Source organism: Delphinapterus leucas, chromosome 15 (assembly GCF_059928025.1).
Source record: "Delphinapterus leucas isolate spDelLeu-1000000601 "Yukka" chromosome 15, BTC_Dleu_Yukka2, whole genome shotgun sequence".
Lineage (NCBI taxonomy): Eukaryota > Metazoa > Chordata > Mammalia > Artiodactyla > Monodontidae > Delphinapterus > Delphinapterus leucas.
The window spans coordinates 60,252,743-60,396,921 of NC_143143.1; the positions used below are offsets into that span (position 1 = coordinate 60,252,743).

The following is a 144,179-nucleotide window of genomic DNA, read 5'->3' on the forward strand; positions in this document are numbered from 1 at the left end:
GGAAGACTCAGGGATAGGGGGACTGGGAGAAGGTGACAGGGAGCCAGGGGTGGACGACGATGCAGAGAGAGGCCCACAGAAGGAAGACGACACAGATTGACAAGTGGAGTAGGGAAGAGTCACAGGACAGAGACATGGTGAGACAGCGACACAGGGTGAATGAAAAGGAGACTGGAAAGGCTGGTGCCACGCTCAGGCTGGAGGCTGGCTTGGGCTGGGGATGAATTCATGGCTTGTGTGCAGGGTGGCATCCGATGGAGGGAAGCTCCTCATTCCCAGCCTGGCCCCATTGGGCCTGCCTCAGTCCCATGCCTCGGATGAAGCTCTGTTGAACTTTGATACATGAGGGAGGGTTGGGGGAACAGGAGGCTGCCGTAGGAGTTGGTGGGTCTAAGCATCAGCTCTTCCAAACCACTGCTGTGTCACCTTAGGCACTTTTTCCAGTTTTTGGAGCCTTGGTTTTCTCATCTGAAAAGTGGGGATAATGGTGCCTACATCATAGGATTGTTTTGCCACCCACATGGGGCAACACCTGTAAGGGGCTTGACACAGCACCTGGTAGTACGTGCTTCACCTTACATGAATCAGTTGATATCTGGGACTCAACTATAATTCTTCTGTGACCTCAGAACTGACCAGTGCTGACCCTGGAGACCTAGAGGGTAAAACTTATACCCTATAAGTATAAGTTTGAAAGGGGAAGTCTATGGGAGTAAGGGAACCAGAAATTTCGTGGTTGGGAGAGTTCCTGAGAAGGCTTTCACAGGCAGCGTTAGTGAGTACAAAAGGTAAGGGGGGAGGTAGGAACATTTAACTGGTTTCCACACTCCTGAAAGGGGACCTAGTGAAAAGAGAAGTGCCCTAGCCCATGGCTCCCTCTGTGACCATGAGCTCTCCAGGGCTTCTTCCTGCCTGTCTGACAAAGAGGGTATCAGACTCCAGGCTCTGTAGGGCCTTTGAGGCCCTAACATTCAGGGCTTCTCAAAGTCTATGATTGTAGTGGCCTGATCTGGAGTGGGGGTGGGGGTAGTGAGGATGTCCCCTGTGCCTCCCTGCCACCCCCAGAGCTGCAGCAGGAACAGAGCCCTCTACCTTCTAAAGGATCTGTCACAAATCACGGTGGTCGGTTACTGGTTACCACATAAGCCAAGCCCTTGATCTGCCGTGTTTGAGGAAACCCTTTGTTCCTTTCAAGTCTCTATTCTCTCAGCCAGGGTTGGTGCAGAGACTGAAGCAGTGTTTTCTCTTTCTTCCTTTCCTTTTTGGATTTTTAAAAATAACTGGCTTTGCATTCAGGCAGCATTCTAGAATTGGGTTCCCAGGCTGTGGTTCAGGGCCAGGGACTTCAGCTGCCCCTCACTCCTGGGAAGACCTGGGAGGAGTGAAAGCAAAAAGGCTGGAGGGATGGGGAGGGCATTAAACCAATGCCCTTGAGACAGACTCAGGGTGAGGCAGCAGCCCTGTGAGGTGAGGCTGGAGAGCAGAGACAGAGCGATGGGGGTTCCAATCCTGGCCGCAGCACCCCCAAGCTGGCCGACTCTGCTGCACTCCCATCCTCTTTTGGACCTCAGGTTTGGTAAGTGTAAGATTAGAGGTCAGAGAAGAGACGGCTGCCTCTCTCCATTGCGGGGTCCATGTCAGACATTGCTAATCAATCCCCCCGCCCTCAACCCCCAAGCTTGGATGAGCCCTACAAATCCTTTTCAACACAGTGCCCTAGGTGTTTACTACAATTGGATTTGAGCAATGCAAAATAAGACCTACTTCCCATCCTGGGACATCTCCAAGGGGCCAATGTGAAGTGGGTACTCAAAAAATACTTATTAGATGAATGGAAATTTTTTTTTTTTTTTTAGTCCTTACTACATGTTCTAAGTCCTTTCTAAGCAGTGAACAAAACAGAGTTCTTGACCTTAATCCGATGTGTCGGGGAGACAGGCAATAAGCAAATAAGCAGAGAAATATGTATCAGACGTCAGGTGATGACCAATGCTGTGAAGCAAAAGGAACCAGAGTAAAACAATAGAGAGTGATAGAGTGTGGGTGTGGCGGAGGGGGGCACACTGTAGATAAGGTCATCAGAGAAGGTCTTCCGAGGAGGTAATAGACAGCAGACAACTCAACAGAGTGAGAAATCTCTTAAGATTCCATCGCTCTAAGACTATGAGTGGTTTGACACTGCGATTCTAATTCTTGTTGTGTAAGATTCTAGAATCCCATGAATCTAGGAACCTGTAACTAAACTGCTTTCACATTCCATGACAATGATTCTAGAATTTTGTGACTCTGAAATTCTAGGATTCACTGAAGCATCTTTTTGCTTGAATAAACCAGGATTCATTGCCTACCCTCTCCCTGCTACCCCTAGGAAATGGAGCTGAAAATAGAAGCCATCAAAACAACAAGCCATTCCAGCTCTAAGTGCCATAGTAAAGAAATGGTCCAATGTTGCTCCAATGGTTTAATTGCAGCAGCCCATTCATGAAGGATCTTCAGTTGATGAAGAGGAATGAGGCCTCGGGGAAAGGCGTGGCTTGTGGCTACCCCTGGGGAGAGGTCTGAACCACTACCCTAGGTGAGGCTGATACTCTAGGGAGCTGGCTGGATTTTAGCAGCTAAAGCCCTGGTTAGCTGGATCAAATGCCCTTTGCCTTTGGGAATCAAGAGGGTGGATATTTTAACTAGGAGATTAAGAAAGGCCTCTCTGGGGTGGTGGCATTAGAGCTGGATCTGAAGACCAAGAGAATGCCAGGTTGACAGACTGCCAGGGGAAGCCAGTTCCAGGCAGAGGGACTAGCAGATGCAAAGATCCTGAGGTGAGAGAGAGCTTGGCTTGTTCCCAAAGCAGTTGGAACACAGAAAAATGAGGAGATGAGATCAGAGGGCAGGAAGGGGCTGGGTCCTATATGGGTTTGTAGGCCAGGACTAGGAATGTGGAAGCTCCTGGGAGGTTTTAAACAGAGCAGTGACATAATGTTAATTCCATATTTAAAAGATTCCTAAGTACTCTGAGTAGAATGGACTACTTTGGGCAAGAATAGAAACTCAATCAGAAAGAAACTGGTAATTTGTCCCAGTGAGAAATGACGGTGGCTTGGATTTAGATGGTAGCAGTAAATTCATCTGTTCATCTCTCCCTTCTTCCTTCTCTCTCTTTCTTCCATCCCTCTCTCCATCCATCCATTCATCCATTTATTAACCAAACACGTATTAAGTGTCTATGGGGAGTCAGGTACAATGCTGGGATTACAAAGATGAATTAAACATGCTTCCCAACCATGAGGAGCTCACAGAATGGCAGGGTGCATGTCATTGCAATGTAACGATATGAACACTCCAGTCAAGGAATGCACCAAGAATGGCGCGAGCTCAAGGGAGGAAATGTGTTGAGCCCGGGAAGTTGGAAAAGGCCTCATGGAGGAGGAGTTGATTGAGTTGGGCCTTTTGAAAGGCACAGAGGAGTTGGATAGGCAGGAGAGTGTCCCTGGCAGGGGGGCAGCATGAGTAAAGGCAAGGAGGTAGCCTGAGAGAGCATGGCGTGTACTGGAAATGTATAGATGTCCAGGTTGGTGGGATCAACAGGTGTGTGGAGGGACACTCTGGGAGAGGTGGAAGGTGTGCTTGTGGCTGCTCAGCTCTGCCTGCCCCTACCAGAGCCGAGTAATTCCATTAAGCACCAGCTCTTAACTAAGATGCAGCTGTTTAGCAGATGTTGCCTTCCACCCCAGATGGAGGTGCATCTTAGCGATGGACACAGTATTTCTAGGACGTCTAATTTGTGAGGCTGCAGAGAGGAAAGAAATTCAAATGCCACCATTATTATCTAATGGCCATCATTCACTCTGCACCCCCCTCCCCCAGTGCCGCTGCCACTGCCACATTCCTGTCGGCCTTGGACTGGAGACAGAGAGGTGGGCTGGCAGGTGGGCTGGGAGTTTGACTTGCTGGTTGTCACTCAGAAAACAAGAGAAGAAAGCAAATGAAAAAGCCACCAATCCACAGAGCCCCCAAGAACTTTTATGGTAATGGAAAGTGACCTATGCCCCAGAAAAAGGTACAGATAATAACTGCTATCTATTGAACTCCTACTCAGAGCCAGGTGCTGTGCGAGGGGCTTCACAGATCTTGTCTCTGGTTCTCTAATCCTCCTGTCCCCCATGCAAGGTTCCTGCCTCAGGGCCTTTGCCCTTGCTTTCTCCCCTGTCTGGGCATGCTCTTCCCCCAGCTGCCCACATGGCTCATTCCCCCATGTCTTTCAGTATCACCTCCCCACAGAGGCATCCCCTGATCCCCGCCCCCCCACCCCCACATAAAATAGCACCTTCTCCATCATTCTCTACTCCCTTACCTTGCTTTATTCTCCTTCATCACCCGATATGTATAGGCTGTTCAGTGTCTGTTTCTCTCCTCTAGAGTTTAAGCTTCTGAGAGCAAGGATTTTTTTCTGTTTTATTCATTGTGGCCCCTCCAGCACTCAAAAGAATGCATGACACAAGGCAGAACTCTGTAAATATTTGTTCAAAGCGTGGAAGAATGAATGTATGAGACCAGCGTTGGGGAGAGAAAATCACTTTCCCAAGCGTTACACAGCCGGCAAGGGGCAAGCTTGGATTTGAATTCGGGTCTGTCTGATTCTAAAGCTCTGCCCCTTTCCTTAAAAGTTTCTCTTCCTCTCGTTCTCCATAGCACTTATCACCACTTACTTGTTATTATCTGTTCCTGGGTTTGGTGTCTGTCTCCCCCACTAGAACGGCAGCCCCACTGCAACAGAGTTCATCTGTTTTGTTCACAACTGACTCCTCTCACACACACACTTCTTCTTTAATCCTGGAAGCAATCCTACCTCTGTAAGGTAGGCTTCATCCATGCCATTTTACAGATGGGAAAATTGAGAGTCAATCAGAGAAACAATTTGCCTTGCCCAAGGTCACCCACCCAGTGAGTGGAGAGCTGGGATTTTCATTTGTCCAACCAAAGGCACCAGCTGCCTGGCCAGATGCAACTTACCAGGGCCCGTGTTTCCCCTCAAGTTTGGCAGTGTCAGGGCCAATGTGAAGCTCGCCCTTAATTCATAACTCCCCAGTTTTGTCCATTTAAGTGAGAACTTTGATGTTAGTTTAACCCAAATCCTCCATGGACTTCAGTGGAAGCTTTGAATCCATGAGGAAGGTCTGACAGCATTTTTGGAGGTAGCACAGGCACCCAGTGGAAATCACATTAGCATACTCATTATCTCAACGTCCTCTGAATGTGTTTTTCAGCTGTTCCTTTAAAGTGACTCAGTGACAATGGATCCTTTCTATTCACTAATTCCTGGGACTGAAGTGGGCTGTGGTTGGCTCCTAGGTGCTTCCAAATGGTGACAATGATGTGAACCCATGTGGCATAAGGTAATGGAGAGAATGTCATCCAGGCAGATACCCTGAAGGTGCATGAAGCACATGGTCTGAGTTTGGAAGAAACAACTCCTCAAGTCACGTAGGCAGGTGTGGTGGGACCCCCCAGGGGTGGCAGTGGGGGCACAGGTAACAAAAGCTGTTGCTCAACTGCCTTCCAAGGAGGCGGCCCCCGTTAACAGGAGGCCTCTGGAGGCAGCACAGAACCAGGGATGGCTCTGGGTTGACAAGATGGTTGCTCAACTCTGGAAAGTGCCAGAATCACCTGGGGAGCATTTACCAACACTCAGTGTCCAGCACCCCCTCAAAAAACCATTAGGTTCCAAATCTGGGGGACTTGGGGAAACAACTGGGCTTCAAAGATTTTTGAGTTTTCCCCGATGACTCCAGTACGCCAACAGGCAACTAGTAAATGGAGCTAAACTGCTTTCAAACCAGAGGGGAGCGGAAGAGAGAAGCTGCGTGATGGGTGATGGTGGGGAGGGCGGGGGAAATAAGAAGTCCTCCAAGGATGTGTGGCGAAGAAGGAAGGTCAGAGAAAACACTCTTGGTTTTGTTTTGTTTTTTTTTAAGAAAAATTTCAAGTGCAGCAAAATGGAGAGACTAGTAAAATGACCTGCTTACCAGTTACAGTCTCATCAGTTATCAACATGATGTCCCTCCCTGTGGGGGGAGTTGAGGTGTGTGTGGGAGGTGAGGCACCCCAGCTTCCCTGGGAACCTCCTGGAAAGCCAGCGCTGCTCGCCGGTGGTTCTGTGACAATGGATCCCTGGTGGGAACGCAGAGCGCCAGCACCAAGCTCTCAGGGTAGGACAAGCTTTGACAGGGGAACCAACAGCTGGGACACAAGGACTTTTGTATTAAGGAAAAAAAAGTTATACTTAAGAAGAAATTCCCACCTATTTGAAATAATTCCTCCTTGACTAGTTCTTTGGTTCTGATGTTTTGGGACGGGGCTGTGGGCCTTACCCCTAAAAGGATCAAGGAAGTGAGGGGACTAGCCTGGGAACAACCAGAGGGTGCAGCTGGGGGAGTGGAAACTGGGCTGGGCTGTCTCCAGGAAGCCCTCTGCTGTGTGCTTCTTTGTTCATAGGACAGTGATTCACTGAGCACTTACTACATGCTGGATGTTGTGTTCTTGATAAGGACACAGTGGTAAACACGATGGATGAAGATGCTTCCCCACAGGCAGCTTACATTCTAGTGCAGGAGGTGGACCACAGGAAGTAAAATACACAGCGTGTCAGATCGCACTCAGCGCTGTAGAGAAAAATAAAGCAGGGAAGGAGCCTGGGTGGGTGGCAATTGTTAAGGTACCCAGGGAAGGCCTCTCTGCTGAGGTGACCCAAACAAGATGATGGAGGGAGCCATGTGGGCTGAGGAACTGCATTCTAAGCTGAGGGAACTTCAAATACAAAGGCCCTGGGTATGGGGTTGCGGGTTGGGGCGTTGGGACTGCTTCTTTCAGGAACAGCAAGCCCCTCGCGTGGCTGGGGCAGAGGGAGAGTGTGGGTCGGGGCTGGCAGGGAGGCAGATCTATAGGGAAAACTGATAAGGCCAGACATGTAAGACCTTGAAGGCTTTTGTAAAGACTTTTGCTTTTCTGCTGCATGAGAAGGGGAGCAATTGGTGGGTTTTGAGTGAGAGGACTGGAAGACCTGGCTTACATTTTAGTGGGACCTCTCTGGCCGCTGAGTGCAGAACAACTGTAGAAGGTGAGCACAGAGCAGGAAAAGGCTATTGCAGTCACCCCAGGTGACAGATGCTGCCAGCTCAGACCGGGGTGGTGGCGGTGGCCTGGGGCAGAAGGGGTCAGGTTATGGGTAACTTTAGAAGGTAGAAGCAATGGGATTGGTTGACGGAAGGAATGCAGGAGTGTGAGATGAGGAGAGTGGTCAGGGATGGTGCCAAGATGTTGAATCTCAGCAACTGGAATTATGGGGTTGGCATTCCCTGAAATGGAAACCCTGCAGGAGGGCTGGGGTTTGGAGGAATGGTTGGGAGTTCTGTTTTGACAGGTTAGACTTGAGATGCCTGGACAACACAAAACACAGATGCTGATTCATCTGCTGGACATATGAGTCTAGAGTACCGGGGAGAGGCCTGGCCTAGAGTCAACCCTGATGGTGGGTGAGATCACTAAAGGCATGGTCATAGATGGAGAAGTGAACCAAGGACTGACCTGGGGTTCTGGTGTAACAGGCACGGGGCCAGGCTATTTCTCCTGGCCTCCACTGGCCAACACCAGGCCTGGGGGTCTATGGAGGGGTGTCCTAACACTGCCTTCCCTGGGTATTTACCCTAAGGTTAAAGGCAAAACCTGAACTAGCCTCATTTTGGAAGAGCAGAAACTCTCAGGTTATATGGAGCCCTGGTGATTGCTGTAAAGCTACTTGCAGGGAGTGGAAGGCAAGAGTTTGACCACGCCTCACAGAATGCAGCTTAGCCACTGAAAAATCATTCAGCGCTCAGTGCTCCGGGGACTGAGTCAGTGCACGGTCCGCTCAGCAGCAGCAGTCCGCTGGTCTTCACTTCCTCTGTGCCTTCACATTGTCTTTGCAATAACTGACCTTGTGGGGTCTTTCAGTTTTTATGCATTTTCCCAACTCTGGGATCCAAATTCAAACACACATCCCTGGTTGGCGCTGATTGGTTTAGTTAACTGTGCTCAGCCCCGCTGGGTGGAGCTTTTGCACCAGGCAATACCATTGGCAGCTGACTGGCCTATAATGCAGAAGCATTTGGGTCAGGTGACATCTCCTGCTCCAATAAGCTGTTGTGGCAGTTATGGGGGCACTAGCGTGTACAGAATATAAAGTCTGAGCGGTAATGGAACATGGATTAAGGTGGACTCTGGGCCAGAGAAGCCCCCTGTGTTCGGGTTCAAACTCAGCCTCCACCACTTACCGTGACCTTGGGTGGGTTATTCGAGCTAACTGTACCTGCATCTCTGTAAGTGGAGAATAATAATGTTAACTGCATCTTTGGGTTGTGGCGAGGCCTATGTAAGATGATCAATGAACGCACAGCACAGTATTTAAGTAGAGCTCAAAAGGTGTTCATCACTGCTGCCACTGCTATCAGGGGACAGTTTATCTGCACTAAGTTAGATGCTTTAAATGCACGTTCTCATCCAGTTCTTCACAAAATCCCAATGAGATAGGTTGTCTTTTCAGTCCCATCATATAGGTGTGAAAATGGAGGCACAGGGAAGTTACCTGACTTGTTCTAGGGTCCCTCAGCTATTAAGCATAGAGCCGGGATTCAAACACAGGTTTATCTGGCTCCAGAACCATTGCTCTGATTCACTGTGCCCCCTGAAAGGACACCTATGTATAAATGCCCACCCTTGGCCACTTCTGCAGGGCTGTGGGCAGGAGCTCTTTACCCCCTCTCCAGGAGGTGTAGCGAGCTCTCTGAACCCCTCCCCCGCCCTGCAGCTGTCCCTGCCCTCCAAGGATGCAATCTGCTGAAGTGGGGACTGCATCCCTCACTGGCTCTGGTCTGCAAAGGCCGTTGCTACCCCTTGTCCTATGTGGTCCTCAACAAGTGGATAAATGAGCAGATTAGGGATTATATTCCTCCCATTTGACAGATGCAGAAACTGAGACTCATCAAAAAGATGGAATCAGAATTTGAACCCAGGTCTGTCTGTCCTTTTCCCTTCCTCCATCCCCCTTGCAGGGCAAAACTGAATCCAAAGGGATCAGGAGCCGCTGTAGGTTCTTGAACAGGGTAAATTAAAGGCAGGAAGAACTTGGGGTCAGAACAGAGAACCTCAGAGCTGGAAGGTGCCTCATTTAATTGGGCCCGGAGAGGCCAGGGGGGTCACTGGGTCTGTACCCTGATCACTGCTGAACAATTACCCAGTTCTGCAAAGTTTCTTACTCATGACCTGGGCTTCTTTCAGGGTGTAAAGGAAATGGAAAGAGATGAATTCCAGGTGCCAGTTTAATTCCATGAGGCTCAGTATGCCTGACTGACCCTGGGGTTTCATGCAGGCTCCCTGACTGAAGGATTACAGTGAGGAAGGAGTATCTGCAGGCTCTTGGCTCTTCTAACAATCACACACCAAGCGGGGCCTTGCCCGTCCTCCAGGGTGGTTACCAGTAAACAGTCCCTGGGCTTCACATGTGTGGGTTCCTCAGCACATCCCCTGAAATCTGACATCAAGGATTTGAATCTCTGTCTTGCACCTACTCACTGTGTGACCTGGGGCAAGTCACTTTACCTCTCTGGATCTCTGTTTCCTCGTGTACAATCCTCTCGTATTTGGTTACTGTGAGGATGAGTAAGACGTTCGTATAGTGCTTGCTGCAGTGCCTGGTGTGTGGCGAACGCTGTTATTGTTATTTTAGGCATTAAAATCCCATGGCCCCCACACAAAAATCTTCAGACACTTGCTGTTGGCATGGGAATGATGAAAAGATTTACCTTTTAGAAACATAAAAGAATAACATAAAAGAATAATTTAAAAAGAAGGGTTATTTTGGTGACAGTGTGGTGGTTGTATTAGGAGGAACAAGACTGAAAATGAAACATGTCCATTAGGAATGTATTTGGCTGTTGGTAGTAAAAAAATCCAACAATGGAACAGATTTCTACTCTTGCCTCAATATTCACTCTCCCTGTCTTCCTTAGGCAATAGAATCCTTAATTTTAGCTGGGCATGTGGCAGTCTAGAATGAAGATGACAGTTCCTAGCTTCCCTTTCACATTCTAGGTACGGCCATGAATTTCTCTTGCCAATGAGAAATGGTTTATGTGATTTCTAGAAAATGTCTTAAAAGGGAGGGTATACACATCACTCCTCTCTTTCTACTTGCTGGCTGGAATTTGACATGTGATGACTGGATCTCAAGCAGCCCTTTTGGACCATGTGGTAAATTAAAGATGATTGCTAATTCTTTGACCCTCTTTCCTTCAAAAGGAAGAGTCTATTTGAAAGAGTAAATTCACTTCACTTAAACCTGGGCTGGCCTGTGACTTCTTAGATAAACAGAGTAGAATGGAAATGATGTTCTGCCATTCTGGGCCTTGTCCTTAAGAGGACTGGCAGCTTCTGCCATGGCCTCTTGGATCCATGAGCTACCATGGAAAAGGTCAAACCACTCTGCTGGAGAGAACACCTGGAGAGCCCCTGAGACTACATAGGAAGGGAGAGGGACCCAGCTGAGCTTAGCCCTGTAGTCATCCTCACTAAAGCATCAGGCATCCCAGTAAAACCATCAGCTGAATATGACAAGTGACTAGTTGATGCCTACAGATCAGAAGGATCACCTAGCTGAGCCCTGCCCAAATTTCTGACCCACAAAACTATAGAAAACAATAAAATTGTTATTGTTTGGGGGTTGTTTGTTATATAGCCAGAAATAACGAGAACAGACCATGAGGTAGAAGCTATTTGCGGAGGGTGGTGCACCAATTATACCAGCCCTGGTCTGGATACCTCCAGATTGCTTGTTACACAAGCAAAGTAAACCCTATTTGTTAAAGCCTTGTGATACCTTGGGTTATTACTCAAGGCCTCAGTTTCCCAATTGTTAAATTGGACACTAGCTCCTGTCCTGTTACCTCCCAAGTGCCCGAGAGGATGAAGCAATAATCAGGAGGAGGGGTCCTTTTTCATGTAATATAAACAGTGCTTGTATCCAACAAGACCAATGAGTGACATGCTCAAGCTGTTATAATATATCTAACCTGTTCATGATGGGTGTGAACTCATCATGAACCAATTACAAAGGGTTTTGGAATCAGACACTAGGGCCTGAGGCTCAGCTCTGCTCCTTTCTAATGTGATGAATTGGGGTAGTCACTAAATCTCTCCAAGCCTAGTTTCTTCATCAATAAAACACAGACGATGCTACTTCCCTTGTAGAGTCTGTGTGAGGATTAAATGAGATTAATCCATCCATTTGTTAAATACTGAGTTTCTCCTATGTTCTGGGCCAGACCCACTCCTAATATTGGTGGGGCCTGGGGCCCACTCACCTCCCAAATCTAAATATTTAAATGTTATATATCAAGCTAATACATTGTTTTTAAAATGTTCTATCCTTCTTGATGAATATAACTTCATAACAACATGGAAGGCCAGGTTCAATTTGGAAAACTCAGACTCCTCAGACATCTGCACTGAGATGTAGAGTGGCGGTGGGCAGAGCTGCACCCTAGCCTCCAGCTCCCCAGATGCCTTCTCCCTTCTCACCCCCGGCTCCATGCCACACTGCGTGACTCACATGTATCCCAGGCTGCCTGTCCCTTCACCTTATGCTCCACACTGCCTTTTGGCTACATCCTGGGCCTAGTGTTTTGCCTCCAGAGAACAAACCAAGGAGAGGCCTGCACAGGCCCTGGAAGCAGCTGGGACCCTTGGGCAGGGAACTCAGGGATCCTGGGGCCCCAGAGTGTGTCTAGGAAGGGAATGGAGTCTTGGGTGGGCATGTCCCCTTGGCCCTGTGAGTACATATGCAGCTGGTGGGGGGCCGGAGAGAGGCCCTTTAAAGCATGAGAACCAGGGAGCAGGGCAGGGTCCCCCTTGCCTGGATCTGAGGCCTGTGCTGGTGGACGTACATCAGTGTATGAAACAGACACCGTCCCTGCCCCTTTCCTTCAGTGTGGTCCTCTGTCTCACCCCTGCTTGTAAGATGAGGGTTTAGCTGATCTGACATCTCCAAGTTTGTGTTGGAGACCAAGGGCTGGGGACTTGGTGAATGTCAACATGAATCTCCTAGATACCAGGAGATCAGATGTGATCAGATGGGTATGTTTAAGACCTGAGTGATCAACTTCCTCCTCCAGCCCAAGCCTGGCAGAGCAGGAAGGGCCTCCACTGGCTAGTCCAGCCCATTATTCACACAAAACTTCAGCAGCCATAATAGCAACATGACTTCCCATCACACCTGGAATAAAATCCCAGCTCCTTGCCAAGACCTGCAAAGCGTCTTCCACCCGGCCTCTGGCCACCTGCAGTCTCCTCGCCCACCACCCTTGCCGTTGTTCACTGAGCTGCAGCTCCCTTGACCTTCCTTGTGTTTACGAAATGTAAGGAGTCCACTCCTCCCACCTCTAGGCCTTTTCCCTCGCTGTTCCCTCTGCCTGGAGTACCCAGCTCTTTGCACAGCTGGATCCTCTCATTCAGGCATCAACTTAGTAGCCCCATGACATAGAGATGTTCGGGAATAGCTCTCCTCTAGCCTAGCGCTCTCTTTTTAATGTCTTCATTTTACATCTTTACACCACCAGAAGTGGCAGATGGAGTGATTAAGAGGTCACCCTTGGAGCTGGACTGAGTCTAAAGCTGGTCTCCACCATCTACTGGACACTTGAGTAAATTGTTCAGCCTGTTTTGCCATGAATATATTATTCAACCTCTAATTTTCCTTGAATAGTTAATTCAACCTCCATTTTCCCATCCGTGAAAGGGGGTGATAATGAATCTGTCTCATAGGTCTTTTGTGAGACTGGATGAGCAAACGCACATATTTATAGCATTTAGAACAGAAGACTGGCACTGGCTGTTTATTTGTGTTTGCCATTTTATTAACACTTGTTGTTATTTGAAATTATCTTGTCTGTTTATTTCTTTGTGTATTGTCTCCCTTCTCTCTATGAAAGGCAAACAACTTCTTGTGCTTAGATAAACGGATTCCAGCAAGGAGTGGGTAACTGTGCCGAGCCCTTCTGTACATCTCCCGGTACAGATGGGGAAGCCGAGGCAGGGATGGAGGGCCGGGAGCGAGAGCCCTCAGGGGCCAGCCCGCCGCGCTGCCCGGAGCTCTCGGCTGCCTCTCTCGCAGGCGGGCACTGATATGCTCCGAGAGCGAGAGCAGCATGGGGTTCGGCGGTGCCGGCGTTTTGGTTCCCAGCGCGTTGGTCTTTAAGGCCCTACAGAGCGATCGCGGGAAAGCGGCCTGCAGCCCGCGTCAGCTGCGGTCCCGTCCTGTCGACGCCGGAGCAAGAACAAAGGCATTTGCATGAGAACAGGAACTCTGTTTGCTGAGAGGGCCTGTTTGGGGGTGCCCCTTGCGCTCCCGCGCCCCGCAGACACCCCTCCCCGAGCCTCGGGACACTGTCCTGCCGACTCATCTGTACTCTGCGGAGGTGCCGGAGTCCCGCAGGGGCCGAGCCGGGCAGGAGCGGCCCCAGGCCTCCGTCCGGGTCTCAGCCCCCGCCGGCTTCTCCGTCTGACAGTGCGCAAGCGTTATAAAGCCTAACTCCACGGCAACACAGCCTCCTCCAAAGATGCGCACCTGGCACGTAGGAGGGGCTCAGTGAATACGGGCTTCGATGTCCCTTTCCGACGCTGTTTCTCAGCCATCTCTTTTGAAATCCCACCCAGCTGCCCTCGGAGGCAAGATAAGCGGTAGGAGCAGGGGTTCAGGAGCCTGGGAAACCTGGATCCAAATCCTACTCTGGCGCTTACCAGCTGCATTGCCAGGAGCAAGTTACTTTGTCTTTTGAGGCCACAGCGTCCTCATCTGTAAAATGGGGATGAAATAGTCTATAGGGTGCTTAATCATTCATTCAGTCATTCTCACAGATTAAGTGCTTAATTCACTCTTACAGTCATCACTTCCAGTTTACAGGGTGTCAATGGCAAACCCTCCAGACCTCCTGAGGGTCAGTCTTAAGCGGCCTAAAGGTCGAGATCCCCAAATGGTTTTATAGAGCCGGGTAGAGGTGCGCTCCTCTTCCCTCGTGCTCTCTCCCCAACCCCCAATCCCCAACCCCCATAAGATACACAGGCTTCCATGTGAACTGGAAGAGTAATGGCTGGCTGATCAGTGACTGGAGTGGGGTTCTGGGATGTTTTTCTCCCAAGTCGAAGCCTATTATTATTATTACTATTATTACTATTGTTATAATTATTTAATTAAGTACGGAAAGCCCTGGATCTTTCGCTTGGAGACAGCCTCCTATTCAGAGCAGCCCATGATCCCTCCACAGTTCCCTGCCAGGAAGGAAGCCTCACGCTGCCCTCTAGTGGCGGGCAGGGTTGTGCAGGCCCAGTGAAGCGGACCAACAAGGGAACCAGAGAAACAAGCTTCACGTAGTACGTGGTGGAGGCTGTCTGGAAAAGGGAGGGAGAAGATGCAGCCTGGTTCCCCCACCGCTATTTGTGGTCCTGCTGGATCTCTCAGGAACCTTGGGAATAGAGAATAAAAGACTGAATTTGAAAGGCACCGGAGTTTTTCCATTCTGCTTTTACTTATTTTTGAATAAATTACACATTTACATGATTCAAAAGATAAAAAAGACTGTAGAGTGAAAAGGAAGTCTCCTTTCCACTCTTGTTCCCTTGCCATCCAGTTCCTCTTCCTAGAGGCAGCCGTTGTCATGTGTCTTGTGGATCCTCCAGCAGAAAGTCTGCAAATACAAATATTTTACAGGATCGGTAGCATCCTCTGTATACTCTTTTGCATCTTGCTGCTTCACTTAAAAATGTATCATGGAAGTCCACAACTACTGAGCCCATGCACCACAACTACTGAGCCCACGTGCCACAACTACGGAAGCCCGGGCGCCTAGAGCCTGTGCTCTGCAACAAGAGAAGCCACCGCAATGAGAAGCCTGAGCACCACAAAAAAGAGTAGCCCCCGCTTGCCACAACTAGAGAAAGCCCACGTGTAGCAACAAAGGCCCAAAACAGCCAAAAATAAATAAATAAATACATAAAATTGCCATCTCTCAAACCACTAAAGAAAAATAGTTTAAAAAAATGTATCATGGGATTTGTTCCATATTGATTCATGTAGATCCACCTCATTCTTTTGAACAGCTGCATAATATTCCATTGTCTGATCTCATAATTATTTGATCAGTCTTTTATTGACAAGCCTTTAAATTGCTCCTAATCTTTTGTAATCACATGTTACAATCACAATCTTGTATAGACACTGTTGTGCGTACGAGTGAATCACTTAGCTATTGCTGTATAACAAACAAAAGGCTTTAAACAAAAAGCTTTTGTTATTGCTCATATGGATCTCTGGTGGCTGGGTCAGGCTGGGCTCATTTTGTGTTGCCTCTTGTGCCTGGATCGGAGGGCGGGTCTTGCTGGGGGGTGGCTAGTCTAGGAAGAATGGGCTCAGTTACAGTTCTGGCAGTTGGCTGGTTAGCAGCTGGGGTAAGAAAGGTGCCTGGGCCATGTCTCTCATCATTCAGCAACATGTAAGGCCTCTGGAAACTCAGTGACTGGCATCGCATTCCATGACATTCTGTTGGTCCAAGCAAATCACAGGCTATACTCAAGAGGTGGGGAAATGGAAACCACCTCTCCAAGGGAGAAGCAGCAAAGTCACATTGTAAAGGGTATGACCCAGGGACATAAACTATTGTGGTCGTTAAAAATTATGTTTCAGGGGGCTTCCCTGGTGGCACAGTGGTTGAGACTCCACCTGCCGATGCAGGGGACACGGGTTCGTGCCCCGGTCCGGGAGGATCCCACATGCCGCGGAGCGGCTGGGCCCGTGAGCCACGGCCGCTGAGCCTGCACGTCCGGAGCCTGTGCTCCGCAACGGGAGAGGCCACAACAGTGAGAGGCCCGCGTACCGCAAAAAAAAAAAAAAAAAAAAATTATGTTTCAATAGTGTTTTTATTTTATAATGGTTAGATTTACAGAAAAGTTGTAAAGGTAGTACAGAGAGTTCTTATATACCCCTGCACACAGCTTCCCCTATTGTTAACATCTTGTATTACTGTGGTACATTTGTCACAGCTAATATTGATACCAATATTAATACATTATCATTAGCTCAACTCCATACTTTATTCAGATCTCATTAGTTTTTCCTTAATGTCTTTTTCTGTTCCAGGATCCCATCCAGAATGCCATGTTACACGTAATCATTATGTCTTCTTAGACTCCTCTTGGCTGTAACAGTTTCTCAGACTTTCTTTGCTTTTGATGACTTTTATGGTTTTGAGAAGTGCTGGTCAGGTTTTCTGTAGAATGTCCCTCAATTTGGGTGTTGGGCTTTTTCCCCACGATTAGGCTGGAGTTACGGGGTTTGAGGAAGAAGACCTCAGCGGTGAAGCGTCATTCTAAGCACATTGTATCAAGAGGACATGCCATCAATGTTACTAATCATTAATGACGGTAACCTTAGTCACCTGGCTGAGGTAGTGTTTGCCGGGTTTCTCCACTGGAACATTACTCATTTTCCCTATTTCTATGTTGTTCTCTGTAAAAGGAAGTCACTATGCAAAGCCCACACTTAAGAAATGGAGAGTATTCTCTACCTCCTTGAGGGGGCAGAATCTATATAAGTTATTTGGAATTCTTCTGCTATTTGCTTATTCCATCATTTATCATACCAGTGTGTTTTCTCCAAGGAACCTAGTCCCTTTTATTTAAGAATGGTGTTAGAAACCAAGATCTGGATGCTGGATGTGCTCGCTGCTACTGGGGTCCATTCTCAGTGGGCAGAGCCAGGAAATGCAGGCAGATGGTGGGAGCCTGTATGTACACGTAACTATAATGATTTCTGCATCTATCCAGTAACATTGATATTAAGCTAAACATGAGTTCACGCTAATGTCTCCAACACAAATTCATTCATGCAGTTCATTCTGTTCTTCTCTCCTTGCTTATCTATAACCACTCCCCCACACCTCAACAGTAAGAAACCTGGCTCCCACCATCTGCCATCCATTTACTTCACTGTTCAATTCTAGTGCACATGTATGGAAGTTTCAGAATTGTCAACCCATACTCCTGTGAGATGTAAGTCTACAAACTAGAGAACTGCTATGGACAGTTCTTTTGGTCTTTAGTCTTACTGTTTTCAGTTATTTCTAGAGTTATTTAGGTCAGCCCGCCTATTCCCCATACCCTTCAGTGAGATTATGTCACACATTTGTAATGTAGTTAGATTCTCTTGTAAAATTTGGATACATTAAGATTCGCTCTTTGTGCTGTAAAGTTCTATGAGTTTTGACGAATGGATGGTCACGTACCTACAACTACAGTGCCATGCAGAATCGTTTCACAGCTCTAAAATACCTGCTGTGCTTCACCTGGTCAACCACCTCCCTCTCTCCAATCCCCTGGAAGCCACTGATCTGTTTTTCATCTCTATAGTTTTGCCCTTTTCTTAATCATATAAATGGAATCAAACATTAGGTAATGTTCTGAGTCTGACTTCTTTCACTTAGCAACATGCATTTAAGATTCATCCATACTGCTGTGTGGATTAACAGCTTGTTCCTTTTTTTTAAATTAAAGTAGAGTTGATTTACAATGTTGTGTTAATTTCTGCTGTAGAGCAAAGTGATTCAGTTATACATACATATGTTTTATATATTCTTTTCGATTATGGTTTTCCACAGGATATTGAATATAGTTCCCTGTGCTGTACAGTAGGACCTTGTTGTTTATCCATTCTATACGTAATAGTTTGCATCTACTAACCCCAAACTCCCAGTCCATCTCTGCTCCACCCCTCTTCCCCCTTGGCAACCACAAGTCTGTTCTCTCACAGCTTGTTCCTTTTGATTGCTGAGGAGTGTTCCATAGTATGGGTGTACCACTGTTTATCCATCCACTTATTAAAGGACATCTTAGTTGCTTCCAGCTTTATTAGGAATATAAATCTGCTATAAATATTTGTATGCAGGCTTTTGTGTGGACATAACATTTCTCAACAGTTGGGTAAATGTCTAGGAGTGCAACTGCTGGGTCATATGGTAAATCTATGATTAGATTTACAAAAAGCTGCCAAACTGTCTTCCAAAGTAATTGTACCATTTTTCATTCCCACCAGCAATGAATGAGTCCCTGTTCCTCTGCATGGTCATCAGCACATGGTATTGCCAGCTTTTTTTGGAATTTGTCCATTTTAATAGGTATGTAATTGTTGTTTCAATTTGCATTTTATTTTAATTGGCATTTCCTTAATCACAAATGATGTTGAGAATCTTTACCTATGCTTATTTGCCACTTGTATATCTTCCTTGGTGAGGTGTCTGTTCATATCTTTTGCCCATTTTTAATTGGGTTTTTTGTTTTCTTATTGTTGAGTTCTAGAAGTTCTTTGCATATTGTGAGTGTGATTCTTTTATCAGATATGTGATTAGCCAGTATTTACTCTCAATCTGTGGCCTATCTTTTCATCCTCTTCACATTGTCTTTTACAGAACAAAATTATTTTTAATAAAGTCCAACTTATCAACTCTTTTCTTTTGTGGATTGTATTTTTGGTATTGTATCTAAAAACTTATCACCAAACCCAAGTAAAGCAGATTTTCTTCTATGTTTTCTTCCAGAGTTTTGTTGTTTTGTGCTTTACATTTGCGTCTATGATATATTTTGAGTTCATTTTAGTTACTTTTCATGCAAGGTATAAGATCTATGTTGGGAATCTTTCTTTTTTGCATATGGACCTCTAGTTGCTCCAGCACTAGTTGTTAAAAGGCCATCTTTTCTCCATATAAGTTCAATCTTTTAAAATGTATTAAGACTTGTTTTGTGGCCTGATATATGGTATCTTGGAAAATGTCTTTCCATTAGAATCTTTAGCATTTTAGTTATAGTTTTTTAAATTCCCTGATAATTTCAACATGTGTTATAGATGAGTTGCTTCCGATGATTGTTTTGTCTCTTCAGTCTATATTTTTTCTTGCCTTTTGGCATATGTGGTAGGCTAAATAATGGATCTTGAGATGGGAAGATTATTCCGTATTATCCAGGTGGACTTTGAGTGCAACCGCACGCATCCTTATGAGAGAGGCAGAGGGAAATTTGGCATAGACAGAAGAGAAGAGAAGAAGGTGATATGACCATGCAGAAAGTGATTAGTCATTCAACCACAAGCCAAGGAATGCTGGCAGCTGCTGGAAGCTGGAAAAGGCAAAGAAGGGAGCTCAGCCCTATGACATTTTGATTTCAGCCCAGTGATGCTGATTCTGAATCTCTGGCCTCCAGAACAGTAAGAGAACAAATTTCTATTGTTTTAAGCTACCAAGCTTGTGGTAATTTGTTATAGCAATCCTGCCTTGTAAATTTTTGTTGAAAGTTGTACATGTTGTATAGGATAATAAATACTGAGGGAAACAAATCTTTAGTGTGAGGATTGACGTTAGTCTTGCTAGGACTCGGGCCACATTTAATGCTTCTTGTAGCGCTAGGCACCTGGGGCTTCACGTTCCTTTGTGTCCTTGTTTCCTCCTCCCTTTTGGCTCTGGAGCTCCCCTTTGTACAGCACCTCAGAGTCCGTGTCTTGCAGCTTTATCAGCTGTAATCCACTGTGCTTATTTACACTGGAGCCTTGCTGGTGTGGTGGTGATAGAGCAGGGCAGAGAGAGGGCATTCTTTTTTTTTTTTTTTTTTTTTGGCAGTACGCGGGCCTCTCACTGCTGTGGCCCCTCCCCTTGCGGAGCACAGGCTCCGGACACGCAGGCTCAGCGGCCATGGCTCACGGGCCCAGCCGCTCCGCGGCATGTGGGATCCTCCCGGACCGTGGCACGAACCCGCGTCCCCTGCATCGGCAGGCGGACTCTCAACCACTGCGCCACCAGGGAAACCCGAGAGGGCATTCTTTAATCTTCCAATTAAGTCTCAGGCTTTTTGTGGGCTTACGTCCCGTCTCAGGGATGTGGCCTTTAAAAGTGTTGCTGTGCCTCTTCTAGAGGTAGAGGTCCTGCCATCCCAGCTTCTGGTCCCTTCCTCACCCCAGGTGCAACATCCCAGCCTATTTCTTCTGTTGTGTATGGTACGCGGGCCTCTCACTGTTGTGGCCTCTCCCGTTGCAGAGCACAGGCTCCGGACGCACAGGCTCAGTGGCCATGGCTCATGGGCCCAGCCGCTCCGCGGCATGTGGGATCCTCCCGGACCGGGGCACGAACCCGCGTCCCCTGCATCGGCAGGCGGACTCACAACCACTGCACCACCAGGGAAGCCCTTCGTTCGGGTTTTTATAACATCTTGCAGAAAACCTGAATGAACTTTTTGGCCAGCCCAATATATTTATACATTACACACACACACACACACACACACAGAGACACACACACTTTCCCCCTTAGGTGAAACAGGAAGGCTGGAGAGGGCTGGAGTGGTGCAGAGCTCCTTCTGCCTTAGCTGAGAGAAAGTATCAGACTTGCCCTTTGGCACAATTCTCTCCACTGGAGGTTAGGGAGAAGGTCCAGAAGGGCTATCCATGGCTGCTCTTTGCCTCCTGCCAGAGCTACATGGGGAACTGATCCTCTCCATTAGAACCTGGTGAGGTTCCTGGAGGAAAACTCTGCAAAAATACGAGGTCTTCCCCACCCCCCATGACCGTGGTCCCCGGGAGTTTCTTTCTCACTCTTACGTTAGCCCACACTCAGCCCTCAGTGATTCATCAGAATTAGTCCTTAAGTGTTCCACTGACTTATGGCGTTGCTACAGGTAGGCCAGTTTTTGGTGCTGTTATCTCTTTGTGTGCACTTGACTCACCAGATTTTTGGGTGGCGTTTGCCCTGCAAGCTCAGGTCTGTGACGGATTCAAGAAAAGTCATTGATTTTCAGCTTGTTGTAAGGACAGGAGTAATGACTTTCAAGCTCTTTACAAGTTGGCATTGAAACCAGAAGTCCCTATTGTGGCCCTTTTTTATATCAATCTCCCACAGAAAGTAAGAAATATTAAGGGTCACAAAAGTCATAGGACTATAATCTTGGAATCATAAAGACTTTGGCATAGACTCAGAGTTTTGCAACTGGGGAAGCATAAATTCTAAGATTAAAATTCCCCAGATTGAAAATCTCCATGGGCTCTTCACTGCTTACAGGATGACACGACATAAAACACTTTTCATTACCTGGCCCATTCCAGCTCTCCAACCCCATTTCTCACCCACATCTTACCTCCCATCCAGATCCTCTTCTCACTCCCACTCCCCCCAGAAAACAAACTCGGTATCATACTCAGGGTCCAGCCATGTGGTAAACTAATTGAGATTCCCTGATGCACTTTGAACATTACCTGAAACATGGCAACCCCTCACCAATCATTTGTTAATCTAATTAATGAATAAAACAATAAAGCCCTTAGCACAGAGTGTAACACATGGAAGTATTAACAGTAGCCAGTTTCTATCACGTACCTGATTTGTGCCTGACACTCTTCTAAGTACTTCACATGTATTGAGTTATTTTATTTTCATAAGCTTATGTGGTCCATATTCTTCCTATTTTAAAGATGAGGAAACTGAAGTACAGAGAGGTTAGAAACTTGCCCAGGGTTACCCAGATGGTAAGTGCAGAGCTGGGATTCAAACTCAGGGAACCCTCATCAGCGGGTTGTAATCAACACAAAGCTCCTACTGTGCTAATGCTAGATGCATCACGTACATGATCTCTAATCTTATGATAACCTCCATTTAGAAGAAATGGAGACCAGAGAGGTTAAGTGACTTGCCCAGGGTCACACAGCTAGTAAGAGCTGCAATGAAAGTTCAAACTAGATTCGCCTGCTCTAAATCCCACACTCTTTCCTGTTCTGAGCATGGCTTCTGGCCTGTCTCTTGAGAAAATGAATGCCTTTGGCATCTTGTTAAGCCATCAACTCCTGTTCTTCCTTCAAGACATAACTTAAGGGTTCCGTCTGCTGTGACACTTGCCCTGACCTCTCCCTCATGCCACCCCAGCTGCCCCAGCCAGTCCCTTCTTCCTTGAGCCTTCACACCCCCACCTCTGCCCTTCACACCACAGTCCAGTGGTTAAAAATGCAGCTCTGCAAGCAGGGGGTCTTGGGTTCAAATTATGGGCCTGCTGGGGGACTAACTTTTCATGTAACCATCTGACCTTGATTTTTTTCTCACCTGCAAAACGGTGCTGAGAAAAGCACCTCCCTCATAGGATTGGGTGAAATATGCACAAATCTTAGCTGAGGGCTTGCTGAAGCACTTACCATTCTGTATTATAAGTATCTGTTTAAATGTCTGTCTCCATCACTTGACTTGAGGGCAGAAGCTGATACTGATCTTTTTTTTTTTTTTTTTCCCTAGCACCCAGCATGGCTTAGAAGAGTATTAAATAAATGTGAAGTAAATGGATGAAAAAGAAATAAATGAATCTTAGAATCTTAGTCTCATAATTTCATCCATAAAATCTAAAAACCTTGCCTCACATAACTACAAAGTAGCAAGGATCTTAGAGATCAGCTTCCTGAGGCTTTTAATCATTTTGACGAGCAACCACAGTTAATAATACACTTTCTACTGCCATCCAATATGCACGCATGTGTGTGTGCGTGCACACACACACACTCACACACACACTGAAAGTTTCAAGAAAGAGTACTTTCCCTAACTATGTAGGATAAACCCAGATATTTATTTTTTCTCCCTTCCCATCCCCTCCCCTCCCCACCTCCTCTCTTTTCCATTTTTAAAAAATGTTGGATTATGTCCACTACATTGATTTCATGACCCATGAATGCTTTGTGGTCTATGGTTTGAAAACCTCTTCTCCAATCCAGCTGCTCAGCCAGAATCTTCATCCCTGACGTGAGTCCTATATTTGCACACCCCTGGGAAGGGAAGTTCCTGCCTCTGAAGGTAAGAGGCTTCGTTGTTGAGCAGCATTATTGTTAGAAGGTCCTCCTTTCTCTTCAGCGAAACGAGTCCCCCATCACTTCCTCTTTGGTTCCCTTCCACCTGCTGCTCTCTAGCTGCACCGCTATCAAGCGGTCGCCTCACGTCACTGGGTTTCACTTCCTTCCCCTGCTCCCACACATACGCGCCCACCGAAGTGCACGGAGCCTAAAAGTCCATTATCAAAGCCACTTTTGGGGGTTAAGGCCTTGATCTTCACCCGTCATTTCCCATTACTGTATTTGTTTGTTTTCATGGGGCTGGGGGTCACTAGAGCCAATCCATCCATGTGGCTGAAGTCTTCAGTTCCTGGAACAGAGAAGTTGTTGGGATTTGTGGGATGTCAAAGAATCTGGAGGGGTGGTGGGAGAGCGGTGCTAGTGATGGCAGGGACCCGGATGCCACAGAGGGGTCCAGCCAGGGTCCTCAGTTGGTCTTGGCACACAGCAACCTGAGGGGCCTCCTACCCCCTGCCTCATGCCTGCTACCTCTGGGACGAGTTTGCGTCCCCTCACCCCTGGAGGCCAAGGGCATGCGGCAGCACAGGCCGCATATTTAGCAGGCCCTGTGCAATCTGAGAATGCAGGGTCCCATGTTCCAAAAGTATTAAGTGTTTCAAGCGGTGACAGAAGAGCAGTAAATCAAGTGTGAGCCCTGTGTGTACAGGCCCTGTGCAACTGCAGGGCTCGTACACCCACGATTATCAACCCTGGCACTCTGCCTGGGAGGCAGGCTCAGCAGACAAGGTGAACGAGGCCTGGGCTTGGGCTGGGACTCCAGAGTGCAGGAAATGAAACCAGGCCCGTGGTTATTCAAGGAACAAGGTCCTTAGAGATCACTGGGCCCAAACCCCTCCAACTGTAGAATCTGAGAACCCAAAGATCACATGAAAACTGGTGGCAGAGCCAGATCACAACCTCAGCCCTGGGACCCTCCCCCTCTGTCCTCTCCATCCTTTCTGAAGTTCGTCTCATCCTATGCAGTGTCTGTGGTTATCTACATGCTCACAACTTGCAAGTTTCCAACCCCTTTCCCCACTGTCCCTCTTTCTTACCCAGGCTCTAGACTCCCCTAGACTCCCGTGTCCAACTGTCCACAACTGCAATGGCCTCTTGCTTCTTCTCCTCCTTTGCCTCTTCCCTGACCCTCTCCTACCATCCTCGTCACAGCCACCAGAGTGGGAGTTTTTAACTTACAAATTGGATCCCCGCACACCTCTGCGCACTGATGTGTTGCGCACGGATTGCAATCTCACCTCTTTACCATGACCTACAAGGTCAGGCCCCGTGGTTTCTCTCATGATTGTCTGCTTCTCCCTCTGCAAGTGACCTTGCTGTTGATCAGAAGCCCCAGCTCATGCCTGCCCCGCAGGGTGGGTCCTCTTCCCCAAGGTCCCCCACGGCCCCGGCCTCTCCTCCCTTTGTCCAGGTCTCAGCTCACACACCCCTTCCCCTGAGGTCTGGTCTTCCTATGCACTGTCCCAAACACACGCCCTCACTCTCTCTCCCACCTTCTTTACTTTCCATCATAGTGTTAACTCTCCTGAATCACACTGCACATTTGCTCCTTTGTTTTCAGCCTCCTATCTAGAACGTAGCTTCCTTGAGGGTGGAGACCTGTCCTGCTCAGTTGCTAGGCGCCTTGAAGGGCACTTGGCACATAGTTGGTACTCTACTAAGAGTTGTAGGAATGAACAAACTGCTAATGAAATGAATTCATTCAGCAAACGTGTGTTCAGAGGCCATTCTCTGTCACATGCTGTGCTGGGCCCTGAGGATTCCGACATGGAGCCAGTGGACAAGAAGGGGTCCCTGCCCTCAAGGAGTCGGGTGACTGTCTTGGGGAGAGACGGAGCTTTGTTTGGAGGAGGCAGCGTGACATGAGTGGTTGTCTAAGCTGAGTTTGAGCCCCTCTAACAGGTGGTGAGGGTGAAAGATCATGGGTCCTTGCAGCAAGAGGTTGAATTTTAGGGACCATGCATGCCCCTTTCTGAAGAGCTAGGGCCTCTCTGCCCCTCTCTGGTCCCTCAGCCCACTAGGCCAGGGCTGCGCTGGAGCTCACACTCATGATGAGGGCTCCTGGGGGCCCGGGACCCCTAAGAGGTGGAGCTTGCAGCCTGGGGGACATCCGTGTCCTGTGGCACTGGAATCAGGAAGATTACTTGGCTCCACTCAGAGGAAACTGAGCCTCCCCCAGTGGTCATATGGTCCAGCCTGAGTGAGCCCTGTGGGTACCTTGGCCTCCTTGGACCACCCCCGAGAGGACTCCAATCTCCCCACTTCTCTCAAGGCAGGCAGTCCATGGCTACCCAGCCCCTGCAGCCCAGCCCTGGTGTCACCAGTCTCCTCCTTCCACGCAGATGGTGTGACTGAAGCTGAAGGGCAGATGCAGGGGCCCTTGAAGGCAAAATCACTTCCTCCAGGAAGCCGTCTCTGCTTTCTCTTTGGTAGTGCTTCCTCCTTTTCCTTATCCCCATGGCACACATTTCCTCTTTGTTTATTTATCCAAACATCCATCCATCTATCCATCTAATCAACAAACATTCATTGAGCACCTATTATGCTCTCAGCACTTACAGTAGTGAACAAGAACATAGCCCCTGCCCTCGCAGAGCTTACTGCCTAATGAGGGACATTAGGCAACTTGTTGCTAATTAAAAATTAAATTACAGCTGTGATAAATGCTATGCAAGAGAAGTACCTGAACTTCACTGTAGGAAGGCTTTCCTGAGGAAGGAACATTTCACCCAAGACCATGCTGTCCAATGTGGCAGTTGAGCCCGGCCAGTCCGGAGAAACTGAAGTTTTAGTTGTACTTAGTGTTAATTATTTAAAAATTTAAAAAACTGAAGCAGTGTAATATATATATTTTCTGTTAATCACAACTTTATTGTTTGGGTAGGACTACATTTCACTGTAACTGTGAAGACCAAAGGAAAAAATAAGGTAATAATACAACAGAATTTTTATCTTTATTTATTTAAATTTTTGAATTTTATTTTATTTATTTTTTTATACAGCAGGTTCTTATTAGTCATCAATTTTATACACATCAGTGTATACATGTCAATCCCAATTGCCCAATTCATCACACCACCACCCCCAACCCCCACAGCTGTCCCCCCTTGGTGTCCATATGTTTGTTCTCTACATCCGTGTCTAAATTCCTGCCCTGCAAACCGGTTCATCTGTACCATTTTTCTAGGTTCCACTTATATGCGTTAATATACGATATTTGTTTTTCTCTTTCTGACTTACTTCATTTTGTATGACAGTCTCTAGATCCATCCACGTCTCAACAAATGACCCAATTTTGTTCCTTTTTATGGCTGAGTAATATTCCATTGTATATATGTACCACATCTTCTTTATCCATTCGTCTGTCGATGGGCATTTAGGTTGCTTCCATGACCTGGCTATTGTAAACAGTGCTGCGATGAATACTGAGGTGCATGTGTCTTTTTGAATTATGGTTTTCTCTCGGTATATGCCCAGTAGTGGGATTGCTGGATCATATGGTAATTCTATTTTTAGTTTTTTAAAGAACCTCCATACTGTTCTTCATAGTGGCTGTATCAATTTACATTCCCACCAACAGTGCAAGAGGGTTCTCTTTTCTCCACACCCTCTCCAGCACTTATTGTTTGTAGATTTTTTGATGAAGCCCATTCTAACTGGTGTGAGGTGATAACTTCATTGTAGTTTTGATTTGCATTTCTCTAATAATTAGTGATGTTGAGCAGCTTTTCATGTGCTTCTTGGCCATCTGTATGTCTTCTTTGGAGAAATGTCTATTTAGGTCTTCTGCCCATTTTTGGATTGGGTTGTTTGTTTTTCTAATATTGAGCTGCATGAGCTGTTTATATATTTTGGAGATTAATCCTTTGTCCATTGATTCATTTGCAAATATTTTCTCCCATTCTGAGGGTTGTCTTTTCATCTTCTTTATGGTTTCCTTTGCGGTGCAAAAGCTTTGAAGTATCATTAGGTCCCATTTCTCTAGTTTTGTTTTTATTTCCATTACTCTAGGAGGTGGATCAAAAAAGATCTTGCTGTGATTTATGTCAAAGAGTGTTCTTCCTATGTTTTCCTCTAAGAGTTTTATAGTGTCTGTTCTTACATTTAGGTCTCTAATCAATTTTGAGTTTATTTTTGTGTATGGTGTTAAGGAGTGTTCTAATTTCATTCTTTTGCATGTAGCTGTCCAGTTGTCCCAGCACCACTTATTGAAGAGACTATCTTTTCTCTATTGTATATCTTTGCCTCCTTTGTCACAGATTAGTTGACCATAGGTGCGTGGGTCTACCTCTGGGCTTTCTATCTTGTTCCATTGATCTAAGTTTCTGTTTTTGTGCCAGTACCATATTGTCTTGATTACTGTAGCTTTGTAGCATTGTCTGAAGTCAGGGAGTCTGATTCCTCCAGCTCCGTTTTTTTCTCTCAAGACTGCTTTGGCTATTTGGGGTCTTTTGTGTCTCCATACAAAATTTAAGATTTTTTGTTCTAGTTCGGTAAAAAATGCCATTGGTAATTTGATAGGGTTTCCATTGAATCTGTAGATTGCTTTGGGTAGTATAGTCATTTTCACAATATTGATTCTTCCCATCCAAGAACATGGTATATCTCTCCATCTGTTGGTATTATCTTTAATTTCTTTTATCAGTGTCTTATAGTTTTCTGCATACAGGTCTTTTGTCTCCCTAGGCAGGTTTATTCCTAGGTATTTTATTCTTTTTGTTTCAGTGGCAAATGGGAGTGTTTCCTTAATTTCTCTTTCAGATTTTTCATCATTAGTGTATAGGAATGCAAGAGATTTCTGTGCGTTAATTTTGTATCCTGCAACTTTATCAGATTCATTGATTAGCTCTAGTAGTTTTCTGGTGGCATGTTTAGGATTCTCTATGTATAGTAACATGTCATCTGCAAACGGTGACAGTTTTACTTCTTCTTTTCCAATTTGTATCCCTTTTATTTCTTTTTCTTCTCTGATTGCCACATCAAGGACTTCCAAAACTATATTGAATAATAGTGGTGAGAGTGGACATCCTTGTCTTGTTCCTGAACTTAGAGGAAATGCTTTCAGTTTTTCACCCATGAGAATGATGTTTGCTGTGGGTATGTCGTATATGGCCTTTATTATGTTGAGGTAGTTTCCCTCTATGCTCACTCTCTGGAGAGTTTTTATCATAAATGGGTGTTGAATTTTGTCAAAGGCTTTTTTTGCATCTATTGAGATGATCATATGGTTTTTATTGTTCAATTTGTTAATATGGTGTACCACATTGATTGATTTGCGTATATTGAAGAATCCTGGCATCCCTGGGATAATCCCACTTGATCGTGGTGTATGATCCTTTTAATGTGTTGTTGGATTCTGTTTGCTAGTATTTTGTTGAGGATTTTTGCTTCTCTATTCATCAGTGATATTGGTCTGTAATTTTCTTTTTTTGTAGTATCTTAGTCTGGTTTTGGTATCAGGGTGATGGTGGCCTCATAGAATGAGTTTGGGAGTTTTCCTTCCTCCGCAATTTTTTTGGAAGAGTTTGAGAAGGATGGGTGTTAGCTCTCCTCTAAATGTTTGAGAGAATTCACCTGTGAAACCATCTGGTCCTGGACTTTTGTTTGTTGGAAGATTTCTAATCACAGTTTCAATTTCATTACTTGTGATTGGCCTGTTCATATTTTCTATTTGTTCCTGGTTCAGTCTTGGAAGGTTATACCTTTCTAAGAATTTGTCCATTTCTTCCAGGTTGTCCACTTTATTGGCATAGAGTTGCTTGTAGTAATCTCTCATGATCTTTCGTATTTCTGCAGTGTCAGTTGTTACTTCTCCTTTTTCATTTCTAATTTTATTGATTTGAGTCCTCTCCCTCTTTTTCTTGATGAGTCTGGCTAATGGTTTATCAATTTTATCTTCTGCAAGAACCAGCTATTAGTTTAATTGATCTTTGCTATCATTTTCTTTGTTTCTATTTCATTTATTTCTGCTCTGATCTTTATGATTTCTTTCCTCCTGCTCACTTTGGGCTTTGTTTGTTCTTCTTTCTCTAGTTCCTTTAGGTGTAAGCTTAGATTGTTTATTTGAGATTTTTCTTGTTTCTTGAGGTAGGCTTGTAGAGCTATAAACTTCCCTCTTAGAACTGCTTTTGCTGCATCCCATAGCTTTTGGATCATCGTGTTTTCATTGTCATTTGTTTCTAGGTATTTTTTGATTTCCTCTTTTATTTCTTCAGTGATCTCTTGGTTATTAAGTAGTGTGTTGTTTAGCCTCCATGTGTTTGTATTTTTTACAGATTTTTTCCTTTCATTGATATATTGTCTCATAGCGTTGTGATCGGAAAAGATACTTGATATGATTTCAGTTTTCTTAAATTTACCAAGGCTTGATTTGTGACCCAAGATATGATTTATCCTGGAGAATGTTCCATGAGCACTTGAGAAGACAGTGTATTCTGTTGTTTTTGGATGGAATGTCCTATAAATATCAATTAAGTCCATCTTGTTTAATGTATCGTTTAAAACTTGTGTTTCCTTATTTATTTTCATTTTGGATGACCTGTCCATTGGTGAAAGTTGGGTGTTAAAGTCCCCTACTATGATTGTGTTACTGTCAATTTCCCCTGTTGTGGCTGTTAGCATTTGCCTTATGTATTGAGGTGCTCCTATATTGGGTGCATAAATATTTACAATTGTTATGTCTTCTTCTTGGATTGATCCCTTGATCATTATGTAGTGTCCTTCTTTGTCTCTTGTAATAGTTTTTATTTTAAAGTCTATTTTGTCTTATATGAGAATTGCTACTCCAGCTTTCTTTTGATTTCCATTTGCACGGAATATCTTTTTCCATGCCCTCACTTTCAGTCTGTATGTGTCCCTAGGTCTGAAGTGGGTGTCTTGTAGACAGCATATAAATGGGTCTTGTTTTGTATCCATTCAGCAAGCCTGTGTCTTTCGATTGGAACATTTAATCCTTTCACGTTTAAGGTAATTATCGATATGTATGCTCCTATTACCATTTTCTGAATTGTTTTGGGTTTGTTCTTATAGGTCCTTTTCTTCTCTTGTGTTTCCCACTTAGGGAACTTCCTTTAGCATTTTTTGTAGAGCTGGTTTGGTGGTGCTGAATTCTCTTAGCTTTTGCTTGTCTGTAAAGCTTTTGATTTCTCCGTTGAATTTGAATGAGATCCTTGCCGGGTAGAGTAATCTTGGTTGTAGGTTCTTCCCTTTCATCACTCTAAATATGTCATGCCACTCTCTTCTGTCTTGCAGAGTTTCTGCTGAGAAATCAGCTGTTAACCTTATTGGAGTTCCCTTGTATGTTATTTGTCATTTTTCCCTTGCTGCTTTCAATAATTTTTCTTTGTCTTTAATTTTTGCCAGTTTGATTTTGATTGTAATCTCTTCAAATATTTTCTCTGGTCCTTTCTCTCTCTCTTCTCCTTCTGGGACCCCTATAATGTGAATGTTGTTGCATTTAATGTTACCCAGAGGTCTCTTAGGCTGTCCTCATTTCTTTTCATTCTTTTTTCTTTATTCTGTTCCACAGCAGTGAATTTCACCATTCTGTCTTCCAGGTCACTTATCTGTTCTTCTGCCCCAGTTATTCTGCTATTGATTCCTTCTAGTGTAGTTTTCATTTCAGTTATTTTATTGTTCATCTCTGTTTCTTTGTCCTTTATTTCTTCTAAGTCTTTATTAAACTTTTCTTGCATCTTCTCAATCTTTGCCTCCATTCTTTTTCCGAGGTCCTGGATCATCTTCACTATCATTCTGAATTCTTTTTCTGGAAGGTTGCCTATCTTCACTTCATTTAGTTGTTTATCTGGGGTTTTATCTTGTTCCTTCATCTGGTACATAGCCCTCTGCCTTTTCATCTTGTCTACCTTTCTGTGAATGTGGTTTTTGTTCCACAGGCTGCAGGATTGTAGTTCTTCTTGCTTCTGCTGTCTGCCCTCTGGTGGATGAGCCTATCTAAGAGGCTTGTGTAAGTTTCCTGATGGGAAGGACTGGTGGTGGGTAGAGTAGCTGACTGTTGCTCTGGTGGGCAGAGCTCAGTAAAACTTTAATCCGCTTGAGTGCTGTTGGTGGGGCTGGGTACCCTCCTTGTTGGTTGTTTGGCCTGAGGCAACCCAAAACTGGAGCCTACCTGGGCTCTTTGGTGGGGCTAATGGCAGACTCTGGGAGGGCTCATGCCAAAGAGTACTTCCCAGAACTTCTGCTGCCAGTGTCCTTGTCCCCATGGTGAGCCACAGCCACCCCGACCTCTGCAGGAGACTCTCCAACACTAGCAGGTAGGTCTGGTTCAGTCTCCCCTGGGGTCACTGCTCCTTCCCCTGGGTCCCGATGCACACACTTCTTTGTGTGTGCCCTCCAAGAGTGGAGTCTCTGTTTCCCCCAGTCCTACCAAAGTCCTGCAATCAAATCCCACTAGGCTTCAAAGTCTGATTCTCTAGGAATTCCTCCTCCCATTGCCAGGTCCCCAGTTTGGGAAGCCTGACGTAAGGCTCAGAACCTTCACTCCAGTGGGTGAACTTCTGTGGTATAAGTGTTCTCCAGTCTGTGAGTTACCCACCCAGCAGTTATGGGATTTGATTTTACTGTGGTTGTGCCCCTCCTATCATCTCATTGTGGCTTCTCTTTTGTCTTTGGATGTGGGGTATCTTTTTTGGTGAGTTCCAGTGTCTTCCTGTCGATGATTATCCAGCAGCTACTTGTGATCTACCACAGTATTTTTATATTGCTTACATGTTGAAATGATACAATTTCAGATGTTGAGTTAAATAAAATATATTTGTTAAAATTTATTTCACGTGTTACTTTTTACTTTTTCAACGTGGCACTAGAGAATCTAAAACTCCCTACCTGGCTCACACTGTGTTTCCAGGGACAGAGCTGAGCTAAGAGCAGAAAGGCATGTGGAGGTTATGGAGATGGAGGGGTCGCATTTCTTAGGATGGAGACTCATTTATTTAGCTCCTATTTTGTGCTTAGCACTTTAGACCTTATCTGAATTAGACTCAGTCACAGGTAGATATCATTCAACTCTTGCTACAGATAAGGAAACTGAGGCCTGGGTTTGACCAAGGTCCAGGGGCTGGTGTGACCACTTACTTCACTGCACTGTCTGAACTTTGCAGGGGTGTCACCCTGACCTGGTTTTACTTATGTACATTGGCTCTGTCACATTTCTCATGCCTGCCTATCTCTGTCTCTCTGGCAGAGCCCACTGCTTTTGGACACTTGCTCTGTAATTGTTGAACGAATGGGTGACCAGGGATGAATAACTTGATCAAACTTTTAGTAAAAAGTTATTGTGTGAAAGCCCAGTTCAAGCTAAGGTGCTTCCAAAGGCCAACCTTCCATCTAGTGTAATATCAACATCATACGCTCCTTCCCTCACCACGGCCCGGTGCATCCCCCCAGTCCCTGCTGAGGAATCTGGAAGGGGTGCAGTGAAGAGTTCTTCTGTTCCTCCTCCCATCTCTGAATCAGGTCCCAGGTGTGGATCCTTTGGCAGGCCCTTTGTGCATGCATCAGAGACAGTCAGAGCCCAGGCCAGAGGCTGCAGACGCCTCCCAACTGGAAACCTCAGGTCTCCCTGAGGGTTTGGGGTTTTGGAAGGAGACCTGGGTCACAGTGGCCACTTCTCTCGCTGCAGCTCAAACCGCTGCTCCAGGTCTGGGGATGGGTGGGTGGCCAGGACCTGCGAGGTCCGCCCCAGGCTGTCAGGAGACCAGGCAGTGGTTCCTGGGCTCATGTGGAGCCTCATCCAGGGCTTGAAGCGAGCATATTCCAGGGATGCTGGGAGCCTCCTGCCATGACTGCCACACCTGGGCAGGGGCTGGGCACCCTCCTGCTCACCTTTTTGCTGAGGCTCACAGGTGAGTCTGAGTGCTACCCACAGAGACCCTCAGAACGGGCAGGGATTACCAAACCCAGCCACCTCGTGCTGCAGGGGAGGAGTAGCTACGCAGTTTGCCTGCCTGCCAGGGTACTTGTTTCATGCCTTTTCCTCAGTGTGGACCTTGTGGATAATGGGGATGATGGGAGCTTTGGGGTCAAGAGATGGAAGATGTGAGATGAGGGTAAGGGGCTGGGGGGAGGTCAGGGAATGAAAGAGGAGCACCGCCCCACCCAGTATCCCTGATGTCAACTCTGGTCTGGGTGGCTACCAGGTCTAGTTCAGAGAGGGTGTGGGAACACAAAGACAGAGGGACCGAGAAGCCCCCTGAGTGATGGAGCCTCTGGCATCGTGAAAAGAGTGCTGGACCCACAGTCAGGTGGACATGCTTAACATCCCTCCTTGACCACTCACAGGCTGTGTGACCTTGTGCAAGTCACTAAACCTCTCTGAGTCTCTGCTTCTTCTTCTGGAAAGTGGGGCAATAATACCAGCCTCCCACAGTTGGGATGCAGATGAAAATGAGCACATGCCCCTGAGAGTGTTTTTTTTTTTTTTTTTTTTGCGGTATGCGGGCCTCTCACTGTTGTGGCCTCTCCCATTGCGGAGCACAGGCTCTGGACACGCAGGCTCAGCGGCCATGGCTCACGGGCCCAGCCGCTCCGTGGCATGTGGGATCTTCCGAGACCGGGCCACGAACCCGTGTCCCCTGCATTGGCAGGTGGACTCTCAACCACTGCGCCACCAGGGAAGCCCCCTGAGAGTGTTTTATGATCCACAGGGTGTGGTGTGCGGGAGGGGAGATGATTAGCACTAGGATTTACTCAGAGGAGAGCATGCTGCAAAGCTGTGTGCTAAGGGGACAGGCTCCCACGGCTTCCTGAACTGCGCTCCATCATCTGTCACCCTGTGCTGTTGCTGCTGGTTTATTTCCCCAACCCCACCCCCCAGCACGGGCCCTGTCTGATACATCTCTGTGTCCTCAGTACCCAGTTCACACACTGGCACAGAGAAGGGGCTCAGCGAATGTAGTGAAGACTTGGAGAGGCCCCTGCTCTCAGATCTCTGTGGTCTGTCCTGATGGGGAGGGAAGAGTCTAATCCTGCAGTTGTCAGGATGACTCCAGGAGATAGATCCTAGGTTAGGAGAAGAAGTACTCTGGCCTCACCCTAGCTTGTGAGGATGGATGAAGCTGCCTCCAGTGCAGCGAGCCCCCTGTCACTGGAAGTGAACAATCAGAGGATGGAGGCCCAATGGGGTGATAACGGGAAGGCCCTTAGGAGGAGGGCCAGCCATGCCTGCCTGCAGTGATTCTTGGCTTCTCACTTATGTCCAAAATGGAAATCTTGATTCCTCACCAAACCTCACCCATCCCAACCTGGTCCATTTAGCCCCATCTCAAAACCTAGAACCACCATCCACCCAAATGCTCAAGAGGAAAACCTGGGAATCATTTATCCATAGTTCATTCTGTGCCTTGGCTCCCCTCCAGTCCATCACGAGTCTTGCTGTCTGTATCTTCCAAATGTACCTCAAATGGGTCCCTCCCTTTCTCACCACCCTGGTCCAGGCACCATCACCTCACACCTGGAGCTCTGTGCTGCCTCCTCGTTGGCTTCCCTTCCCCCAGGTTGCCTCCCTCCTTTCCATTCTCCACACAGCAGCCCCAATTATCTTCTAAAACATGCCAGTGAGACCAGCTTGCTCCTCTGTTTAGAATCTCTGATGGCTTCCCATCACACTCAGAAAGGAATTAAGAGCATCCCCATGTCCCACAGGCTCTTCCCCTTCTGGACCTCTCTGCCCATGATGCGGAGGTCCTACAGACATCTCAGTTTCTCAAGCCAACCAAGCTCTGCCAGCCCGAGGTGCTTCTCACCTGCTGTTCCCACTTTCTAGAATGTTATTCCCCTGCCCTGGCCCATGTCTGGCTCCTATCTGTTCCTCAGTTTCAGCTCAAGATGTCACCTCCTCCAGGAATCCTTCTCATACCGCCTTTCCAGAATAAGTGCTCCAGGCATTTCCTATGTCTGCACTCTTTGAGTTTCCCTGAGGTCACTGAGGCCCAGTTGTAGTTCTGTATTTGCTTGTTTACTTGTTAGCATCTGTTTATATGCTCCCCGAGGCTGCAGCCAGACAGGGCACATAGTAAGTCCCCAGGGCTGCACACACCGCGGCGCCTCTTTCCGGCTGCTGCTGTGGGGCGCGGCGGGCTCTCAGCGCGCAGTCACAGCCATCTCTTTCCTAGACGGGCAGCCCTTCATCTCTCTGGCGGGCCCGGCTCACAGGACAACCCCTGGGAATCCGGTGCCTTTCAACTGCACCACTGACTCCTTCGGCTCCTCAGACTTCAATGTCACCTGGATGAAGGACAGAGATGAGCATCCAGCCTCAGCTCAGCACCTGGTGACCGGCGACAAAGGCAATTACTCCATCACCAGTAAGGTGTGGAGACACTGTCCCACTAAAATGTCTTGTCGGAGATGACCTGCGAAGTCACGCACGGGGTCCTGGCAGAGCTCTGCGGAAGAGCACGAACCTCTCTGAACGCTCCAAGCTGCGGAGGCGGAAGGCTGGGTGGGGGCATCGCTTTCCTGGATTGACTTTCGGAGTCTTTTGCCCGAAGCCCCCTTGGACTTCCAGTGGGAAATTGGAATTCCGCCTTGCCGTGCCTGATCCCGCTGTAGAGTTGTTAAAGATACAGGTTCCAGAGGCCCCCATGTGGGTTTAGTCCCGACTGTACCACTTCACAATCAATGTGATCTTCGGTAAGTTAACCTCTTTGTGCCTCAATTTCCCCTTAGAATGAGAATAAAATTATCACCTACCTTGTAGGTTTCATGTGAGTATTAAATGAGCTATTTCTTATAAAGCACGTAGAACACTGCCTGACACCCAGTAAGTTGTTTGTGTATATTTGATTTTATTATTATTATCTGGACTAAGTGTCCATTCCAAACATCTTTGTTTTATTAGTATCATTACTATTTTTAATTTTAAATATGTATTATTTATTCAACACAAATGAATTAATTCATCCATTCATCCACAATATCTACTGTGTGTCAGGCACTGTTCTTGGTGCTAGGGATATAGAAATGAATAAAAATAAGTCCTTGTTCTCATGGAAATTATAGTTTATAATTCTTAAAATAATATTTCATGATATGAAATATTTCAACTGCACAGGAAATAACATAGCAGACACCATGCACCCCTACCCGTATTTAATGAGTGCTAACACTTAGCTCTCTTTGCCTTACATTGCGCATACAAGAAAAATTTATTTCTTTTTCAAAAAAGGTAACTGATTTAAGAATGAAAGCTCTAGGCTTGGTTCCTGGGAGAGAAAGACATAGAGGGCAGGCAGATGGGGTAATTTCAACAGATGTTCCTTTCTGTTTCTCTGTCCAGTGGTCCCCACCCCGAAGATCACCACGAAGCCCTCTGGAATGCAAATCCATGTGCATTAGAGAGTGAATCTCCTGTACCATGTGAGCCACTTCTATCCATCCCAGCTGCACCTCACCTGGATGGAGTATCCGTGCACGACACAGACCATGAAATCCCCTCAGGTTATCAGAAGCCCAGACGAGACCTACACTCTGGAGCATACCTGGCAGGCAAAGACCATGCTGGACAGCAGCAAGTTTGCCTGCTGGGTGGTCCAGGATGGACAGCCCCCAGTCCAAGCCAACACCACCCTGTGGGCCCAGGGTGGGAAAAGGTGGGTGCAGCTTCTTGCCCAGCCCCTCTGGGCAGCCAGGCTGGAAACACCTGCCATCTGCCTGGGGTGCAGACAGCAGTAGGTCAGGGACTCAGGGCAGCAAGGGATGAAGGTGAAGGAAGGGAGGATGCCCTGGGGTTGTGATAAAACTCAAGCCTTCATCCCCAAGTTCCATTCCCGCCTCCCCTCTATCCTCCTCAAGAAGGAGTAGGAATTCCCCAATGCCATGAACTCTTCAGGTGGAAAGTTCTCTTGACTGCAGGAAAAGGCAAAGATTAAGGAGAGATGGGCACCAAAATCCCTTCCAGGAAAGCTATAATCAAGACCGGTTCAGCTGAGAGTTTCTGGAGTTCAATTTTAAAGAGAGGCCAGAATTCTCGACAAGATTGCCTGGGAAGTAGGGAGGGTGCAGGTGCAGGATTCTCATTCTCTCTACTACTGAGTTTGCGCTCTCTCACTTCTTTCTCAGTCTCTTTTTTCTCTCTTCTCCCCTCCTCTGTCCCTCATTTTCCTTCTGCTTCTTCTCTTTCTCACCCCCACCCTATCCAAATCAGATTCTATCTCCTCCTATCTACCTTTTGTGTCCTAGATAACATTCTCCACTAGGGAGAGCTGCCCACCAGCAGTTCAGACCTTGAGGACGGATCTTTCCTTGGTCCAGCTGGAATCAGCTTGGGAGAGTGAATGACTGGGCCAGAGGGGATGAACTGGGGAGGGGAGGAGAGGTGGAGAGATAGAAGTATTAGAATTGGCCAGACCTGGACCAGCCAAGGGTGAGCTAGAGTGTGGACTGAGCTCTCCAGAACCACAGGAAGTGGGATAGGACAACTCCCTACAGGCAGCGTGAGCTTCTGGGCCTGCAGCATGTATTACAGCCCAAGCTACCACCAGCAAAAGGGTAGACAGGATGCTGGGCTGCAAAATCACACATCTTCACAACAGAAGCATTGAGCCTGCATTCTATTTCTCCCTGAAAGAACTGGCCTTTTCTGCCTGCTCTAAGAATTCTCAGGGGCAATGAACCCACTACCTTTCAACTTCTCAGTGCCTTTTTTTTTTCGTGTCTAGAAGACAGCGGGATATATAGATCTGTGCGAAAAATTACAGACTGGTCCTTTCTGATCCGAAGCAAGTTACACTATTTCTTTATTGACTCATGCTGAGCTTTTTCTCTGTGTCTTATTTTTCTCCTTCGCCTGCATGCATGTATCTGTCCCACTGCTGCAAGGTTAGCCCCGTGAGAGCATCACTTTGATTCTATCACTCCCCTGTGTAGCTGTTTGATGTGCCTTGTGATCTGCAGCGGGGAAACTTCTTTTTCTGACGTCAGACCCCCTTCCGTTTGTTGTTAATGTGTCTTTGCAGCAACACCTTCTCAGCCTGACCCCTAAAGCCCTTCTTCAGCTCTCACCCCTTACACACTCCCACCTCTGTGCTTCTGGTCATGTTTGCTGACACCTGTAGAGCACTTACTGTGTGACAGGCATCCTCACATACGTTGTTTGATGTTTGACAGCCAGGATAGGCAGCAGAGGGACCAGGTCTCAGGGGTCTCAAATAGCAGAGCTTGGATTAGAAGACAGGGCTGTCTGTTCACAATTCAATGTGTTTTCTGTATTTTTTCCTCCATCCTGTCTAAGAATACAAATCTTAGTGTTATCTCAAGTCTTTTGCAAATCTCCCTCTTAAATACTCTGTATTCATATTTATTTCTTCCTGAATTGTCATGTCTGCCCACATCATTCAATTCTCACCATTGACTCTGAAACTATGGGGCCTCTTGCAAGTCCCTACAGGGGGTTTTGTCCATTTATGCGTCTCCTCCGAGCTGAGACCCTCACAGACCTGAAACAGATACTGGCTCTTAAGTTCGGTCGTGGCCAGACTTTGGAGTCAAATGGATCAGTGTCACCTGGCAGAGCTGCCACGGGCCATCTGGGACCTCAGGCAAAGCACTGCTGTTTCTGAGCTCAGTTACCTCCTCTGAGCAATGAGGACTGTTATGCCCACCAGGTGGGGACCAGCTGGGTCTCCTTCCCTTGACCCCTGCTTGGCATCCAGACATTGGAATGCACAGTGGGTGCTCTGTAATGATGATGGCAGTCTTCATGATGCCTAGACCATGCTGAGTTGAAAGTAGGAAATGATTGAAGTTCACTGATTATTATGAGGAAGCTGTGGAGAAATAGAGGCAGCTGTGATGTAACAGAAAGAGCCCTTGACTTGGTCTGGGGTTGGAATGTGAGTTCTGTTTGCTGTGAGGGACTTGGGTGAGGTACTAACCCTCTCAGCCTTTCCCTCTCTAACATTAGAAATATGATTAATAACAATTCTTTAGGTGGTGGTTGTGAGTATTGGATGACGATAGTTATCATTTATAGAGTGATCACCATGTGTCTTATATTCTTTACTAGTTACTGTATGTAATTTATTAGTTAACTCTGAGAATTAAGAATCATCCCCATTTTACAGATGAGAAAACTGAGGCTTAGAGAGTTGAGTTGTCCAGGCTTATGCAGTAGAGGGGCTGGGAATGTAAACTTGGGCTGAGTGTGACCCCAAAGCCTGTGGTCCTACCCTGTCTCTGTGCTGTTCTGGGAGCAGTGAGACACCCTTCCCTGTCCAGGGACTGAGGACAGAGCTGAGCCTGGTCACTGAGCACAGACCCTGGGTCCTTACTTCCTGGCTAAGAACCCTGGCTCTACTGACCAGCTGTGGATCTTGGACAAGGTACTTAGGGTCTGGGCCTTAGTGTCTTCGTCTGTGAAATGGGGATAGGAATAGCTCCCTCCTCTTAGGGCTGCAATGAGAACTTGGTGGGATAGGTCTCAGAGTCTGTAAGCAGGGTTGTGGGATGTGGGTGTTGGCTGTGAGGTGTGGTTGGGAGTCAGACTCCTTACAAACTGCTGTGGTCCCTGTAGCTTCTTGTCTGGCCTCTGATATCAGCTTCATAACTGAACTGTCAGAATGTAAACTTTAAAGCCTACGGAAGGGGAGGCGATGGGGCTTCTCCACAGTGATGCTGAGGATTTGTTCTCACTGAGTTCGGGCTCCTCTGCATCCTCTCACAGGTGGGGTCTCTCCTACAGGCAGGAGCAGACACGCTTATGCCCTGCAAGGACCCCTTCAGTGATCTGAGCCGGGCAGAAGCATCCAACTGACCTTCATGTCCTCTGGATTCTGCACATGTCAGGTTACTGTGACCTGCATTAAAAACACCCACCAGGGCTTCCCTGGTGGTGCAGTGGTTGAGAGTCCGCCTGCCGATGCAGGGAACGCGGGTTCGTGCCCCGGTCCGGGAAGATCCCACATGCCGCGGGGCGGCTAGGCCCGTGAGCCACGGCCGCTGAGCCTGAGCATCCAGAGCCTGTGCTCCGCAACGGGAGAGGCCACAACAGTGAGAGGCCCGCGTACCGCAAAAAAAAAAAAAAAACACCACCCACCAGCGATTAAAGCCCCGGACCAGCGTCTACCTTAGTGGAGACACCTACAATGTGACCAGAAGTGTGCTCATCTCTCTGCAGGCTGACAACGTGCACTCCCTTGTCCTCTGCCAAGTCAAGCACAGGTCCACACTGGTTTCCCAGAAAACCATCCAGCTAGACCAGTACCTCCGTGATAAGGACATTCTCTTTGTCCAGACGGGTTAGTGCAGAGTTGGGCTTGAAGTTTCTGAACCTTAGTCTCCTCGACTGATAAATGGGATATCCCTCACTTTGTTGTGGCAAGAATTCAGTGAAGTGATACTGGTAAAGTAATTAACACATCTCTTGCTCATTAACCACAGAGAAGTGACAATTGTTATTTGTCTTTATTATTAATATTCACATCACTTCTCAGAACTCAGTTTCTTCAGCTGTAAAATGGAGAAAAAATATCTTCTGGGAATTTAATTTTATTATTATAATTTTTTTATATGAAGAGGATTTAAAGCCCTTTGTGAATGTCTAAATTTTAGATGCAATGATGATTTTTTTATCTTTACTCATATCTGGGTAAGGGCCTAATTTTCCATCAGTTTTTTTTTAATTGATTTTGATTTTCTTGGCCTAGATCAATACTTGACTGGTCTGCAAATCACATTACATGAAATCCCTTCATAGTGTACCTAGTAGGAATATTAGTGATCATCTCATTGTTTACAACTCTAAAGCCCAGAGAAGGCAAGTGAGTTGTCCAAGGCTGCACAGCAGTAAAATTAATTCCTTAAATATTTATAGGACTTTAAAGTTTACAAAATATTTTCCTCATTTTTTTGCTATTATTGTGGAGGGAAACACATCATTTTACATGGATAAAATATTGATACTAATGACTCAAATGAGCACAGCACACTGTCAATATACACATTTGTATGGATTGGCTTATTTAGTGTGTACAACTGCCCTGTACTGCTTATCGCATTCATGGTTTATAGAAGGAAACTGAGGTTGTAAAAAGTGAAGTCTGCCCGAGGCTGTGAAGCTGGTGAGTGAGAGACCTTTTGACATGAATTCAGGCTCTGACTGCTATTCACCAGCTGTGGGACCTCCTGCTTCTTGTTTAAGTTCTCTGAGTCTCACTATCTTTGAGTGTAAAATAGGAAAATAATAATGCAGGGAGTATTATTATATAATTCCCTGGAGTTAGGACAATTGTTTGGAGAAGCAAAAGTCATAGATAATAAAAATATTAACAAACAAATTGATTATTTATAAATTAGCTTCCTCATTAAACCCTCCCTGCTCAACACTTCCTGCATCTCAGGTTGGGTTTCCCATCATGGAAATAACTTTCTGGGTGTCTTTCTTTGTGTTTCCCTGGAGGCACAGCCTGAAACCCGGTCTTGGGTGCAGGTGGTTGTGAGATGATTCAGGGAGGCTGGGATAAGAGATGGAGCTAGTGAGACAGGGAATAAGGGACACCCCAGAATGGGTATTATTGAACTGGGTGCCCCTGTGAGTGACTGAGGCTCAGTGCCACTGGGGATCCTCTGAGGAACTCTGTAGACTCTTCCTCAGGATTGTCCATGGAGGAGGGAGGCTGGGATGTGCCTGCATGGCATTTCACGATTGTGGAGAACTCCTGAGGCAGAGTATTGCGGAAGAGCTTCAGGAATCTGAGATAGAAGGTGGCACCACCCAGCACTGCTGCCCTGAGATCAGGTGGCTGCAGGAGGTGGTGTGGCGCCCAGAAACCCTCTGCTCTAGGGGGTGGGTCTTTCCTTGATTGAAATGTGGCAAACATCAAACCACATTGTACAATTAGAATCCACATCCATTGCTAAGTGAAATCAGAAACTTGGCAAAGTGTATTTCAAGTAATTGGTGTAAATGATATTTTAGAACTGCTGGGATCCCAAGTGAATCTTCCCACATTTAAAGATGAAACAAGAAAGAAAAAAATCTATGATCATAATGATCCTGCGGGCACTTCAAAAGATAACATTTTGATGAAAAGAGGCCCCTTAAAATTGATAGAACAGTTAAATAATTTCAAATAATTTTTCAAAATTACCTTTTAAATTAAATTTTATTTTTTTAAATTTTTATTTATTTATTTATTTATTTTTAACATCTTTATTGGAGTATAATTGCTTTACAATGGTGTGTTAGTTTCTGCTTTATAACAAAATGAATCAGCTATACATATACATATATCCCCATATCTCTTCCCTCTTGCATCTCCCACCCTCACGCCCTCCCTATCCCACCCCTCTAGGTGGTCACAAAGCACCGAGCTGATCTCCCTGTGCCATGCGGCTGCTTCCCACTAGCTATCTATTTTACGTTTGGTAGTGTACATATGTCCATGCCTCTCTCTCACTTTGTCCCAGCTTACCCTTCCCCCTCCCCATGTCCTCAAGTCCATTCTCTAGTAGGTCTGTGTCTTTATTCCCGTCTTGCCCCTAGGTTCTTCATGACCATTTTTTTTTTTTTAGATTCCATATATATGTGTTAGCATACGGTATTTGTTTTTCTCTTTCTGACTTACTTCACTCTGTATGACAGACTCTAGATCGATCCACCTCACTACAAATAGCTCAATTTCATTTCTTTTTATGACTGAACTAATAGTCCATTGTATATATATGCCACATTGTCTTTATCCATTCACCTGTCAATGGACACTTAGGTTGCTTCCATGTCCTGGCTATTGTAAATAGAGCTGCAATGAACATTGTGGTACATGACTCTTTTTGAATTATGGATTTCTCAGGGTATATGCCCAGTAGTGGGATTCCTGTGTCGTATGGTAGTTCTATTTTTGTTTTTTTAAGGAACCTCCATACTGTTCTCCATAGTGGCCATATCAATTTACATTCCCACTAACAGTGCAAGAGGGTTCCCTTTTCTCCACACCACCTCCAGCATTTATTGCTTGTAGATTTTTTGATGACGGCTATTCTGACTGGTGTGAGATGATATCTCATTGTAGTTTTGATTTGCATTTCTCTAATGATTAATGATGTTGAGCATTCTTTCATGTGTTTGTTGGCAATCTATATTACTTCTTTGGAGAAATGTCTATTTAGGTCTTCTGCCCATTTTTGGATTGGTTTATTTGTTTTTTTGATATTGAGCTGCATGAGCTGCTTGTAAATTTTGGAGATTAATCCTTTGTCAGTTGCTTCATTTGCAAATAGTTTCTCTCACTCTGAGGGTTGTCTTTTGGTCTTGTTTATGGTTTCCTTTGCTGTGCAAAAGCTTTGAAGTTTCACTAGGTCCCATTTGTTTATTTTTGGTTTTTTTTCCATTTCTCTAGGAGGTGGGTCCAAAAGGATATTGCTGTGATTTATGTCATGGAGTGTTCTGCCTAAATTTTCCTCTAAGAGTTTGATAGTGTCTGGCCTTACATTTAGGTCTTTAATCCATTTTGACTTTATTTTTGTGTATGGTGTTAGGAGGTGTTCTAATTTCATTCTTTTACATGTCCAATTTTCACAGCACCAATTATTGAAGAGGCTGTCTTTTCTCCATTGTATATTCTTGCTTCCTTTATCAAAGATAAGGTGAGCATATGTGCGTGGGTTTATCTCTGGGCTTTCTATCCTGTTCCATTGATCTATATTTCTGTTTTTGTGGCAATACCATACTGTCTTGATTACTGTGGCTTTGTAGTATAGTCCAAAGTCAGGGAGCCTGATTCCACCAGCTACGTTTTTCTTTCTCAAGATTGCTTTGGCTATTCAGGGTCTTTTGTGTTTCCATACAAATTGTGAAATTTTTTGTTCTTGTTCTGTGAAAAATGCCATTGGTACTTTGATAGGGATTGCATTGAATCTGTAGATTGCTTTGGATAGTATAGTCATTTTAACAATGTTGATTCTTTCAACCCAAGAACATGTTATATCTCTCCATCTATTTGTATCATGTTTAATTTCTTTCATCAGTATCTTATAGTTTTGTGCATACAGGTCTTTTGTCTCCTTAGGTAGGTTTATTCCTAGGTATTTTGCTCTTTTTGTTGCAATGGTAAATGGGAGTGTTTCCTTAATTTCGCTTTCATATTTTTCATCATTAGTGTGTAGGAATGCAAGACATTTCTGTGCATTAATTTCGTATCCTGCAACTTTACCAAATTCATTGATTAGCTCTAGTAAGTAGTTTTTGTGGTAGCATCTTTAGGATTCTCTATGTATAGTATCATGTCATCTGCAAACAGTGACAGCTTTACTTCTTCTTTTCCAATTTGGATTCCTTTTATTTCCTTTTTCTTCTCTGATTGCTATAGCTAAAACTTCCAAAACAATGTTGAATAATAGTGGTGAGAGTGGGCATCCTTGTCTTGTTCCTGATCTTAGTGGAAATGGTTTCAATTTTTCACCATTGAGGAAGATATTGGCTGTGGGTTTGTCATATATGGCCTTTATTATGTTGAGGTAAGTTACCTCTATGCCTACTTTCTGGAGAGTTTTTATCATAAATCAGTGTTGATTTTTTTCAGAAGCTTTCTCTTCATCTATTGAGATGATCTTTTTTTTTTGTGGTACGCGGGCCTCTCACTGTTATGGCCTCTCCCATTGCAGAGCACAGGTTCAGGATGCGCAGGCTCAGTGGCCATGGCTCACAGGCCTAGCCACTCCACGGCATGTGGGATCATCCCGGACCAGGGCACAAACCCGTGTCCCCTGCATTGGCAGGCGGACTCTCAACCACTGCACCACCAGGGAAGCCCTGTCGAAGATTTTTAATCACAGCCTCAATTTCAGTGCTTGTGATCGGTCTGTTTATATTTTCTATTTCTTCCTGGTTCAGTCTCGGAAGGTTGTGCTTTTGTAAGAATTTGTCCATTTCTTCCAGGTTGTCCGTTATATTGGCATAGAGTTGCTTGTAGTAATCTCTCATGATCCTTTGTATTTCTGCAGTGTCAGTTGTTACTTCTCTTTTTTCATTTCTCATTCTACTGATTTGAGTCTTCTCCCTTTTTTCTTGATGAGTCTGGCTAATGGTTTATCAATATTTTTATCTGCTCAAAGAACCAGCTTTTAGTTTTATTGATCTTTGCTATTGTTTCCTTCATTTCTTCTTCATTTATTTCTGATGTGACCTTTATGATTTCTTTCCTTCTGCTAACTTCGGGTTTTCTTTGTTCTTCTTCCTCTAATTGCTTTAGGTCTAAGTTACATTGTTTATTTGAGATGTTTCTTGTTTCTTAAGGTAGGATTGTATTGGTATAAACTTCCCTCTTAGAACTGCTTTTGCTGCATCCCATAGGTTTTGGGTCATCACATTTTCATTGTCATTTGTTTCTAGGTATTTTTTGATTTCCTCTTTGATTTCTTCAGTGATCTCTTGGTCATTAAGTAGTGTATTGTTTATCCTCCATGTGTTTGTATTTTTTACAGATTGTTTCCTGTAAGTGATATCTAGTCTCATAGCGTTGTGGTCAGAAAAGATAGTTGATACGATTTCAGTTTTCTTAAATATACCAAGGCTTGATTTGTGACCCAAGATATGATCTATCCTGGAGAATGGTCCTTGAGCACTTGAGGTGAAAGTGTATTCTGTTAGTTTTGTATGGAATGTCCTATAAATATCAATTAAGTCCATCTTGTTTAATGTATCATTTAAAGCTTGTGTTCCCTTATTTATTTTCATTTTGGATGATCTGTCCATTGGTGAAAGTGGGGTGTTAAAGTCCCCTACTATGTTGTGTTACTGTCGATTTCCCCTTTTATGGCTGTTAGTATTTGCCTTATGTATTGAGGTGCTCCTATATTGGGTGCATAGATATTTACAATTGTTATATCTTCTCCTTGGACTGATCCCTTTATCATTATGTACTGTCCTTCTTTGTCTCTTGTAATAGTCTTTATTTTAAAGTCTCTTTTGTCTGATATGAGAACTGCTACTCCAACTTTCTTTTGATTTCCATTTGCATAGAATATCTTTTTCCATCCCCTCACTTTCAGTCTGTATGTGTCCCTAGGTCTGAAGTGGGTCTCTTGTAGACAGTATATGTACAGGTCCTGTTTGTGTATCCATTCAGCCAGTCTATGTCTTTTGGTTGGAGCATTTACATTTAAGGTAATTATCCATATGTATGTTCCTATTACCATTTTCTTAATTGTTTTGGGTGTGTTATTGTAGGTCTTTTCCTTCCTTGTGTTTCCTGCCTAAAGAAGTTCCTTTAGCATTTGTTGTAAAGCTGGTTTGGTGGTGCTGAATTCTCTTAGCTTTTGCTTGTCTGTAAAGGTTTTAATTTGTGTATCGAATCTGCATGAGATCCTTGCTGGGTAGAGTAATCTTGGTTGTAGGTTTTTCCCTTTCATCACTTTAAATATGTCCTGCCACTCCCTTCTGGCTTGCAGAGTTTCTGCTGAAAGCTCAGCTGTTAACCTTATGGGGATTCCTTTGTATATTATTTGTTGTTTTTCCCTTGCTACTTTTAATATTTTTTCTTTGTATTTAATTTTTGACAGTTTGCTTATTATGTGTCTTGGCGTGTTTCTCCTTGGATTTATCCTGTATGGGACTCTCTGTGCTTCCTGGACTTGATTAACTATTTCCTTTCCCATAGTAAGGAAGTTTTCAACTATAATCTCTTCAAATATTTTCTCAGTCGCTTTCTTTTTCTCTTCTTCTTCTGGGACCCCTATAATTCGAACGTTGGTGTGTTTAATATTGTCCCAGAGGTCTCTGAGACTGTCCTCAATTCTTTTCATTCTTTTTTCTTTTTTCTGCTCTGCAGTAGTTATTTCCACTATTTTATCTTCCAGGTCACTTATCCATTCTCCTGCCTCAGTTATTCTGCTATTGATTTCTTCTAGAGAATTTTTAGTTTCATTTATTGTATTTTTCATCATTGTTTGTTTGCTCTTTAGTTCTTCTAGGTCCTTGTTAAACATTTCTTATATTTTCTCCATTCTATTTCCAAGATTTTGGATCATCTTTACTATCATTATTCTGAATTCTTTTTCAGGTAGACTGCCTATTTTCTCTTCATTTGTTTGGTCTGGTGGGTTTTTACCTTGCTCCTTCATCTGCTGTGTGTTTCTCTGTCTTCTCATTTTGCTTAACTTACTGTGTTTGGGGTCTCCTTTTCGCAGGCTGCAGGTTCATAGTTCTCCTGTTTTTTGGTGTCTGCCCCCAGTGGCTTAGGTTGGTTCAGTGGGTTGTGTAGGCTTCCTGGTGGAGGGGACTGGCACTTGTGTTCTGGAGGCTGAGGCTGGATCTTGTCTTTCTGGTGGGCAGGACCACGTCCGGTGCTGTCTTTTGGGGTTTCTGTGAACTTATTATGATTTTAGGCAGCCTCTCTGCTAATGGGTGGGGTTGTGTTCCTTTCTTGCTAGTTGTTTGACATAGGGTGTCCAGCACTGTAACTTTCTGGTCATTAGGTGGAGCTGGGTCTTGGCAGTGAGATGGAGCTCTCTGGGAGATTATTGCTGTGTGATATTATGTGGAGCTGGGAGGTCTCTGGTGGACCAATGTCCTAAACTCGGCTCACCCACCTCAGAGGCACAGGCCTGACGCCCGGCCAGAGCACGAAGAGCCTGTCATTCACTCGGCTCAGAAAAAGGAGAAAAAGGAAAAAAAAAAATATATATATATATATTTCATTGCTCCCAAAGTCAACCTCCTCAATTTGGGATGATTCGTTGTCTATTCTGGTGTTCCACAGATGAAGGGTACTTCAAATTGATTGTGGAGATTTAATCCACTGCTTCTGAGGCTGCTGGGAGAGATTTCCCTTTCTATTCTTTGTTTGCACAGCTCCGGGGGGTTCAGCTTTGGGTTTGGCCTCGCCTCTGCATGTAGGTCGCCCCCTTTCTATTCTTTGTTCGCACAGCTCCGGGGGTTCAGCTTTGGGTTTGGCCCTGCCTGTGCATGTAGGTCGCCTGAGGGATTCTGTTCTTCGCTCAGACAGGACGGGGTTAAAGGAGCCGCTGATTAGTGGGCTCTGGCTCACTCAGGCCGGCGGGGGGCGGGGGCGGGGAGAGAGGTGAATGGAATGCGGGGCGAGCCTGCATGATGTTGCAACAGCCTGAGGCGTGCCGTGTGTTCTCCCGGGGAAGTTGTCCCTGGATCCCCGGACCCTGGCAGTGGCGAGCTGCACAGGCTCCCGGGAAGGAAAGTTTGGATAGTGACCTGTGCTTGCACACAGGCTTCTTGGTGAGTGTAGCGGCAGCCTTAGCGTCTCACGCCTGTCTGTGGGGGCCACGCTGATAGCTGCGGCTCGCGCCCATCTCTGGAGCTCGTTTAGGAGACGCTCTTAATCCCCTCTCCTCGTGCACTGTGAAACAAAGAGGCAAGAAAGTCTCTTGCCTCTTTGGCAGCTCCAGACCTTTTCCTGGACACACTCCCGTCTAGCTGTGGCGCACTAGCCCCCTTCAGGCTGTGTTCACGCAGCCAACACCAGTCCTCTCCCTGGGATCTGACCTCCGGAGCCCGAGCCTCAGCTCCCAGCCCACACTCGCCCTGGCGGGTAAGCAGACAAGTCTCTCGGGCTGGTGAGTGCTGGTCGGCCCTGATTCTCTGTGCGGGAATCTCTCCGCTTTGCCCTCTGCACCCTTGTTGCTGCGCTCTCCTCCGTGGCTCCGAAGCATCCCCCCGCCCCGCCCCCCCCGCCACCCGCAGTCTCCGCCAGCGAAGGGGCTTCTAGTGTGTGGAAACCTTTCCCCCTTCACGGCTCCCTCCCACTGGTGCAGGTCCCCTCCCTATTCTTTTGTCTCTGTTTCTTCTTTTTTTTTTTGCCCTACCCAGGTACGTGGGGGAGTTACTTGCCTTTGGGGAGGTCTGAGGTCTTCTGCCAGCGTTCAGTAGGTGTTCTGTAGGGGTTGTTCCACATGTAGATGTATTTGTGGGGAGGAAGGTGATCTCCACGTCCTACTCTTCTTCCATCTTGAAGCTCCTCCCTCAAAATTACCTTTTAATGATTGTGTGTGAATGTGAAATTTTAAATGAAGGGTTTGATGGTACTTGGTATAAGTTTTTAGGAAAAAAGTAATGCCAACGTCCTTACACTTCCAACACTTGTTCCTTCCAAGAGTTGGTGCATAGTTGTCATTATATTCTATGCTTAATTAAAATATAACTTAAAATTATTTTAATAATTGAAGTGTTTTTCAAGTTCAAATTTGAATCAATTCCTCTTTGACAATTTCACTGAAACTGGGACATGATTTTGTAGGGTCCTTCTATTGGCTTTTTGTTGTCTTTTCTAATACCAGATAGCTGTATGTGTTTGTATCATTTGGTTGTGAAGAATAAATAAGTTAACACATGTGCAGTGACTCAAACATTGCTCTCAGTGCATGGGAGCAGTTATCATCAGCTGTGCCTGGGTCTCTGTCCTCCCAACAGTGTCCTGGACCCTGTACAGCCCAGAGAGCTCACTGGTGACTGGAGTGGTCTCGCTGAGACCCTCCATCCTTTTATTGGTCCTTGTCACCCTCTGGAGACCATGGCACTTGCTTGGTGGTACCTTGCCTTGGCCTGCTTTCCACAGGCACCACCAGACCTTCACAATTTGTTCTCAGGGTTCTGCTCTTTGCTTGGTAGGAATCCCTGCCTGTGTGCTGAAGGGGAAAGACTGAGAACAGATAGTGACCTTCTGGGCATGGTGTCTTGCTTGGTTGTCCACACATTAGCAGTATCATTGATGTAAACATACAGGTTGAGGTGGGTTGAATATAAAGAAACAATATTTGGAGAACAAACATATGCTTAGTTTTTTTCAAATTGCACTACATAAAAGGAGTTTCTCTCTCTACCTTAGACCAAGAGCTGAAGTCTATCTTAACTGGACCCCTGATCTGACCTTAGACAATTTCATAATAAGCATCTTGGAAACAGAGGGAAGGTGACCTGCACAGGGTCTTGCATTTGGTTGTGGTTTCAGTGCAGGGACCAGAATCTGGTTCTCCCATCCCTTGGTTTAGTGTGAAAACTGCACCATGCTGTGTGTTCCTATGAATTCTACTGAAACCCTTAATGGATTTTAGCATTTTAGAAATCTCCCAAATTTTCTTCAGTGTACATATATTCTACTTCATAGCTGAAAAATTTGGTTGAAAAAAATTCCAGAAGTTTTTAGGTAATAATTCCAGCAGCCTGCAATCATAAATGCTTATAGCCTTATAGTTTGGGTGTCAGAATAGCAAATGGTTAAACCCTGTGTCTGGCATAACTCCTGTTTGCCACCTGTGACCTTGAGTAAATATTTAACTTCTCCAAACCTAAGTTTCTTCCTCTGTCAAATATTAGTATCATGGAGTCATGAAGATCAGAAGCTAGGAATCTTCATAAAGTCATAGAGTAAGTCAATTGATATATAGGTTCTTAAATAGAATTCAGGTTCACGTTTTCCTATTTAATGGCCACAGTGGAAAAGAAAGGAAGGATTAGGACAGCTTCATCATTCCATGCTTCCATCCAAGCGTGCATTCACTCATGCATTCCCACTGTCTTTCAACCATGAGATTACTTATGCATGCACCTGTTAACCAATATCTAACTCCTTCTAAGTGGCAGGCCCTGGGCAGACGACCCCATGCTCAAGGAGCCCCCGGGTTCCCACAGTGAACTTCCTACAATAATTGTCTGCTTTCTCTGGGCTGTGTCAGTTTCCCCTTGCATGACCGTTTCCAAGTCTTCACCCTCCTTGGACTTGGTGGCTGTTACCTGCCTTGTGCAGTGATTCTATCCACAGAGTATGCATCTCACCTGGTTGAAGAACTTCCATATGTTCAAGGGAGCTGAGCAACCCAGGTCAAAGCAGAATAGTGATGGGACGTACACCTTGGAAAGCTTGTATTTGGTGAATGCCTCGGTGCAGGTGTCTGAGCATGTGCTCACCTGTAAGGTGCAGCATGAGGCACAGTTTCACATCCAGGCCAGCCTCATACTGTTCGCTGCATATACAGACCCATTGTATGTGCCCCGGGCACATATAAATGTACTGGGAGCCCAGGTAAGCTCACCTCTACACCTGTGAGAAACTGGGTGACCTCTGTTTCCAAGTGGAGTGAGATATTAACTCACAGAGTCCCATTTGATATCTTCTCTGCCTATTGTTACCTAGGTCCAGATATGCCTGCCCTTATCTTTGTGGCTTTCCTTCTGGGCTTCACGGTTCTGCTGGTAATCAGTTTCATAGTCACCTACTTCCACAGGTGCTGGAGCCTATAACAGGTGAGTTGATGGCAGCCTTAATCCTTAGAGAGGGAGATCAGGGCCTTCCTGAACTGGCAAGAGGAATCCAGGGTGAGCCCAAAAGTCACACAGCAATCCAGCCTCAAGGAAGAGTTCTGAACAATCTTATTTCCTCCCAATGTGTCTTGGAATTCTCAGAGGCTTTCAACTCTCATACATTATTTAGTACCCTGGAATTTGAAGTTTTTACAGTTATGTTCGTTGGGACACTGGAGGTGAGGATCCAAGGTATGGAGTTGCGATAAAGGTCCAAGATTTGAGACCCAATCTCCAAAGAGCCCTTCCATAAACTGTTGTATATTCAGTTATCACATGGTATATCCTAGGAATGAATAAGGAAAGTATTATTAAAATCAACTAATGGAACCTATCTGGGGGACTTGGATGTGCTGACTAGTAACACAGGTGAATGTGGGTATGGGAGAGAGTTCACAACTTAGAAAGTGGTGTTGGGTGTAGTGAGTAAGGACTTCATTTCTGATCAGTGCCATGAACCCAGGCCGTGCTGAGTGCCTGCCACATAGTATGTACCCAAAAAACATTTGTGGAATTAATGAATGAATGTTTTCCCCAATAGCTGTTGCATACTCTTCGATACACTGCTTCCTCCCCTGTGCAAGGGGCTCAAGTGGAGAGAAGCTGTAAGGACCAGAGGTGACCCAAGACCGCCCCCCTTCACTCTGCTGTCCCCACCTCCACCATGCACATGCTCCCTTCCACACACCCTCCTATGTTTCTTCTGTCTGAGCTTTGGAGCTGAGTCAAGGATGGACGTAGGTCATGGATATCCGTAATGTCTGACCCTGATGCTTTGAGCTTCAAACTTCCTCCACCCAAAAGAGAAGCAAGTAGATCCAGAAAAGAGGTTTCCATTGTGCCCCTGATCGTGAACAACCTTTAATTTTCAGAGCACTTCTTACTTACGTCCAGAGCTTTCGCAAGTGTGATTTCATTTTAACACATATATATTTAAAACCACTAAGTTGAATAAGCATTTTTCTACTCTGAAATTTATAGAGAATAATATAAAAATATCCATGGACCTATCTACCATGCTATCTTTGCAAACTGTTCACATTTTATTATGATCTGTTGTTCCTTTTAAAATTTGGTATTTGGATTTGGTATTTATAATCTCAATCATGATTTCATACTTCTACAACATATGTATAAATCTTTAAGCAATATATACTATTACTTGCATGTTTTAACTTTTATATAAATGCTATTATACTGTATACAGCATCCTTGAAGTTTTATTTTTATACTTAACACAGTTTGTGGGATTTACTTATGTTAGTATATGTAGCTTCATTTTCTTAATTTCCACTGCTCTATAGCTTCTATTATAAGAGTATGCTACAATGTATTGATTTTTTTGTGATGGATATTAAATCTTTAATGTTTTGCTGGTACAATTTTCACAAATATTTTTATCTTTTCTTCCTTGGCACATATGGGAGAGTCCCTCTTCCTTTGGTGTGGTCCACAAAGCAGACTATTGGTATCATTTGGAGATTTTGTTATATATCTTTTTAAAAAGGTTTTCAATTCTTTTTCTAAAATAATTTTTATTGGAGTATGGTTGCTTTACAATGTTGTGTTAGCCTCCACTGCACAACAAAATGAATCAGCCATACACATACAAATATCCACTCCCTTTTGGACTTGCCTCCCATTTAGGTTCCACAGTGCGTTAGGTAGAGTTCCTTGTGCTATACAGTATGTTCCCATCACTTGTCTATTTTATACATAGTATCAATAAAGGATATGTGTCAATCCTAGTGGTTTTCACTTCTCGATCAAGTTTTGCTCTTTCCATTAATGTCTTTGATCTCACTTTATTTTTCGTGTGTGTGTGTATGTGTGTGTGTGTGTGTGTGTGTGTATTACAGGTGGGGATCTTATTGAGATATTATTATTATTATTATTATTTTGATCCACACTGCCCCTTTGCCGTACATCAAGTTTTCATAAATTTCTGGTTCTTTTAATGCGGTTTTCATTCCATTGAGCTCTTTGTCTATCTCTCTGACCAAACTACCCTGTCTTAGTTAGAATAGCTTTATAATAAGTTTTAGTACCTCAGTTGGGTAAATCTTCCCACCTTTTCTGGTTGTTCAAAGCTGTCATGGCTATTTTTGGCCCCCATGTGTTTTATTTTACTTTATTTTCTGCTTTCCAGAAATTGAAGTATAGTTGATTTACAATATTATGTTAGTTTTAGGTGTACAACATAGTGATTCAAGATTTTTATAGATTGTACTCCATTTAAAGTTATTACAAAATAATGGCTATATTTTCTTGTGCTATACAATATATCCTTGTTGCTTGTTTTTTTTTTTACATAGTAATTTTTAGATCTTAATCCCCTTCCCTCTCCCCACTGGTAACTACCAGTTTGTTCTTTATATCTATGAGTCTCTTTCTGTTTTGTTATATTCATTCATTTTTTTATTTTTTACATTCCATGTATAAGTGATAACACAGTATTTGTCCTTCTCTGTCTGACTTAGTTCACTAAGCGTAATACCCTGCAGGTCCAACCACGTTGTTGCAAATGGCAGAATTTCATTTTTAAAAATGACTAAGTAACATTCCATTATATATATGTATATAATATATATATTATATATATACCACATCTTTATTATCCATTCATCTGATGATAGACACGTAGGTTGCTTCCATACCTCAGCTATTATAAATAATGCTGCTATGAACATTGGGGTTCATGTATCTTTCCAAATTAGTGTGTATGTTTTATTTGAATAGAGTGGAATTGCTGGGTATATGGTAGTTCTATTTTCAGTTTTCTGAGGAACCTCCATACTGTTTAACACAGTGGCTGCATCAATTTACAATACCACCAACAGTGTACTATGGTTCCCTTTTTTCCACATCCTCACCAATATTTGTTATTTGTAGAATTTTTGATGATAGTCATTTTGACAGGTGTAAGGTGATGTCTCATTGTGGTTTTAATTTGCATTTTCTGGTGATTAGCAATGTTGAGCATCTTTTCATATGCCTGTTGGCCATCTATATGTCTTCTTTGGAAAAACGTCTATTCAGGTCTTCTGTCCATTTTTTAATTGGGTTGTTTTTTGGTATTGAGTTGTATGATCTGTTTATATATTTTGGAAATTAACCCCTTATTGGTCATATTATTTGCAAAATATTTTCTTCCATTCAGTAGGTTGTCTTTTTGTTTTGTCAATGATTTCCTTTGCTGTGCAAAAGCTTTTAATTTTATTAGGTCCCATTTGTTTGTTTTTGCTTTTCTTTCTTTTGCTTTAGGAGCCCGTTACAAAAAATATTGCTACAATTTATGTCAAAGGGTGTTCTGCCTAGGAGTTTCATGGTTTCGGGTGTTACATTTAGTTCTTTAATCAGTTACAATTTATTTTTGTGTATGGTGTGAAGGAATGTTCTAATTTCATTCTTTTACGTGTTGCTATCCAGTTTTCCCAGCACCACTTATTGAAGAGACTGTCTTTTCTCCATTGTATATGCTTGCATTCTTTGTCATAGATTAACTGACCGTAAGTGTGTGGGTTTATCTCTAGGCTTTCTATTCTGTTCCATTGAGCTATGTGGCTGTTTTGTGCCAATACCATGCTGTTTTGATTACTATAGCTTTGTAGTATAGTCTGAAGTAAGAAAGCATGATACTTCTAGCTTTGTTCTTTTTTCTCAAATTGCTTTGGGAATTCAGGATCTTTTGTGGTTCCATATAAATTTTAGGATTATTTGTTCTACCTGTATGAAAAATGTCATGGGTATTTTGATAGGGATTGCATTGAATCTGTAGATTGCTTTGGGTAGTATAGTCATTTTCACAATATTGATTCTTCCAATCCACGAACATGGTATATCTCTCCATCTGTTTGTGCCACCTTTGATTTCTTTCATCAGTGTCTTATAGTTTTCTGAGTACAGGTCTTTTACCTCCTTAGGTAGGTTTATTCCTAGGTATTTTATTCTTTTGTTGCAATGGTGAACGGGATTGTTTCCTTAACTTCTCTTTCTGATCTTTCATTGTTAGTGTATAGGAATGCAAGAGATTTCTGTACATTAATTTTGTATCCTGCACTTTACCAAATTCATTGATTAGTTCTAGTAGTTTTCTGGTGATATCTTTTTTTTAAATTAATTAATTAATTAATTAATTAATTAATTTTTGGCTAGTTCAGTCTTTGCTGCTGCACCCTGACTTTCTTTAGTTGTGGTGAGCAGGGTTACTCTTCATTGCAGTATGCGGGCTTCTCATTGCGGTGGCTTCTCTTGTTCCAGAGCATGGGCTCTAAGCATGTGGGCTTCAGTAGTTATGGCTTGTGGGGTGTAGAGAGCAGGCTTAGTAGTTGTGGTGCCCAGGCTTAGTTGCTCCACAGCATGTGGGATCTTCCTGAACCAGGGCACGAACCTGTGTCCCCTGCATTGGCAGGTGGAATCTTAACCACTGCGCCTCCTGGGAAGCCCTCTGGTGGCATCTTTAGGATTATCTATGTATAGTATCATGTCATCTGCAAACAGTGACAGTTTTACTTCTTCTTTTCCAATTTGTATTCCTTTTATTTCTTTTTCTTCTCTGATTGCTGTGACTAGGACTTCCAAAATGATGTTGAATAATAGTTGTAAGAGTGGATATCCTTGTCTTGTTCCTGATCTGAGAGGAAATGCTTTCAGTGTTTCACCATTGAGAATGATGTTTGCTGTGGGTTTGTCATATATGGCCTTTATTACGTTGAGGTAGGTTCTCTCTATGCCCACTTTCTGGACAGTTTTTTATCAGAAATCGGTGTTGAATTTTGTAAAAAGCTTTTTCTGCATCTATTGAGATGATTATACTGTTTTTATTCTTCAGTTTGTTAATATGGTGTATCACATTGATTGATTTGCACATATTGAAGAATCCTTGGATCCCTGGGATAAATCCCATTTCATCATGGTATGTGATACTTTTATGTGTTGTTGGATTCTGTTTGCTAGTGTTTTGTTGAGGATGTTTGCATCTATATTCATCATTGATATTGGTCTGTAATTTTCTTTTTTTATAGCATCTTTGTCAGGTTTTGGTATCAGGGTGATGGTGGCCTCAAAGAATGAGGAGTGTTCCTTCCTCTGCAATTTTTTGGAAGAGTTTGAGAATATGGATGTTAGCTCTTCTCTAAATGTTTGATACAATTCACCTGTGAAGTCATCTGGTCCTGGACTTTTGTTTGTTGGAAGATTTTTAATCACAGTTTCAATTTCATTACTTGTGAATGGTCTGTTCATGTTTTCTATTACTTCCTGGTTCAGTCTGGAAGGTTATATCTTTCTAAGAATTTGTCCGTTTCTTCCAGGTTGTCTATTTCATTGGCATAGAGTTGCTTGTAGTAGTCTCTTATGATGTTTTGTATTTCTTTTCTTTTTTATTTTTTAAAGGGAACGCTATTTATTTATTTATTTGGCTGTTTTGGGTCTTCATTTCTGTGCGAAGGCTTTCTCTAGTTGTGGCGAGTGGGGGTCCCTCTTCATCGCGGTGTGCGGTCCTCTCGCTGTCGCAGCCTCTCTTGTTGTGGAGCAGAAGCTCCAGACATGCAGGCTCAGTAGTTGTGGCTCACGGGCCTAGTTGCTCCACAGCATGTGGGATCTTCACAGACCAGGACTTGAACCCATGTCCCCTGCATTGGCAGGCAGATTCTCAACCACTGCACCACCAGGGAAGCCCCAATGCTTTGTATTTCTGCAGTGTCTGTTGTACCTTCTCCCTTTCCATTTCTAGTTGTATTGATTTGAGTCCTCTCTTTTTCTTGATGAGTCTGGCTAAAGTTATCAATTTGTTCATCTTCTCAAGGAACCAGTGTTTAGTTTTATTGATCTTTGCTATTGCTTTCTTTGTTTCTATTTCATTTATTTCTGCTCTGATCTTTATGATTTCTTTCCTTCTGCTACCTTTGGGTTTTGTTTGTTCTTCTTTCTCTAGTTCCTTTAGGTGTAAGGTTAGATTGTTTATTTGAGATTTTTCTTGTTTCGTGCAGTAAGATTGTAGTGCTATAAACTTGCCTCTTAGAACTGCTTTTGCTGCATCCCATCGGTTTTGACTCATCGTGTCTTCATTGTCATTTGTCTCTAGGTACTTTTTTATTTCCTCTTTGATTTCTTCAGTGATCTCTTGGTTATTTAGTAATGTATTGTTTTTCCTCCATGTGTCTGTGTGTTTTATGTTTTTTCCCCTGTAATTTATTTCTAATCTCATAGCGTTGTGGTCAGAAAAGATGCTTGATATGATTTCAATTTTCTTAAATTTACTGAGGCTTGATTTGTGAGCCAAGATGTGATCTATTCTGGAGAATGCTCTGTGTGCACTTGAGAAGAAAGTGTAATCTGCTCTTTTCGGATGGAATGTCCTATAAATGTCAATTCAATCTATCTGGTCTATTGTGTCATTTAAAGCTTGTGTTTCCTTATTAATTTTCTGTCTGGATGATCTGTCCTTTGGTGTAAGTGAAGTGTTAAAGTCCCCCGCTATTATTGTGTTACTGTCGATTTCCTATTTTGGAGCTGTTAGCAGTTGCCTAATGTATTGAGGTGCTCCTATGTTGTGTGCATATATATTTATAATTGTTATATCTTCTTCTTGGATAGATCCCTTGATCATTATGTAGTGTTCTTCCTTGTCTCTTGTAACATTCTTTATTTTAAAGTCTATGTTATCTGATATAAGTATTGCTATCCAGCTTTCTTTTCTTTATCTGTTTTTAAAAATAGATCTTTATTGGAGTATAATTGCTTCACATTACTGTGTTAGTTTCTGTTGTACAACAAAGTGAATCCGCCATATGCATACATATTTCCCCATATCCCCTCCCTCTTGAGCCTCCCTCCCACTCTCCCTATCCCACCTCTCTAGGTCATTGCAAAACACCAAGCTGATCTCCCTGTGCTATGCTGCTGATCCCCACTAGCTAACTATTTTACCTTCGGTAGTGTATATATGTCAGTGCTACTCTCACTTTGCCTCAGCTTCCCCTTGATTTCAATTTGCATGGAATATCTTTTTCCATCCCCTCACTTTCAGTTTATATGGGTCCTAAGGTCCTAAGTGGGTCTCTTGTGGACAGCATATATATGGATCTTGTTTATTGTTTTTGGGGTTTGTTTTAATTTTTATTTATTTATTTATTTATGGCTGTGTGGGGTCTTTGTTTCTATGCAAGGGCTTCTCTAGTTGTGGCAAGCGGAGGCCACTCTTCATCGTGGTGCGCAGGCCTCTCACTATCGCGGCCTCTCTTGTTGTGGAGCACAGGCTCCAGACGCGCAGGCTCAGTAATTGTGGCTCATGGGCCTAGTTGCTGCGCGGCATGTGGGATTGTCCAAGACCAGGCCTCAAACCTGTGTCCCCTGCATTGGCAGGCAGACTCTCAACCACTGCGCCCCCAGGGAAGCCCTGGATCTTGTTTCCATTCATTGAGCCTGTGTCTTTTGGTTGGAGCATTTAATTCATTCACATTTAAGATAATTATCAATATGTATGTTCCTATTACCATTTTCTTAATTGTTTTGGATTTGTTTTTGTAGGTCCTTTTCTTCTCTTATGTTTCCCACTTAGAGAAGTTCCTTTAGTATTTGTTGTAGAGCTGGTTTGGTTGTGATTAATTCTCTTAGCTTTTGCTTGTCTGTAAAGCTTTTGATTTCTCTGTCGAATCTGAATGAGATCCTTGCCGGCTAGAGTAATCTTGGTTGTCGGTTCTTCCCTTTCATCACTTTAAATATATTGTGCCACTCCCTTCTGGCTTGTAGAGTTTCTGCTGAGAAATCAGCTGTTAACCTTATGGGAGTTCCCTTGTATGTTACTTGTTGTTTTTCCCTTGCTGCTTTTAATAATTTTTCTTTGTCTTTAATTTTTGTCAACGTAATTACTATGTGTCTTGGAGTGTTTCTCCTTGGAATTATCCTGCCAGGGACTCTCTGCACTTCCTGGACTTGGGTGGCTATTTCCTTTCCCATGTTAGGGAAGTTTTCGACTATAATCTCTTCAAATATTTTCTCAGGTCCTTTCTCTCTTTTCTCCATCTGCGATCCCTATAATGCGAATATTGGTGCATTTAATGTTGTTCCATAGGCCTCTTAGACTGTCTTCATTTCTTTTTATTCTTTTTTCTTTATTCTGTTCCATGGCAGTGAATTCCACCATTCTGTCTTCCAGGTCACTTATCCGTTCTCCTGCCTCAGTTATTCTGCTATTGATTCCTTCTAGTGTATTTTTCATTTCAATTATTTTATTGTTCATCTCTGTTTCTTTGTTCTTTAATTCTTTTAGGTGTTTGTTCTTTAATTTTTCTAGGTCTTTGTTAAACGTTTCTTGCATCTTCTCGATCTTTGCCTCATTCTTTTTCCGAGGTCCTGGATCATCTTCACTATCATTATTCTGAATTCCTTTTCTGGAAGGTTGCCTATCTGCACTTCATTTAGTTGTTTTTCTGGGGTTTTATCTTGTTCCTTCATCTGGTACATAGTCCTCTGCCTTTTCATTTTGTCTATCTTTCTGTGAATGTGGTTTTCATTCCACAGGCTGCAAGACTGTGGTTCTTCTTGCTTCTGCTGTCTGTCCTCTGGTGGATGAGTCTATCTAAGAGGCTTGTGTAAGCTTCCTGATGGGAGGGACTGGAGGTGGGTTAGAGCTGTGTGTTGCTCAGGTGGGCAGAGATCAGTAAAACTTTAATCCACTTCTCTGCTGGTGGGTGGGGCTGAGTTCCCTCCCTGGTGGTTGTTTGGCCTGAGGTGCCCTAGCACTGGAGGCTACAGCCTCTTTGGTGGAGCTAATGGTGGATTCCAGGAAGGCTAATGCCAAGGAGTACTTCCCAGAACTTCTGCTGCCAGTGTCCTTGTCCCTGTGGTGAGCCACAGCCACACCCCACCTCTTTAGGAGACCCTCCAACATTAGCAGGTATGTCTGGTTCAGTCTCCTTTGGGGTCACTGCTCCTTCCCCCTGGGTCCTGATTTTCACACTAGTTTGTGTGTGTGCTCTCCAAGAGTGGAGTCTCTGTTTCCCCCAGTCCTGTTGAAGTCCTGCAATTAAATCCCACTAGACTTCAAAGCCTGATTCTCTAGGAATTCCTTCTCTCGTTGCCAGAACCCCAGGTTGGGAAGACTGATGTGGGGCTCACAACCTTCACTCCAGTGGGTGGACTTCTGTAGTATAATTGTTCTCCAGTTTCTGGGTCGCCCATCCAGTGGTTATAGGATTTGATTTTATTGTGATTGCATCCCTCCTACCATCTCATTGCTGCTTGTCCTTTGTTTTAGGATGTGGGGTATATTTCTTTTTGAGTTCCAGTGTCTTCCTGTCAATGATTGTTCAGCAGTTAGTTGTGATTCTGGTCCTCTTGCAAGAGGGAGTGAGCACACGTCCTTCTGCTCTGCCATTTGAACCAATCCCTCCTTTGTCTTTTGTTATAGCATTTCCTTAAAGTCTATTTTGTCTGATATGAGCATTGATACCCCTGTTTTCTTGGCATTTCCATTTGTATGATTTCTCTTTCTCATCCCCTTAGTTTCAGTCTCCAAATGCATTTTAGAATCACTCTTTCAAGTTTCATGAAAAACCATTTTAGAATTATTATTTGATTACATTGAATTTATATATTAATTTGGGAAAATTGAAATCTTTTCCAATATTGAGTTTTCTCATTCATGGATATGATATAATTCCATTTATTCCATTTTAAAGTAATTTTAAATTCATAGTTTTACAATTTTTCCCCCTAATGGTCTTATGCATCTTTAGTTACAGCTATCTTTAATAATTTGTAGTTTATGTAATCTTTAAAAATTATTATTACTGCTTTCACTAGTTTTGACTACTGATTGTAATTGAGGTAGATCATCAATATTTGATCCAGCAAGCTTACAAAACTCTCAGCATTGCTAATTGTAAGGGCATTTTTGTGTGTGTAACTCTGTTAACTTTAATCCAATCATCCAAATTAGTTTCGTCTTTATCAAAGATTCATATCCAAATGATTTATAAGACAAATAGTTCTACAAGTTCTACATATGAAAACTTGAGTCTCTCTAACCTTCTGCCATTTCCCACCTCGGAGAAGAAACGACTTTCAAATCTTTTAACTGATTATTTTAGGTTTCAATGTCAAATGTCATACAGCATGCTTCTATAGCACTTCTTGTTTTCTCACTCTTAGGCATTATTTATTGATATCTCACTATGGAAGATGGGTATGTAATGTTTTGTTACTCCTGACCTCATGACACATACACACATTTTATATCCTTATCATCCTAAAATAAGCATAGTTTTGGATAACTTAATAGACAGTGTCTATGTTATTATGTCTATGAAATTCTTAATAATAGCTGAGTTTGTAACATTCTCAGTTTTGTTTCACGTTGATCCTCTTGTGTGTATGTTTGTGTAACCACCACCATGGTCAGGATGCAGAACATTCCAAGACCACAAAGTCTCCCATGTGCTAGCCCTTTAAAGTGACACATCCCCAGCAAACCAAACCTCTGGCAAATGCCATTCTGTTTTCTCCCTATATATAATTTTGAGACTGTTATATCAGTGGAATTGATATTATGAGATTGTCTTTGTTTACTCAACATAATGCCTTCAAGAGACTTTCAGTTGTTACACACATATATAGCTTATTCCTTTATACTGCTGAGTAGTATTTCCTGCTATGGATGCACCACAGTTTGTTAAACTGTTCACTTGTTGTGAGACATTTTAATTTTTTTCCAGTTTTTTGCTTTACAAAGAAATTTGCTATAACATATCTGCACCAGTTTTGTGTGGACATAGTTTTCATTTCTCTTAGATAAATGCCTGGGAGTGTAATTTCTGGGTCCTATAACCCACTTCCTCTCCTGAAAGAAGTAGGAAACGATTCCTTTTTTAGATGCAGGTGATACAAGTTCTGAGATCCTCATTGCACTGTGCTTTTGGGCTAAGTTTTACCAGTTATATCAATAAAGGGTTGGAATAGAAAGTCATTTCAGGAGGAGATCTAGTTCCACCCCATATTTGAGAGGCCCTGGAGAACCCTCTTCCTTGTTTCAGTTGAGTTGGTCTTTGTTGAGGTAGGTTCCAGAATGAGGCCACAAGCCAGACACATCCTAGCCTCCTGGGCTTGGGACTTTGGAACACAGCCCACAACCACAGATCTTTCTTGGGATCTGTGAGTTTGCCTGGGGCTTCCAAATAGGGGTTCACCATGACTGGAGTGAGGGGCCCAGTGGAGAGAACAGAGACCCCAAGTAGGGAGCAAGTTTATTTCTGTTAGGCTTGTCCAATCCGTCTGAAAACATAAGATGAGTAACTCCTCACTTTCCATCTGACTTCTCTGCCTGATTTCCATTTCACCATCTGAAGCAGGAACTGTCTAGAACCTAGAAGCGGATTAAGATCTCACAGCCATTTCACCCCATCATAGGCACTTCCTCTTACATCATTGGGAGGTGGGGCTTCCTTCCTTTCCACAGAGCACAGAAGTGCAGGTTCTCCCCAGGACACACATTTGGACAGAGCAGGCTTCCACGATGCCCATCCCTGTCTCTTTGTCCAACCATCCTCCTCCTTGCCTGCTGCTGACTCTACTGCTGGGACTCACAGGTAAGCATTCCTTGGGGTAGAATCCCCTTTCCCTGGCCCCTGGACCTCCCCCTGCCCCTGCACTTTTAGGTCTTAAATGTAAACATGGGTGTGCCACCTGGGCAGAAGTCCACAGAAGTCCAAGGACTGGGCATTATTCAAGAGCATGAAATCAGGGATCTGAGCATTTTCTCTGTGGATCCATTGCCTGCAGCTGGTTACCAGAGGCATTGAAACAGATGATGCTTCAAACACCAACAATGACAGCTTTGTGTGTATTAGCTTGTTTAATCCTCACAACATCCCAGTGTGGCAGCTATGACTATTATCCCTGATTTGCAGATGGGGAAACTGAGGCAGGGACAGTAACTTGCCTGACATCACCTATCTAAGGCAGTGGAGCACAGGATTCCTGTCCAGGCCATACAGCTCCAGAGTTGATTCTTTTAACCATGTTGTGCTGCTCAGCTTCTCAGAGAAAGCCAATGGAAGAAAAATCAGAAAATTCTGAGAAGGAAACAATAGATTTATCATCACCCATCATGCCACTCGGAGAACAGCAGAGTTCAAATCTTGCAATGTGTACTCCCAAATTTTTGTCAATGATGTGTTGGATGGTTTTTCTATGTGTTAAATTTTTTTTCACTAAGCTTTTAACATGTGTGTTAATTTCATTTGATCCTCACAACAACCAGTACACTAGCATACTAGGTTACACTTTAATACATGTTTGTGGATGCACGTATTAATGTGTGCGTGTGTGTATATATGTGTATAAGTGGGTGTGAGGAATTGTTCCCAGACACATTGGATTTCAAAAAGACTTCCTTATTTTTCCCTTAAATCATTTTTCAGTGTACATGAGATGACATGATCAGATGTTTAGTATTTGCTGTATTTCAGCAACATCCCTCCTTTTCTACTTCTCTATAAATCTACCCCTTACCCACACCCAAGACAAGAAAACTTCTCTCCTGGTAAATGAGTAGAATTTTGTGCATTACTATCTTGGAGTCCACTCTTCCATGCTGGATAGGGGTGAGGAAGAAAAGGGGTTATCAAAGACACAGAGACTCTTGCCTATATGACCTATATATTCATATCCATATCTGTATCTGTAATTATATTTATATCCATATCTATAACTATCTATAGCTATATCATTGAATGCTATTTGAAGCCTCCATGCTTCAAGAAATCTAATGAGTAATAACTATTCATTTTCTTGAACACTCATCGTATGCCAGACACTGCTGGAAATCCCCACAGCTGTTAACTCATGTAATCATTATATCCAAGTTCGATCCTCTTGTCACCCCTACCTTACAGATAAGAAAACTGAGCAAGGAGAAGTTCAAGGTCACTCAGTGGTACATGGCAGAGGTATGATTTGAACTCAAGCAATCTCATACTAGAGCTCATGATTTTAACAATTGCTCTTCTTGATACTGTGGCCCTGCTTCCATCCCATGAGATTTCTTCCGTTTCTACCAATGGGTGTGTAGAAGGGTGGAGTGTGGGGAAGAGGGTTTGTGGTTTGCCTTTTTCTGGGCTCTTCTGCTTCCTGCATACATGCAAGTTCCTTTTTGTTTTTCACCAACTCATCTACATGGGAAACTCAGTTTCTGACATAATTTTCACAGAGATTACCCACTTAGAATTAAATGCCTCAGGGAGATGTCACACTGGGCAATCCCACAACATACATATATTTTTTGCATACTACTATATGCCAGGAACTCTTACAGGAATGTGGGGTGCCTTGGTGAATAAAAGTCAAAGTAGTTGCCTGCATGGGTATTTATCTTAGTGGAAGATCTGACAATAAACAATAGACTTATAATTAAGTAAATAATGTAGTATATTAGAAAGTGATAAGTGTTAAAAAAAAAAAAGAAAAAGACTAGCCGGATGACAGAATTTGGAGAATCTGTAGCATGGGATGTATTTTAAGCCTGGTAGTCTTGTTGCGGGGGGGGCATCACTTAGAAGGGGAAATGTAAGCCAAGATTGAAAGAAGGTTCTGGAGTGAGCCATGTGGTTATCTGGGGGAGGAGACTTCCTGACAGGAAACAGCATGTGCAAAGGTCCTGAAAGTAGAATCATCCTCCTGTGTTGAAGGATTTGGCCTTTTGCTCTGAGTGAAATTGTTGCTATTGCAAAGTTTTGAAGGGAGAAGTGACATGATCTAACATGAGTTTTAATTTATTCTAGCATTTCGTTGAGAATAGACTGCAGAGGACACAGACAGAGGCAACTAGAGCATTTGAGGTCATGACATTCATTCAAAAAAACGTAAAAGTGGGTTGCACCTGGAGAGTACCTAGTAGAGATAAGAGAAGGAGTTCAGATTCTGGATGCACGCCGAAGAGGAGGCAACAGGATTTCTTGATGTGTAGGATTTGTGGTGGGAGAGAAAAGCTCCAGGGTTTTGAGACCTGAGCATCTGGAAGAAGAAAGGGGATTCAGGTGAGATATAGAGGGTGTAGTGGAAATTCAGTTCAGTTTTAGATGTGTTAACTGTGGGATGTTTATTTCTATCCAAAGAAGATGATGAGTGGATAGTTGGACATACAAGTCCAGAGTTCAGGGGAAAGGCCTAGACCAGAGAGGTAATAGGAGAATTATTGATACACAGATTGTAGAGTTTTTGCTACCTCCTGGCTCCTCTCAACCCTCTGATCCCTCTTTTCTCCTCCTCTCCTTTCATTTCTCCCTCCAACGTTCTTTCATATTTCTTCCCATTTTTGTCTTAGCAGTTCAGCTTCCCTGACCTCACTCTTCTTCTCCAGACTTAAAAACCCAAATCACTTGATATTCTTGACACATCACAGGACCTGCCCTGTAATAGTATGTGCCCTCCTTAGGTGGCATGATTGGTTAGAAACAGTGCTTAGTGGGTGGGTTTACCAGCTCACACTCTGCAAAGGTGAACCACAAATTTTCTCCCTAAGGAGTAGGGAAGAAATAGAAAAGAACACAGGATTTGCTTGTGGTGCCACAACAGCCTGCTCCTCTGGTTTATATCTCTGCAGTTAGACCCATGCCTGTTTAATAGGACATTTCAGAGAAGATGGAATGTGTTTACATTTCTCTGTATCTCCAGAAACTTGTTAGTCAGCGAGGCTGTGAAATCAACCTGGAAAACTTGCAACTGTAGTTAAATGATTGGCCCAGCAGTGACTTATGTCCCTTCAACTCATAACTCATTGTCCAAACATAGTCAACCACACAATTTTTTTAAAAACACGATTTTGGAGTTTACTGTTTCCTTGCTTGCCTCCATGGTCCCATCTCCCCATTCACTTGTAGGTTTTTCAAATGTATCAGCGTTCAGAACCACACATTTTATTTCCTTTTGAGCTATTTAGTCCAATTCAAAGGCTCTGCATGGGACAATCATCTTATTTCGGTTCACATCTTTTATTGCAGTGAAATATACATAACATGAAATTTACCATTTTAACTATTTTGAAAGTTACAAAGTGGCACTATGTTCCTTCACAATGTTGTGAAGCCATCACCAGTATACATTTCCAGAACTTTTTCAACATCTGTAGCAGAAACTCTGTATCCATTAAGCTAGAACTCCCCAGTTCTCCTTCCCTGCAGCCACTGGTAACCGGTATTCTACTTTTTCTCTGTGAATTTGCCTATTCTATGGACTTCCTATAAGTGGAATCATCTATTTTCCTTTTGAATCTAGCTTATTTCACTGAGCATATTTTTAATGTTCATATATGCTGTGGAAGGTGTCAGAATATCATTGTGTTTTAGGGCTGAAATATATTGAATATATTTAATACATATTTCATATATATTTATGTGTATATGTGTATATATATGAATATATATATATATCACATTTTGTTTATCCTTTCATCCATTAATGGAATTTTGGGTTGTTTATACTACCCCTTTTTATTGAAATATAGGTGCTGAAAAATATTACATAAATTACAGGTGTACAATATAGTGATTCACAATTTTTAAAGGTTATACTCCATTTATAGTTATAAAATATTGACTACATTTCTGGTGTTGTACAGTATATCCTTGTAGCTTGTTTTATATATAATAATTTGTAACTCTGAATCACCTACACCTATATGGCCCCTCCCACCTTCTCTCTCCCTGCTGGTAACCACTAGTTTTTTCTCTATGTCTGTGAGTCTGTTTCTTTCTTGTTATATTAACTAGTTTGTTGTATTCTTTAGATTCCACATATAAGTGATATCATACAGTATTTGTCTTTGTCTGACTTGCGTCACTTAGCACAATGCCTTCCAAGTCCATCCATGTTGCTGCAAATTTTCATTCTTTCTTACAGCTGAGTTGTATTCCGTTTATATACACACACACACACACACCACATTTTCCTTATACATTCATCAGTTGATGAAATTTTGGGTTGTTTCTACTACCTTTTGTTATTGAGAATAATGGTGCTATGAACATTGATGGACAATTGTATGCATGAACTTCTGCTTTTAATTATTTAGGGTATACACCTAAGAGTGGATTTATTGGATCATATAAAAAATTCTACGTTTAACTTAAGAAAATAACAAAGAGTTAAAAAAACTTTTTTAAAAACACTAGTGTTTCCACTGAGATTCCACCATTTTTGCACTCCTATCAGCAATGCACAAGAGTTTCACTTTCTCAACATTTTACCAACCCTTATTTTCACTTGTTTTGTTTTGTTTTGTTTTTGGTAACAGCCATCCTACAGGATATGTAGGGGTATCTCACTGTGGTTTCAATTTGCATTTTCCCAATTATTAGTAATGTTGAACATTGTTTCACATGCTTATTGACCATCTGTATATCTTCTTTAGAGAAACATCTATTCAATTCTTTTGTTCATTTTAAAATTGAGTTGTTTGTTATTTTGTTGCTGAATAGTAGGATTTCTTTAAGTATTCTTGATACATATCCCTTATGAGATATATGCTTTGCAAATGTTTTCTCTCATTCTGTAAATTGTCTTTTCACTCTCTTGAGAGTATCCTCTGATGCAGGAAAGTTTTAATCTTGATGAAGTCAAGATTAAAATTTCTAAAATATTTTTTTGCTGCCTTCAGTGTCATATCCAAGAAAGTATTGCCAAATTCAATGTCATGTTTCACCTGTGAGTTTTTCTCAGAATTTTATAGTTTTAGCTCTTACATTTAGGTCTTTGATTATACACCATTTTTGTATATGGTGTAAGGTAATGATCAGCTTCATTCTTTTGCATGTGAATATCAAGTTTCCTCAGATTCATGTATTGAAAACACTGTTCTTTGTCCATTGAATGATCTTGACACCCTTGTTAAAAATCACTTGACTATATACGTGAGGGTTTATTTCTAGGTTCTCTATTCATTGCCATTGGTCTATATATGTTTCTTAAAGTGAGTACCACACTATTTTGATTATTGTAGCTTTGTATTAAGTTTTTAAATCTGGAAATGTGACTCCACAAATTATGTGCTTCTTTTTCAAGATTGTTTGCTGAATTGAGGTTCCTTGAGATTTCATATGAAATTTAGAATGGGGCATTCTAGTTCTGCAAAAAACAGTCTTTGAGATTTTAATAGGGATTGTATAGAATGTTGTAGTTTCTTCAGGTAATATTGACATTGTAACAATATTAAGTCTCCCAATCCATAATAACAGGATGTTTTGTTCATTTATTAATGTCTTCTTTAATTTCTTTCAGCAATGTTTTGTGCTTTTTGATGCACTAGTCTTTCATTTCCATGGTGAAATTTACTCCTAAGTATTTTACACTTTTTGTACCTATTACAGATGAAATTGCTAGCTTAACTCCCTTTTTGGATTGTTTGTCACTAGTGTGTACAAAAGCAACTGATTTTTGTGTGTTGACTTTATATCTCAAAAATTTGCTGGATTTATTTATTAACTCTAATGCTTTTAAATGTTGGAATCTTTAGAACTGCTACATAAAAATTCATGTCATGTACAAACAAGAGAGTTTTACTTTTTTCTTTCCAATTTGAATGGCTTTTATATATTTTTCCTGCCTAATTGCTTTTGTTGGAACTTCCATTATTGTGTTGACTAGAAGTGGCAAAAGTGGGCATCTTTGTTCTATTCCTGAGCTTAGGGGAAAAGCTTACAGAATTTCACCATCAACTAGGCTGTTAGCTGTGGGTTTTTCACATATGACTTCATTTATTGGACAATTTTCCATCTATTCCTAGTTTTTTGATTGTTTTTATCATGGAAAATGTTGACTTTTATTAAATGCTTGTTTTGCATCAGATGAGATGATCTTTTTTCCTCTTTATTCTATTAAAGTGGTAAAATGAATTGTTTGATTTTCATATGTTGAACCATTTTCACAATAAATCCCAGTTGGTAATGGTGCATAATTCTTTTAATATGCTATTGAATTGGGTTTGATAACATTTTGTTGATGATTGTTGCATCAATAGTCATAAAAGATATTGGTCTGTATTTTCTTCTTATGCCTTTGTCTGGCTTTGGTGTCAGAATAATGCGGAGAATGAGTTTTAATAGGCTCTGAAAAAATTAAGAAGTCTTCCTTCCTCTTCACTTTTTTGGAAGTGTTTGAGGAGGAATAATGTTAGTTTTCTTCAAAAGTTTGGGAGAATTCAGCAGTGAAGCCAAGTGGTCCTGGGCTTTCTTTCTTGGGAGGTTTTTGATTATTGATTGAATCTCATTGCTAGTTATAGGACTACTCTGATTTTATATTTCTTCATAATTCAGCCTTGGCGTAGTGTATTTCTAGAAATTGGTCCATTTTATCTAGGCTATCCAATTTCTTGGTGTTTAATAATTCATAGTACTCCTTTATAATCATTTTTATCTCTGTAAAATTATTGGTATGTTCTTTTATTTCTGATTTTCATTATTTGGGCCTTCTCTCTCTCTTTCTCCCTGTTCTTTTTTTTCTTAGTCAATCTAGCTAAAATTTTGTCAATTGTATTAATCTTTTTGAAGAACCACTATTGTTTTTGCAGATTTTCTCTGCTTTTTTTTAAATTCACATTTTATTTTTCTCTTCACTAATCTTGACTATTTCCTTTCCTTTCTAGCTTTGGGTTTTGGGTTTACTTTAATCTTTCTCTAGCTTCTTATGGTGTATAGTAAAATTACTGTTTTGTGATCTTTTCTTAAATGTCTGCATTTTCAGCCATAAATTTCCCTTTAGGGTTGCTTTCTGTGCATCTCACACGTTTTGGTGTTATGTGTTTATGTTTTCATTTTTCTCCAGGCATTCTAATATCCCTTTTGATTTCTTCTTTGACCTACTTTTTTTTTTTTTTTTTTTTGCGGTACTTGGGCCTCTCACTGTTGTGGCCTCTCCCGCTGCGGAGCACAGGCTCCAGACGCGCAGGCTCAGTGGCCATGTCTCACAGGCCCAGCCACTCCACGGCATGTGGGATCTTCCCTAACCGGGGCACGAACCCGTGTCCCCTGCATCAGCAGGCGGACGCTCAACCACTGCGCCACCAGGGAAGCCCTGACGTACTGATTTTTTAAGAGAAGGTTGTTTGATTTCTATGTATTTGTGAATATTTTATTTCGTCTTCTGTCATTGATCTAGTTTAATTTTACAAACTATTTGACCAGTGCACTGCTTTAATAGCCCTTCTTCAGCTTCCAATAAGTTGACTTGTCATTCATCCTGTGTGACAATGACACATACATAGAGTTTTCTTTTTTTTTTTAACATCTTTATTGGAGTATAATTGCTTTACGATGGTGTGTTAGTTTCTGCTTTACAACAAAATGAATCAGTTATATATATACATATGTCCCCATATCTCTTCCCTCTTGCGTCTCCCTCTCTCCCACCCTCCCTATCGCACCCCTCCAGGCGGTCACAAAGCACCGAGCTGATCTCCCTGTGCTATGCGGCTGCTTCCCACTAGCTATCTACCTTAAGTTTGGTAGTGTATATATGTCCATGCCTCTCTCTCATTTTGTCACAGCTTACCCTTCCCCCTCCCCATATCCTCAAGTCCATTCTCTAGTAGGTCTGTGTCTTTATTCCTGTTTTACCCCTAGGTTCCTCATGACATTTTTTTTCTTAAATTCCATATATATGTGTTAGCATACAATATTTGTCTCTCTCTTTCTGACTTACTTCACTCTGTATGACAGACTCTAGGTCTATCCACCTCATTACAAGTAGCTCAATTTCGTTCCTTTTTATGGCTGAGTCATATTCCATTGTATATATGTGTCACATCTTCTTTATCCATTCATCCGATGATGGGCACTTAGGTTGTTTCCATCTCCGGGCTATTGTAAATAGAACTGCAATGAACATTTTGGTACAGGACTCTTTTTGAATTATGGTTTCCAGGGTATATGCCCAGTAGAGGGATTGCTGGATCATATGGTAGTTCTATTTGTAGTTTTTTACGAAACCTCCATACTGTTCTCCACAGTGGCTGTATCAATTTACATTCCCACCAGCAGTGCAAGAGTGTTCCCTTTTCTCCACACCCTCTCCAGCATTTATTGTTTGTGGCTTTTTTGATGATGGCCATTCTGACTGGTGTAAGATGATATCTCATTGTAGTTTTGATTTGCATTTCTCTAATGATTAGCGATGTTGAGCATTCTTTCATGTGTTTGTTGGCAGTCTGTATATCTTCTTTGGGAAAATGTCTATTTAGGTCTTCTGCCCATTTTTGGATTGGGTTGTTTGGTTTTTGTTATTAAGCTGCATGAGCCGCTTATAAATTTTGGAGATTAATCCTTTGTCAATTGCTTCATTTGCAAAAATTTTCTCCCATTCTGAGGGTTGTCTTTTGGTCTTGTTTATGGTTTCCTTTGCTGTGCAAAAGCCTTTAAGTTTCATTAGGTCCCATTTGTTTATTTTTGTTTTTATTTCCATTTCTCTAGGAGGTGGGTAAAAAAGGATCTTACTGTAATTTATGTCATAGAGTGTCCTACCTATGTTTCCCTCTAAGAGTTTGATAGTTTCTGGCCTTACATTTAGCTCTTTAATCCATTTTGAGCTTATTTTTGTGTATGGTGTTAGGGAGTGATCTAATCTCATAGTTTTATATGTACCTGTCCAGTTTTCCCAGCACCACTCATTGAAGAGGCTGTCCTTTCTCCACTGTACATTCCTGCCTCCTTTATCCAAGATAAGGTGACCATATGTGCGTGGGTTTATCTCTGGGCTTTCTATCCTGTTCCATTGAGCTATCTTTCTGTTTCTGTGCCAGTACAATACTGTCTTGATTACTGTAGCTTTGTAGTATAGTCTGAAGTCAGGGAGCATGATTCTTCCAGCTCCGTTTTTCATTCTCAAGATTGCTTTGGCTATACGGGATCTTTTGCATTTCCATACAAATTGTGAAATTTTTTGTTCTAGTTCTGTGAAAACTGCCAGTGGTAGTTTGATAGGGATTGCATTGAATCTGTAGATTGCTTTGGGTAGTAGAGTCATTTTCACAATGTTGATTCTTCCAATCCAAGAAGATGGTATATCTCTCCATCTATTTGTATCATCTTTAATTTCTTTCATCAGTGTCTTATAATTTTCTGCATACAGGTCTTTTGTCTCCTTAGGTAGGTTTCTTCCTAGATATTTTATTCTTCTTGTTGCAATGGTAAATGGGAGTGTTTTCTTGATTTCACTTTCAGATTTTTCATCATTAGTATATAGGAATGCCAGAGATTTCTGTGCATTAATTTTGTATCCTGCTACTTTACCAGATTCATTGATTAGCTCTAGTAGTTTTCTGGTAGCATCTTTAGGATTCTCTATGTATAGTATCATGTCATCTGCAAATAGTGACAGCTTTACTTCTTCTTTTCCGATTTGGATTCCTTTTATTTCCTTTTCTTCTCTGATTGCTGTGGCTAAAACTTCCAAAACTATGTTAAATAAGAGTGGTGAGAGTGGGCAACCTTATCTCGTTCCTGATCTTAGTGGAAGTGCCTTCAGGTTTTCACCATTGAGGACGATATTGGCTGTGGGTTTGTCATATATGGCCTATATTATGTTGAGGAAAGTTCCCTCTATGCCTACTTTCTGCAGGGGTTTTATCATAAATGGGTGTTGAATTTTGTTGAAAGCTTTCTCTGCATCTATTGAGATGACCATATGGTTTTTCTCCTTCAATTTGTTAATATGGTGTATCACATTGATTGATTTGCATATATTGAAGAATCCTTGAATTCCTGGAATAAATCGCTCTTGATCATGGTGTATGATCCGTTTAATGTGCTGTTGGATTCTGTTTGCTTGTATTTTGTTGAGGATTTTTGCATCTATGTTCATCAGTGATATTGGTCTGTAGTTTTCTTTCTTTGTGACATCCTTGTCTGGTTTTGGTATCAGGGTGATGGTGGCCTCGTAGAATGAGTTTGGGAGTGTTCGTCCCTCTGCTATATTTTGGAAGAGTTTGAGAAGGATAGGTGTTACCTCTTCTCTAAATGTTTGATAGAATTCACCTGTGAAGTCATCTGGTCCTGGGCTTTTTTTTGTTGGAAGATTTTTAATCAGAGTTTCAATTTCAGTGCTTGTGAATGGTCTGTTCCTATTTTCTATTTCTTCCTGATTCAGTCTTGGCAGGTTGTGCCTTTCTAAGAATTTGTCCATTTCTCCCAGGTTGTCCATTTTATTGGCATAGAGTTGATTGTAGTAATCTCTCATGATCTTTCGTATTTCTGCAGTGTCAGTTGTTACTTCTTCTTTTTCATTTCTAATTCTATTGATTTCAGTCTTCTCCCTTTTTTTCTTGATGAGTCTGGCTAATGGTTTATCAATTTTGTTTATCTTCTCAAAGAACCAGCTTTTAGTTTCATTGATCTTTGCTATCGTTTCCTTCATTTCTTTTTCATTTATTTCTGATCTGATTTTTATGATTTCTCTCCTTCTGCTAACTTTGGGGTTTTTTGGTTCTTCTTTCTCTAATTGCTTTAGGTGCAAGGTTAGGTTGTTTATTCGAGATGTTTCCTGTTTCTTAAGGTATGACTGTATTGCTATAAACTTCCCTCTTAGAACTGCTTTTGCTGCATCCCATAGATTTTGGGTCGTCGTGTCTCCATTGTCATTTGTTTCTAGGTACTTTTTTATTTCCTCTTTGATTCCTTCAGTGATCACTTCGTTATTAAGTAGTGTATTGTTTAGCCTCCATGTGTTTGTATTTTTTACAGATCTTTTCCTGTAATTGATATCTAGTCTCATAGCATTGTGGTCGGAAATGGTACTTGATACAATTTCAATTTTCTTAAATTTACCAAGGCTTGATTTGTGACACAAGATGTGATCTTTCCTAGAGAATGCTCGATGAGCACTAGAGAAAAATGTGTAATCTGTTATTTTGGGATGGAATGTCCTATAAATATCAATTAAGTCCATTTTGTTTAATGTATCATTTAAAGCTTGTGTTCCCTTATTTACTTTCATTTTGGATGATCTGTCCATTGGTGAAAGTGGGGTGTTAAAGTCCCCTACTATGAATGTGTTACTGTAAATTTCCCCTTTTATGGCTGTTAGTATTTGCCTTATGTATTGAGGTGCTCCTATGTTGGGTGCATAAATATTTACAATTGTTATATCTTCTTCTTGGCTCAATCCCTTGGTCATTATGTAATGTCCTTCGTTGTCTCTTCTAATAGTTTTTATTATAAAGTCTATTTTGTATGATATGAGAATTGCTACTCCAGCTTTCTTCTGGTTTCCGTTTGCATGAAATATCTTTTTCCATCCCCTTACTTTCAGTCTGTATGTGTCTCTAGGTCTGAAGTGGGTCTCTTTTAGACAGAAAATATATGGGTCTTGTTTTTGTATCCATTCAGCCAATCTGTGTCTTTTGGTGGTAGCATTTAGCCCATTTACATTTAAGGTAATTATCAATATGTATGTTCCTATTACCATTTTCTTAATTGTTTTGGGTTCGTTATTGTAGGTCTTTTCCTTCTCTTGTGTTTCTTGCCTAGAGAAGTTCCTTTAGCAGTTGTTGTAGAGCTGGTTTGGTGGTGCTGAACTCTCTCAGCGTTTGCTTGTCTGTAAAGGTTTTAATTTCTCCATCAAATCTGAATGAGATCCTTGCTGGGTAGAGTAATCTTGGTTGCAGGTTTCTCTCCTTCATCACTTTAAGTATATCCTGCCACTCCCTTCTGGCTTGCAGAGTTTCTGCTGAAAGATCAGCTGTTAACCTTATGGGGATTCCCTTGTGTGTTATTTGTTGTTTTTCCCTTGCTGCTTTTAATATGTTTTCTTTGTTTTTAATTTTTGACAGTTTGATTAATATGTGTCTTGGTGTATTTCTCCTTGGATTTATCCTGTATGGGACTCTCTGTGCTTCCTGGACTTGATTAACTATTTCCTTTCCCATATTAGGGAAGTTTTCAACTATAATCTCTTCAAATATTTTCTCAGACCCTTTCTTTTTCTCTTCTTCTTCTGGAACCCCTATAATTTGAATGTTGGTGCATTAATGTTGTCCCAGAGGTCTCTGAGACTGCCTTCAGTTCTTTTCATTCTTTTTTCTTTATTCTCCTCTGCAGTAGTTATTTCCAGTATTTTATCTTCCAGGTCACTTATCCGTTCTTCTGCCTCAGTTATTCTGCTATTGATCCCATCTAGAGTATTTTTCATTTCATTTATTGAGTTGTTCATCATTGTTTGTTTCATCTTTAGTTCTTCTAGGTCCTTTGTAAATGTTTCTTGCATTTTGTCTATTCTATTTCCAAGATTTTGGATCATCTTTACTATCATTATTCTGAATTCTTTTTCAGGTAGACTGCCTATTTCCTCTTCATTTGTTAGGTCTGGTGGGTTTTTATCTTGCTCCTTCTTCTGCTGTGTGTTTTTCTGTCTTCTCATTTTGCTTATCTTACTGTGTTTGGGGTCTCCTTTTTGCAGGCTGCAGGTTCGTAGTTCCCGTTGTTTTTAGTGTCTGTCCCCAGTGGCTAAGGTTGGTTCAGTGGGTTGTGTAGGCTTCCTGGTGGAGGGGACTAGTGCCTGTGTTCTGGGGGATGAGGCTGGATCTTGTCTTTCTGATGGGCAGCTCCACGTCTGGTGGTGCGCTTTGGGGTGTCTGTGGACTTATTATGATTTTGGGCAGCCTCTCTCCTAATGGGTGGGGTTGTGTTCCTGTCTTGCTAGTTGTTTGGCATAGGATGTCCAGCACTGTAGCTTGCTGGTCGTTGAGTGAAGCTGGGTGCTGGTGTTGAGATGGAGATCTCTGGGAGATTTTTGCCATTTGATATTATGTGGAGCTGGGAGGTCTCTTGTGGACCAGTGTCCTGAAGTTGGCTCTCACACCTCAGAGGCACAGCACTAACTCCTCACTGGGAAACCAAGAGGCTTTCATCCACACGGCTCAGAAGAAAAGGGAGAACAAGTAGAATGAAAGAATTAGCAGAAGTAGAAAGAAAGAATGGAGGGAGGGTGGGAGGGAGGAAGGAAAGAAGGAGGGAAGGAAGGAAAAAAGTAAAATAAAATAAAGATAAAATATAATAAAGTTATTAAAATAAAATAACAATTATTAAGAGAAAAAAACAGACAGATAGAACCCTGGGACAAATGGTGGAAGCAAAGCTATGCAGACAAAATCTCACACAGAAGCATACACATACACACTCACAAAAAGAGGAAAAGGGGAAAAAATCATAAATCTTGCTCTCAAAGTTCACCTCCTTAAATTGGGATGATTCGTTGCCTATTCATGTATTCCACATATGCAGGTACATCAAGTTGATTGTGCAGCTTTAATCTGCTGCTCCTGAGGCTGCTGAGAGAGATTTCTCTTTCTCTTCTAAGTTCTCACAGCTCCCAAGGGCTCAGCTTTGGATTTGGCCCCGCCTCTGTGTGTAGGTCGCTGGAGGGCGTCTGTTCTTCGCTCAAAGAGGACGGGGTTAAAGGAGCCGCTGATTCGGGGGCTCTGGCTCACTCAAGCCGGGGGTAGGGAGGGGCATGGAGTGCGGGGCAAGCCAGCGGCGGCAGAGGCCATCATGATGTTGCACCAGCCTGAGGCGCGCCATGCATTCTCCCGGGGGAGTTGTCCCTGGATCCAGGGACCCTGGCAGTGGTGGGCTGCACAGGGTCCCCAGAAGAGGAGTGTGGATAGTGACCTGTGCTTGCACACAGGCTTCTTGGTGTCGGCAGCAGCAGCCTTAGCGTGTCATGCCTGTCTCTGGGGTCCGCACTTTTAGTCACAGCTCGAGCCCATCTCTGGAGCTCCTTTAAGCAGCGCTCTTAATCCCCTCTCCTCGCCCACCAGGAAACAAAGAGGGAAGAAAAAGTCTCTTGCCTCTTCGGCAGGTCCAGACTTTTCCCCGGACTCCCTCCCGGCCAGCCGTAGTGCACTAACCCCCTGGAGGCTGTGTTCATGCCGCCAATACCAGTCCTCTCCCTGCGCTCCAACCAAAGCCCGAGCCTCAGCTCCCAGCCCCGCCCGCCCCGGCGGGTGAGCAGACAAGCCTCTCGGGCTGGTGAGTGCCGGTCGGCACTGATCCTCTGTGCTGGAATCTCTCTGCTTTGCCCCCCGCACCCCTGTTGCTGTGCTCTCTTCCGCGGCTCTGAAGCTTTCCCCCTCCGCCACCTGCAATCTCCGCCCGCAAAGGGGCTTCCTAGTGTGTGGAAACCTTTCCTCCTTCACAGCTCCCTCCCATTGGTGCAGGTCCCGTCCCTATCCTTTTGTCTTTGTTTATTCTTTTTTCTTTTTCCCTACCCAGGTACGTGGGGGGTTTCTTGCCTTTTGGGAGGTCTGAGGTCTTCTGCCAGCGTTCAGTAGGTGCTCTGTAGGTGTTGTTCCACCTGTAGATGTATTTCTGGTGTATCTGTGGGGAGGAAGGTGATCTCCGCGTCTACTCTTCCACCATCTTCCAGGAAGTCTTAGAGTTTTCTTATGGCAACTGGTTTCTGTAACTGTCAGGACAGATGTGTGTGGTAGACAGAAGATACCCCCTCAATATAGGAGGAGCAATCAAGATGGTGGACTAGGAAGATGTGAAGCTCAACTTCTCCCACAAATACATCAAAAATATATCTACATGTGGAATAATTCTCACAGGATATCTAATGAACACTGGCAGAAGAAGTTGACTTCTGAAAGGGCAAGAAATTCTCCATGTAACCAGGTGGGACAAAAGAAAAAATAATGAAAATGAGACAGGAATCTGGATGTGACCTGTACCCCTTGGAGGGAGCTGTGAAAGAGGAAAGGTTCTACACCCTGGTAAGTCCCCTCACCAGTGGGGAGATCAGCTAGGACAAGTGGGGAGCTTCAGAGCCTCAGAAGAGAATGTAACAACTGGTTTGCAGCAGCTAGAATGGAGAGAGACCAGCACAGATGGTCAGTGCCACAGCCCTGCACTCCCCATCCTGAGATGTTCTTCTGCCCATGCAGTGGGTGGCTGGGTGCTGAAGCTTGGGATTCAGAGATCAGACCCTGGGAAAGGATTGGGGTGGTCTGTGTGGAAACAGCGTGAAGGGCCTGGATCCTGGTGCAACCCCACCTGAGGGTGTATGCAGAGGAAGCATGGGCCACCTTAGAGGCCAGGCACCATTGTTTGGGGGATGTGTGAGGGGAGGAGCAGGACATGCCATTGCAGCCTTTTTCCTCAGGCATGCTTTCAGGTGGCAGGACACTGCCTACACAAGCTCCAGGAGTTATTGTCAGTCACCACCACCAACCCTTTGCTTCAAGAGCAGTCACAAGGAGCAGTTACAATATGCCACTGCTGCCCCCTGGGGCTACAGGAGTGGTTGAGACCTGCCTCCACTCCCATCACAGGCTCCAAGGCACGTGTGAGCCAACACTGCTGCCAAGAACCCCAGGACCGGGCACCAACCACTGCATCTGCATACCCCCTACCAAGGGGATAACGGCCAACACACAATGCGGAAAGTGTTGGCAGGCATCCATACTAAAAACAGCCCTCACATCAAAAATGTTAAACCCACACAAGCTACACAGGGACACTCCCACATATAAATAGTCTTCCAAGACCACAGTAGATAATTTTTTCTCCTAAACTCACAGAATAAGAAAAATATAAGTAAAATGAAGATGCAGAGGAGCCAATCCCAGTTAAAAGACCAAGAGAATTCCCCTTAAAGAATAAACAATGAAACAGAGCTCTTTAGTCTAATAGACACAGATTTCAAAAAGGAGATAATGAAAATACTGAAGGAATTAAGAAAGGGTATCAACAGAAATGCAGAACACTGTAAAAAGGAACTAGAAACTATGAAGAGGAACCAAGAAAAAATAGAAAACTCATTTGCTGAGATGAAAAGTGAACTAAAGGCAATGAATAGCAGAATGAAGAATGCAGAAGAACAAATAAGTGATCTGGAAGATAGAATAATGGAAATCACCCAATCAGGACAGCAGACAAAAAACCAAATGAAAAAAAAAAAATGAAAGCGATATAAGAGACCTATGGGATAATATAAAGCTTGCCACTCTACACATAATAGGGATTCCAGAAAGGAAAGAAAGAGAAAAGGGGATCAAAAATGTATTTGAAGAAATTATGGCTGAAGACTTCCCACACCTAACGAAGGAAACAGATATCCTGGTACAGGAAGCACAGAGGGTCCCAAACAAGGTAAGCCCAAAGAGACCTACACTAAGATGTATTCTAATAAAAAATGGCAAAAGTTGATAAGGAGGGGATTCTAAAGGCAGCAAGAGAAAAACAAAGAGTTAATTACAAGGGAACCCCTATAAGGCTATCAGCAGATTTCTCTACAGACACTTTGCAAGCCAGAAGGAAGTGGCAAGATATATTCAAAGCCCTGAAAAGGAAGAATCTGCAACCTAGAATACTCTACCCAGCAAGATTGTCATTTAGAAGAGGAGAGATAAAGAATTTCTCAGACAAGCAAAGTTAAAAGAAAATAACAACACTAAACCTATTCTAAAGGAAATATTGAAAGGTCTTCTCTAGAAAAGAACTAAGAATATATAGGAAAGACAAAATCACAGTTAGAAAGCAAATCACTTAAATAAGCTAGTATGCAAATTTAAAAAATCAAAAAAAATATTTGAAAGTGATGATAACCACAATGAACAGCAAAAGGATGAACATAAAGATGTAAAAGAGGACATCAGAATCATACTGATAAAATGTGGGGGAGGAGAGTAAGAAAATGTACATTTGTTTTCATTTCATAGAATGTGTTTGAGCCTCTATGACTACCAGTCTAAGGCAAGTAGATATAGATGGGGTTAATATACTTGAAAAACGGGTAACCACAAATCAAAAACATACAATAGACTCACAAAAACCAGAAAGAAGAGAAATAAGTATAATACAAAAGAAAATCATCAAACCACAAAAAGAAAATGAAAGGGACAAAGAAGAAATACAAAACCAATGGAAAAACAGGCTCAAAATGGCTATAAATACATAGCTATCAATAATGACGTTGGGGCTTCCCTGGTGGCACAGTGGTTGAGAGTCCGCCTGCCAAGGCAGGGGACACAGGTTCGTGCCCTGATCCGGGAAGATCCCACATGCTGCGGAACAGCTGGGCCCATAAGCCATGGCCGCTGAGCCTGCGCATCCGGAGCCAGTGCTCTGCAACGGGAGAGGCCACAACAGTGAGAGGCCCACATACCGCAAAAAAAAAAAAAAAATTACGTTAAATATCAATGGAATGAAAGCTCCAATCAAAAGGTACAGAGTGGCAGATTGGATAAAAAAACAAGAGCTTACAATATGCTGCCTACAGGAGACCCAGTTTAGGGCAAAAGACACACATAGATTGAAAGTAAGGGGATGGAAAAAGATATTTCATGCAAAAAGAAATGGGAAGAAAGTGGGGGTCACAATACTCATATCAAACAAAATAGACTTTAAAACAAAGGCCCTAAAGATAAAGAAGGACACTATATAATGATAAAAGTCTCAACATAAGAAGAGGATTTTACACTAGTCAACATATATGCACATAATATAGGAGCAGCCAAGTACATAAAACAAATACTAACAGAAATAAAGGGAGAAATTGACAGGAATACAATAATTAGATTTTAACACCCCACTCACATCAATGGACAGATATTCTAAACAGAATGTCCTAAATGATACAATAGAACAGTTAGACTTCATTGATATTTTCAAGACTTTACATTAAAAAAAAAACAGACTACACATTCTTTTCAAGTGCACATGAAACATTCTTTAGGAATGATCACATATTGGGACACAAAACAGACCTCAATGAATTTAAGAGTATAGAAATTATCTCAAACATCTTTTCTGTACACAACAGCATTCAACGAAAATCAACCGCAGAAAAAGAAGTGAGGAAAAAGATTACATGGAGACCCAATAACATGCTACTAAAAAACCAAGTGGTCAAGGATGAAATCAAAGAGGAAATTTAAAAAATACCTTGAGGCAAATGACAATGAAAACACAACAATACAAAATCTATGGGATGCAACAAATGCAGTCCTTAGAGGGAAGTTCATAGCAATACAGTTCATAGCCTTCACCAAAAAAACAAGAAAATTCTCAAATAAACAACATAGCCTACCACTTAGAAGAATTAGAAAAAAAGAACAAACAAAATGTAAAGCCAGCAGAAGGGAGGAAATAATAAATATCAGAGAGGAAATAAAATAAAGATTAAAAAAAGTAGAAAAAAATCAATAAAACCAAGAATTGGTTCTTTGAAAGGGTAACAAGATTGACAAACCTTTGGCCAGGCTCACCAAGAAGAAAAGAGAGAGATCCTGGGTAAACAAAATAAGAAATGAAAAAGGAGACATTACATCTGATATTGCAGAAATACAAAAAAAACATAAGGGAATACTATGAACAATTATATGCCAACAAATTCGACAACATAGAAGACATGGACAAGTTTCTAGAAACATACAGCCCACCAATAATGAATCAAGAAGAAATAGATAATTTGAACAGACTGATCATGAGAGGTGAAGTGGAATCTGTAATTAAAAACTTCCTACAAACAAAAGTCCAGGACCAGATGGCTTCACAGGTGAACTCTACCAAACATACATAGAAGAACTTATACTGATCCTTCTCAAAGTCTTCCAAAAAGTTGAAGAGGAGGGAACACTCCCAAAGACATTCTATGAAGCCACCATTACCCTGATATCACAACCACACAAAGACGCCACCAAAAAAGAAAATTACAAGCCAATATCTTTGATGAATATAGAAGCAAAAATTCTCAACAAAACATTAGCAAACCAAATCCAACAACACATAAACAAGATCATACACCACGGACAAGTTGGATTCATCTCAAGTTCACAAGGATGTTTTGGCATACAGAAATAAATCAATATGATACACCCCAGAAACAATAGCACATGATCATCTCAATAGATGCAGAAAAAACGTTTCACAAAATTCAACATCAATTCATGATAAAAACTCTTGCTAAAGCGGGTATACAGGGAACAAAACTATTTATGACAAACGCACAGCTAAAATAATACTCAATGGTGAAAATATGAAAGACTTTCCACTAAAATCTGGAAAAAGACAAGGATGCCCACTCTCACCTCTTCTATTCAACATAGTATTGGAAGTCCCAGCTACAGAAATCAGACAAGAAAAAGAAATAAAAGGTATCTAAATTGGAAAGAAAGAGGTAAAACTGTCATTATATGAAGGTGGCATGATACTGTATATAGAAAATCCTAGACTCCACACAAAAACTATTAGAAATGATCAACAAATGCCACAAGGTAGCAGGATACAAGATTAATATAGAGAAATTGGTTGCATTTCTTTACACTCACAATGTAATATCAGAAAGGGAATGTAAAAAAAAACAATACCTTTAAAACTCACACCCCCCAAAATAAAATACTTAGGAATAATCCTGACTAAGGAGGTGAAAGACTTATACACTGAGAACTATAAAACATTAATAAAGGAAACTGAAGATTATTCAAAGAAAAGGAAAGATATCCCATGCTTTTGGATTGGAAGAATTAATATTGTTAAAATGGTCATACTGCCCAAAGCAATGTACAGATTTAATTCAATCCCTATCAAATTACCCATGACATTTTCCCCAGAACTAGAACAAATACTCCTAAAATTTATATGGAACCACAAAAGACTCAGAATTGCCAAAGCAATCCTGAATAAAAAGAACAAAGCAGGAAGCGTAACCCTCCCAAACTTCAGACAATACTACAAAGCTACAGTACTCAAAATACCATGGTATTGGCACAAAAACAGACAAATGGATCAATGGAACAGAATAGAGAGCGCATAAATAAACCCACACACTTACAGTCAATTAATCTTTGACAAAAGAAGCAAGAATATATAATGGGAAAAAGACAGTCTCTTCAGCAAGCGGTGCTGGGAAATTTGGACAGCTGCATGTAAATCGATGAAATTAGAACATACCCTTTCACAATACAAAAAAATAAACTCAAAATGACTTAAAGACTTAAACATAAGTCATGACACCATAAAACTCCTAGAAGAGATCATAGGCAAAACATTTTTTGACATAAATTGTACCAAAGTTTTCTTAGGTCAGTCTCCCAAGGCAATAGAAATAAAAACAAACAATGGGACTTAATCAAACTTACAAGATTTTGCATAGCAAAAGAAACCATAAACAAAACAAAAAAAAACTACCTACTGATTGGGGGAAAATATTCCCAAAGATTTCGCCAACAAGGGCTTGCTTTCCAAAATATACAAACAGCTCATACAACTCAACAACATTTCTCCAAAGAATAAATACAAATGGCCAATAGGCACATGAAAAGATGCTTACTAATTATTAGAGAAATGCAAATCAAAACTAAAATTAGGTACCACCTCACATCAGTCAGAATGGTCACCCTTAAAGCTCTACAAATAACAAATGCTGGAGAGGATGTGGAGAAAAGAGAACTCTCCTATACTGTTGGCAGGAATGTAAGTTGGTACAGCCACTATGGAAAACAATATGGAGGTTCCTCAGAAAAATAAAAATAGAATTACCATATGATCCAGTGATCCCACTCATGGGCATATATCCAGACAAAACTCTTATCCAAAAAGATACATGCACCCCTATGTTCATAGCAGCACTATTCACAATAACTAAGACATGGGAACAACCTAAAAGTCCATCGACAGATGAATGGATAAAGAAGATGTGGTAAATATATACAATGGGATACTATTCAGCCATAAAAAAGAATGAAATAATGTCATTTGCAGCAACATGGACACAACTAGATATTATCATACTAAGTGAAGTAAGTCAGAAAGAGAAAAGAGAAACACCATATGATATTTATATGTGGAATCTAAAAGATGACACAGGGAATTCTCTGGTGGTCCAGTGGTTAGGACTCCACACTTCCACTTCAGGGGACCTGGGTTCGATCCCTGTTCGGGGAACCAGGATCCCGCAAGCTATGCCACATGGACACCCCCCCCCCCAAAAAAAAGATGAGACAAATGAACCTATCTACAAAACAGAAACAGACTCACGGACATAGAGAACAAACTTGTGGTTGCCAAGGAGGAGAGGGTAGGGGTAATGTAATCTATTATATATGGAATGGATAAACAACAAGGTCCTACTATATCGCACAGAGAACTATATTCAGTATGCTATGATAAGCCATAATGGAAAAGAATATATTAAAAAAAGAATGTATATATATATATATATATATACAAGAGTATATATATGTATAAATGAGTCAATTTTTGTACAGCAGAAATTACCAAAACACTGTAAATCAACAATACTTCAGTATAAAAAAGTTATAAATCAAGTAAAAAGAAAAAAGGAAGTAGCCCCCCCAAGAGATCTATGTCGTATACTCACCTGTGAATATTTTACTTTACTTGGAAAAAGAGATTTTGTAAAAGTGATTAAGTTAAGACCCTTGCTATGGGGAGAATATCCTAGATTATCATTGTGGGCCCAATATAATCTTATAAGAATGAGGCAGGAAAGCCAAAGTTAGAGAAGTACAAGTGACAATGGAAGCAACATTAGAGTCATAAGAAGATGGAAACCATGAGAAAAGGAGTGTAGGCAGTCTCAAAAATTTGGAGAGACAATGATCAGAGCATCCAGAAGAAATGTAGCCCAACCAACTCCTTGATTTTAGTCCAGTAATACCACTTCTGGTCCTTTGACATCCAGAATTATAATAAAACTGTCACTTCAAGGCACTAAATTTTTGATAATTTATTACAGCAGCCTTAGGTAACTAATAAAACATGACTATGTCATTGGGAAAAAATGCTAGGGACTTGAAACAATATTTTGCTTTCTTCTTAAACTAAATGTTCATTGTGTTGGGAGCTCTGCACATCACTGCCAGTCAAGTATCCAGGTTGTTGGAACCAACCTCATCATGAGAATGTGGATCTCTGGGGAAGATGTAAGTTTGTCCATAAAGCCTCTTGCAGTTAAATGAATAACCTACGAAATATATCCATCACTTCTCCTCACAACTCAGTGGTCTAAAGAAGCCATGTGGTCTCACCTAATGCAAAGGCCAGAAGTGCAGCACTCCAGGAGGCCACAAAGTGAACAGCCAGGAACATCTGGTGAAGTATGACACGTCCAAAGAGGGCTCAAGTACTCAAACTCCTTCTCTGCCACATCATTTAACCTCTCTGTGCCTCAATTCCTCTCTTGTATTAGGGTCTCACGTTATAGGTTCATTGTAAAGGTTGCATGCAATATACACGCAATGGGCTGAGTTCAGGTGTGGCTCATGGTGCACTAAGTTAATGAAAACTGTTGTTGATAAATAACTGAGAAAACCTACTGGATCACCTAAGGGTGAATAAGTAACTGGATTGTGTTTCCCTCCAGGAGTGGCAGGTGAGGACGAGCTGCAGGTGATTCAGCCTGACAGGTCAGTTTCAGTTGCAGCAGGAGAGACGGCCACTCTGCGCTGCGACGTGACCTCCCTGCTCCCCGTGGGGCGCACTAACTGGTTCAGGGGCACAGGGCCAGGCCGGGAGTTAATCTACAGTCTCAGAGGAGGCCCCTTCCCTCGAGTAACAACTGTTGCAGATACTACAAGGAGAAACAACATGGACTTTTCCATCCGCATCAGTAACATCACGCCAGCAGACACCGGTATGTACTACTGTGTGAAGTTCAAGAAAGCAAGCCCTGACGTGGAGGTTAAGTCTGGACCAGGCACTCATCTCACTGTGAGTGGTGAGTATGGCCTGGGTCTCTTTTGTCCCCCTGGTCTGTGACAACAAGTCAACAAGAATGCCCTCCACCCTTTGAGAAAAAAGAAAAAAACAAGGATCAAGTGCAGCAGTGGGTGTTTATATCACGATCTGATTTCACTCCCTTCTGGGTGTGAAGGGAGACTGAGATCAGGGAGACTGAGGCCTGCAGAGGTCGTGCTACTTGCCAAAGGCCCCACAACTGGTAAAGCTGGGAAAAGTCTGGAACCCCAGTGTGCCTGGCTCCACAGCCCTTGCCTTTTCCATCCCGTCTAGCCCTTTGGTTCCAGGGATGAGGGAACTGGAGGTCTGAGCGACTTGCCCCATCACAGCCCAGGTATCACCTCCTGCCTCCAGAGAGTGCTCCCCTCAATGTGGCTGAGTCTTCTCTTTATTCAGCACCTATTGAGCACCTACTGTGTACCAGGCCCTGCTCCAGATGTTGTGGAAGCAGCAGTGAACAAAGCAGACAAGGCTCTTCTCCCGTGGAACATATGTTCTCTCCCCTTCCAAAGAGAAGTCTATCCAGGGCAGGGTTTCTTTATTTCCTCTTCAGAAATATCACACTGAGAAGAAATTCCTAGAGGCATAGGTTCAGTGTTTACTCTGATGGCCCAGGCTAGAGGAGATGCCCAGAGGTTGGGTGTTTCCTGGGGGTCTGTTGGGAAAACCCTCCTGTGATTCAGGGACTGACTCACAGAGTCACTGAAGGCTCCCAGCAGAGCTGGGTCATCTCAGAATGTCCCTCCCCAGGGAAGAGGTTCCCCATGTGGCTGACTTAGGGGCTGCCCCATTGAAGCAGCAAAGGCACTCATTAAGAGTTTTCTGACAAAGACCCTGGATCCTCTTCCTAACTCCTGAATCCTGGACTGTGACACAGGAGAGACCTTTTGACACTGTCTGCCCAATGCTCCATGTACAGATGGTGGCCAGAGGCCAAGAGGTGACTGGAACCCAGACCACAGTCCCATGGTCAGTGAGTGAGGGGATCCTTCCAGAACCCAATCTGATTCCAGGCCAGGCTCTTTCCTGTACCAGCATTGGAACTGGTTTCATGGAAGAGCCTGGTACATGGAAGTTAAAGAATAAAAGTTCCTTGAATTAACCATTGAATATGATGTTTTCATTGCTTTCCCATAGGGTCAGAAGGCTCCTCGCATTCAGGCCCTAAGTCCTGAGGTGACTGGAAACTTCTCCGTACTTTCAGTCACGTGATCCCAAATCCCTCATTCCATATCTGCACCTAGAGCTGGGCATTGTTTCAATAGCTACTTAACATTCAGGGTATGGAGACAATCGTTTTCATTTTACAGTCTCCTGTTGACGGATACTAAGGTGTTCCTAACCTCGGGCTATCGAAACAGCACTGCAGTGGATAACCTTTCCATGTGTCACTCTCCTCAAAGGGGAAACACCCACTGGAAGTAGCATTGCTAGATCAGAGAGTATGTGTATTTTAATTTGTGTGATTATATTGCCAACTTTCCCTCCTAGTCATGGTAGCAAAGGAATCTTCCCAGAGCTCCAGGCATTAGCAGGCAAGGTGGCTTTATCCTGATTTTGCCGATATTACTAAACTTCCCAGATTGTCGGTTCCTTGCTCAGCCAATCACAGCTAATAAGTGGCTCCACCACCACTCAGATCTGCTGCCTCCCAGGAGGCTGCTCGTCCTCTTCCCCAGGCCGCCTGCCCAGAGGATTCCCTGGATGAGAAGGGAAGGAGGGGGAGGGGAGCAGCAGCCTGTCAGATTCTGAATCTTCCTCATGGCATTTACTCCTTATAATCAGTGCTCTGAGGGTAGGGCTGTCTGTTGTCCCTTTTACATATGAGGACACTGGGGCTCAGAGAGAGGACATGATGTGTGAGCAGGTAGGGGAGCCAAGATTGAGCCCAAGTACCTAGACTCACGGCCCTGCTCTCTGCACACCCCACTGTGCTTGTCAAGTGTGGAGAAAACTCCAGGCCTGTCCTCTTAAAACCTTGTATTGTTCTGTTCTTTAGCAATAAGCATTTTAAAAGTCCTGTATGGGAGGCAAGTGTAGCTTTACCACAGGTCAGACAGATACTACAGTGTCTCACGATGCGCTGAGTGTTCCTAAAATGCAGGGCTCAGCACACTTAAAAGCACCAGGAGTTTTTCTCTCCGTTGTTGCGATCTTGCTTCTTCACTAGGCCTCATGGGGGAGCAGCTCCGGGAAGTGTAGCGTGGACAGCCCAGAGAGGGGCCAGTGCAGTCCCAGCAGCACCATGCACGCCCATTCCTGGCTCTGCAGGCTGAGGATGAGGAGGGGGAGGTGCTCCCTAGAGGGCGCTGGGGGCCCCGCGTGAGCGAGAGTTCATATTGTAGACTCAGGTGTCAGGGGCCCATGTCTTCCCTTGTTGCTACAGGGTCCCAGGCCTGGGCACTCAGAAGCCACTCCTCCCTGTAGTTGCTTGAAGTCAAGAATCTCAGAGGGAAAAGGGGAGGGTGGTGGTCAGTGTGGGGGCTTGTGAAGGTGGGGTGCTTGCTCTGCTGATGTCCATGAAAGCTTGGAGGTGACAGGAAACACTTCTGGGACACAGTGGGTGGGGAGGGTGAGGAGACAATCCCTTCATTTCTCTCAGCCTCAGTTTTCTCATCTGTCAAATGGTGATCATCATGGTCTCCTTTCAGGAGAGTTGGAAGGATTTGAGGTGCTCTGTCTAAATCACCAGCACAGAGTAGGGGCCCCCCAAATCGAGGTGTTATTTCCAGGCTGTGACCCAGTTCCCTGTGCTGGGTCCCATTTCCTCACCTGTAGAAAGAGGATGATCTCACAGCCTTTGCATTATGTCCTGAGGGTACAACGACCTGGTGACAAGACAGCCCCTCAGGGAACGATGGTGCTGGCCTCCCAGACTGTGTGATCTTAGCAAGTCTCAGTTCCCTCTAGTCCTCAGTTTCCCCATCTGTAAAATGGTGGTAATCACGCTGCCTTTCAGGGGTCTGTGATGACTCGAGAGCATCTGGGAAGCCCTGGATGGGGTGGACTGGGTATCACTGAGCTCAGTGCACAGCGGTTGAGAGCCTGGGCCGAGCCCCCCCTGTCTGGGCCTCCATCCCAGCTCTGCCCCGTCCCAGCTCTGGGAACTCTGACGAGTCCCTCCCCACACTGGGGCTTCGTATCCTCATCCGTCAGTGACAGCCCTGCCCTCACAGAGCATCTGCAGGAACTGAATGTGGGACACATGTCTAGAGCTTAGAGCAGATCCTGGCATATGGTACGTGTTCCAACAACGTGAGCTCTGATGTGCTGGAGCCAGAGGACCTCGGATGGGTCGCTTTCTCTACAGGACTAAGTACAACTGGGGTTGGGGTGGAGCTGGGTTCCTTTTGACCTTGGCTGCTTATTAGAATCACCTGAGAGATGGTAAAAGATCCCTAGACCCTGGTTCCACCCTAGCAATTCTGATTTAATTGGCCAGACGTGGGCCTGGGCAGCTGAGTCTGTTCACTCCTGCAGAGGATGCTGGTGCCCTGCTAGGGCAGAGGAGCCCTGAGTCACGCGTTCTCTGAGGTCAGAGGGAAAGCTGCGGTTTTTCCAGGACAGAGGCGGGTCACCCGTGGTGCCTGGGTTGTACGAACAGCTCTCCTGGGTGTGAGTGCTTCAGAATAGCCCGTGACGGTGACAGCTTTTAGGACGCCCAAGAAAGTCATTCGGAGTCGATTGGCAGGCACACACCCCACCTCCAACAGAGCTCACCTGGGCTGAGAGGTGCGTCCTCCCAACTCAGACCACCCTGTTCAGACCTGAGCTTCATCACTGGGGAAACCTTCCCATCTTTACACACGTGTGTGTGTAAACAGGCTCTGGAATGCCTGCAAATGCTCCCTGCTCAGCCTGGAGACCTCCTGCCTCAACACGCCATAGTGACACTGCCAAAATCTGTTCTTCCTCCTTTCAAAATGCTTACAGCTTCTGTAAAGAGCTGATCTGCAGGAAAATGCCTGTGATCTCTTGTGTGTTTTGAAAACCAATTCCCCAAACTTGTTTCTTGAGGGAATTATTTTTAAAAATGGGAACAGATTTATAATTTGGTGTTTCTACTAGTTTTTTCCTGTGGATTTTTGTCTGACAGCAGCTGCATGGAGCACGATTTGAGACTCTTCTTGGTGTTTCTGTTGTGCTTTTGTTTTGCCTTCTTACTGCCTAAAAAATAAATGCGTAGTTTTAGAACTAGAATGGCCAGATCTTATGATAACAATCATGGGTGTTATTCATTTTTTACAAATTATGGGTGTTATTGATTAATCACCTACTATATGTCAGGCTCCGTGTTTTACATATATCCTCGCTCATCTTACCAGGTGGTGCTTGTATCTACTTTGTCCAGAAACAGACACTGAGGATCGAGGATAACGAACAGTGACACTAAAATCGATCTGTCCTGCGTGCAGTGAGATGAGCTCTGACCTTTACTTGCTGGGTGCCCTTGTCCAGCTTCGTCCTCCCTGAGCCTCATCCCATATATGGAGTCACTCTTGGGCCTCCCTCACAGGGCTGGCAAGGGAATTAAAGAGCTGAGGGTGATGGAGAGATCAGGCCATCTTTAGGCTCTGAAGAAACTCTGGACAAGTGGTAACTGATCAGAGTATCTTGTCCCTTTAGGGGTGTCCAGGATGCTGGTGTTTATACAATTTGACATTTTAAGGTAACTCCTTGCAATGTCCTCAAACGTTTGATGAGTTTTAAGAAGCAAGTTAAGTATTTACAAATGCAAATATTTGTAATGTTTGCTGACTTTTACAGGAGGTGTTGAGTAACAATGAACAATTGGGAGACACCCTACAGGAACCTTCTAAAGAGAGAAACTACCCGCACGTTTGATTTACCCATTTGTGTGTTTCTGGGTGCTTTATAGGTCTGTGCCTGTGTCTCTACAGATTTAATAACAATTAAGAAATTAACCACCACTGGTTTCTCAGCACTCAGTGATCTTTCTTCTCAACCCAAAACTGAACCAAGAGAAGAACCCAGACTCAGAAAAACATCCCTTTGCCCCCTTCCTTTGAAATTCACGGATTGGCACATTAGTCCTACAGAAATAGTCGTGGAAAGAATGAAAACTATGCAGTAAATTCATAAACACCTGAAGGGACAGCTCTGGGTATAAATACAGTCCAGGTTAAAGAGGGATCTGTGTTTGTTGGTTTTGAGAATCATCTTGTGTTTTACTCATAGCAAAAATGCTCCCACTGCCCGATTTAACCCTCACTGCAGCCTGGGAAGGGTAATGCCTGCTGTCCCCTTTCACAGATGAGGAGCTGGGAGGTGCCATGGGCACAGCTCTTGTTGGACGGTCAGCCTGGTTCAGCTTCCATGTGGTCCCGCTATGACCCTGCTTCCCCTGCATTTATTTCTGGAAACACTTCTCCGAACTTACCTGAGTTTTCCAGGGGGAGCCAGCTAGGAACAGTTAATAGGAGAGTAAGACCAATCAGTACTTTTGTTCCTTTGCCCAGACTGGTGGGAAATCACCTGGCAGATGTGAGAAGGTGGACTTTGAACTCAGGCCTGGAATTCGATGTCAGCCCTGCCCCTGGCTCAGAGTCGCCTCTGGGAACCTGTGTGTCTCCTCTGTCAGTTGAGCATGATGACACTGCCCTCCCAGAACTACTGGAAGAGTTTAAAACATAATATGTGTGGTGGTTCTTAACTGTGTCACACTTTTATCATTAGTGATGATAATGACAATCATGTTCATCATTTATAACTGTTCCTTTTGTAGCCAAACCCTCTCCTCCTGTGGTATCAGGCCCCGCAGTGAGGGTCGCACCTGAGCAGACAGTGAGCTTCACCTGCAAATCCCACGGGTTCTCCCCCAGAAACATCTCCCTGAAATGGCTCAAAAATGGCAATGAGCTCTCAGCCTCCCAGACCGACGTGGAACCAGAGGGAAACAACGTTTCCTACAGCATCTCCAGCACAACCAAGGTGGTGCTGGCCCCGGGGGATGTTCATTCCCATGTCATCTGCGAGGTGACCCACATCACCCTGCAGGGAGACCCTCCTCTTCGTGGGACAGCCAACTTGTCTGAGACCATCCGAGGTAGAAGCCCCTCATGCCAGCCTAAGCCCACACCTGCCCTCAAGGTCCCAGCCTGTTCCTCCTCCCTGCTTTTTGCTCCAAGCCTCAAATTGCCTGGAATCTACTTCCTGACAGTCCTGCCCCATCACCAGGCTCCTAGATGAGCTGGTCACTAACTACTGTTTTAACGGCAGCTGCCAGGTGGACACCCACATGTGCCAAGCACTGTGCTAAGTAGTTTCCTTTACTTTATCAATAGTTTCTCCAACTACTGAGCACCTACTATAAGCCAGGCCCCTATGTGCTTGGTGATTTCGTATATTTTGCTGCAGTTATTATATTCCAACTGCATGCCAGGGGCTGTGCTTGTAGATGGCACACATTATTAAGCTAATAGGAGCCCAGTCCTTGAGCACCTACTGTGTGCCCTGCAGTGTGCTTATGATTTCATTTATATGCAAAGAGACCCTCGGTGTTTGAGCACCTGCTGCATTCCTGACTCTGTCCTCTGGTGACTCCCTTGCTGTGCTGGAAGCTGTTATCCAGCCCCTCTCCTGTGACCTGTTGGTTCCATAAGGTCAGAGCTTCTGCCTATGCTGTTTCAGTTCCGCCTACCTTGACGATTACCCAACACCCCAGGGTGGGGAACCAGGTGAATGTCACCTGCCAGGTGAACAAGTTCTACCCCCAGCGCCTACAGCTGACCTGGTTGGAGAACGGAAATGTGTCCCGAATGGACATGGCCTCGACCCTCATAGAGAACAAGGACGGAACCTTTAACCGGACGAGCTCGCTCCTGGTGAACTCATCTGCCCACAGGGAGGCTGTGCTGCTCACCTGCCAGGTGGAGCATGACGGACAGCCGGCGGTCACCAAAAACCACACCCTGGAGGCCTCTGCTCCCCAGAAGAACCAGGATGCAGATCAACGTATTGGTGAGGCCTCCACTCCAACTGACCCAGTTCTTTACCTTCTTTATTTAATATTAAAGGTAGTAATTCATGCTTATTATAGAACAACATAGAAGTCAATAGGTGTAAAAGAGAATTTTAAAATAAGTTCCCTCCCCCAAATCCCACACCCCCAAGAGTGACCACTGGTAAGAGTTTGGCATATTCTTTTTAGATCTCTTGACATAAATATCCATGAAAGAAAGTAGGAAGGAGGGAGATCATCTTGTTCATAGAGTCCTGCCTCTCGCTCTCTTCAACTAACAGTAATTATGTTCCTCATTTCCCGGTCCACCCACCCACCTCCCTCCTCCTTGCTCTTTCTAACCTCTGCTTAGTCTCTCTCCAGCCTAGACTTTTCCATCCATATCAGTAACATCACCCCAGTAGACACCTGCACCTAATACTCTGTGAAATTTTGGAAGGGTAGCCCTGAGGACATGAAGTTTGAGTCTGAACCTGGCACCCAGGTGACCATGAGTGGTCACTGCACAGGGCTCCTTTGTCCCCTGATTTGTGACAATGGACTAGTAATGATCACAGTCACTCACTGAACATTTTCTAAATGCAGATCTCAGTTCAGCTGTGATCTCTTTTCCTGCCTCAGCAACCCAGAGGGTTTGGAGTTTAACAGAAGAGACTCAGGGAGAAATGGAGGACGGGGGATGCTGTTGAAGATTTGTTGCCTTTAGTTCAGATGATTGGGCTAAACTAATAAAGGTGAATCTGAGTCCCTGAGGACAGGAACCACCAGCCTTTATAACAGATATGTGCTAATTAAAGACAGGTTCCCCCTCAGCTGGGCATCGTCCCAAGGACAGTCCCCCTTTCTATGAATAAAACATGTCTTATAGGCTGTCATGTAACATCAAGGGAGGGTCGAGTCACATCCAGGAGTCTTTCCTCCAGAAGACCTTTCAAAGTCCCACGTTCCTTCCAACATGCCCGTGGTGTTGTCCTCAACTTCGGGGTCAATGCTAGGTCACTGAGTGACCATGTCCCTGCCTGCTGGAAGAATAAAGAGAGGAAGGGGAGAACAAACAACTTCCCTTAAACAAGAGATATAGAGAAGTTGCACAATTGTGTTCACATTAACTTACTCCTGTGTGCACAACCAGTTGTCAGTGGAGTCCACAATTGTGTGGTCATACGGTTAAGGACCTTGATTTTCTACAAAACTAATACCAGTGCACACTTAATATATAATCAATATTAATCCCCTAATATCATTTAAAATGGAGTATAAATTCAAATTTTCCAAAATGTATTTTATTGTTGTTTTTGTGCACCAAAATTTTAATTCATCTGTAAGTTCTTGGCAAAAATTTTCCATGACTCCATCTGGGCCTTGAGAATTTATTTTTTTATTTGAAAAAGAATTTGAATTGTTTAAGACTATTCAGATTATTCATTTCATATAGTGTGAGCTGTGGTAGGTTCTGCTTTTTGAGGTATTTGTTCCATTGTCTCTAAGTTGTCAAATTTCTGCCTGTATAGTTTTTCATAACATTCCCTAACTATCCTTTTGATGTCTGAAGGGTCTGTAGTGATGTCCTCTGTTTCCTTCCTGGAAACAGATGTCCTCTGTTTCATTCCTGATATTGGAAATGTGTCATTCATTTTTTCTTTGCAGTTGTACTAGAAGTTTTTCAATTTTATTGGTCTTTTAAAAGAACCCACTCTTTTTTTTCCTTATTAGTCATCAATTTTATACACATCAGCGTATACATGCCAATGCCAATCACCCAGTTCATCACACCACCACCCCAAACCCCCCTCTGCTTTCCCCCCTTGGTGTCCATACGTTTGTTCTCTACATCTGTGTCTCAATTTCTGCCCTGCAAACCGGTTCATCTGTACCATTTTCCTAGGTCCCACATATATGCGTTAATATACGACATTCGTTTTTCTCTTTCTGACTTACTTCACTCTGTATGACAGTCTCTAGATCAATCCACGTCTCAACAAATGACCCAATTTTGTTCCTTTTTATGGCTGAGCCACAAAATATATGGTACATATATCCATTGTATATATGTACCACATCTTCTTTATCCATTTGTCTGTCAAAGAGCATTTAAGTTGCTTCCATGACCTGGTTATTGTAAATAATGCTGCAGTGAACATTGGGGTGCATGTGTCTTTTTGATTATGGTTTTCTCTGGGTATATGCCCAGTAGTGGGATTGCTGGATCGTATGGTAATTCTATTTTTAATTTTTTAAGGAATCTCCATAGTGGCTGTATCAATTTACATTCCCACCAACAGTGCAAGAGGGTTCCCTTTCCTCCACACCCTCTCCAGCATTTGTTGTTTGTAGATTTTCTGATGAAGCCCATTCTAACTGGTGTGAGGTGATACCTCATTGTAGTTCTGATTTGCATTTCTCTAATAATTAGTGATGTTGAGCAGCTTTTCATGTGCTTCTTGGCCATCTGTATGTCTTCTTTAGAGAAATGTTTATTTAGGTTTTCTGCCTATTTTTGGATTGGGTTTTTTGTTTTTCTAATATTGAGCTGCATGAGCTGTTTATATATTTTGGAGATTAATCCTTTGTCCGTTGATTTGTTGGCAAATGTTTTCTCCCATTATGAGGGTTGTCTTTTCATCTTGTTTATGGCTTCCTTTGCGGTGCAAAAGCTTTTACGTTTCATTAGACCCCATTTGTTTCTTTTTGTTTTTATTTCCATTACTCTAAGAGGTGGATCAAAAAAGATCTTGCTGTGATTTATGTCAGAGTGCTCTTCCTATGTTTTCCACCAAGAGTTTTATGGTGTCCGGTCTTACATTTAGGTCTCTAATCCATTTTGAGTTTATTTTTGTGTATGGTGTTAGGGAATGTTCTAATTTCATTCTTTTACATGTAGCTGTCCAGTTTTCCCAGAACCACTTATTGAAGAGACTGTCTTTTCTCCATTGTATATCCTTTCCTCCTTTGTCATAAATTAGTTGACCATAGGTGTATGGGTTTACCTCTGGGCTTTCTATCTTGTTCCATTGATCTATGTTTCTGTTTTTGTGCCAGTACCATATTGTCTTGATTACTGTAGCTTTGTAGTATAGTCTGAAGTCAGGGAATCTGATTCCTCCAGCTCCGTTTTTTACCTCAAGACTGCTTTGGCTACTTGGGGTCTTTTGTGTCTCCATACAAAATTTAAGATTTTTTGTTCTAGTTCCATTAAAAATGCCATTGGATAGAGTTTCCATTGAATATGTAGATTGCTTTGGGTACTATACTCATTTTCACAATATTGATTCTTCCCATCCAAGAACATGGTATATGTTGGTATCATCTGTTGGTATCATCTTTAATTTCTTTCATCAGTGTCTTATAGTTTTCTGCATACAGGTCTTTTGTCTCCTTAGGTAGGTTTATTCCTAGGTATTTTATTCTTTTTGTTGCAGTGGTAAATGGGAGTGTTTCCTTAATTTCCCTTTCAGATTTTTCATCATTAGTGTATAGGAATGCAAGAGATTTCTGTGCATTAATTTTGTATCCTGCAACTTTACCAAGTTCATTTTTTAGCTCTACTTGTTTTCTGGTAGCATCTTTAGGATTCTCTACATATAGTATCATGTCATCTGTAAAGAGTGACAGTTTTACTTCTTCTTTTCCAATTTATATTCCTTTTCTTTCTTTTTCTTCTCTGATTGCTGTGGTTAGGACTTCCAAAACTATGTTGAATAATAGTGGTGAAAGTGGACATCCTTGCCTTGTTCCTGAACTTATAGGAAATGCTGTCAGTTTTTCACCATTGAGAATGATGTTTGCTGTGGGTTTCTCATATATGGCCTTTATTAAGTTGGGGTAGCTTCCCTCTATGCCCACTTTCTGGAGAGTTTTTTATATAAATCAGTGTTGAATTTTGTCAAAAACTTTCTCTGCATCTCTTGAGATAATCATATGGTTTTTATCTTAAGTTTGTTAATATATTGTATCACATTGATTGATTTGCATATATTGAAGAATCCTTGCTTCCTGGGGATAAATCCCACTTGATCATGGTGTATGATACTTTTTTTTTTTTTGCGGTACATGGGCCTCTCACTGTTGTGGCCTCTCCCGTTGCAGAGCACAGCCTCCAGACGCACAGGCTCAGCAGCCATGGCTCACGGGCCCAGGCGCTCCGTGGCATGTGGGATCTTCCCGGACCGGGACACGAACCCATGTTCCCTGCATCAGCAGGCGGACTCTGAACAACTGCACCACCAGGGAAGCCCAATAGTGTATGATACTTTTAATGTGTTGTTGGATTCTGTTTGCTAGTATTTCATTGAGGAGTTTTGCATCTATATTCATCAGTGATATTGGTTTGTAATTTTCTTTTTTTGTAGTATCTTTGTCTGGTTTTGGTATCAGGGTGATGGTGGCCTCATAGAATGAGTTTGGGAGTGTTCCTTCCACTGCAATTTTTTGGAAGAGTTTAAGAGGATGGGTGTTAGCTCTTCTCTAAATGTTTGATATTATTCACCTGTGAAGCTATCTGGTCCTGGACTTTTGTTTGTTGGAAGATTTTTAATCACAGTTTCAATTTCATTAGTTGTGATGGTCTGTTCATATTTTCTATTTCATCCTGGTTCAGTCTTGGAAGGTTATACCTTTCTAAGAATTTGTCCTTTTCTTCCAAGTTGTCCATTTTATTGGCATTGACTTGTTTGTAGTAGTCTCTTAGGATGCTTTTTATTTCTGCAGTGTCTGTTGTAACTTCTACTTTTTCATTTCTAATTTTATTGATTTGAGCCTTCTCCCGCTTTTTCTTGATGAATCTGGCTAATGGTTTATCAATTTTGTTTATCTTCTCCAAGTACCAGCTGTTAGTTTTATTGATCTTTGCTATCGTTTTCTTTGTTTCTATTTCATTTATTTTCTGCTCTGATATTTATGATTTCTTTCCTTTTGCTAACTTTGGGCTTTGTTTGTTCTTCTTTCTCTAGTTCCCTTAGGTGTAAGGTTAGATTGTTTATTTGAGATTTTTCTTGTTTCTTGAGGTAGGCTTGTATAGCTATAAACTTCGCTCTTAGAACTGCTTTTGCTGCATCCCACAGGTTTTGGATCACCGTGTTTTCATTGTCATTTGTCTCTAGATATTTTTTGATTTCCTCTTTGATTTCTTCAGTGATCTCTTGGTTATTTAGTGAGGTATTGTTTCGCCTCCATGTTTTTGTGTTTTTTACGTTTTTTCCCCTGTAATTCATTTCTAATCTCATAGCACTGTGGTGAAAAAAGAAGCTTGATATGATTTCAATTTTCTTAAATTTACTGAGGCTTGATTTGCGACCCAAGATGTGATCTCTCCTGGAGAATGTCACATGCACACTTGAGAAGAAAGTATAATCTGCTGTTTTTGGATGGAATGTCCTATAAATATCAATTAAATCTATCTGGTCTTTAAATTGTGTCATTTAAAGCTTCTGTTTCCTTATTTATTTTCATTTAGGATGATCGGTCCATTGGTGTAAGTGAGATGTTAAAGTCCCCCCATTATTATTGTGTTACTGTCGCTCTCCTCTTTTAACTGTTAGCAGTTGCCTTATGTACAGAGGTGCTCCTATGTTGGGTGCATATATATTTATAATTGTTATATCTTCTTCTTGGATTGTTCCTTTGATCATTATGTAGTGTCCTTCTTCATCTCTTGTAACATTCTTTATTTTAAAGTCTATTTTGTCTAATATGAGTATTGCTACTCCAGCTTCCCCTCGATTTCCATTTGCATGGAATATCTTTTGCCATCCCCTCACTTTCAGTCTCTATGTGTCCCTAGGTCTGAAGTTGGTCTCTTGTAGAGAGCATATATATGTGTTTTGTTTTGTATCCATTCAGCAAGCGTGTGTCTTTTGGTTGGAGCATTTAATCCATTAACTTTTAAGGTAATTATAGATACGTATGTTCATATGACGATTTTCTTAATTGTTTTGGGTTTGTTTTTGTAGGTCCTTTTCTTCTCTTGTGTTTCCCCCTTAGAGAAGCTCCTTTAGCATTTATTGTAAAGCTGGTTTCGTGGTGCTGAATTCTCTTAGCTTTTGCTTGCCTGTAAAGCTTTTGATTTCTCCATCGAATCTGAGTGAGATCCTTGCTAGGTAGAGTAATCTTGGTTGTAGTTTCTTCCCTTTCATCACTTTAAGTATATCATGCCACTCCCTTCTGGCTTGTAGAGTTTCTGCTGAGAAATCAGCTGTTAACCTTATGGGAGTTTCCTTGTATATTATTTGTCGTTTTCCCCTTGCTGTTTTCAATAAATTTTCTTTGTCTTTAATTTTCACCAGTTTGATTACTATGTGTCTCGGTATGTTTCTCCTTGGGTTTATCCTGTATGTGACTCTCTGTGCTTCTTGGACTTGGGTGGCTATTTCCTTTCCCATATTAGGGAAGTTTTCGACTATAATCTCTTCAAATATTTTCTCTGGTCCTTTCTCTCTCTCTTCTCCTTCTGGGACTCCTATAATGTGAATGTTATTGCATTTAATGTTGTCCCAGAAGTCTCTTAGGCTGTCTTCATTTCTCTTCATTCTTTTTTCTTTATTCTGTTCCACAGCAGTGAATTCCACCATTTCTGTCTTACAGGTCACCTATCTGTTCTTCTGCCTCAGTTATTCTGCTATTGATTCCTTCTAGTGTAGTTTTCATTTCAGGTATTGTATTGTTCATCTCTGTTTGTTTGTTCTTCAGTTCTTCTAGGTCTTTTTTAAACATTTCTTGCATCTTCTCGATTTTTGCCTCCATTCTTTTGCCGAGGTCCTGGATCATCTTCACTATCATTATTCTGAATTCTTTTTCTGGAAGGTTGCCTATCTCCACTTCATTTAGTTGTTTTTCTTGTTCCTTCTTCTGCTACATAGCCCTCTGCCTTTTCATCTTGTCTATCTTTCTGTGAATGTGGTTTTCGTTCCACAGGCTGTAGGATTGTAATTCTTCTTGCTTCTGCTGTCTGCCTTCTGGTGGATAAGGCTATCTCAGAGCCCACTATTTGTTTCAGTTATTTTCTCTGTTGTTTATCTGTTTTCATTTTCACTGGTTTTTCTTCTTTCTTTATTATTTCCTCCCTTCTGCTTGCTTTGGGTTTATTTTGCTCCTTCATTTTTCATTTCTTGAGGCAGGAATTTAGATTATTGATTTAGACTTTTTCTTTTTCCTAGTGCCACACTGTGTCTCCTCTTGTGCTTGGTTCCTGACTGCTGTGTTCTTCCTCCAGTCCTCAGGTCCCTAGACAGTCTGCCTCCTCTTCCACCTCAGAGTCTTTCTATGCTTGTCCCGTGTGTTATTTCTAGGGTTCAAGTTGTACTGAACGAGGAGAGTAGGAGAGAAGAGTCCATGCCATCTTGTCTGGCATGGCCTGTAAATGCTTTTTAATCTTCCATCTTCTGCTCAGGCTCAACCAGCGCTGGTACTTCAGGGTGCTGCTGTGTGCCTGACCCATGATGCTTGTTAGTGTAGTAAAGCTGGAAATGTCTTTTGGAGCACCTAGGTTGGCAGGCTGAAGAGAAGTGTAAGATGCTGATGTGATCCTTCTCCCCGGATCCAAAGCCTACCCTGGGCACCTGAGGGCTCCAGCCACTGCAGGCCTGCATCCAGTGGGTCTGGTGTGACGATGCACATCTTATTGTTTGTATTTATGGTATTGGGGTTTTTTACAATATTTCTAGCCTAATGGACCTCTCTTCCCTATGACAGCATAAATCAAGATGTTAACAGAGTTTTTGGTTGGTTGGTTGGTTTTGATAAGGGAGAAATGTTCTGAGTCCTCTAATTCTTTGGTTCTCTTTTGTCTTTCAGGAACCTAAATCCCTCCCCCCTGCTTTTTTCTTTTTCCCTTTACCTCTCAATTGCCATCAGCACATCTTCCTGCTTTCCAATTTTTCTACCCAGAAGTTATGCACTTTAACTCATGCATATCCATTTATTCACCTCTGTTCTATTAGGTTCCTATAGTCAGTGTAAGTAATTACCACATTTAGTGATTTAATACAAGACAAATGCATTATCATACAGTTGTAGAGGTCAGAAGTCTACAATGGGTGGCTGGGCTCTAGAGAAGAATCCATTTCCTTGCCTTTTCCAACTCCCAGAGGTGTCCACACTCCTTGGCAAAGGGCCTCACATCAGTCTGACCTCTGCTTCTGACATCACATCTCCTCCAACTGTTCTGCCTCAATCTTTTACTTATAAGTCTTTGTGATTACATGGCCTCCACTAGGAAAATGTGCCCATCTCAAGATCCTTAACAAATCACTACTGCTAATCCCTTTTGACATGTAAGGTAACATATGCACAGATTCTGGGGATTCTGTTCCAACCCTTTTAAATCACACATACTTTTAAACCCCTTTCTATGATCTGTGCTCCTTAGGACACTTTTCCAATATTTTCAAAGTTTAGACAAATTTATATTGGTGGTGGTATTTCCAAATAACTCTAGCTGCCTTATCTATTTCTCCATAATTTTCCTGGTGGCTGGTTGAAGATGGGATGGCAGCCTAGTGAGAGACTATTAGGATTTGCTGAATTTTCTCTTGTCTCACAGTTATTTTCACTTCTGACATTTTCTCTTCAAGTAATAACACCCTTGCAGCCTGAGAAAAGAGAGTAGGAGAATGAGGGACTCCTGTATGCTGATTTCTGCCTCAAGCTTGAGCCCAGGATGCAGGTCAAAGCCTCAGAGTGCTGATGGGCCCAGGTGGCCTCAGATGGAGTAAGTCGAGGCCCCTGGGAATGGCTCCTGTGTGATCCCTCTAATCGCTCCTCTTGTCCCTTGATGATTTCCAGGCCCAGAGCTGTCTTCTCCTCTCCTGGTAGTTCTCCTCCTAGGCCCGAAGGTGCTGCTGGTGGTCAGTGTCTCTGTCATCTTTGTCCACAGGAAGCATTGGGCCTGACTGTAAGTTGGGGTAGGAGGGAGGGCAGGACAAGGTCTGTCCTAGATGACATAAGGTCAGTAGGGGAGCCAGCCCACAGGTCACACAGGGTCAGGGCCCACATGGGGATAAGAGAAGGGGACACACTTCCCTCAATACCCTCAGGAGTATCCTGTTTCCCTCTAAGAGGTGCCCAACTCCCAGGAGGTGTGGGGGGTCCTGGAGGAGGTGGGCTGGATCAGGGGTTTTCAAAGGGTGTCTCTTAGCAGTTCTGTAGAGGAAGTGCACAGAGGGTGCTGAATGAGGAGGAGCTGAGTGGGTGGTTCCCTTGGAGACCATTTCTAGACACTTGAGTCCTGGGGCTCCTTGGGGCAAAAAGAATCCACATTTTCAGGTAATGTTGAGAACTCTGGATTGGCTATTCTGAGAGCGGCTTCTGCTCTGACCCTCCATGTGACAGAATAGAAGGGCTGGGGATGGGGCATCAGGCCTGGGGAGGATGCTGAGGGGTCAGAGTGCTATCCCAGGGGCTGCTCATCCTCTCAAGACAGGCATCCCAGGAGGAGAACACCTGGGCACATAGGAGGCATGCAAGGAACGCTTCCTGAGTGATGAGCAGATAATTAAATATGGACATGTTTCTCACAGCTCCTTCCTTCCTCCCTGCTGGTGTCACCCTCAGTGTCTGCTGCCTCCTTCCCTTCCTGAGGGGCCCAGCCCAGGAGAAGGACTCAACTGGGAGCTTCCATGACTCTGCTCCAAATGCCTCCCCTCCATGGAGACTTGCCTGCCCACAGGCTCCTGAAGCCACCAGAGCTGGGTCTTCATACATGGTCCTGAGCAAGGATCATGGGAAGTAGCTCTGGGTGCTGACTCAGGACATTTCCCTGGAACGTGAGAAATAAGTCAAATCAACACAGATCAGGTTATCTCTCATCTATCACCTTGGACTCGGCCATGAACTACACAATAATGCCCTGTGCTGAGGAGTTATTCTGTCCTCTGGATTCCTGCCTTCACCTGACTCCCCACCCTTTGAGGTGCCTCTTTAGTACAAATGACTCCCCATCTTACTTTTAAGAAAAATTATTCTCCTTCCTCGTTGTCTAAATATCCAACTTCTCAAACCCAGAAAATAGTGTTCCCTCCTCTCTCCATGATGGGAAGAGTAGTTTTTCTATAATCTTGCATCCTTCCCAACCCTATTGCTCATGGTAAGTATACTGTGTCCAGAAGCCTGGAGTCATCCTTGATTTCTCTTTCTTTTATATCACGTATTCAATTCTGCCTTCAAAATGTTTATGTCCAGTGGTCAGATGGAACTCTTTAACAATTGACTATCCAAAAGGAAAAAGAAATAAAGAAAAGTTCTTGGTATAAATACTCCCAATGTGGTCAATTTCAAGTTAGCAACAGTTTAACAACTAGTTTGCAAAATTCCTGAAAATGTAAATATCAGCTCTCATGAGCCAGTACCAATCCCCTCCAGCACACTTCTTAATTGCATCCATAATCTGCACATTCTCACCCCCACCACTGCTCCCTGGTCCCAGCCACCATCATCTCTTCCTGCACCATTGCTATAGTCTCTGACTGGCTCTCCTGTTTCAGCCTCAGTGATTCCTTGGGAATGTAAGTCAAATCCTATCATTCCTCTGCTTCCTCCTCCAACATGTCTGCCTGGCTCACTCTCTTCCCTCATTCCAGCCTCTGCTCAAATATCACTTTATCAAAGGCATCTTCCATATACCATCCTGTATAAAGTATCAGTTCCTCTCTCAGCCTCGCATTCCATGACCTCTTAACCTGATTAACTTGTTTCCTGAACACTTATTACCATCTGACATACAAAGCATAGGCAGTTCTCACTTTGCATAGTAGAGAAGGACCATAAAAGTTACCGTGTAAACTGAATCATGGAAAGTGATCTCAGTAATCAATGGGATAAATAAAGATTGTTCTGTGATCATTAAAATTTGATTTCAAAATATTAGGAACTCTCTTACTGTCAGCTACTAATAATATGTAGTTTGACAAATTAGAAACACTGAGAATTAAAGCAATTTATTTCTTTATAAAAACTTATCCAAAGTGTTTGAACAGTGCTTGCCTTCTTCTTCTTGCATAATTTATAATATAAGAGCATCTTTTTTACAACTTGCTGAATTATGCTCCTTGCGAAGTTTGGATCCGTTTCCAACATTTTATGCCTTGTACTCTCAATGTTGTGAAATCTTTACAAACTTTCTTTAATTCAAAGTATTTGCTGTTGTCACTTCCTCTGGGACATTTTCACTCTTTTCCTCACCACGACTTTCCTCATTTATGTGGTAAGTTTGCCTTTACTAAGTTCTTCTGATTGCATATCTAGAATCTTTCTAACACTATTAAGGTACCTTGGTCAGCTATTTCTTCTGTAATCCATTTATATTGTTTGAATATAACTTCTCGCATCATCATATTTTGTCTCTCCATGGCACTTTCATCTTTGTTGCCAGTTCCCTTTTATAATTATTCACTTTTGTAAATGTCATGTGGGTTTATCACTGGGAGACAGGAGAAAATACAACTACGTATTTTGCTGTCTGTGCCTAAACTGTGTAAGAGAGTCACAGTGACCAATCACTATAGACTTTCAAAGAATTGATGTGATTGGTTACTGATCACGATGAGCATCTGTTAGTACATAATGATTTGTGGAATGAAGTATACTTAGCAGCAAAGTTGTACGTTATGTATCGTTCACAGTAAAGTTCCTGTGGTGACTGAAATCTGAACCCTGTGTTGGGGGATTGATGTTATTTAACTAAACTGAAATTCATGCACCAGGCAAAATGAACACTGATGTATGTGTTGTCTCTTCCTCAAACAGGACATCAGTTCTATGAGAAGGGACTCTGAATCCTCAGGTGCCAGAACAGTGACTGCCACATACTAGGCCATTGTTTAATTTAATAAATGAATGAATTAGTTTTTACCAGATGTTGGATTTCAAAATAAAAATTATCTAATTCCATCCTCTGGCTCTTGTGTTCTAAAGTTTTTTCATTAAAGGCTAATCTCTCTTCTTTGTGTTCAGAAATCCTATCAAAAATTCAATATTCTTCAGAACCCAAGGAAGTGAAAAACCAAAAGAAAACAAAACCAAAAAGCAAAAACTGACATTGATTAGAGTTTGTCAAGGGGGCTCAGAAACAAACTGAAAGAGGTCCCAATGGACAAAGCTGGAACAATTTGGGCAAGAAATATACACACACACACACACACACATATATAGATATGTATATATATGTATATGCACACACACACACACACACACACACACACACATATATACATATTCTGAATGTTTTTGTCCCCTCAAAATTCACATTTTAGAATATTAATGCCCAATGTGACCATGTTAGAAGTTGGGGCATTTGGAACATGACTAGTACATAAGGGCTCCTCTGTCATGAATGGGATTAGTACCCTTCTAAAAGAGACCCCCAAGATCATCCTAGTTCCTTCTTCCATGTGAAGATACAATGAGAAATCTGCAATCCAAAAGCAGGCCCTCACCCAATCAAACTGCCAAGCTGATAGTGGAACTCGAGCTTCCAGAACTGTGAGCAATAAATTTCTGTTGTAAGCCATCCAGTCTGTGATATTTTGTTATAGCACCCAAATAGACTAAGACAGATTATAAACCAAAATATAATAAATATCTATGAGTCCATATAGATGTAAATAAATAATTTAATAAATTAATAAATGGAGAATTTAAAAAAATCTTCTTTGCAGGAAACTCTCAAATTTTGAAGACACTTCACTCTAAATAAGGGGAAACCCAATTCACGGGCTGCACATGGTGACTCCCTTCCAAAGGGGATGAATGGAAGGAGGAAAAAGGGTTACTTTACAGTGGGGAAACCTGACTAATACAAGTTAGCCAGGTCATCAAGAGCTCACCAACAATAAATCAATATCAATAGGCATAAATCATGTAGATTTGATGAAAATGGCACGTTTCCTCTGGGACCTTCCCCAAAACCCATAACCCTAGATTAATTATGAGAAAAGCATCAGACAAAATGTAACAGAGGGGCATCCTACAATAAATCTGAGCAGTATTCATCAAATCTGTAGAAATCATCAAAAACAAGGACAGTCAGAGAAGGTGTCACAGCTGAGAGGAAGCCTAAGGAGACACGACAAGTAAATGTGTGTAGTATCCTGCATGGGACCTTGCCACAGACAAGGACTTTATGTAAAACTTAAGGAAGTCTGTTTTGGACCGAATGTTTGTATCCCTCCCGAAATTCATATGTTCAAGTCTAACCCCTGAAGTGATGGTATTTGGAGGTGGGTCTTTGGGAATGAATTAAGTCATGGGGTGGAGCCCTTTCCCAGAATGTCACATAGTTGGAATCATGCAGCATATAGATTTTTCCTTTCAGTTATTAATAAGTATTTAAGATTCCTCCACAGCTTTTCAGGGCTTGAGAGCACATATAATTTTAGTTCTGAATAATATTTGATTATCTGGATTTACCAATTTCTTTACCAGTTCACCTACTGGAGGTCATCTTGCAGGTTTTCAAGTTTTTGCAAGTATGAATAAAGCTACTATGAACTTCAGGGAGAATCTTTTCCAGGCCTCTCTCCCAGCCCCTGCTAACCTCAGATATTTCTTGGATTGTAGATGGCATTTCCCTGTGTCTCCACCTCATCTTCTTTCTGTGAATGACAGCTAAGTTAAGCTGTGCCTGAACTCCTGATTCACACAAACTATGAAATAATAGACTTGTTTTTTTTTAAGCCACTATGTTTTTGGTAATAAATTATTCAGCAATAGAAATCAAATGCATTATATTTGAGAAATCCATCAAGAGAAAGTCCTCCATAGTTTTGTAGAATTCATCTTGCATACACTCTGTGTATCTTCCATGAACTCAATGATAACGCTGCTTGTGTGATCCCCAAGAACACATACCAAGAGCAATTAAATACTGAGGAATAAGATTTTGTTGGATAGGGCTGAGCATTAACATGAAACATTGTGATAGTTAAGATTTTTTCACACTCTAAGAACAAATTTTCACCCATTAGGAAAAATATCAATTTCATGGAGAATGCAAGTCTCAACGTTTATTTTGGATGAGTGGGTTTTTGCATCATGGAAGAGCTTGCAGAAAATGGGAGATGGTTCTTTCTCCAGGTCACTCTCTGAACACAGTATGTTGGTTATGAACACATTTTCCTTAGCTTGAGGCCTTTTCTCTGATCCCAGAACATAAAGAAAAATCTGACACAAATTCTATTTGACATTTCTCATTTAATAGAAATGCATTTGTCCTCATGGTAAATATGTTTATTTAAGTGCCTGCTATTCTGCAGGCCATCCTCATATCCTGATGCCCAAGGAAGGTGCCATCCTCCTTTCTGTGCATTAGTCTCCTTCTCACCCATAAGGCAACCATATTTATAATTTTTATACTTTGGTGCCAGTACACATGGCTGAAAGGATGTGTAATGAGATCGCATCTTGATCTATACCAGAACCTCAGAACATCTTGGGCCAAGGCAAGGAACATGAACAATGATTTGACATTTCTTACAGGAGCTTCAGGTGAAGAGTTCCAGTAAAACAACCTGAGAGTTCAGTGTCAGTCAAAGCTGGAGGTACTGTAAACCGGGGCTGCAATATGTCTTCTTTGTCCCCACGAGCGCCTGTCTAGTGGTTCATTGCGACTGGGCCAGACGATAAGTAATCTATGGTTTCAGTGGAAGACAATTCCCCAAAGTATTCTAAATGGAAAGCATAATGACCAACCAAACAGATTGATTCCATCTGCATCAGTGATGTGTCACATGGGATGGTGGCACCTATACTGTGTGAAGTTAATGAAAGTGCATCCTGACATGTCCATATATCTGGTCCAGGCACCTATGTGTCCATGAACAGTGAAAATAATCTGATAAACTCCATCCCCTTGTCTGCTAAAAGTAGACTTTTAAAAACTCTGCAATATGCACTACATCATTATCACATACTGGATCCTGGGCTCCTTCATTCACAAACAGCCCTGTAAGCTGGCATCCTGCTGTTGACCCTTCTTGTTATTCATTCTGGGGTCCTATGTCTAATATTCAATCAAGCCAGTCTGAGAGGCTAGGGCCCTTCTGTGATGGCCAACACCACCAGAAACTGAACATAAGACATGGACACTCTGAAGTAAAGAAAATTTGGGGTAGGAAAAAGGCAACTAAGTGTGTGCTTTGCATGGTCCAAAAAGTTGGAAAACTGGGGCCTGGAAGGCTGACTAGTCATTCTGAAATTTCAGGACAAACCTGGGCTCAGAAATATGCAGTGTGTCTATTATGACCTATTTTCTGACCCTGAATATTAGAAACAGATACTTGTAGCTATAGCTTAACTTCTGGATTCAGGATGAAATCTCAACCTGGGTGAAGTTTGCCGCCAAATGCCCAATATAGACTGAGCCAAAACAAAGGAATCCTCAGGCAAGCAGAATCTCTTCTAGCCTGCACAATTCCACTCACCTATTTCCAACTGGAATGTGATTGGAACATGGTGGCAAGTACCTGAGAGGTCACCACAATTCAGTCAGGGACCTTGTCCCACCCACAGGAAGTCAATGAGTGGGTGTGTCCTCCTACTGTGGCCAAGAGTAGCTCTGGGAAATCATGAGACTAGAAGGAGGGGTTGTGAGTGTCACCCACTTCCAGATCTTTTCTTCCAGAAAAGCCCTCCAGGAGGGGTTAATTAACTCTCCTGCCACTTGCCATTTACCTGGTCTGCTCTGAGAATTGTACTCCAAGCTCTGCTGTTCTTTTATTCTCTGGGGACAATCAGTGTTTCCTTCCCATTGCCACCAACTGAATTAATATTGTGAAATACTCTGAGGTGAGTGTGTTCCTCTGTTCAGAATACAAAGCCAGCAGAAGGAAGAAAATGAAAAGATTAGAGTAGATTGGAGCAGAAATAAACAAAACCAATGAAAGTCAAAAGAAGGTATTAAGAGAGGAAAGGAGGGGAGAAGATGCAAGACATACAGATAATAATTCACAAAATAGCAATAGCAAGTCCTTCCCCATTGTAATTATTTTAAATGTAAATGGATTCAACTCCTCGATAAATAGACATAGATTGACTACATGGGGAAAAAACAACAAGGATCCAAGTACATGCTATCTATAAGGGATTCACTTTAGATCTATGAGCATACAAAGTCTGAAAGTGAAAGAAAGGAAAAACATGTCCATGCAAATTGTAACCAAAAGATAGCAGGGATAGCTATACTAATAGTAGATAAAATAGAATTTAAGTAAAAAACTGATACAATAGACAAAGGGGACATTATATAGTGATAAAAGAAAATATAACTAATATTTGTACATCAAATGTCAGAACTCTAAATATAAGAAGCAAATATTTCCAGAATGGAAGGGAAAATTAGAGAGAAAAAAACAAGAGAAAGAGATTTTAATACCCCACTTTCCATAATAAATGAACAACCAGAATGAATATTAATAAGGACAGAGAGGACTTTAATAACACTACAGATCAATTGGACCTCACCGACATGTACAGAACATTCCACTGAACAAGTGCCTAATATACATCCCTCTCAAGTGCACATGGAACATCCTCCAGGATAGAACACATGGTAGGCAGCAAGACAAGTCTTAAGATGTTTGGAAAGATTGTAATTATAGAAGGCACCTTTTCTGATTACAATTGAATGAAATTACAAATCAATAGCTGAAGAACAGAAAAATCAAAAATATGTGGAAATTAAACAACACACTCTCAAATAACCAATATGTGAAAGAAGAAATCACAGGGGAAGTTAAATAGTACCTTGAGATAAGTAGAAACAAAAACACAACATACCAAAGATTATGGACACAGAAAGCAGTGCTCTAATACTCCTACACCTATTTAATTAATTTAACATTTAGCTCTATTTGCCTTACATTGAGCATCAAAGAAAAAATATTTCTTTAATTTTTTTTAAAAGGTAACGTTTTTGAGCGTGAGAGATCTTGTGGCTGGTTCCTTGGAAAAGAAGACATAGAGGGCAGGCAGGCTGGGGTAATTTCAATGGATATTTCTTTCTGTTTCTGTCTTTAGCTATTCCCACCCTGAAGATCACCACCAAGCCCCCTGGGATGCAAATCCATATGCATCAGAGAGTGAATCTCACGTGCCATGTGAGCCACTTTTCTTTGTTTTTTTCCAGTGTTTTCAATAGTCTTTATTAGTGTTATGGTCTGTATTTTATTTTATTTTTTAAATTTTATTGGAATATAGTTGATTTACAATGTTGTGTTAGTTTCAGGTGTACAGCAAAGTGATTCAGTTATACATATACATATATTCATTCTTTTTCAGATTCTTTTCTCATATAGGTTATCACAGAATATTGAGTAGAGTTCCCTGTGTTATATAATAAGCCCCTGCTGATTATCTATCTTACATATAGTAGTGCGTGTATGTTAATCCCAAACTCCTGATTTATCTCTCCCCCCTCCCACGTTTCCCCCTTAGTAACCATAAGTTTGTTTTTGATATCTGTAAGTCTGTTTCTGTTCTGTAAATAAGTTCATTTGTATTGTTTTTAAAATTATATCCCACATAGGGGTGATATCCTATGATATTTGTCCTCCTCTGTCTGACTTACTTCACTTAGTATGTTAACCTTTAGGTCCATCCATGATGCTGCAAATGGCATTATTTCGTTCTTTTTTATGGCTGACTAGTAGTGCATTGTATATATGTACCACATCTTCTTTATCCATTCATCCAATAATGGACACTTAGGTTGTTTCCATCTCCTGGCTATTGTAAATAGAGCTGCAATGAACATTTTGGTACAGGACTCTTTTTGAATTATGGTTTTCTCTGGGTATATGCCCAGTAGTGGGATTGCTGGGTCATATGATAGTTCTATTTGTAGTTTTTTAAGGAACCTCCATACTGTTCTCCATAGTGGCTGTATGAATTCACATTCCCACCAGCAGTGCAAGAGTGTTCCCTTTTCTCCACACCCTCTCCAGCATTTATTGTTTCTAGATTTTTTGATGATGGCCATTCTGACTGGTATGAGATGATATCTCATTGTAGTTTTGATTTGCATCCCTCTAATGATTAATGATGTTGAGCATTCTTTCATGTGTTTGTTGGTAGTCTGTATATCTTCTTTGGAGAAATGTCTATTTAAGACTTCTGCCCATTTTTGGATTGGATTGTTTGCTTTTCTGTTATTGAGCTGCAGGAGCTGCTTGTAAATTTTGGAGATTAATCCTTTGTCAGTGGCTTCATTTGCAAATATTTTCTCCCATTCTGAGGGTTGTCTTTTGGTCTTGTTTATGGTTTCCTTTGCTGTGCAAAAGCTTTGCAGTTTCATTAGGTCCCATTTGTTTATTTTTATTTCCATTTCTCTAGAAGGTGGGTCAAAAAGGATCTTGCTGTGATTTATGTCATAGAGTGTTCTGCCTATGTTTTCCTCTAAGAGTTTGATAGTTTCTGGCCTTACATTTAGGTCTTTAATCGATTTTGAGCTTATTTTTGTGTATGGTGTTAGGGAGTGATCTAATCTCATACTTTTACATGTACCTGCCCAGTTTTCCCAGCACCACTTATTGAAGAGGCTGTCCTTTCTCCTCTGTACATTCCTGCCTCCTTTATCAAAGACAAGGTGACCATATGTGTTTGGGTTTATCTCTGGGCTTTCTATCCCATTCCATTGATCTATATTTCTGTTTTTGTGCCAGTACCATACTGTCTTGATTACTGTAGCTTTGTAGTATAGTCTGAAGTCAGGGAGCCTGAATCTTCCAGCTCCATTTTTCTTTCTCAAGATTGCTTTGGCTATTCAGGGTCTTTTGTGTTTCCATACAAATTGTGAAATTTTTTGTTCTAGTTCTGTGAAAAATGCCAGTGGTAGGTTGATAGGGACTGCATTGAATCTGTAGATTGCTTTGGGTAGTAGAGTCATTTTCACAATGTTGATTCTTCCAATCCAAGAACATGGTATATCTCTTCACCTATGTGCATCATCTTTAATTTCTTTCATCGGTGTCTTATAATTTTCTGCATACAGGTCTTTTGTCTCCTTAGGTAGGTTTATTCCTAGATATTTTATTCTTTTTGTTGCAATGGTAAATGGGAGTGTTTTCTTAATTTCTGTTTCAGATTTTTCATCATTAGTGTATAGGAATGCAAGAGATTTCTGTGCATTAATTTTGAATCCTGCTACTTTATCAAATTCATTGATTAGCTCTAGTAGTTTTCTCGTAGCATCTTCAGGATTCTCTATGTATAGTATCATGTCATCTGCAAAGAGTGAGAGCTTTACTTCTTCTTTTCTGATTTGGATTCCTTTTATTTCTTTTTCTTCTCTGACTGCTGTGGCTAAAACTTCCAAAACTATGTTGAATAATAGTGGTGAGAGTGGGCAACCTTGTCTTGTTCCTGATCTTAGTGGAAATGGTTTCAGTTTTTCACCATTGAGGATGATGTTGGCTGTGGGTTTGTCATATATGGCCTATATTATGTTGAGGAAAGTTCCCTCTATGCCTACTTTCTGCAGGGTTTTTATCATAAATGGGTGTTGAATTATGTCAAAAGCGTTCTCTGCATCGATTGAGATGATCATATGGTCTTTCTCCTTCAGTTTGCTAATATGGTGTATCACGTTGATTGATTTGCGTATATTGAAGAATCCTTGCATACCTGGGATAAACCCCACTTGATCATAGTGTATTATCCTTTTAATGTGTTGTTGGATTCTGTGTGCTAGTATTTTGTTGAGGATTTTGGGATCTATGTTCATTAGTCATATTGGTCTGTAGTTTTCTTTCTTTGTGACCTCTTTTTCTGGTTTTGGTATCAGAGTGATGTTGGCCTTGTAGAATGAGCTTGGGAGTGGTCCTCCCTCTGCTATATTTTGGAAGAGTTTGAGAAGGATAGGGGTTAGCTCTTCTCTAAATGTTTTATAGAATTCACCTGTGAAGCCATCTGGTCCTGGGTTTTTGTTTGTTGGAAGATATTTAATCACAGTTTCAATTTCAGTGCTTGTGGTTGGTCTGTTCATATTTTCTATTTCTTCCTGGTTCAGTCTCAGAAGGTTGTGGATTTCTAAGAATTTGTCCAGTTCTTCCAGGTTGTCTATTTTATTGGCATAGAGTTGCTTGTAGTAATCTCTCATGACCCTTTGTAGTTCTGCAGTGTCAGTTGTTACTTCTTCTTTTTCATTTCTAATCCTACTGATTTGAGTCTTCTCCCTTTTTTTCTTGGTAAGCCTGGCTAATGGTTTATGAATTTTGTTTATCTTCTCAAAGAACCAGCTTTTAGTTTTATTGATCTTTGCTATCATTTCCTTCATTTTTTTTCATTTATTTCTGATCTGATCTTTATGATTTCTTTCCTTCTGCTAACTTTGGGTTTTTTTTTTCTTTCTTCTTTCTCTAATTGCTTTATGTGTAAGGTTAGGTTGTTTATTTGAGATATTTCTTGTTTCTTGAGGTTAGATTGTATTGCTATAAACTTCCCTCTTAGAACTGTTTTTGCTGCATCCCATAGGTTTGGGTCATCGTGTTTTCATTGTCATTTGTTTCTAGGTATTTTTTGATTTCCTCTTTGATTTCTTCAATGATCTCTTGTTTATTTAGTAACATACTGTTTAGTGTCCACGTGTTTGTATTTTTTACAGATTTTTTCCCTGTAATTGATATCTAGTCTCATAATGTTGTGGTTGGAAAAGATACTTGATATGATTTCAATTTTTTTGAATTTACTGAGGCTTGATTTGTGACGCAAGATATGGTGTATCCTGGAGAATGTTCCATGAGCACCTAAGAAGAAAGTGTATTCTGTTGTTTTTGGATGGAATGCCCTATAAATATCAATTAAGTCAATCTTGTTTAATGTATCACTTAAAGCTTGTGTTTCCTTATTTATTTTCATTTCGGATGATCTGTCCATTGGTGAAAGTGGGGTGTTAAAGTCCCCTACTATTTTGTGTTACTGTCACTTTCCCGTTTTATGGCTGTTAACATTTGCCTTACGTATTGAGGTGCTCCTATGTTGGGTGCATAAATATTTACAATGTTTTATCTTATTCTTAGATTGATTCCTTGATCATTATGTGGTTTCCTTTGTTTTATCTTGTAATATTCTTTATTTTAAAGTCTATTTTCCCTGATATGAGTATTGCTACTCCAGCTTTATTTGCATGCAATATCTTTTTCCATCCCCTCACTTTCAGTCTGTGTGTGTCCCTAGGTCTGAAGTGGGTCTCTTGCAGACAGCATATATACACGTCTTGTTTTTATGTCCATGCAGCCAGTCTATGTCTTTTGGTTGGAGCATTTAATCCATTTACACTTAAGGTAGTTATCGATATATATGTTCCTATTACCATTTTCTTAATTGCTTTGGGTTTGTTATTGGAGGTCTTTCCCTTCTCTTGTGTTTCCTGACTAGATAAGTTCCTTTAGCATTTGTTGTAATGCTGGTTAGGTGGTGCTGAAGTCTCTTAGCTTATGCTTGTCTGTAAAGGTTTTAATTTCTCTGTCGAATCAGAATGAGATCCTTGCTGTGTACAGTAATGTTGGTTGTAGGTTTTTCCCTTTCATCACTTTAAATATATCTTGCCACACCTTTCTGGTTTGCAGAGTGTCTGCTGAAAGATCAGCTGTTAACCTTATGGTGATTCCCTTGTATGTTATTTGTTGCTTTTCCCTTTCTGCTTTTAATATTCTTTCTTTGTATTTAATTTTTGATAGTTTGACTTGGCGTGTTTCTCCTTGGATTTACCCTGTATGGGACTCTCTGCACTTCCTGGACTTGATCGACTATTTCCTTTCCCATATTAGGGAATTTTTCATCTATAAGCTCCTCAATTATTTTCTCTATCCCTTCCTTTTTCTCTTCTTCTTCTGCGACCCCTATAATTTGAATGCGGGTGCATTTAATGTTATCCCAGAGGTCTCTGAGACTGTTCTCAATTATTTTCCTTCTCTTTTCTTTATTCTGTTCTGTGGTCATTATTTCCACTATTTTATCTTCCAGGTCACTTATCCATTATTCTGCCTCAGTAATTCTGCTATTGATTCCTTCTAGAGAATTTTTAATTTCATTTACTGTGCTGTTCATCACTGTTTGTTTGCTCTTTAGTTCTTCTAGGTCATTGTTAAATGTTTCTTGTATTTTCTCCATTCTATTTCCAAGATTTTGGATCATCTTTACTATCATTACTCTGAATTCTTTTTCAGGTAGACTACCTATTTCCTCTTCATTTGTTAGGTCTTTTGGGTTTTTACCTTGCTCCTTCATCAGCTGTGTGTTTCACTGTGTTCTAATTTTGCTTAACTGACTGCGTTTGGGGTCTCCTTTTTGCAGGCTGCAAGTTCGTTAGTTCCCATTGTGCATGGTGTCTGCCCCCAGTGGGTAAGTTTGTTTCAGTGGGTTGTGTAGGCTTCCTGGTGGAGGGGACTGGTGCCTGTTTTCTGATGTGTGAGCCTGGATCTTGTCTTTCTGGTGGGCAGGACCGCGTCCAGTGGTGTGTTTTGAGGTGTCTGTCAACTTATGATTTTAGGCAGCCTCTGTGCTAATGGGTGGGGTTGTGTTCCTGTCTTGCTAGTTGTTTGGCATGTGGTGTCCCACACTGGAGTTTGCTGGTCATTGAGTGGAGCTGGGTCTTAGTGTTGAGATGGAGATCTATGGGAGAGCTTTCACCAATTGATATTACAAGGGGCCAGAAGTCTCTGGTGGTCCAATGTCCTGAATCCCACTCTCCAACCTCAGAGGCTCAGGCCTGACACCTGGCCAGAGCAGCAAGACACTGTCAGCCGCACAGCTCAGAAGAAAAGGCAGAAACTAAAATAAATTAAATAATTAACTAATTAATTAAAATAAAAATTTTTTAATATTATTAAAATAAAAAAAATTTTAAGTAATTTTTAAAAAAAGAAGAGAACAACCAAGCCAATAAAGAAATCCACCAATGATAACAATCACTAAAATCTATATTAAAAAAAAAACGGGGGGGCTTCCCTGGTGGTGCAGTGGTTGAGAGTCCGCCTGCCGATGCAGGGGACATGGGTTCGTGCCCCAGTCCAGGAAGATCCCACATGCCGCAGAGCGGCTGGACCCTTGAGCCATGGCCGCTGAGCCTGCGCATCCAGAGCCTGTGCTCTGCAACGGGAGAGGCCACAACAGTGAGAGGCCCGCATACTGACAAAAAAACAAACAAACAAAAAAATGGGGGGGAGCAGAGCTTCAAGATGGTGGAAGAGTAAGACGTGGAGATCACCTTCCTCCCTACAAATGCATCAGAAATACATCTACATGTGGAACAACTCCTACAGACCACCTACTGAACGCTGGCAGAAGACCTCAGACCTCCCATAAGGCAAAAAACTCCCCACATACCTGGGTAGGGCAAAAGAAAAAACAGAGAAAAAAGAATAGGGATGGAACCTGCACCAATGGGAGGGAGCTGTGAAGGAGGAAAGGTTTCCACACACTAGGAAGCCCCTTCATGGGCGGAGACTGCAGGTGGCTGAGGCGGGAAGCTTCAGAGCCACGGAGGAGAGCGCAGCAATAGGGGTGCAGGGGGCAAAGCGGAGAGATTCCCGCCAAGAGGATCGGTGCCGACCAGCACTCAGCAGGCCGAGAGGCTTGTCTGCTCAACCGCCAGGGCAGGCAGGGCCTAGGAGCTGCTCCGGCTTCAGTGGATCCCAGAAGGAGGACTGGGGCTGGATGCGGGAACAGAGCCAGAAGGGGGCTAGTGTGCCACAGCTAGCCGGAGGGAGTCTGGGCAAAAGTTTGGAACAGCCTAAGACTCAAGAGACCATTGCTTCAGGGTGCACGAGGAGAGGGAATTCAGAACACCGCCTAAACAAGCTCCAGAGACAGGCGTGTGCTGTGGCTATCAGCGCGGACACCAGAGACAGGCATGAAATGCTAAGGCTGCTGCTGCAGCCACCAAGAAACCTGTGTGCAAGCCCAGGTCACTATCCACACCCCCTCTCCTGGGAGGCTGTGCAGCCCGCCACTGCCAGGGTCCCGTGATTCAGTGACAACTTCCCCGGGAGAAAACACAGTGAACCTCAGGCTGGTGCAATGTCACGCCGGCCTCTGCCGCCACAGGCTCAGCCCAAACTCCAGTCCCCTCCCTCCTCACAGCCTGAGTGAGCCAGAGCCCCTCAATCAGCTGCTCCTTTAACCCCGTCTTGTCTACGCGAAGAACAGATGCCCTCAGGCGACCTACACGCAGAGGCGGGGCCAAATCCAAAGCTGAACCCCAGGAACTCTGTGAACAAAGCAGAACAAGGGAAATCTCTCCCAGCAGCCTCAGGAGCAGCGGATTAAAGCTCCACAATCAACTTGATGTACCCTGCATCTCTGGAATATCTGAATAGACAATGAATCATCCCAAATTGAGGAGGTGGACTTTGGGAGCAATGATATATATTTTTTTCCCTTTTTCTTTTTTTGTGTGTATGTGTATGCTTCTGTGTGCGACTTTGTCTGTATAACTTTGCTTTTACCATTTGTCCTAGGGTTCTGTCTGTCTGTTTTTTTGTTGTTGCTGTTTTCTAGTATAGTTTTTAGTGCTTGTTATCATTGGTGGATTTGTTTTTTGGTTTGGTTGCTCTCTTCTTTCTTTTTTTTAACTACCTTTTAAAAAAATATAATAATTATTTTTTATCTTAATAACTTTATTTTATCTTCTTCGTTCTTTCTTTCATTCTTTCTTTTTCTCCCTTTTATTCTGAGCCATGTGGATGGCAGGTTCTTGGTGCTCCAGCCAGGCATCAGGGCTGTGCCTCTGAGGTGGGAGAGCCAACTTCAGGACATGGCTCCACAAGACACCTCCCAGCTCCACGTAATATCAAACAGTGAAAATCACCCAGAGATCTCCATCTCAGCACCAACACCCAGCTCCACTCAATGACCAGCAAGCTCCAGTGCAGGACACCCTACGCCAAACAACTAGCAAGACAGGAACACAACCCCACCAATTAGCACAGAGCCTGCCTAAAATCATAATAAGGTCACAGGCACCCTAAAACACACCACCAGACGTGGACCTGCCTGCCAGAAAGACAAGATCCAGCCTCATCCACCAGAACACAGGCACCCCTCCACCAGGAAGCCTACAAAACCCACTGAACCACCTTAGCCAACGGGGGCAGACACCAAAAACAATGGGAACTACGAACTTGCAGCCTGTGAAAAGAAGACCCGAAACACAGTAAGTTAAGCAAAATGAGAACACAGAGAAACACACAGCAGATGAAGGAGCAAGGCAAAAACCCAAAAGACCTAACAAATGAAGAGGAAATAGGCAGTCTACCTGATAAAGAATTCAGAGTAATGATAGTGAAGATCATTACTTCACTATCCAAGATATTTGATATTTGATCCAAGATATTTCCAAAATCTTGGAAATAGAACGGAGAAAATACAAGAAACGTTTAACAAGGACCTAGAAGAACTAAAAAGGAAACAAACAATGATGAACAACACAATAAATGAAATTAAAAATTCCCTAGAAGGGATCAATAGCAGAATAACTGGGGCAGAAGAATGGATAAGTGAGCTGGAAGATAAAATAGTGGAAAAAACTACAGCAGAGCAGAATAAAGAAAAAGAAATGAAAGAATTAAGGACAGTCTCAGAGACCTCTGGGACAACATTAAATGCACCAACATATGAATTATAGGGGTCCCAGAAGAAGAAGAAAAAAAGAAAGGGACTGAGAAAATGTTTGAGGAGCTTATAGTTGAAAACTTCCCTAATGTGGGAAAGGAGATAGTTAATCAAGTCCAGGAAGCACAGAGAGTCCCATACCAGATAAATCCAAGGAGAAACACGTCAAGACACATATTAATCAAACTATCAAATATTAAATACAAAGAAAAAATATTAAAAGCCGCAAGGGAAAGGCAACAAATAACATACAAGGGAATCCCCATAGGGTTAACAGCAGATCTTTCAGCAGAAACTCTCCAAGCCAGAAGGGAGTAGCAGGACACATTTAAAGTGATGAAGGGGGAAAAACTACAACCAAGATTACTCTACCCAGCAAGGATCTCATTCAGATTTGATGGAGAAATTAAAACCTTTACAGACAAGCAGAAGCTAAGAGAATTCAGACCACCAAGCCAGCTTTACAACAAATTCTAAAGGAATTTCTCTAGGCAGGAAACACAAGATAAGGAAAAGACTTACAATAACAAACCCTAAACAACTAAGAAACTGGTAATAGGAACATGCATATCGATAATTACCTTAAATGTAAATGGATTAAATGCTCCAACCAAAGATATAGACTGGCTGAATGGATACAAAAAGAAGTCGTGTATATATGCTGTCTACAAAAGACCCACTTCAGACCTAGGGACACATACAGACTGAACGTGAGGGGATAGAAAATGATATCCCATGCAAATGGAAATCAAAAGAAAGCTGGAGTAGCAATTCTCATATCAGACAAAACAGACTTTAAAACAAAGACTATTACAAGATACAAAGGATACTACATGATGATCAAGGGATCAATCCAAGGAGAAGATATAACAATTGTAAATATTTATGCACCCAACATAGGAGCAACTCAATACATAAGGCAAATACTAAGAGCCATAATATGGGAAATCGACAGTAACACAATCATAGTAGGAGACTTTAACACCCCACTTTCACCAATGGACAGATCATCCAAAATGAAAATAAATAAGGAAACACAAGCTTTAAATGATACATTAAACAAGATAGACTTAATTGATATTTATAGGACATTCCATCCCAAAACAACAAAATACAATTTCTTCTCAAGTGCTCATGGAACATTCTCCAGGATACACCATATCTTGCGTCACAAATCAAGCCTTGGTAAATTTAAGAAACTTGAAGTTGTATCAAGTTTCTTTTCCGACCACAATGCTATTAGACTAGATATCAATTACCGGAAACAATCTGTAAAAAAAACAAACACATGTAGGTTAAACAATATGTTACTAAATAAGCAAGAGATCACTGAAGAAATCAAAGAGGAAATCAAAAAATACCTAGAAACAAATGACAATGAAAACACGATGACCCAAAACCTATGGGATGCAGCAAAAGCAGTTCTAAGAGCGAAGTTTATAGCAATACAATCCTACATTAAGAAACATCTCAAATAAACAACCTAAACTTACACCTAAAGCAATTAGAGAAAGAAGGACAAAAAAACTCCAAAGTTAGCAGAAGGAAAGAAATCATAAAGATCAGGTCAGAAATAAATGAAAAAGCAGTGAAGGAAACTATAGCAAAGATCAATAAAAGTAAAAGCTGGTTCTTTGAGAAGATAAACAAAATTGATAAACCATTTGCCAGACTAATCAAGAAAAAAAGGAGAAGACCCAAATCAATAGAATTAGAAATGAAATAGGAGAAGTAACAACTGACACTGCAGAAATACAAAGGATCATGAGAGATTATTATAAGCAACTCTATGCCAATAAAATGGACAACCTGTAAGAAAAGGACAAATACTTAGAAATGCACAACCTTCTGAGACTGAACCAGGAAGAAATAGAAAATATAAACAGACCAGTCACAAGCACTAAAATTGAAACTGTGATTAAAAATCTTCCAACAAACAAAAGCACAGGACCAGATGGCTTCACAGGTGAATTCTATCAAACATTTAGAGAAGAGCTAACACCTATCTGTCTCAAACTCTTCCAAAATAAAGCAGAGGGAGGAACACTCCCAAACTCATTCTATGAGGAGACCCTTACCCTGATACCAAAACCAAAGATGTCACAAAGAAAGAAAACAACAGGCCAATATCACTGATGAACATAGATGCAAAAATCTTCAACAAAATATTGGCAAAGAGAATGCAACAACACATTAAAAGGATCATACACCATGATCAAGTGGGGTTTATTCCAGGAATGCAAGGATTCTTCAATATATGCAAATCAAACAATGTGATACACACCATGTTAATAAACTGAAGGAGAAAAACCATATGATCATCTCAATAGATGCAGAAAAAGCTTTTGACAAAATTCAACACCCATTTATGATAAAAACCCTCCAGAAAGTAGACATAGAAGGAATTTACCTCAACACAATAAAGGTTATATATGACAAACACACAGCCATCATTGTCCTCAGTGGTGAAAAACTGAAACCAATTCCACTAAGATTAGGAGGAAGACAAGGTTGCCCACTCTCACCACTATTTTTCAACATAGTTTTGGAAGTTTTAGCCACAGCAATTGGAGAAGAAAAAGAAATAAAAGGAATCCAAGTCAGAAAAGAAGAAGTAAAGCTGTCATTATTTGCAGATGACATGATACTATACATAGAGAATCCTAAAGATGTTACCAGAAAACTACTAGAGCTAATCAATGAATTTGGTAAAGTAGCAGGATACAAAATTAATGCACAGAAATCTCTTGCATTCCTATACACTAATGATGAAAAATCTGAAAGTGAAATTAAGAAAACACTCCCATTTACCATTGCAACAAAAAGAATAAAATATCTAGGAATAAATCTACCTAAAGAGACAAAAGACCTGTATGCAGAAAATTATAAGACACTGATGAAAGAAATTAAAGGTGATACAAATAGATGGAGAGATATGCCATGTTCTTGGATTGGAAGAATCAACATTGTGAAAATGACTCTACTACCCAAAGCAATCTACAGATTCAATGCAATCCCTATCAAACTATCAGTGGCATTCTTCACAGAACTAGAACAAAAAAATCTCACAATTTGTATGGAAACACAAATGACTTCAAATAGCCAAAGCAATCTTGAGAGAGAAAGACAGAGGTGGAGGAATCAGGCTCCCTGACTTCAGACTATACTACAAAGCTACAGTAATCAAGACAGTATGGTACTGGCACAAAAACAGAAATATATATCAGTGGAGCGGGATAGAAAGCCCAGAGGTAAACTCACACACATATGGTCACCTAATTTATGGTAAAGGAGGCAAGAACATACAATGGAGAAAAGACAGCCCCTTCAGTAAGTGGTGCTGGGAAAACTGAACAGCTACATGTAAAAGAATTAAATTAGAACACTCCCTAACACGATACACAAAAATAAACTCAAAATAGATTAAAGACCTAAATGTAAGGCCAGACACTATTAAACTCTTAGAGGGAAACATAGGCAGAACACTCCATGACATAAATCACAGCAAGATCCTTTTTGACCTACCTCCTAGAGAAATGGAAATAAAAATAAAGAAATGGGACCTAATGAAACTTAAAAGCTTTTGCACAGCAAAGGAAACCATAAACAAGACGAAAAGACAACCCTCATAATGGGAGAAAATATTTGCAAATGAGGCAACTAACAAAGGATTAATCTCCAAAATTTATAAGCAGCTTATGCTGCTCAATTTCAAAAAACAACAAACAGCCCAATCCAAAAGTGGGCAGAAGACCTAAATAGAGATTTCTCCAAAGAAGATATACAGAGTGCCAACAAACACATGAAAGAATGCTCAACATCATTAATCATTACAGAAATGGAAATCAAAACTACAATGAGATATCATCTCACACCAGCCAGAATGGTCATCATCAAAAAATCTACAAACAACAAATGCTGGAGAGGGTGTGGAGAAAAGGGAACCCTCTTGCACTGTTCCTGGAAATGTAAATTGATACAGCCACTATGGAGAGAAGTATGGAGGTTCCTTAAAAAACTAAAAATAGAGCTACCATATGACCCAGGACCCCCACTACTGGGCATATACCCTAAGAAAGCCATAATTCAAAAAGAGTCATGTACTACAATGTTCATTGCAGTTCTATTTACAATAGCCAGGACATGGAAGCAACCTAAGTGTAAATCAACAGATGAATGGATAAAGAAGATGTGGCACATATATACAATGGAATAATACTCAGCCATAAAAAGAAACGAAATTGAGTTATTTGTAGTGAGGTGGATGGACTTAGAGTCTGTCATACAGAGTGAAGTAAGTCAGAAAGGGAAAAACAAATACCGTATGCTAACACATATATATGGAATCTAAGAAAAAAAAATGGTCATGAAGAACCTAGGGGCAAGACGGGAATAACAACTCAGACCTACTAGAGAATGGACTTGAGGATATGGGGAGGGAGAAGGGTAAGCTGGGACAAAGTGAGAGAGTGGCATGGACATATATCCACTACCAAATGTAAAACAGATAGTGGGAAGCAGCCGCACAGCACAGTGAGATCAGCTCAGTGCTTTGTGACCACCTAGAGGGGTGGGATAGGGAGGGTGGGAGGGAGGGAGACGCAAGAGGGAAGAGATATGGGGACATATGTATATGTGTAACTGATTCACTTTGTTATAAAGCAGAAACTAACACACCATTGTAAAGCAATTATACTCCAATAAAGATGTTTAAAAAAAAACCAGACAATGCTAGGAGAAATGGTAAAAGCAAACCTATACAGACAAAATCACACAAAGAAGCATACACACTCACAAAAAGAGAAAAAGGAAATATATATATATATGTATATATATATATATATATATATATATAAAGGAAGAGAGAGCAACCAAATCAATAAACAAATCTACCAATGATAATAAGCTCTAGATACTAAAATAATATAAACATAAAACTGAAAACAAATTAGATGAAGAAAGAAAACCTCAAGTCTACAGTTGCTCCCAAAGTCCACCGCCTCAGTTTTGGGATGATTCATTGTCTGTTCAGGTATTCCACAGATGGAGGGTACATCAAGTTGCTTGTGGTGATTTCATCCGCTGCTCCTGAGGCTGCTGGGAGAAATTTCCCTTTCTCTTCGTTTGCACAGCTCCTGGGGTTCAGCTTTGGATTTGGCTCTGCCTCTGCATGTAGGTCGCCCTCTGGCGTCTGATCTTCACCCAGACAGGAGGGGATTAAAGGAGCAGCTGATTGGGGGTTCTGGTTCACTCAGGCTGCGGGAAGAGAGGGCTACGGAACTCGGGGCGAGCCGGCAGAGGCCGGCGTGACGTTGCAACAGCCTGAGGCGCGCTGTGTGTTCTCCCGGGGAAATTGTCCTTGGATCACGGGACGCTGGCAGTGGCGGGCCGCACAGGCTCCCAGGAGAGGGGGTGTGGACAGTGACCTGGGCTTGCACACAGGTTTCTTGGTGGCTGCAGCAGCAGCCTTAGCATTTCATGCCCGTCTCTGGTGTCCGCGCTGATAGCCATGGCTCTTCCCTGTCTCTTGAGCTTGTTTAGGCGGTGTTCTGAATCCCCTCTCCTCGAGCAACCCTGAAGCAATGGTCTTGGCTCTTAGGCTGTTCCAAACTTTTGCCCAGACTCCATCCTGGCTAGCTGTGGAGCTCTAGACCCCTTCCGGCTGTGTTCGTGCAGCCAACCCCAGTCCTCTCCCTGGCATTTGACCTCCAAAGTGCGAGCCTCAGCTCCCAGTCCCCACCTGCCCCCGCAGGTGAGCAGACAAGCCTCTTGGGCTGCTGAGAGCTGGTCGGAGTGATCCTCTGTGTGGGAATCTCTCCACTTTGCCCTCTGCATCCTTGTTGCTGCGCTCTCCTCTGTGGCTCCGAAGCTCCACCCCCCATCCCGCTCCGCCCACCCTCCCCACCCCACCCCCGTCTCCTCCAGTGAAGGATTTTCCTAATGTGTAGAAACTTTTCCTTCTTCACAGCTCCCTCCCAGAGGTGCAGGTTCCGTCCCTATTTTGTCTCTGTTTTTCCTTTTTTCTTTTGCCCTACCCAGGTATGTGGGGAGTTTCTTGCCTTTTGGGAAATCTGAGGTCTTCTGCAACGTTCAGTAGGTGTTCTGTAGGAGTTGTTCCACATGTAGATGTATTTTTGATGTATTCGTGGGGAGGAAGGTGATCTCCACGTCTTACTCCTCAGCCATCTTGAAGCCCACTCTAAACTGGGATTTTTCCCAGCACCACTTAATGAAGAGGCTGTCCTTTCTCCACTGTACATTCCTACATCCTTTATCAAAGATAAGGTGACCATATGTGTGTGGGTTTATCTCTGGGCTTTCTATCCTGTTCCATTGATCTATCTTTCTGTTTTTGTGCCAGTACCATACTGTCTTGATTACTGTAGCTTTGCAGTAAAGTCTGAAGTCAGGGAACTTGATTCCTTCAGCTCCGTTTTTCATTCTCAAGATTGCTTTGGCTATTCGGGGTCTTTTGTGTTTCCATACAAATTGTGAAATTTTTTGTTCTAGTTCTGTGAAAAATGCCAGTGGTAGTTTGATAGGGATTGCATTGAATCTGTAGATTGCTTTGGGTAGTAGAGTCATTTTCACAATGTTGATTCTTCCAATCCAAGAACATGGCATATCTCTCCATCTATTTGTATCATCTTTAATTTCTTTCATCAGTGTCTTATAATTTTCTGCATACAGGTCTTTTGTCTCCTTAGGTAGGTTTATTCCTAGATATTTTATTCTTTTTGTTGCAGTGGTAAATGGAAGTGTTTTCTTGATTTCACTTTCAGATTTTTCATCATTAGTGTATAGGAATGCCAGAGATTTCTGTGCATTAATTTTGTAAGTGGTGCTGGGAAAACGGGACAGGTACGTGTAAAAGTATGAAATTAGATCACTCCCTAGCACCATACACAAAAATAAGCTCAAAATGGATTAAAGACCTAAATGTAAGGCCAGAAACTATCAAACGCTTAGAGGAAAACATAGGCAGAACACTCTATGACATAAATCACAGCAAGATCCTTTTTGACCCACCTCCTAGAGAAATGGAAATAAAAACAAAAATAAACAAATGGGACCTAATGAAACTTCAAAGCTTTTGCACAGCAAAGGAAACCATAAACAAGACCAAAAGACAACCCTCAGAATGGGAGAAAATATTTGCAGATGAAGCAACTGACAAAGGATTAATCTCCAAAATTTACAACCAGCTCATGCAGCTCAATAACAAAAAAACAAACAACCCAATCCAAAAATGGGCAGAAGACCTAAATAGACATTTCTCCAAAGAAGATATACAGACTGCCAACAAACACATGAAAGGATGCTCAACATCATTAATCATTAGAGAAATGCAAATCAAAACTACAATGAGATATCATCTCACACCAGTCAGAATGGCCATCATCAAAAAATCTAGAAACAATAAATGCTGGAGAGGGTGTGGAGAAAAGGGAACCCTCTTGCACTGCTGGTAGGAATGTGAATTGGTACAGCCACTATGGAGAACAGTATGGAGGTTCCTTAAAAAACTACAAGTAGAACTACCATATGACCCAGCAATCCCACTGCTGGGCATATACCCAGAGAAAACCATAATTCAAAAAGAGTCCTGTACCAAAATGTTCATTGCAGCTCTATTTACAATAGCCAGGAGATGGAAACAACCTAAGTGTCCATTATTGGATGAATGGATAAAGAAGATGTGGCACATATATACAATGCAATATTACTCAGCCATAAAAAGAAACGAAATTGAGCTATTTGTAATGAGGTGGATGGACCTAGAGTCTGTTATACAGAGTGAAGTAAGTCAGAAAGAGAAAGACAAATACTGTATGCTAACACATATATATGGAATTTAAGAAAAAAAAAATGTCATGAAGAACCTAGGGGTAAGACAGGAATAAAGACACAGACCTATTAGAGAATGGACTTGAGGATATGGGGAAGGGGAAGGGGAAGCTGTGACAATGTGAGAAAGTGGCATGGACATATATATCCACTGCCAAACGTAAAATAGATAGTAAGAAGCAGCCGCATAGCACAGGGAGATCAGCTCGGTGCTTTGTGACCACCTAGAGGGGTGGGATAGGGCGGGTGAGAGGGAGGGAGATGCAAGAGGGAAGAGCTATGGGAACATATGTATATGTATAACTGATTCACTTTGTTATAAAGCAGAAGCTAACACACCATTGTAAAGCAATTATACTCCAATAAAGAGGTAAAAATAAAATAAAAAAAAATAAACTGGGTTTTAAAAATTCTATAATATTGCTTTTCGTTGTTGTTGTTAAAAAAACAAACAAACAGTATTTACTCTTGTAGCTAAATTGCACATCTAATACCATAGAAAACCTTTTAATGGAATAACTTGTAAAATCTCTACCCCAACAAATTAATTCAGTGTCTAGGGAGCACCCTATTGAAAAATAGTGGATTAAGTCCTACAGTGTCTGTAATTGAGTTTTAATAATTGGTGCGTTGCTATACTGAATACAAAAGTGTGATAGAAAGGAGTCAGGCCTTGTAAATGGCTGGATAAACAGTCATTTTTATAGCTAATTGATTCCATTAGACTTGCTAAGTAGTAGCATGATTCAAAATATTGATTGGCTTTAGTTATGGAAAAATAACAAAGTACTAGTGAAGACACACAAAAAATTCCTTTGAGCTGGAGATTCATTCATGGACAAGTCCATTTGTCTTCCGTTTCTCAATCACAATAGTCTGTGTGTCACTCCCTGGTGGTATATATTCATAGTTATTATACAGGAGGCCTAGGATTGGATATTGTGTTCCGTACTTTCTAGTGTTAATAGTTGTCCCTCCACCACTGAAAGGTCAGTTATGAGATGAATATATTTCTTGTCTCAATTTCGAGAGTTCCTCTGACTGACACTTTATAAGGGAATCCTTGTCTTCCTGCAAGCTTGTCAGATCATGAATCTTGAATTAGAAGTCACTGAAACTTCCTTCTCTTCTTGAAACATCTTTTTGGTACTGATTTAATTGAGTCTTTAGTTTGCGGATCTCTCTGTCTTTCTCCGTTCTTAAGTTTTTTACCATCTCCATGTAATGGTTGCCAATCTCATCCATTTTAGCCTGCAGCATTGGGCCTGTGCAAGTCTCAGAAACTTGCATTCTAAGATTTTTCTTCTCTTGCTCTAAATTATGCTTACAGTATTCCAGTTCTTTTAGTCTATATTCTATGTCTGATAACATACGCTGAAGAGAGAGATTGTTTTCTTCCAATGCTTGGCACTTTGCTTGGCATTTTGAGGTTGAGTCTTGAAGTCCTTGCTGCTGCTGGTGATTATTTGCTCTCACTGATGCCAAGAGTTCTTCAGACTCTTTTATTTGAGTTTCTTTGAATGCCAAGTCTTTCTCAAGTCTTATCTTGTCATTTTCCAGTGATGTCAAGTCATTGTGAAGATGTCCTCGCTCCTCCTGTATGTTGCTGAATGTGGACATCACTAGCCGTAGTGATTTATCAGACATACCCCTCATCTGCAGCACAGAGAAGTTGCTGTTTTGTAAGTTCTTACAGTCCTTTTGGAATCACTGATTCAATGTCTTCTGACTCATCTGTAGACTCAAAGTCCTGTTTGCTTCCTCCAGTTCTCTGCATATGTTCTAATAAGGTCTGTATTTTTACAGCTTAGATCAGCAAGCAACTCTCCAAAATACTTGGGGGTCAATTTTTCACGGCCATCATCCTGAATTATCACCTGCTCATGTGCCTGGTTTGAGCCACCATGACACAGTTCAATTCCAGTGTTTGTAGAAATTGAATCACTTCCTGTGATGGTTTGGATTTGCTGGCTAGAATGTGATTGTTGACAGTGTGGAGAGTGGATGATCTGGGGCTGTTGGACAATGTGATGATGGCTGAACCTGAGGATAGCATTCCTGATCCATATTTAGCTTTTCCACTTTTCTTATGGTTTTTTCATAAATAACATTATCTCCTGGAAAGAAATGGCCTCCTCTTAGGAATGGAGACAGTGGTTCCTGTTCAGGATTTTGCACTATATATCACCTAAAAATGGTCTGTGGATATGTAGTGACTCTCACTGTTGGAGAATGGAGTTCCTGTTCAGTATTTGGGGTTGTATGTAGAGTGCTTGGGGCACAAGTAGATATTTTCAGAGTTGGAGAATGAAGTTCCTGGGAATGGTCACTCCAAACCAAGCTTTTGTAGGGGGAGGTAGTTTTGAGAGGGGAGAGCACTTCCCATGAGCTGATGGGGTCCAACTCCTGAACCACCTTGTTCATGGGCCCACTGTAAGTCCTCAGTCACTCATACACAACATTTTTTCTGGAGGCTGCTGGGCTTGGCTTGACTGATGGTAGGAGTGGTAATTCTGGGGCTGGCACTGCAGCACCTCTGGGGACTGCTGAGTCCCACAGCTGCTGCTGCTCATCTCACTCCAATAGCTTGAGTTCGTCATCTTCTCAGTGGTCAGCAAAGTTCTCCCCAGATGCTCTCCGTGACAGCAGCAGAAACAGGTCTGGCCAAAATTGGATCCCAAAAGACATCTTGGGACAATTGGCAAAACTAGGAGGGGATCTGAAGATAAGATGATAGTAATATTTCAGTGTTCCTGATTTAGAAGGTATTGTGACAATGCAAGAGAATGTCCTTATTTGTAGGAAATACACACAAATATTTAGGGATGATAAGGCAAAGTGTCAACTATTTATTCACAGATGTTTCTGAAAAAAATAGTTCTTTGTACTATACTTGCAGACTGTCTTTAATACTGAAATTATTTCCAATATTTTTTTAAAATAGTGACATTCTTTTGTAATGGAAAAACTCATATCTGTTATAAAACCAATAACCAGCTAACATGTACTGGGAGCTTATTGTGTGCCAGACTTTGTTTTGAATGCTTTACATGTATGAATTCTTTGTCTTCACAAAGAGCAGATGCAGTGTGGCCAATAACTATCTTCATTTCACAGCTGAGGGACACAAAGTTTCAGTAACTTGCCCTAGTTCACGTAAATGGTAAGTGACTGACTGGGATTTGAACCCAGGCAGTCTAGTTCAAACTCCCTCACTCTTAATGACCATATACTCTCCTTTGATCCTCTTGTCTACGTCAGTGACCTTAAATACCATTGATAACCCAAGAACTCCTAAAGTTATTCTTCCATCTGGGACCTCTGTCTTAAATATTATAACTAACTACCTACTCAGTAGCTCCACTTAGAAAGCAAATTTAATATTTCAAAACTGACCTTCTTCTCATCCCCCTAAAAGCTGCTACACCCATAGGCTTCCTCATTTCAGTAATTGGGAACCCCCTTCGTCCAGGTGTTTGACCAAAAATCTAGGAGGCATCCTTGACTCCTCTTGTCTCTCAACCCGCATACTTCCTATCAGAAATCTTGTTGATTCTACCTTAAAACACATCCAGAATCCAACCACGTCTCTCCATCTCCACTGCTTAGATTCACCCACCACCCTCTTTTCCAGATTGTTGCAATTAGCGCCTCACTGGTCTCCCTGCTTCTGTCCTTGCCTCATCCATTCTCAATAGAGCCAGCAGGGGATACTTTTAAACAAAAGCCTGATCCTGTCCCTTCTCTGCTCAAAACCTTGTGATAGCTGCTCTCGTCACTGAGAGAAAACTACAAAGTCCTTACCTGGACTCCCATGGGCTCACCTCATCTCCTTTTCCTTTCTCTATGCTTTTTTCATAGGACTTATCACTTTCTAACACACTCCATCATTTACTTATCTGTTTTATTTATTATTTATTATGTATTGCTTGCCTTTCCCCCTACTCCCTAAAATGTAAACTCCAAGAAGGCAGCGAGTTTTGTCTGTTTGGTCCACTGGTAATTCCTAAGCACCGAGAACCTGGTACATAATGGGTGCTCAATATTTGTGGAGTGAATGAATGAATGACTACAATACAGTCTTTCATGCTGAATAGGTGAAAGAAGGAATGCAGGGAAGGGTAAAAAGAAGGCAGGAGACAGAATGGGAGGAAAAGAAGAGAGAATCCTCAGTCTAGGACTGCAGAGAAAGTTCCCTGGTCCTGCCAGCTCCTCCAGCTTATCCCATGATCTGTGACTAGAAGTTTCTAGGAAACCATAATGTTTAGGAAAATCATTCTTTTGGGAAGACAGCAATGAGTACTTGACAGTAAGGAAGGCTTGACAATGAGATAGTTCTAGGCTCAAATCTAGGGCTCACCAACGTCTGTCATTTCCCTTGTGGCAGAAAGGCAATTTTCTTTTTCTTTTTTTTTTTTTTTGCGGTACGCGGGCCTCTCACTGTTGTGGCCTCTCCCGTTGCGGAGCACAGGCTCCGGACGCGGAGGCTCAGCGGCCATGGCTCACGGGCCCAGCCACTCCACGGCATGTGGGATCTTCCCGGACCGGGGCATGAACCCGTGTCGCCTGCATCGGCAGGCGGACTCTCAACCACTGCGCCACCAGGGAAGCCCAGAAAGGCAATTTTCTGACGTGGGATATTGTCATGTGCCTTCGCCTAGTTTCCAGGGGGGGAAGGCTGGGAAGAAGCAGCCCTTTACTTCACCTCCTGTGAGGGGTAGGGCTGAAATCCTTTCCTGTCTAGTCTCTGGCCCCAGGCACTGTCCTGCCCTTGCTCCTTTCTCAGGGTAAATCTTCTGGTTATCAGAACATGGGATTCCAGGTACCATGGCTGGCCACATCCAGGCAACCCACATTACTGCCCCTGGTTGCTGCTACTGTGGACCCTACTCCCAGGATGGCCCTGTGAGTAGGATGAGGGACAGAACAGGAGTATTGGGGAGCTAAACCCAGAGGTCTCTGACATTGCAGATCAAGACAAAGGTAGACAGGGAGAGTCTACACAAATGACTTTTCCCCGCCTCTATCCAGGTGAATTTTACCCGAACCTCTTAAACAGACTCCCTTTGTGTTCCTGTTACTGTAACAAATTTATTGGACATACTGGACTCAGTAGGGTTCAAGGAGAAAACCACTTCATTCTCCCTCACAATAACCTTTCAAATAAGATCTAACAAATCATCCCCCTAATGGGTAATAGTCATTACATATTATTCAGGTTATAAAAATTGCAATCTCTCATTCAGTAGTTTCCACTCCCACAGATAGACCAGCCCCAAGTGGGAAACCTGTGTGGTGCTGAGTGATGAGTAGGCTTCTTCACCATTTCCCAGCTTCTCTTCCATTCATTCTTCCTCTCACTGCTGTCTCTGGATCCCCCAAGACTGAGAAAGAGGGAACAGAAAAGAGAACTTCCTAACCATTTTCCTTTCCATTTTTCCCCTTCAGTGACACAGTGGTAGCCAGTAGTGGGTGGAGAAGTCCAAATATAATTTTTTCAAATAGCACTGTTGTGATTCCCTCTGAGATATCCCCCAGGGAACTACAAACTGCAGTTCAAACAGCCAGCCAGCCCCTCACCTACACTTGTTTGGGTGTGAAAGAGTGAAACTTCCAGGGACACATGTCCAGCTTAAGGGTCCTCCTAAAACCCCTCAGTCAACCTGAGGTGGGGTGAACTCCTCTTCCCTCCCCTAAGCATTTCCACAATCCATGCTGTAAAGAAATCCCTGCTCTAATCTCTCATATGATTCCTCACGCAGCCTCCTTTTATATACTGTCTCAGTAGGTGTTAGGCTACTGATGACAGAGCTAGTCTTGGACCATCTCTCCTGCACATCCTGTGTAGATGGTCCAGCCACAGTGATAGAGTCTCATTCAGCATCCTGGATAAAGCTTGGCATGCAGTATTGATGATTGCCAGACACTTTGTTATTTTATTTAATCCTCATAAGGCAACAGTAGAATAAAATTGCTATCCTATTTTAGATATAGCCTCTCTCTCTTCTCTCTCTCTCTCTCTCTCTCTCTCTCTCACACACACACACACACACACACACACACACACAAATACACATACAGATACACACACTCATAGAGTTTAGGTGTTTCCTAGATTCTGCTGCTAAAAAGATGACCTCTGAACATTCAATAAAAACAAAACCACTATATGCACGGGTATGTCAAAAGCAGGCCTAAAAATATTTAGTCTGGAAAACCCAACTCCACAATGGACAAAATGACATATTTGCAATCCAGGAGTTCAGGGTGCCTGAGGGAAGTGTTGCTTCTCAGGATGGTGGAACACTGCCTAGTCAATGCCTGGGAAGCAGCACCCCAAAAACCAACAGCATCACATAAAACCACACTGTAGGGAACTTGCTCCCTCACTGATAGGAGACCTAGACTGAGCCCAACCTCAATCTGGAGTATAAAAGCAGAGTGAGAGATTTCCAACTTTACGAGGAACATAGGACCTGGCTACAGAGGACCTGGGATGAAAGATAGATCCAGATAGGAAGACAAAGGGATTAGTTCCAATGTCCAAATCCCAGACAAAGGAAGTCTGTGTCACTGTGCTGTACACTGGTAACTGCTCATCTGTGTTGAACGGGTAACGAGGTAGAAAAAGAAGTATAATTTAATGATGTACCTAGAATGGCTCTGAGGGGTGATTGGAAAAGGGCCTTCATGTAGGACAGCAGACTGCAAAGATGGGATAGGTAGCTGAGTTCAAATTCCAGTGTGTCACCAGAAGATAACAAGACATAAAAAGAAAGAGGGAAACATAACCTATTCAAGGAAACAAATTAAATCTCCAGACACCAATCCTAAAGAAATATAGATTTATGAATTACCAAACTAAGAATTCAAAATAATCATAATAAGGATGCTCAATGAATTAAAAGAGGGCACAAATAGGCAACTAAATGAAATCAGGAAAATTATGCATGAGCAAAGTGAGACTATAAACAAAGAAATAGAAACTATGTAGAAGGAAAGAATAAATTCTAGAGAGGCAGTCAAGATGGCAGCATGGGAGGATGCGGAGTTTGCCGGACACTGGTGGGGGAACTCGACACACAAGGAGACAGGAGGAAGCCCCGAGCGACCAGGAAGGACGTGGTGGGGGAGTGAGGGGGGAAGAGAAGTGGAGGCTGGAGAGGACCAGCACCCCTGAGGGGCGGCTGGGAGATGGGAGGGGTTCCTACAACTGTAGGGACCCTTGGAGGCTCGGTGGATCGGGGGGGAACTTGCCTAGCATTTCTGCTGCCTAATCAGGCCCCAGGAAGCCTGCTGGGGTGCCCAGCCAGGTCCTCCACCTATCGGGGCCCCCTCCAGCGACCAGGGTCCTAGGATCATAGGAGGGAGGACCGGAAGAAGAGGAGAGGCCAACAGGGAGGGACCCTCCAAGATCAGAGGATCAGGCAGAACGTGCCTAGTGTTTCCCTGCCCACTCGGGCCCAGGGAGCCTGCTGGGATCCTGAACCTGGCCCTCTGCCCTCCAAGGTCACAGGCACTCCTGGGCCCCTCCTGCTGCATTAAGCCTAAGCCCCACCCCCCACCACCCCAGAGCCTTTTCTGGCCCTGTGTGTCTTAAGCATAGGCCCCGCCCACTACCTAAACTCTGCCCCTGCCTAAGCCCTGCCTCCCCACCGTCAAGGCTTTTTTCACCTTTCTTTTTATTCCAACTCTTTTTTGCTATTGCTGTTCTGTTTTACCTCCCAGTTGTTGTTTCATCTATATTTTTATTTATTTTTTCTAATGTATCTGTTAGTTTTCTAATCTTATTTTATTTTTTACTCTTTGTTATTGTTCTGCTCTTCTTTTTTTTTTTTTTTGCTACCCCACGCAGCTTGCAGGAACTTGGTTCACGATCTGGGGGTCGGGCCTGAGCTCCTGCAGTGGGAGCTCCAAGTCTGAACCACTGGACTAACCTCAGACTCCAGGGAAGATTCATTGGAATGAGGTCTCCCAGAGGTCCTCATCCTGGTACAAAGACCCAGCTCTACCCAACAGCCTATGAACTCCAGTGCTGGAAGCCCCAGGCCAAACAACCACTAAGACAGGAACACAATCCCACCTATCAAAAAAAAAAATGAGATGACAAAAAGATATGTCATAGATGAAGGAGCCAGGTAAAAACCTACAAGACCAAATAAATGAAGAAATAGACAACCTACCTGAAAAAGAATTCAGACTAATGATTGTAAAGATGATCCAGAATCCCAGAAATAGAATGGAGGCACAGATCAAGAAAATACAAGAGATGTTTAACAAAGATCTAGAAGAACTAAAGAACAAACAAACAGACATGAACAACACAATAACTGAAGTGAAAAATACACTAGAAGGAATCAATAACAGAATAACTAAAGTAGAAGAATGAATAACTGAGCTGGAAGACAGGATGGTGGAAATGACAGCCGAGGAGCAGAATAAACAAAAAAGAATGAAAAGAATTGAAGACATTCTCAGACACTTCTGAGACAACTCTAAACATACCAACATTCGAATTATAGGGGTCCCAGAAGAAGAAGAGAAAAAGAAAAGGTCTGAGAAAATATTCAAAGAGATTATAGTGGGAAACTTCCCTAACATGGGGAAGGAAATAGTCACCCAAGTCCAGGAAGCACAGAGAGTCCCATACAGGATAAACCCTAGGAGAAACACACCAAGACACATATTAATCAAACTAACAAAAATTAAATTCAAAGAAAAATATTAAAAGCAGCCAGGGAAAAGCAAAAAATAACATAAAAAGGAATCCCCATAAGGTTATCAGCTGATTATTCAGAGAAACTCTCCAGGCCAGAAGGGAGGGGCAGGATATACTTAAAGTGATGAAAGAGAAAAACCTACAATCAAGATTACTCTACCCAGCAAGGATATCATTCAGATTCGACAAAGAAATCAAAAACTTTACAGACAAGCAAAAGCTAAGAGAATTCAGCACCACCAAAAGAACTTTACAACAAGTGCTAAAGGAACTACTCCAGGCGGGAAACAGAAGAAAAAGACCAACAAAAACAAACCCAAAACACCCATTTATGATAAAAACTCTCCAGAAAGTGGGAATAGAGGGAACTTACCTCAACATAATAAAGACTATATATGACAAACCCACAGCAAACATCACTCTCAATGGTGAAAAACTGAAAGCATTTGGATTAAAATCAAGAACAAGACAAGGATGTCCCCTATCGCCACTCTTATTCAACATAGTTTAGAAAGTGCTAACCATGACAATCAGAGAAGGAAAAAAAAATAAAACGAATCCAAACTGGAAAAGGAAAGGAAAACTATCACTGTTTGCAGATGACATGATATTATAAATAGAAAATCCTAAAGATGCCACCAGAAAACTTCTAGAACTAATCAATGAATCTAGTAAGGTTGCAGGATACAAAATTAATGCACAGAAATCTCTTGCATTCCTAAACACAAACAATGAAAAATCAGAAAGAGAAATTAAGGAAACAATCCCATTTACCATCACAACAAAAAGAATAAAATACCTAGGAATAAACCTACCTGAGGAGGCAAAAGACTTGTATTCAGAAAACTATAAAACACTGATGAAAGAAATCAAAGATGACATAAACAGATGGAAAAATATACCATGTTCTTGGACTGGAAGAATGAATATTGTGAAAATGACTATACTACCCAAAGCAATCTACAGATTCAACGCAATCCCTATCAAACTACCAATGGCATTCTTCACAGAATTAGAACAAAAAATTTTACAATTTGTATGGAAACACAAAAGACATTGAATATCAAAAGCAGTCTTGAGAAAGAAAAACAGAGCTGGAGGAATCATGCTCCCTGACTTCAGACTATACTACAAAGCTACAGTAATCAAGACAGTATGGTACTGGCACAAAAACAGAAATATAGATCAATGGAACAGGATAGAAATCCCAGAGATAAATCCATGCACATATGGTCACCTAACTTATGAAAAAGGAGGCAAGAACATACAACGGAGAAAAGACAGCCTCTTCAATAAGTAGTGTTTGGAAAACTGGACAGCTACATGTAAAAGAATGAAATTAAGGGCTTCCCTGGTGACACAGGGGTTAAGAACCCACTTGGCAATGCAGGGGACACGGGATCGAGCCCTGGTCCAGTAAGATCCCACATGCTGCAGATCAACTGAGCCCATGTGCCACAACTACTGAGCCTGTGTGCCACAACTACTGAAGCCTGCACACCTAGAGCCCGTGCTCCACAACAAGAGAAGCCACCACAATGAGAAGCCCACGCACTGCAACAAAGAGTAGCCCCCACTTGCCACAACTAGAGGAAGTCCATGCACAGCAACAAAGACCCAATGCAGCCAAAAATAAATAATAAATAAATAAATAAGAATGAAATTAGAATACTACCTAATACCATACACAAAAAAATAAAATCCAAATGGATTAAATGCCTAAATGTAAGGCTGGACACTATAAAATTCTTAGTGGAAAACATAGGCAGAACACTCTTTGACATAAATCGCAGCAAAACCTTTTTTGATCCACCTCCAGGAGTAATGAAAATAAAAACAAAAATAAATGAATGGGACCTAATGAAACTTCAAAGCTTTTGCACAGCAAAAGAAACCATAAGTAAGATAAGAAGACAAGCCTCAGAATGGGAGAAAATATTTGCAAACGGGACAACAGACAAAGGATTAATCTCCAAAATATACAAACAGCTCATGGAGCTCTATATCAAAAGAAAAAAAAAAAGCCCAATTACAAAATGGGTGGAAGACCTAAATAGGCATTTCACTACAGAAGACATACAGATGGCCAAGAGGCACATGAAAAGATGCTCAACATCACTAACTATTAGAGAAATGCAAATCAAAACCAAAATGAGGTATCACCTCACACCAGTCAGAATGGACATCACCAAAAATTCTACAAACAATAAATGCTGGAGAGGGCGTGGAGAAAAGGGAACACTTTTGCACTGCTGGTGGCAATGTAAATTGATACAGTCACTATGGAGAACAGTATGGAGGTTCCTTAGAAAGCTAAAAATAGAACTACCATATGACCCAGCAATCCCACTACTGGGTATATACCCTGAGAAAACCATAATTCAAAAGAACACACGTACGCCAATGTTAATTGCAGCACTGTTTACAATAGCCGGGACATGGAAACAACCTAAACGTCCAACGACAGATAAGTGGATAAAGAAGATGTGGTACATATATACAATGGAATATTACTCAGCCGTAAAAAGGAATGAGGGCTTCCCTGGTGGTGCAGTAGTTAAGAATCCGCCTGACAATGCAGGGGACACGGGTTCAAGCCCTGGTCCAGGAAGATCCCACATGCTGTGGAGCAACTGAACCCATGCACCACAACTACTGAGCCTGCACTCTAGAGCCCATGAGCCACAACTACTGGGCCCATGTGCTACAACTACTGAAGCCCGGGTGCCTAGAGGCTGTGCTCTGCAACAAAAGAAGTCACCACAATGAGAAGCCTGCGCACCACAACAAAGAGTATCTCCTGCTCACCACGACTAGATAAAGCCCATGTGCTGCATTTAACAAGGAACGAAATTGGGTCATTTGTAGAGATGTGGATGGACCTAGAGTCTGTCATACCGAGTGAAGTAAGCCAGAAAGAGAAAAACAAATATTGTTTATTAATGCATATATGTGGAATCTAGAATAATGGTACAGATGAACCTATTTGCAGGGCAGGAATAGAAACATAGAGGTAGAGAAAGGACATGTGGACATGGTGGGGAAGGGGAAGGTGGGACGAATTGGGAGATTAGATTTGACATAAATACACTACCATGTGTAAAATAGATAACTAGTGGGAACCTGCTATAGAGCACAGGGAGCACAGCTCAGTGCTCTGTGACAACCTAGATGGAGGGATGGGGTGGGGGGTAGGAGGGAGGTCCAAGAGGGAGGTGATATAGGTATACATATAGCTGATTCACTTCATTGTACAGCAGAAACTAACACAAAATTGTAAAGCAATTATACTCCAATAAAAAAATCAGAAAAAGAAAAGAAAAGAATAAATCCTGGAACAGAAGAATACAATAACTGAATTGAAAATTTCACTTAGACAATCAACAGCTGACTTGCCAGGCAGAAGAAAGAATCAGTGAACTTGAATACAATAGTTTCTACATTACCAAGCCAGAGGAGCAAAAAGAAAAAAGAATTAAAAGTGAAGAGATTCTAAAAAACTTATGGGACAACATCAAATGGAACAACATACACATATGGGAGTCTGAGAAGAAGAAGAATGTGAGAATAGGGCAGACAGCCTGTTTCAAGAAATAATGGCCAAAAACTTCCCAAATCTGAGGAAGTAAATGGACATACAAATTCAAGAATCGCAGAGAACTCTAGTCAGGATACATCCAAAGAGACACACACTGAGACACACCATAATCGAACTGTCAAATATCACAGAAGAATATAGAATCTAGAAAGCAGCAAGAGAAAAAGCAATGTGTTCCTGTTAGACTATCAGTGAATTTCTCAGCAGAAACTTTGTAGGCTAGAAGTGAGGAGAATGATATGTTCAAAGAGCTGAAAAAAACTTTCAATCAAGAATACTATATGCATTCTATATACTATACTATATACTATACCATATGACCCCACAATCCCACTCCTAGGCATATACCCAGAGAAAACCATACTTCAAAAAGATACATGCACCCCAATGTTCACTGCAGCACTATTTACAATAGCCAGGACATGGAAGCAACCTAAATGTCCATCAACAGAAGAATGGATAAAGAAGATGTGGTACATATATACAGTGGAATATTACTCAGCCATAAAATGGAATGAAACTGCAATTTGCAGAGACATGGATAGACCTAGAGACTGTCATACACAGTGAAGTAAGTCAGAAAGAGAAAAGCAAATATTGCATAATATTGCTTATATGTGGAATGTAGAAAAATGATATGGATAAACTTATTTGCAAAGCAGAAATAGAGATACAGATGTAGAGAACAGACATATGGATACCAGAGAGGGGAGGGGGGATGGGATGAATTGGGAGAATGGGATTGACATATATACACTATGTATGAAATAGATAACTAATGAGAACCTGCTGTATAACACAGGGAACTCTACTCAGTGCTCTGTGGTGACCTAAATGGGAAGGAAATCCCAAAAAAGAGGGTATATATGTATACATATAGCGGATTCACTTTGCTGTACAGCAGCAACTAACACAATATTTTAAATCAACTATACTCCAATAAAAATTAATTTAAAAATAAAATAAAATAAATTGAGATGTAAGTGTAAAATACACACCAGATTTCAAAAATATCATAGGAGTAAAAAATGTAACATGTCTTATTAATAATCATATTTATTACAAGTTGAGGTGATAATATTTTGGATATATTGAATTAAATAAAATTTGTTATTAAAATTTTAAAAAAGAATACTATACTGAGCCAAATTATACTTCAAAAAGAAGGATAAATTAAGAGTTTCAAAGATAAACAAAAGCTGAGGTTGTTCATCAACAGTAGACTTGTTCTACAAGAAAATGCTGAAAAAAATACTTCAAGTTGAAACAAAAGTACAATGAAGAGCAATATAACTCCCTGATAAAGGTAAATGTATAGAGAAATACAGAATCTTGTAGTATTGCCATGTAGGTGTGTAAAAGTGGCATGGAATTTTTAAACAAGAGGATTAAAATAATCATAAATCTGTATTAATAAATGCACAGTACAAAAAGAGGTAATTTATGCCATCAATAACATAAAACAGGGGACAGAGAGGTAAAGAAGTAACATTTTTATATGTAATTAAAGGTAAGTTTTTATTGGTTTAAAATATAGGTCAACTTCAAGACATGTTATATAGTTACAATGGTAACCATAAAAATATATAATATACACAAAGGTAAATGAGAAGAAAATCAAAATACATAATGAAACAAATCAACGAAACAAAAATAAAGCAGCAAGGGAAGAACGGATGGTCAATAAAGCTACGAGACATACAGGAAAAAAAATTTAATGGCAATAGTAGTAACTACATATCAGTAACAACTCTAAATGTAAATGGATTAAACACCCTAATTAAAAGACATAGATTGACCAGATATATTTTTTTAAAAAAAGGATCCAACTATATTCCATCTGCAAGATCTTCACTTTTTATTTTTTTAATTTGGCTGAGCAACAGTGTGCAGGATCTTCACTGTCATGCACAAGACCTTCATTGTAGCATGTGGGATCTTTAGCTGCGACATGCAGGATCCTTTTAGTTGCGACATGCAGGATCCTTTTAGTTGCAACATGCAGGATCTTTTAGTTGCAGCATGCGGGATCCAGCTCCCTGACCAGGGATCCAATCCAGGCCCCCTGCATTGGGAGCGTGGAGCCCCAACAACTGGACTACCAAGGAAGTCCCAAGAGCTTCACTTTAGATCTAAAGATCTACACAGACTAAAAGAGAAAGTAAGAGAAAAGATATTCCACATACATAGGAGCCTAAACAGAGTAGGGATGGCCATACTCATACCAGAAAAAATAGACTTTATGACCAAAAAATGCCACAAGCAACAAAGAAGGACATTATATGATGCTAAAAGGATATTAATTCACCAAGAAGATATAACAGTTGTAAATCCATATGCATCTAACATTTGAACCCGCATATATATGAGGTAAACATTGAAGAACTGAAGGGAGAAATAGACAGAAACATAGTAATAATATGAGACTTCAAAACCCCACTTTCATTTATGGATAGAATAATCAGACAAAAGAACAAAGGATCAATTGAACCTAACAGACATATTCAGAGCACTCCACCCAATGGTAGAATACACAATTTCTCCAGCACACATGAAACCTTCCCTAAGTTAGACCACAAGTTAGGCCACAAAACAAGTTTAACAAATTTAAGAAGATTTAATTCATACAAATATCTTCTCTGACCATAATGCAATAAACTAGAAATCAATAGCAGAGGAAAACAGGAAAATCCACAAATGTGCGGAAATTAAATAATTCATTCTTAAGCAAGCAATGGATCAAAGAAGAATTTTAAAATATCTGGAGACAAATGAAAATGAAAACACGACATACCAAATCTTATGGGATCAGTACTAAGAGGCAAGTTTATAGTTGTAAACATTTGCATTAAAAAAGAAGAAATATGTCAAATCAACAACCTAACTTTATGCCTAAAGGAGCTATAAAAGAAGAGCAAACTCAACCCAAAATTAGCAGAAGAAAGAAATAGTAAAAATTAGAGCAGAGATAAGTGCAATAGAAAATAGAAAACAAGGGGAAAAATCAATAAAACCAAGAATTAATCTTTCTAAAGATCATCATAATCAACATACAAATACTAGACCACCTAAGAAAAAAGATAAAATACTTAAATAACCATAATTAGAAATGAAAGAAGGAACACTACAATAAATGTCATGGAAATAAAAAAGAGACTAATATTAGCAATTATATGTCAGTGAATTGGATGACCTACAAGAAATAGATAAATTTCTAGAAACATACAGCATAACAAGACTGAATCATGAAGAAATAAAAATCTGAATTTCCCTATAATAAGTAAGGAGAATGAAGCAGTAATCAAAAACCTTCCAAAACAGAAAATCCCATAACCAGATGGCATCACTGGGGAATTCTATGAAAAATTTAGAGAAGAATGAATACCAATCCTCCCCAGGGTTTCCAAAAATTGAAGAGGAAGAAATACTTCAAACTTCAGCATTACTCTGGTATTAAAAAAGACAAAGACTCAAGAAAAGAAAACTACAGACCAGTATCCCTGATGAATGGTCATGCAAAAATCTTCAACAAATACTAGCAAATCAAATTCAATGCACATTAAAATGATTATATACCATGAACAAGTGAGATTTTTAAATGGAATGCAAGGATGGTTCAACATATGAAAACCAATCAATGTAACACACCATAATAACAAAATGAAGAACAAAAACCACATGATTATCTTAATTGAGACAGAAAAAGCATCTTACAAAATTCAACACCCTTTCATGATAAACACACTCAACAAACTAGGAATAGAGGGAGATTACCTCAACATAATAAAAGCCTTACAGGAAAAGCTGACAGCTAACATCATACTCAATGGTGAAAGACTGAAAGCTTTTCCTCTAAGGTCAGGAACAAAGATAACAACTCTTGCCACTACTATTCAACATAGTACTAGAAGATCAATTAGACAAGAAAAAGAAATAAAAGGCATCCAAGTTGGAGAGAAGTAAAATTATCTCTATTTTCAGATGAAATGAAATCATATGCAGAAAGCGCTAAAGATTACACACACGGGCTTCCCTGGTGGTGCAGTGTTTGAGAATCTGCCTGCCAATGGAGGGGACACGGGTTTGAGCCCTGGTCTGGGAAGATCCCACATGCCGCGGAGCAACTAGGCCCGTGAGCCACAACTACTGACCCTGCGCATCTGGAGCCTGTGCTCTGCAACAAGAGAGGGAGCAATAGTGAGAGGCCCGTGCACTGTGATGAAGAGTGGCCCCCGCTTGCCGCAACTAGAGAAAGCCCTCGCACAGAAACGAAGACCCAACACAGCCAAAAATTAATTAATTAATAATTAATTTAAAAAGATTACACACACACAAACTTTATGACTAATAAATGAGTTCAGCAAAGTCTCAGGATACAAAATCAACCTATGATAATCAGCTGCGCCTCTATAAACTAACAGTGACCAATCCAAAAAGGAAATAAAGAAAATAAGCCCATTTACTATAGCATCAAAAAGAAAAAAATGCTTAAGAATAAACTTAACCATGGAGGTAAAAGACCCATTCAGTGAAAACTATAACACTTTGCTAAAAGGAATCAAAGAAGATATAAATAAATGGAAAGACATTCCATGCTCATGATTGAAAGACTTAATATTGTTGAAATATTCGTAGTACCCAAGGCAATCTACAGATTCAATGCAATTCCTATCAACATCCCAAAGACCTTTTTTGCAGAAATAGAAAAATATCCTAAAATTCACATGGAATCTCAAGGGATCCTGATAGCCAAAACAACCTTGAAAATGAATAATAAAATTGGAGACCTCACACTTCCTGATATCAAAACATACAACAAAGCAGTAATATTCAAGACAGTGTGGTACTGGCATAAATATAGATATAGATAGATATAGATGTAGATATATAACAGTAGAATAGAATAGAGACCCCAAAAATAAACCCTTCCATATATAGCCAAATTATTTTCAACAAGCATGCCAAGATCACTCAGTGGGGAAACAATAATAGATTTTGTAAATGGTGTTGGGGAAACTGGATACCTACATGCAAAAGAATGAAGTTGGACCCTTACCTTACAATCATATACAAAAATTAACCCCCAAAAATGGATTAAAGATCTAAATGTAAGTCTTAAAGGTGTAAAAATTCTAGAGGAAAATATAGGGGAAATTTTCATGACATTAAGTTTGGCAATGATTTTTTGGATATGACCCCAAAACCAAGGCAGCAAACGTGAAAATTGACAAATGGGACTACATCAAACTTTAATATTTCTATGCATCAAAGAAAACAATCAACAAGGTAAAAAGGCAGCCTACAGAAAGGGAGAAAATATTTGCAAATCATATATAGCTAAGGGGTTAATATCTAGAAAATTCTACAACTCAACAACTACAACAAAAAAAACTTGATCAAAAATGGGCAAAAGACTTGA

General features: G+C 42.0%; 1 protein-coding gene and 2 pseudogenes across 4 annotated transcripts; 2 read left to right on the forward strand and 1 right to left on the reverse strand.

The window, feature by feature from the left end:
- The first annotated feature begins 35,237 nt into the window (after nucleotides 1–35,237).
- Nucleotides 35,238–53,404, forward strand: LOC149747471 (signal-regulatory protein beta-1-like; annotated as a pseudogene).
- Nucleotides 53,405–62,728: 9,324 nt separating this feature from the next.
- SIRPB1 (signal regulatory protein beta 1) lies at nucleotides 62,729–104,879 on the forward strand. 4 transcript variants are annotated; one of them, XM_089896643.1, is made up of 7 exons: nucleotides 62,761–62,860; nucleotides 64,169–64,222; nucleotides 85,644–85,913; nucleotides 91,764–92,084; nucleotides 92,669–92,998; nucleotides 101,778–101,886; nucleotides 102,512–104,879. In XM_089896643.1, the coding sequence occupies exons 1-6, from the start codon at nucleotides 62,788–62,790 to the stop codon at nucleotides 101,882–101,884; spliced, it is 1,155 nt and encodes a 384-aa protein (XP_089752769.1). In that variant the 5' UTR covers nucleotides 62,761–62,787; the 3' UTR covers nucleotides 101,885–101,886; nucleotides 102,512–104,879. The 4 variants fall into 4 exon arrangements, with proteins under 4 accessions (XP_022448530.2, XP_089752769.1, XP_022448528.2 ...); XM_022592820.2 differs by having other exon boundaries at nucleotides 62,773–62,860; nucleotides 85,644–85,997; XM_022592821.2 differs by having other exon boundaries at nucleotides 62,773–62,860; nucleotides 85,644–85,997; nucleotides 102,546–104,879.
- Nucleotides 104,880–127,081: 22,202 nt separating this feature from the next.
- Nucleotides 127,082–129,053, reverse strand: LOC111184360 (protein POF1B pseudogene; annotated as a pseudogene).
- Nucleotides 129,054–144,179: the final 15,126 nt, after the last annotated feature.

What these genes read in the sequence shown, in the direction of transcription:
- SIRPB1 (XM_022592820.2), top strand. Translation starts at nt 62,788, where the DNA reads ATGCCCATCCCTGTCTCTTTGTCCAACCATCCTCCTCCTTGCCTGCTG. An exon ending in CACTCATCTCACTGTGAGTG is followed by an intron (nt 85,998 to 91,763) that starts GTGAGTATGGCC and finishes TTCCTTTTGTAG; the next exon opens with CCAAACCCTCTCCTCCTGTG. An exon ending in CTTGTCTGAGACCATCCGAG is followed by an intron (nt 92,085 to 92,668) that starts GTAGAAGCCCCT and finishes ATGCTGTTTCAG; the next exon opens with TTCCGCCTACCTTGACGATT.